This window comes from Crinia signifera, chromosome 6 (genome assembly GCF_055691185.1).
Source record: "Crinia signifera chromosome 6, ASM5569118v1, whole genome shotgun sequence".
NCBI lineage: Eukaryota > Metazoa > Chordata > Amphibia > Anura > Myobatrachidae > Crinia > Crinia signifera.
Window position 1 is genome coordinate 214477158 of NC_139222.1, and position 144179 is coordinate 214621336.

Below are 144179 nucleotides of genomic sequence, written 5' to 3' on the forward strand. Positions count from 1 at the left end.
GGCTGTGACAAACTCTTGTGCACCTTGGGGAGCGTATACAATAGCGGGACCAAGGGACAACGTGGAATTAATGCATCCGCCAGTTTTTTTATCAATAATGCCCTCCAATACAGCATAAGAAATTTTATCCTGCAACAACAATTTAAACCTGTCAGTGGGATCATGATCGAGTTTACTGTACACATTAATATCAGACAATTGACGGTAAATCTCTTCTTTATATGCAGATAGATCCTGTACAACGATAGCCCCGCCTTTGTCAGCGGGGTGTATCGTTATATCAGCGTAAGAAGCAAGAGATTTTAAAGCACTGTATTCACCAGCAGGTAAATTGCTCATGGACCGCCCCTTAGGTAACTTCGAAATCACATCATTAGTAACCTGGGTATCAAGCATGCGGGAAAAAGTTTTTATTGAAACATTATTAGAAACAGGCTCAAAGGTTGATTTACGCTGTAACTTACGTAATTGAGGCGGAATAGTTTGAGTATTCACAACAGCAGAATCGTTACTATTTTTAGCAAAGTGTTCATGCAGTCTAAGTTGGCGGTTAAGTCTATATTTCTCCACTTCCCAGTTAAAGGCATTAAACTGGCATGTTGGAACAAAAGACAAACCACGACTTAAAACGCCACTTTCATCCACATTGAGCTCGCGCATTGACAGGTTAATTATTGTTGTTTCTTGGGCACCGGGGGTTTGGAGTTTTTGCCCCGACCTCGTCCGGTGCTTTTGGCCACCACGCCTGGTGTACTTTCTCCAGGATCTAGGTGCTGCCTCCGGGTGCGCACACCTAAAGGGACCGAAGCTGTAGAGCGGTCAGAGTCGCTGGTGGAGGGCGCATCAGACCCAGGACGGTGTCGTCTGTCATTGCGATGAGTGCGGAACCGTGCGCGGCCAGCGGGAGGGGGTCTTTGGTCGCCTCGCCCTCCATGTACCCACATGTAGACCCGGTTCAATTCATAGTCCTGCAGAACTTTGGTCAGTTTTTGCTTCTTAAAAGCCAGCAGTTCCTGTTTGTAAGTGTTGATTTGAATCTGTAATTTAGCACACCAGTCTTGTGAGGTATCACTTACAAACGTGTCCTTATGCAGAGTTTCAAAGGCTGTCAGTTTCTCACGAGTTAACTTCAATTCACGACCCGCCTCCTCGATGACTAAAAGCATAAGGTCGTAACTGCATTTGTTTAACACTGATATCCAACGCTTACAGAAGCTGCTGTTAAAACGACCAATCGTAGGACAATTGTGTACTCGGAAGCCTCTAGGGATGATTTTGCGTTTATAGTAGTCGCTTAACGTCACTCCATGCAGATGGAAATCAACTTCACGCTGCTTAAGACGAACCCAATCGCAGTAACACAGTTCAAGTGATTTGGGTTCATCCTGTAATAAATCACAAAATAAGATGTTGTCCGCCTCTGATTCCGAGAATAACAGGGCACAACCTTGAGTGATCTTAGCCATATTGCCATAATCAAACATAGCATCGTCCATGACCACTGTACCTTCTGCCATGATAAAAGGAGATCCACTCCAAGCCCAGGTAAGTCTCTGGAGAAGGAAGCCAAGATGTATGGACAAAATCTGTCGGGTGCACAAGTCCTGATAGCTGCACCTGTAGTCAGCAGCGTGCAGCAACAATAGTAGACCTTGAGGACAGCACTCCGTTAAGTGCAATAAAAGGGTGCCTTCCGACCTAGAGATCCCATGAGGACATCCAGCATACAAATGTTCCACCGGCGGCACTCCCAAATAATGGACACACGATCAAAAGCATAGCTTTGCAACGTTTCGATGTCTCTTTATTCACATCGTCATCAGGCAGATACAAACAATAAGACAGCAAGGTTCACCTTATATCCCCTCCCCAAACACAATCACAGGTGAGTTGAGAGCGTAATCAAGGACCAGACGCCTAGTAACTGACGTCAGAGGCCGTGATGCGTTCCCATGGTAACATACAAACATACATAAAAAACATTACAAAAAGTTAAAATGCAAGAAGGTACAAGTCAAATATGTTAATGATACTTTTTATAACAGATCATATAAGCTCAATAATTACAAACACAATATTATAGAAAAGCATGAAGACCCAGGTACTCGTTGAGGCCGCGTGGGGCTAATGTGTTTAACCTGTGAATCCATCTGGATTCACAGCGTAATAATCTAAGTGAGCGATCACCACCGCGTATGTCATCGGGAATGTGGTCAATTAAACAGTACCTTAAAGTAGCCAGGCTATGCCCAGCTTGCAGAAAATGTCTAGAGACCGGTTGATCACTCTGCCCGGTGGTCAAAGCTGTACGGATGGAATAGCGGTGTGCTGCCATGCGCTCCCGCAACATACGGTCGGTTTTGCCGACATAGCTAAGACCACACGGACAGGTGATCATGTAGACGACATGTGTCTTCGTGCATGTCAACCGGTAGTTGATGGTATATTTTTTACCGCTGTGGGGATGTCTGAATGTGTCACCAGTGACCAGCGAGCGACAGGTTATACAGTTAAGACACCTGAAGCAACCATTTTTAGCATATAAAAACTGACCAGTTTTAACACCAGATGTTTTGGCAGAGATGTCAGTCTTCATTACCCAGTCACGCACATTTTTCCCTCTAGTGTAACTGGGCATAATGTTCTTATGGGCTAGTTTTAAATCAGGATCAGACCTTACAATGGGCCAAAGTTTTTTGCAGGTATTGCGGATCCCCCCACTAGCGACATTAAAGTGGTTGATCCAAGGAAGCTTGGTGTCACAGGATTTTTTAGGTCTACTTTTAAGCAATTCACTACGGGGGGTAGCTAAAGCCTTGGAACGAGCTGCATCCAAAACTTGCTCGCTATAACCTCTTAGGGAAAATTTTTCACTGAGTAACCCAATTTGGATGACAGCTTCCTCTCGTGTACTGCAAATCCTGCTAGCACGCAAGAATTGCGAGTATGGTAGACCCTCTTTGAGGGGCTTTGGATGGAAGCTCGCAGAATGTAAAAGGGTGTTTCGATCAGAGGGTTTTTGAAAAAGAGTAGTTTGAATTATACCATCCACCAACTGGACAGCGACATCCAAAAAATTGACCACATTGCGATCAATAGTATATGACAATTTCGAAGGGCTCTCTGAACCGTTATGCATGTTGATAAATGAGATGAACTGCTCACGTGACCCTGTCCATATAATGAACAGGTCATCTATATATCTGACAAAGAATTTAATTTTGTCAGATACTGCACGGTCAGAAAAAAAGATGGTTTGTTCAGTCTGCATCATGTATGAGTTAGCGTACGATGGGGCCACTGGGGACCCCATCGCACACCCAGACATCTGCAGAAAGAATTGCCCGTCAAAAAGAAAATAATTGCAAGTCAGGATAAGCTCCAATAACTCACAAATAAAAGAAACACTGGGGCCATTGTACAATGGGTTATCCAATAATAAATCATGGACTGCCCCTATACCAGCCCGGTTGGGGATGACAGTATAGAGGCTGCCTACATCTATACTGCACAACCAACTGTCACAAGGAATGTCATTAATGGCATTAAGTTTGTTCAAAAAGGATGTCGTGTCAATTAGGTGATGGTTATAATTCACAATGCATGGCTGTAATAAAGTATCGATATAAGTGGCACAAGGTTGAAACAGTGAACCCCGGGCGGCTATGATTGGCCGACCCGGGGGCTGTGACAAACTCTTGTGCACCTTGGGGAGCGTATACAATAGCGGGACCAAGGGACAACGTGGAATTAATGCATCCACCAGTTTTTTATCAATAATGCCCTCCAATACAGCATAAGAAATTTTGGTACTCTTTACCTAGCACGGCGCCCATGATGTCCATCGCGGTCATCGGGGGTAAAAAATCACGGGCATCGCGGCCATCGCATGCACTAAAAAACCGGGTGCGACGCGATGCCCGCGATTTCCCATAGGGATCAATGTTAAAAGTGTGATTGGACGCGATTTTACTGTTCAATGCCTCAATGCCCGCGATTTTTCCATAGGAAACAATGTTAAATGGGCCACAGAGCCCTAATAGTCCCCCTGAAGTCTGAAATGGCCCCCACAATTGTTAACGCCACCCCACGATCAACGTGAACCCGAAGCGTGGCGAGCGCAGCGAGCCCGAGAGGGGCGGCGGTACGCGTCCTCCGACCTTTTCATACCCCCACTATCCACGTCGGTGTGGAGTTGAGAATAGAATAGTGTGGCGAGCGCAGCGAGCCACCGAGCCTGAAGCGTGGCGAGCGCAGCGTGCCCCGCGAGGGGACGCGGATACCTGTGAAGCCCGCGAAGGGACGCGTTTACCTGTGAAGGTATCCGCGTCCCCTCGCCACGCTTCGGGCTTGGTGGCTCGCTGCGCTCGCCACACTATTCTATTCTCAACTCCACGCCGACGTGGATAGTGGGGGTATGAAAAGGTCGGAGGACGCGTACCGCCTAGGGTTACCACCTAGTCCCTTTAATTCCGGACACATATTAATTACACAGGTTCTGTGGCTGGCTGACTTCAAGACTCCACTTGACCTGATTTTAAACTGCCACAGAACCTGTGTAATTAACATGTGTCCGGAATTAAAGGTCCTAGGTGGTAACCCTAGTACCGCCGCCCCTCGCGGGCTCGCTGCGCTCGCCACGCTTCGGGTTCACGTTGATCGTGGGGTGGCGTTAACAATTGTGGGGGCCATTTCAGACTTCAGGGGGACTATTTAGGCTCTGTGGCACATTTAACATTGTTTCCTATGGAAAAATCGCGGGCATTGAGGCATTGAACAGTAAAATCGCGTCCAATCACACTTTTAACATTGTTCCCTATGGGAAATCGCGGGCATCGCGGCCATCGCGTCGCACCCGTTTTTTAGTGCATTTGATGGCCGCGATGCCCGCGATGGGCGCCGTGCTAGGTAAAGAGTACCGAAATTTTATCCTGCAACAACAATTTAAACCTGTCAGTGGGATCATGATCGAGTTTACTGTACACATTAATATCAGACAATTGACGGTAAATCTCTTCTTTATATGCAGATAGATCCTGTACAACGATAGCCCCGCCTTTGTCAGCGGGGCGTATCGTTATATCAGCGTAAGAAGCAAGAGATTTTAAAGCACTGTATTCACCAGCAGGTAAATTGCTCATGGACCGCCCCTTAGGTAACTTCGAAATCACATCATTAGTAACCTGGGTATCAAGCATGCGGGAAAAAGTTTTTATTGAAACATTATTAGAAACAGGCTCAAAGGTTGATTTACGCTGTAACTTACGTAATTGAGGCGGAATAGTTTGAGTATTCACAACAGCAGAATCGTTACTATTTTTAGCAAAGTGTTCATGCAGTCTAAGTTGGCGGTTAAGTCTATATTTCTCCACTTCCCAGTTAAAGGCATTAAACTGGCATGTTGGAACAAAAGACAAACCACGACTTAAACGCTACTTTCATCCACATTGAGCTCTCGCTTTGACAGGTTAATTATTGTTGTTTCTTGGGCACCGGGGGTTTGGAGTTTTTGCCCCGACCTCGTCCGGTGCTTTTGGCCACCAAGCCTGGTGTACTTTCTCCAGGATCTAGGTGCTGCCTCCGGGTGCGCACACCTAAAGGGACCGAAGCTGTAGAGCGGTCAGAGTCGCTGGTGGAGGGCGCATCAGACCCAGGACGGTGTCGTCTGTCATTGCGATGAGTGCGGAACCGTGCGCGGCCAGCGGGAGGGGGTCTTTGGTCGCCTCGCCCTCCATGTACCCACATGTAGACCCGGTTCAATTCATAGTCCTGCGGAACTTTGGTCAGTTTTTGCTTCTTAAAAGCCAGCAGTTCCTGTTTGTAAGTGTTGATTTGAATCTGTAATTTAGCACACCAGTCTTGTGAGGTATCACTTACAAACGTGTCCTTATGCAGAGTTTCAAAGGCTGTCAGTTTCTCACGAGTTAACTTCAATTCACGACCCGCCTCCTCGATGACTAAAAGCATAAGGTCGTAACTGCATTTGTTTAACACTGATATCCAACGCTTAGAGAAGCTGCTGTTAAAACGACCAATCGTAGGACAATTGTGTACTCGGAAGCCTCTAGGGATGATTTTGCATTTATAGTAGTCGCTTAACGTCACTCCATGCAGATGGAAATCAACTTCACGCTGCTTAAGACGAACCCAATCGCGGTAACACAGTTCAAGTGATTTGGGTTCATCCTGTAATAAATCACCAAATAAGATGTTGTCCGCCTCTGATTCCGAGAATGACAGGGCACAACCTTGAGTGATCTTAGCCATGTTGCCATAATCAAACATAGCATCGTCCATGACCACTGTACCTTCTGCCATGATAAAAGAAGATCCACTCCAAGCCCAGGTAAGTCTCTGGAGAAGGAAGCCAAGATGTATGGACAAAATCTGTCGGGTGCACAAGTCCTGATAGCTGCACCTGTAGTCAGCAGCGTGCAGCAACAATAGTAGACCTTGAGGACAGCACTCCGTTAAGTGCAATAAAAGGGTGCCTTCCGACCTAGAGATCCCATGAGGACATCCAGCATACAAATGTTCCACCGGCGGCACTCCCAAATAATGGACACACGATCAAAAGCATAGCTTTGCAACATTTCGATGTCTCTTTATTCACATCGTCATCAGGCAGATACAAACAATAAGACAGCAAGGTTCACCTTATATCCCCTCCCCAAACACAATCACAGGTGAGTTGAGAGCGTAATCAAGGACCAGACGCCTAGTAACTGACGTCAGAGGCCGTGATGCGTTCCCATGGTAACATACAAACATACATAAAAAACATTACAAAAAGTTAAAATGCAAGAAGGTACAAGTCAAATATGTTAATGATACTTTTTATAACAGATCATATAAGCTCAATAATTACAAACACAATATTGTAGGAAAGCATGAAGACCCAGGTACTCGTTGAGGCCGCGTGGGGCTAATGTGTTTAACCTGTGAATCCATCTGGATTCACAGCGTAATAATCTAAGTGAGTGATCACGCGTATGTCAGCGGGAATGTGGTCAATTAAACAGTACCTTAAAGTAGCCAGGCTATGCCCAGCTTGCAGAAAATGTCTAGAGACCGGTTGATCACTCTGCCCGGTGGTCAAAGCTGTACGGATGGAATAGCGGTGTGCTGCCATGCGCTCCCGCAACGTACGGTCGGTTTTGCCGACATAGCTAAGACCACACGGACAGGTGATCATGTAGACGACATGTGTCGTCGTGCATGTCAACCGGTAGTTGATGGTATATTTTTTACCGCTGTGGGGATGTCTGAATGTGTCACCAGTGACCAGCGAGCGACAGGTTATACAGTTAAGACACCTGAAGCAACCATTTTTAGCATATAAAAACTGACCAGTTTTAACACCAGATGTTTTGGCAGAGATGTCAGTCTTCATTACCCAGTCACGCACATTTTTCCCTCTAGTGTAACTGGGCATAATGTTCTTATGGGCTAGTTTTAAATCAGGATCAGACCTTACAATGGGCCAAAGTTTTTTGCAGGTATTGCGGATCCCCCCACTAGCGACATTAAAGTGGTTGATCCAGGGAAGCTTGGTGCCACAGGATTTTTTAGGTCTACTTTTAAGCAATTCACTACGGGGGGTAGCTAAAGCCTTGGAACGAGCTGCATCCAAAACTTGCTCGCTATAACCTCTTAGGGAAAATTTTTCACTGAGTAACCCAATTTGGATGACAGCTTCCTCTCGTGTACTGCAAATCCTGCTAGCACGCAGGAATTGCGAGTATGGTAGACCCTCTTTGAGGGGCTTTGGATGGAAGCTCGCAGAATGTAAAAGGGTGTTTCGATCAGAGGGTTTTTGAAAAAGAGTAGTTTGAATTATACCATCCACCAACTGGACAGCGACATCCAAAAAATTTACCACATTGCGATCAATAGTATATGACAATTTCAATGGGCTCTCTGAACCGTTATGCATGTTGATAAATGAGATGAACTGCTGTGTGTTATTGGAGCTTATCCTGACTTTCAATTATTTTCTTTTTGACGGGCAATTCTTTCTGCAGATGTCTGGGTGTGCGATGGGGTCCCCAGTGGCCCCATCGTACGCTAACTCATACATGATGCAGACTGAACAAACCATCTTTTTTTCTGACCGTGCAGTATCTGACAAAATTAAATTCTTTGTCAGATATATAGATGACCTGAACTCAGCACTTTGGAATCCTGGTATCCACATCCGGTTTAGCTCCTGCTTGCCTGATTTTCCTGTTACCCTGTTTTGTGGAAACTTGGGGTAATCAATTCCCCCTAAAACCAACTCACCTGACTTGGAATGCACTGAACAGCCAGAATTTATTGCTATACCTGATCATCAGGGGATTGCGAGTTGATTCTTCATTTGGGAAATCTGGTCCCTTAATTGCAGGAATCCTATCCACGAAATTTGCTTTCGTGTGAAATCTGTCTGTACAAATCTGCTATAATGCCCCTGAGGAAGTCAAGTTTTTTACGAAACGCGTTGGGCTACCGACATCTTGCAGAAGACACTTTTGAATAAAAGTTGTTTTTTTAAAAACATTTTATTGTAACTCATTGAAGTATTATTTGTGATTGTAATTTGAGTCGCACTCTGAACTTCCTTCTATCTCATTTCTATTACTTTGGTTCCTGTCTAACAGAGGATCCCTCAGAGTTGCTGCCACCAGCAAACGTTAGCACGGTCTGGGTATCTTTTTCTTCAATATATATATATATATATATATATATATATATATATATATATATATATATATATATAGATCAGGGCTGTAACTAGGGGGGGGGCTGGGGGGTCACGCGCGCTGGAGGGGGGGGCGAAATACTGTCACTGTGTCACAGTGTGTGTCACTGACCGCAGTGCCGGGTCACAGATTTTTTGACATCTCCGCCGGGTTCCTCCTCCTTGTGACGCCGTGCGGGTGATGTCATGACGCAGGTGACGCCCACACGTACATCATAGGAGGAGGGGAAAGAGCGAGTTGGTGCCGGAAAGTCAGCACGTGGGAAGGCATTACGCAGGACGAGGCTGGCAGCACTACACAGCCGCTGTCAGTTCGCCATCAGGCCTCCCCATCGCTGCCCCAGCCATCACCGCATTTGACTAGGACGGCGCAGAGGACTGTCCGGAGGAGCAGCAGCAGCCCCTGGCCTGTGACAGCTGGCAGGACTAGGCAGCACTACAGCCACTGCCAGTGCGCCATCAGGCCTCCCCATCACCGCCCCAGCCATCACCGCATTTGATGAGGACGGCGCAGAGGACTGTCTGGAGGAGCAGCGGCAGCCCCTGGCCTGAGCCAGCAGAGTGAGTGACAGTCAGTGGGTGCCTTTTAGTCCTCAGTGAAAGTTAACAACTGAAGTTACAGCTGCACATGTCAGTACATTATTGGGGAGAAAGTGGGGGTCCGGGTTAGCCAGCCAGCGATCGTATTTTGAAATTAAATATATATTTATCCATCAGTCACTGACTCTCTGAAGGTAAATTATTATTAACCAACTGCTGACTGAGTCACTCAGTCAGCAACTGGTTAATAATTTACCTTCAGAGAGTCAGTGACTGAGGGATAATTTATAAATATATAATTCATTTCAGAATACAGTGTATATATAATAATATATGATATACAGTATTGTCGTTTGTTGGTTTAATATCACCCTTTGCCTGCTTCTCGGGAATTAATTAATGTCTTGCCCAGGGCACCAGAAACCCTAGTTTCGGCCCTGTATATGATAACATTTTCTTTTCCTTGGGTCATGCCTAGGGTTGCCACCTCATCCCTTTAAAACTGGAGACATATTAATTACACAGGTTCTGTGGCTGGCTCACTTCAAGACTCAATTTCAACAGTTTTTTTTTTTTAAACAGCCATCAGACTTCATTCCAACTGTATTTTTTTAATCAGCCACAGAACCTGTGTAATTAATATGTCTCCAGTTTTAAACGGATGAGGTGGTAACCCTAGTCATGCCATATATGTGAATGTCACTTTGACATGTATAACCTACCTAAACAATGCTTTAGGGCTATTTCACATGCTCTGGCTCCTGCCGGGCGGCGAAACCCCGCACGGCCAAAAGCCGTGCCGCACACAGTAGTAAATGATCGACACGATTGTGTCCATTCACACGGGATGGCCACAGCCCGGCCAGATCCCACCACTGGAAGGGATGGCTGCCGGGCTGTGGCCATCCCTACCATTGTAAACTGCTGTGTGCGGCACGACTTCCTGGCCATGCAGGGTTTCGCCGCCCGGCAGGAGCCGGAGCGTGTGAAATAGCTCTTAGACCAAGTCCACCCCTTCATGGGAACAATATTCCCTGATGGCAGTGGCCTCTTTTTAGCAGGATAAAGCGACACTGCAAAAATTGTTTAGGAATGGTTTGAGAATTATGACAAAGAGTTCAAGGTGGTGGCCTCCATCAAATGTCAATCCGATTTAGCACCTGTGGTATGCGCTGGAAACCCATTTGGGCCTTGCAACTTGCAGGGCTTAAAATAAACTTCTGCTAACGGGTTGGTGACAGGTAATACAGAAAGCCTTCAGAGCTATTGTAGAGTCCATGCCTTCATGGGTCAGAGCGAGTTTGGCTTCTCTTGAGGGGGATATTAACCCTAGGACAAATACATCATTTTTGCAGGCCTTCATTTTATGTTTCTTTGAGGTATTTTATTAATGTTCTAGGGTAAAATCTGTGCAGTAAAATAAACATGTCATGGCCAGCATATACTGTATATGTGGCTGACAGAGAATCTTGCTGAGGGGCTCCCACATGACCTATGGTAATATTAGTGGTTTCAACTTTAATCCAGTCCAGTCATTATCATCATCATCCTCCTCCTGTGACGCCGTGTGGTGTGAGAGAGGAGGGGAGGAAGCATTTTGTTACGGACTGTCAGGACGGAACCTTACCTCAGTCTTAACTCCGGGGGAAGCATTTTGCGGTGACACTAATACTCCCGGACCGGCCGGGTGCAGACGTCAGAGGCCGGGAATCTGACAGAGTAGCCCGGCAACCGTGAACATGGCGGAAAGTATTGTAAGTAGTTAGAAGAACCGGTCTCCGTTACAGAGGCCAGAGCTCGGGGCACGGGTGGTCGGGGCCCCGGCAGCCCTGCAGGGCCTATGTATATGTGTGAACCCCTGTCAAGTATTTCAGTGTGTCACACAGTGCTGTGTCATGTCTGTATGTACATGTCAATGAGTCATGTATTGCTTGCTGTGTACTATATATATGTCGGTGCAGGTATTGCTGTGTCATGTATACGGTACATTTTCTGTGCCATGTATGTATTGCTGTGTCATATACATGTCTCATTCATGTATGTGTTTCCTTCATATATGTAGAACTGTCATGTGTGTCTTTGTCACTATCATGATGTATGTCACTGTGTCATGTATGGGTGTAGGTATGTGCCCTGTATTATCATACTGTAATGTTTTCATACATATGTCACTGTCCAATAGCAGAGAGCTGGAGATGCTCATAAGATATTGACAACACAACTATAAGGACCACTGGCTATTTCCATTCCTGCTACAAGTGGTTGCCAATACTGGGTGTGGATTAGTTGACAGGCAATGTATAGGTCAACATGGTAAACTTTGACACGTGAAAAGGTCAACATGAGTTTTTCACATTTTTGTATCGATGTTGACACCTTGGCTTGTGTACCCCCAGTTAGTGAACTTCGTTCCCTCTCTTGACTAGTTTAGTTTGCCAAACTTCGGGCCACTTTGCACTTCCCAACCGGAGCCAACGTAGATAGTAAAGGATGAAAAGGTTTAACATAAATGAAAAATCACCAAAAGCTCCTGTCGACGATCTTGCATGTCGGCCTTTTATCAATGTCAATCTAAACATTGTCAGCCATCTGGGTATTGCTGTTAATGTATCTCTATGTAGTAATCATAAAAATAATTATATTTATATAGTGATCTTTCTTTAACAGGACTCAAGACACCCCACAAGCATAAAAAGCACATAGTACAAATAATAATACAGTTATATAAAGGTAAAAAGAAACCTAGAAAGCACACTAAGCATAATCGGGATGATGCAGATATTTTGGGTAATAACCTCATGGGTTATATATTCCACCCAAAAATGTTACCAAGCAAGGCAGCTGTCGGGTGCACTATGCAGGATTACTCTTGGTGGAATAGGTCATGCCTAGAAGAGATGACACTAACTGGGGTGATTGCAGCTACCTAATGCTAGCAGTACGGTCCAAACATAACCATCATTTTATTTTTTATCCCATCTTCTAACCTAAGATATGTTGTGCACACTACAAAGATTACACTGTGGGAGATTAGCTATACAATGACCCAAGGCATATTTGGGAGCAACGAACACGTGTGTAGTGGAATGATATACCCTGTATTTATAGATTCCTGTGAAGCACGTCCTGCACTACATGAAGGTAAAGCATACAGTGAGGTGAAAATATATTATGAAGTCCATGAGGCAAGCAAAGGGCTTAACTGTCATCAACATACACCATGGCAGAAATGTAGATTGCTAATACAGTATAACTAGGTACTCTCCAGGCTAGGAGTGTACATATGTGTGTCATGTCTGTTTGTAGTCAGTGTCTTGTATATCCTCATGTGTTGCTGTGTGACATCTACATATGTATGAAATTGTATGGTTTCTATATAAAGTATGTATCGCTGTAGCTTAATAAGGAATGCATGCTGATGACTGGCGGTCAGGAAACCGCTGTCAGCATCCCTATTAATGGATCGCTACTGGGGTCTGGGAAGTATATTTACCTTCCCCATACCTCCTCCAACCATACGCCCTCTCCCTCCCCGCAGCCTGAACCTAACCTGCTAATTCATTATTTGACATTGTTTGATTACAGTATTTCAAATTTGTATGAGAGGTGCACTTGACTGTCAATAATTCGATAGCATGTATTTCTTTCTGCAGACTATTCGTATTCAGTCACCGGAAGGAGTAAAGCGCGTCAGTGCAAGCAAACGTGATTCGGCAGCAGCGTTTCTCAAAAAGGTTTGTCTTTTGATTAAAGTACTCCTAGTGGTGTCCATGATTCAGAACCATTAAGACTTATACATAGATCCACCAATACATATGTTTTAATTATATTTAAAACCTGCTGTATCAGTTGGAGAATTTGTAAAGTAGTAGATAAATTCACATTTAAAGAAGTGGGAGGGGACAGGTATCTCCTGACCAATATGTACAGGGCATCCAAATTACATTAATATGTACATTTAAAAACAAGTATATTTACTAGATGTTGTTGTTAAACACAGCGTGATATTAAAAAATATATAAAACATGGTAGTTTCACATCCTCTTATATCTTTGTGTATTGTATATTATAGTTTCAGGGTCTCTGGAATTATACTATATACTGTTGCTTTACAGTAACACATACTGTTATGGCCCCATCCATTGAGCTGATTTCAGCCGATTTCAACGGATTGGGCCGTGAAATCGGACCAAATCGGCTGTGTGTGACATGCCGTCGGCTCTGATGCGCAGTCCCGTGCGCATCTGACCGGGACCCTGTGGTCGCACCGGCAGGACCTCCGACATCTTACAGTAGGAACCATCAGTGGCACATGTAGTACCCGCGATGTGTCAGGTCTCATCCTAGGTGTGTGCCAGAAGTGAAGCACCAATGGCACACACCTACAGTATGTGCAGCCAGCAGTGGGGTGGGCAGCTCGTAGGGGGAAAGGGGGGCAGCTGGTAGTGGCGGGGGTGGGCAGCTCAAATTGCAAGCAGCATGACCCGTCTGAGCAGGGGCGGCTAGAAGCTTGTAGCAGCATTTTGCCTGGTGGCGGGGCAGCCGCTGAAAATTTTGTAATGACTGGTCGGACATTGATTGGCTGAAAGAATTCTCTCAGCCAATCAGTGTCCAGCCAGTCATTTCAAAATATTCAGCAGCCGCATCCTTGCCTGCCAAAATGCCACTACAAGCTAACAGCTCGGACGGACCCGCTGACCACCACTACGAGCTGCCCACCACCACCAGCTGGCCAGACCCTGATGCCTGCCTCCCCGCCACTGCAGCAGCTCCCTGGGATTACATGCAATAAATTGCATGCGATTTATTGCATGTAAAAATGGTACATCAAGTGCCATATCGCATGTGAAACTCCCGGGGAGCTGCGGGGGGGCTCTCAAGGCCAAATTGGTCCGACTTGGGGACAAATCGGCCCAGTGTATGGGGACCTTTAGATACTTTTCCCTATATTTGACTTTCTAGTGTGTGCTTTTGACACCATGGGCCAAATGTAATAGGGTGTGAAGAAGCCGCCGAGGGCAACCAAAGGCGTGGAAACGCGTTAACCATGAGAATTATTTTTGGACTGCACCATCCGGTATACCATATTTACCTCCTTGCTGTCAAAAAAGCTCCAGAAATAGCTGCACCGGATTGATACCTGCAGCTGGGAGAAGACAGGGGGCACCTAAAACAAGTGCAGGTATTTGCTACACACAAAGTCTGGCCAGACATGAACTTTATGTGAATCCCTACCCAGGAGGATGTTATTAATATTGACTGTTTGACAAACTAACATCAAGTGACAATAACAAAAAGGACTATTAATTTAGTAGATCCTAACATCACTAATCCACCTATACTAATAACAGGATCAATTTTATGTTAAATGTTGTATGTCTATGTCTAGTGCTATTTGCACCGTCTAAATTAGATTTTATAATTGTTTCATGATATCACTGGCCAGTGTATAATATTTTATAAATTAACATAATTAATGTTCATATATGTCTAGCGCAGGTTTCTTCTTTTTTCTCTAATAGGGTGTGAGAATCAGCAAGTGAGAGATTTTGAGAGGTTTTCCCTTTTTTTAAAGCCGCAATCATTTACACTGAAAAACCAGGTTGATTTTGCCATTTAAATGATTACTGCTTTAAAAAAAAAAAAAAAAGGTAGGAAAAACACTCTCAAAATCTCTCACTTTCTGATTCTCACACCCTGTTACATTTGGCCTATTCTCTTTGTTGGATGTTTTTATTTGCCTTTCAACTACTTATAAAATTGTACTTGGCTATCACCTTTAGGAAGACACATGCTACATGTCACATAATAGCCCCACTCCAGTGTAGAAATAAACAAATCCCATAGTGTGTCACCTTCTTGCAGATTAAATAGATGAGTTCCACCTTCCTAATATGGGAGTGCGCAATATTGGGAATGAACTAAAACTGTATTCACAATTTGTCATTCCATTGTGATAAATACTGCCAATATTGTTTAGGTGTGTACCTGGCATAAGACTCCTAACCAATTGGTTTACTTTAAAAACAAATTTTACCCCTGTTTTATCTGGATAGGAGATAACTATTTCATTTATTCTATTCTATAGTGTTATTTGTTTAGAAAATGTTGAAAAAGGATTTTGATTCTCAGTCAATGCTCTATATATCAGCATCCACTGTTTGATGTATTGTTTCTGCTTATTGAGGCTCAATAAAATAAATTTGAAAAAAAAAAAAAAAATCATTTTTACAACATGGCTAATTCTTCAAATTATTTTATTTCTAGGTAGCAAAAGAATTTGGTTTTAGGAATAATGGCTTCTCTGTCTACCTGAACAGAAATAGGACAGGAGAAATATCAGCTAGCCAAAACAAGTCACTCAATCTACTAAAGATCAAGTGAGTATATAGTTTTTCATTGTCATGTGATTAATGTTGTCAAAAGGACATGTATCAGTTTTCATGATATAATTAATGCATAATGTCAATGCCTTTTCATTTATCACTAAACCACAATGGCTGCTCCTTTCAAATATTGCCACCTTTTATGTATAATTAATTTAGTTCTAAGTTTAAGCTAACATTTTTTCATATATGGTTTGCTCATCTTTTACCCCTCCTATAATACACCCAAATAAATGAATATATGTTTAAAGTCCCTTTTTTATTTTATTTTATTTTTTTATTCGGAAAATTGGTATACTACTTATTGAAAAATGCTCGATCCCGGGATTGGCTTCCCTAATAATAAAAAACACCCTGGCTGCCCGCATATTTGCTTACATTTGTGGAGCCAGGTTGCTGAGCGGGCGGCCGGTAGCCTGGTCCCTGGTGCAGCCGGGAGCTGGGTTTCTGAATGGGCGGGTAGGAAGTCTCATAAGGCGGGGTGGCAGGGAGTGCTGGGTGGGAGGGCTTGGTGGCAGGGAGCGCTGGGTGGGAGGGCGTGTGGGTTTGGCCGAGAGCGCTGGGTGGGCGGGCGATTCGGTGGCCGAGGCGGATGTGCGGCTGTGCCTTGCGCAGCGTGACCTCGCATCGTGACCTCGTCACGCTGCGCACTGCGGGGTATGGGAGAAGCCGGGCAGCGTCTGAGTGCTCAGACGCTGCCCGGCATTAAGCTGCGCATGCGCATTGAAATCCCGGCGTTTTGGGGGCCAAATCCCGGGATCCTCCCGATCCCGGGGATTGATAAGAACATAGGGGGTTATTCTAGTTCACTCTTTCTGACAAAATTCTTCTTAGATGGACAAAACCATGTGCACTGCAGGGGGGCAGATGTAACATGTGCAGAGAGAATTAGATTTGGGTGGGGTTTTACTTCAAAGTGAGATCTATATTGCAGTGTAAAAATAAAGCAGCCAGTATTTACCCTGCACAGAAACAAAATAACTCACCCAAAGCTAATTCTCTTTGCACATTTTACATCTGCCCCCCTGCAGTGCACATGCTTTTGTCCATCTAAGAAGGATTTTGTCAGAAAGAGTAAACTAGAATAAGGCCCATAGAAACATTGAATTTGACGGCAGATAACAACCATTTGGCCCATCTAGTATGTCTCATTTTTAACCATATTGTTAACCTTAAACTCTATTTTATCTTTATTTATTTGTAATGATATCCTTATACCTATCCCATGCATGTTTAAATTGTTCTACTCTCTTAGCCTCTACCACCTCTGATGGATAGGCTCTTTCACTTATTACTGTAACTACCCTTTCGGTGAAGTCATTTTGTTAAAACCCTTGATATACAGATGGGTCAGGTCCCATCCTGGCTGGCGGGTCGCCAGAACGTCCGCGCTGGCGACCCGCCAGCAGCCGCGCCAGCGAATACACTGAGACGCACGTGCGTCTCAGTCTCCGTCGCCAGCGCGACGGAAACCCTGTCCGTCTCCGCCTCAGGGAGACGGACAGGGTTGGGGGGGTTAGGGGGGGATGCGGGCAGGCGGCGGGGACCCCGGATTACCGCCGGCAAGCCGGCGGGGACCCGGGGGAACGGATGGAAGCGCCGTCGGAAGGGGACGCGCGCGCCTCTCGTGCGCGCGCGTCCCCTTCTCACCATCGCCATGGCGCTGGCGGGGGATGGCGGCTGGCAACGCCAGCGCCATCCCCTGCCAAGATGGGACCTGACCCATCTGTATGTCAAAGTTTCTATCATGTCTTTCTCTCCTCTGCTCCAAACTATACATATCAAGATTTAGATACCATTTCTGGTTGTCCTTCTTTGTATGCCTCTAGTGTATTTTTATCCTTTTGAAGGTATGGCCTCCAGAACTGCTTGCCTTCCTCGTTGTTTGTTACATTGCTTACCTGCCTTTAATGCGGGGTACACACCAGGACGACCCGCTCACGATGCACATCGTGAGCGGGTCGTCAGTGTCTCGTCCGACCCGCTCACGGTGACGCGGGGGGGCACGACCCGCTCACGATGTGCACCGTGAGCGGGTCCGATCCGATGGCGACCCGCACCCGGCTGTATGGTCGTCATTGAGATCCTACCTGCAGCAGGTAGGATCTCACTAACGACCGACCGACCGACCCGCGGGACCGCGCATCGGATCGGTATCGGTCCACAGCAGGTCAGAAAAGGGCCCAATCAGCACACAATCTACATCCAATTGATCGGAATTGGATCGAGATTGTGGGGATCGGGCCCTAGTCGTCCTGGTGTGTACCCAGCATTAGTCTCCTGAAATAGTGACTCATAGGGCGGTATTCAATGTGAATACCGGCGAGGTGCAGTGAATTCTGTTTAGGATTCGCTGCACATTCGCCACGTTACGGAGCATCGCTGGCTCCGGTATTCAACGAGTCAGGGGCTCGCTGCCCCTGACCGGCGAATATGAGCTCCTGCGGCGAATGCCGCAGGGAGCCTGAGGACGGTGGCAGGCAGGGAGATGGAAGTCTCTCTGCCTGCCCCAGAGCGTATGTGGGGGGGAGGTGGGCTCCCCGGGTGCCAGGCAGCACAGGCTACCCCCCGGGGGTGCCAGCAGGGGACCGGGTATATTCACTACACCCGATCGTGCATATGTAACGATCGGGTGCAGTGAATATATGAATATCTAATGAGCGGCTCGGCTCTGGTGCCCCCTGCTGGCTGCTGTGTAAAAAAAAATATATATATCTTTCACCAAATGTAAAAAACAAAACACTTAATTTTAAAAGTTCACATTCCACTTCACCATAAAAAGATAGCGATTGCTACTCGGTGAATCATGGCGAAAAAACCTTCAAATGTATTCGCCATCTGGTCATTGAATAGGGTGATTCACCGTTTTAGTAAAAAATTCGCCAAACAGCACAAATTCGCCATAAAAACATGGCGAATTAGACTCATATAGTCCATTTCCTCCTCAATAGTTTTTTGGTATGAAACTGCTCTTGACCATTCCTCTACCCTTTGTTTACCCCTCCTGTTGTCTACCCTGTTGCATACCTTTGTGTCATCTGTAAGAAGACATAACTTCCCTTTAATACCATTAGCAATAAAGATATTAAAAAAGCACAGGTCCTAGTACATGTCCCTGGGGTACTCAACTCGTAACATTACCCTCCTCTGTATGCACTCCATTTACTATAATTCTGTTTTCTATCATGTAACCAAGATCTTATCCATTCAACCAATTTAGTATCTAATCCCATGCTCCTTAATCTATTACTATAGTCACCCAGTCAAAAAAGTTAATAAGGGTTGTTTAACATGATCTTTCCCAAGTAAATTCATGCTGTTTGGGATCATATAAATAGCTGGATGTGAGGTAATGTACAACTCTTTCTATTAAGAGTGTTTCCATCAATTTCCCTACTACTGATGTGAGGCTCACTGGGCGTCTTCCTTGTTTCCACTTTTGTGCTGTGGTACAACATTATTTGGATTTACTTCTGTAGTTAGTGACTGGTTGAATAATTCTGTTAATGGTGCTACCATTATCCCTTTAAGCTATTTGAATATCCTTGAATGTATGCTATCTGGCCCCATTTATTTATCCACTTTTAGTTTTGATATTTCTGTTAGGACCTTCTCCTCTATAAATGTGATTTCATTTTTCTGAATATCCCTGCAACATAACAATGGCCCTTTACCTCTTTTTCAGTAGTAAATTTTGAGCAAAAATAATTAAGATGGTCTTCTATTATATTGTCTCCCTGAGCAAGACTCCCAGTCTCTATGTTTAGTCTTAATATTCCAACTTTTTGTTTTTCTCCTTTCACTTATATACCGATATATACATTTTTCGCCTTTACCCCCTGACTTGTCCATTTTCTCCTCACATTGTGCCTTTGCACATCTTTTATTAGCCTTCTTGTCTCCTTCTGTCTTATTAATTACAAATATTCTGTTAGTGGCAGCTATCTTACTTGGTAAATAAGGTGCAATTGAGTTACTATTTTGGTCTCCTTGCTTCAACTCTGTGTCTGCCAAACTTTAGCTTGGGAGATGTATCCACACTTGTAGCTAGCATTTGTAATGTATATTATAAGGTAGAAGCTAATTGAATGTTATGGGAAACTTGTCCACTCTCTAGAACTAAATTTTTTTTATAGAGTATATAGTGGAACAATGTACAGAAAGTCTGTGCGTGGACTGAGCAATAGCATGGGACCGCTGATCTAATGTGTTCGCCCTTGAAGTGCTGAAAAGTGCTTAACAGTATTTAGAGAGAGAGCGCATGTATGCACAGATGTGTTCCCATTGCTCTATGGCTGTATCGCACTGAGTGAGAAGAACTGAATAAAGAGTAATTCCGATAGTGAGTTGGAGGGAACTAATGAGGAGTGGGAACCGGTGCCTGCTGTAACTATTCTGTGCTGTCTATCATAGACATTGGAATGGATAGTTTTGGTAAAATGGTTTTTGGGAGATCATGGTAACATGAGGATTAAATTTAACCTATTGGGTGTTTTGAAATTTAATTTAAGTTTTACATGGCCACATATCGTCCATGTGACATATATTAGGTACAACTTTCTAGCGTAATTTAGGACATTCAGCCTTTTCTATTTTATTGTCTACATCTGCATGACCCTTCATCAAGTCTTCATTTGTGTGCATATATTACTTTGCCATGTACTGTATACACAAATGTAGTGTTCATTCTAGCACCCGCTCTCTTTAAAAAACCCATGCAGTTCCTGTTCCCTGCCTGGGGTGTCGCTGTCTGCTGTGGTGTTTCTAGCACACGTCTGGTTTGCATATCAGTGCTGATATACAGACCACACTGTGCTAGAAGTACTACAGCAGACAGTGACACCCCAGGGAGAGAAGAGGAACTGCATGGGTTTTCAAAGATAGCAGGTGCTTTTATAACACTAAAATGTATCAATGCGATATATGTTACTGTCATCATTTGATGTGTGAATTAAAAAGACAATAGTATTAAATACACCACTCTCCTGGTTTTAGTATGCTGCTGTGGCCCCTGCAATGCAAAGCTTTGTATACAGATTCAGACTCCTGCACATAGATGTAATAGTGTGGCGCATCAAATTACTGGTCCTTGGTATTTGCTGTGCCACACACAACTGCTTGGCACGACTGCAGCGAGAGTGTATCAGGGTGCATCTGTAGATAGATCGCAACTGGGACTCACCATGATAACATTGCGGTAGGCATAGCAGATACCCGCGTTCTGATGGCCTATCTAACAGGTCATTGTACACCTCCTGGACAGTGTGACATGGGGGTATATTTACCAAAGTTCTGGTTTTCAGAGGTGGAGTTGTTGTCCATAGCATTCATCATTTTACTTATTTATCTAACACCTTACAGAAGATATGCGCCACATTGTGCTGTAAATAGTAGGTGTACCCTCCCAAGTGGGGGAGCTTGTGACACCCCCAGGGTGAGGTGACCTCCAGGAATACAATTACAGAAAATGGTATGTTTATACTTCTGTTAAATGCATTAGGGGATTCCATATTCCCATCATTTTACATTCTACTGCTTCTGTTTAAATTTAAGCAAAGTAACAAATAAAAATAAAAATTTGATGGAGATACATGTTTTCTCTATATATATTTTAATTCCCTTTATATTTATATTTCCCCCTGTCTTTCCTGTAGGATTTGGTTAGGAAAATAAGCATGTCCAGTTGGATGGGGGTTATGCAAGTGGGAGGAGTTAACATCTCCGTATATTTTAATTTTTATTATCCAGTAGGAGACTATGGGGATCTTTTTACTAATTTGGCCTACACACAGCATGTGTGTAGATGAACGTTCTGAGCTGAGCTCTACACAGATCGCTCAGCACACAGTGATGTGCCATTGCTGTGTGCTGAGCGATCTGTGCATGTCATTGTTCTCCGGTGAGAATACTGGCTCTGACCAGTTAATAAGCAGGGTGCTGGTTATTAATTGCCATGAGATAGCAACACATGGGGCTGCGCATCGCTATCGCTATGGCCCGTACACACACAGAGCGATGTAGGGGCATTCTCTGTTAAATTAAGTAACATTGTTCAGAAAATGACTGTACTGTATATCGCTCCGTGTTTAGGTCCCATAATCCTTGGAGAAAGATACAGTGGACAGAGATAGCATCAGCCATTCTGCTCCTAACTCCCATGTTACAGGCTGAAAACGACATTTAGGAGCTGATTGGCTGGTACTTTTTCTCCATCTGCTCTATCTCCACCCAAGTGTCCTCAAGGAAAATTATTAAACTTAAGGAGCAGGGTGCTTCTTCCTCTAGGTTTGTTACTACCCAGTTTGTTTTATCACGGTTCCTATTGTAAAGCGCTACAGAATTTGCTGCGCTATATAAGAAACGGTAAATAAATAATAAAATAAGTATTTAATTAGTAAAAAAGAAAACATTTTTATTGAAATAAAAACTTCTTTAAAGTGATTTCTAATGGTAAGTATCGTATTTCAATTTTCCTGACCGTTTTTTGAGCTTGGTTGGATTAAATATTCTGTTTTAATTTTGATATTACATTGAATGAGCACAACGTTGTTACTTCTGCAGGCATACTACATTGATTTTTGCTTTATTATTCAATTAGCCACAAACTGGTTGTGCATTTATCTGTCTATTAGGGTAGGCTGCAGGTAGAATCTGAATTCTGATAGGTGTCCATTCCAGTAGTGTTTGTGTATAATTGAATCTGAACATGCTGTGCGTTCTCTCTGCTTGTTTTGTAGACATGGCGATATGCTGTTTCTTTACCCATCCAGCTCTGCTGGTCCATCATCTGAGGTCATGGATATATCGGCATTGACTCAGGCTCCCAGACCGTCTAGTGCATCCCAAGTGCTGGAAGATGAAATTGACCAATATCTATACAAACAAGATGGAAAGATATACAGGAACAAAGATCCTCAGCAGTATGTTCAGAGTGATGACATGTCTTTTGGTACTTATGTATTTGCCGGGCGCCCAGTACACTCTTAGCGTACTGGGCTATTCTCCGTAGTGAAATCGCACGCCGTGCATAAAGCCGTGAGATGCGATGTCCCTTTAGTTAATATTAAGTGCTTATACAATGAAATATCGCATGAGTTCGCATCTCACGGCTCTATACACGGCGTGCGATGCAATATTTTATTGTATGGTCACCCATGTAGTTAATATTAGCTTATACAATGAAATATCGCATGGGATCGCACGGCACCATACACACCGTGCGATCCGATGCAATATTTCATTGTATGGCCACCCATTCAATGAGATATGATGGGTGCTTCATTGTGGAAGCACCCATTTATTTTTTTTGCACACCCCCCGTATCCACGCCACCCAGAAGCATGGCAAGCGGCGGCAGAATGCTTCCTTCCAACCCTATCCAAGTCGGCGTGGAGTTGATTTTATATAGTGTGGCGAGCGGACGAGGATTACTTTACATGTATTCCACGTCCCCTCACGGGGCTCGCCACACTATATAAAATCGACTCCACGCCGACGTGGATAGTGGGGGTATCAAAAGGTCGGGAGGACGCGTTCCACCACCCCTCGCTGTGCTCGCCACGCTTTGGGGTGGTGTGGATACTGGTGGTGTTTTAGGAACAGATTCTACTCTCCCTCAATGGGAGTCATGGAATCCCAAGAGGGAGAGTAGCCCCTGTAAGTTGGGATACTGGCTGTCGGGCAGTTTAACAGTCGGGATTCCGACGTCGGAGTACTGACCGTTGAAATCCCGACTGACAGCAGATCATCCAGCACCTGAGCGAAGAATTGTCAGAATTATATACATTTGAAATTACAATAACAGTCAACATCAAAATAAAAGAAACTACACATTTTTAAATTTCAAATTTTTACTTACATTTTTTTTTTTAGGTCTCTTTATCAAAATATACAAGGAGAACAACTGCCTCTGGGGAAGGGACTGCCTCTGGGGAAGGGACTATCACAACAAGTCAAATTGGAATCAGGCATACAAGAATTGATTATTACAGTAGAGCTTCGGAAACAGCGCTGCAAACTCCATGGGTTCGGAAGAAGAAGCAAAAATGTCGAACAGTGGTTTGTGAAGGAGAACAGCAAGTACGGACGTCACAACATTCAGAAGTACCGTACTGTTAGCTTTACAAACAGAAATTGTGGTAAAATGAGCAAAGAAATTTATCGTTGAACAAGCAAATCAAGGAGCAGATCAAAAGCATTTTTATAAGCAATTAAATTAAAAAAACAAATCCAAATGAAAAAATAATAAAAAAAAACATCATCCTCTGGTGTAGGGGATTGTGTACTCCGCTTTGCTGAGTACACACCACCAGACAATGTAGTGGTTTCAGTGGCAGTGGTGGATGGTATAGGGGGCCCCGGCGCATAAAAAGAATGGGGAGGCGAAGGATTACCCGGCGCAATGTGCATAGGGCAACGACATGGGTAGTTGGGCGGTGGGGGCAATGGCCTGTGGCGTATAGGACCTGGCGTTATGTCACACTCATCAGTCAAATTCTTGTCTGCTGCGGGCAACATACCGCAATGCACTAAACGCTTAAAGATGCGGAACTGTTCTGGATCCATTGCCTGCATCTCACAGGCAATGTGATTTAGCAAAATTTTTAAAAGAATGCGTGGGATTTTTTAGAGCGCCCTCCGCATGCCTACAAAAATGCTCTTGGCTGATTGGAACAGAGCTGGTCGTCTTGAAGGGTTGCTTCCGCCTTTGCTTCCTTGTTGGAGTTTGGGAAACATTCTCCTCCGGAGGTGCCTCCATCTCCGTGACAGGACCAGTCTCTGATTCCGGCTCAGGGGTAACTTCCTAGAAAAAAATAATTAATAATATTATTTTAATTTGACAGTTTCTTACATACAAAACATGTCCTACAAAACATGTCCTATCAAAAACTTACTATGTCCACACTCTCCGGATCTTCAAGTGAATCACTTTGCGGAGAGTCTTCATCCATAAAAGTAACCTCTGATCTTCTCCTTGGTGCTTGTTCAATGATAAATTTTATTCGCTTGTAGTACCACAATTTTGGCTTGTAAAGGTCATCAGTCCCGGCCCTGAACGTGGAGATTCCCGGACTTGATTGTTCTCCTTCACCACCACTGTTCGCATATTTGCAATCTTCTTCCGAACCCACTTAGAGTCTGCAGCATTGTCACAGCCTCTACTGTAATTAACCAATTTCTCGTATGCCTGATTCGTTTTGGCCTTGTTATGATAGTTCCTGTGATCGGTCCTCCAGAGGCAGTCGTTTTCCTTGTATATTTCGATAAATCGAGCCCAAAATGTGATCCTGGCATTTCTGAAAAATATAATGAAAACAAAAACATTTCTAAAAAATGGAAGGTTATACTCCATGGAAAATACGATGCACTGGAAAGGTTAATATAACGATCGATGTCCAATATAACCCCCCAAAAAATACCTTTATCAGAATGGTGTAGATTTGCAAATATAGTAAAGGGGGTGGCCCTTGCCAATTGCCTCACTGCTAAAACCGACTACAAAAGAAAGATAAAAAAGGTACTTGTTTCCTAGCACGGCGCCCATTGCATCGCATACTGTACCATAAGCCATACGATGGTATGCGATGGTAGCCGATGTTATAAAATGTTAAATCCTATACCATCGCATTGTATGCCATATACAATGGTATACGATTTAAAATTGTATAAGCACCCTAATGGGTTTTCAATGTTAAATGGGCCCCCAATAAGATTATTAATTGTATAAGCACCGTAATGGTTGCTTACAATGTTAAAAGCACCCCCACTATCAACGCCAACCCGAAGCGTGGCGAGCGGCGGCGGTACACGTCCTCCGACCTTTTCATACCCCCACCATCCACGTCGGCGTGGAGTTGATTTAAGATAGTGTGGCGAGTCACCGAGCCCGAAGCGTGGCGAGTGGACGCGGAATACATGTAAAGTAGTACGCATCCCCTCGGGCTCGGTGGCTCGCTGTGCTCCCACACTATATAAAATCAACTCCACGCCGACGTGGATAGTGGGGGTATGAAAAGGTCGGAGGACGCGTACCCCCCCCCCCGAACTGGGCAGCGTCTCTTTTATATGGGACGAGTGTGTGTAATGTAGGGTACACACCAGGACGACCACCGTCGTTCACGACCGATAGACGACCATGGAACGATTTCCCTTGGACTTCCCGGGAGCTCCCAGGCAGTCCCCAGCAAACGATTAGCAAAAATTGTGTTTTTTTGCGGAACGATCTAGATCCGATCCCGATGCGCCCGCGATGGTCGTTAAGACGGTCGGATCGCTGGTTTTTGTTTTTTTTGCAAGAACACATGCGACCGTCGTCAGATGGGCCTTTGAAATTTGAATGACGGGGCTGGACTAGCAGAGGGGGGAGGACTAGCAGAGGGGGATAGGAATAGCAGCAGCCATTTTAAACCAGTGTATTTCTGCTTTGTTACTAGTGAGGCTTGGTTTATACCTGCTGGACATAGCAATTTACACATTACTTTGTTTTGCCTGCCATTACAAAGTGTCTTTTAACCCTGCACTATGGAGAATGCAGTGATGGGTAGTCACCAGCAACAGTACCTGCTCTATTATGCAGTTTTGAAGCTCAGGCGTCAGAGAGCCCAGCGCAGGAGAGAAAGATCATGCTGGACAAAGCAGTGGCTACTTCAGCGTCAGACTCGTTCGCACATGCCACTGCTCAGGGACATCAGGGAGAATAACCCAGACGATTTTCGTAACTTCTTGAGGATGGATGATGCCACATTCCAGGAATTGCTGCGTCTGGTGACTCCCCACATCGAGAAGCAGGATACCAAGTATCGCATGGCTATCCCTGCTGAGGAACGGCTGGTGGTGACCCTGAGGTTTCTGGCGACAGGACGGTCTCTTGCTGACCTAAAGTTTGGATCCCTCATCTCCCCGCAAGCTTTGGGCCTCATCATCCCGGAGACCTGCAAAGCCATTGTGAAGGTGCTGCAGTACCAGTATTGCAAGGTAAGATGAAATATACACTGTACACTTTATTGTGCAAACAAAATATTTTTATTTATAATTTAGGCCTAGGACAGAAACAGGTTTTTTAGGCCTTTCATGGTTAAAACATGTAAAATAGTAAATAGATTGTGTCAACACAAATATATTATAATACCATATATAAAAGATATTGTACAAAAACACACACTATATATAAAGATTTAAGTATGTATGACCCAGTTTAAACTTTCCCACTAAGTACGGGCTACTGTGTGGCAGAGGATGTCTGCCGCAGATAAGTAAAGGCTGCGGCCCACATAGCGCATGGCGCAGATGCAATGGTCCCGGCCCCATTGATGTGCGCCATACGCCATGTGAGCAGTGGCCATCACATACCTGCAGCTGAGACCATGTCTGCCGCACAGTACCCCATACTATTTGCAAAGACAAAAGGGTAATAAATGGAGTTTGCTCTCCAGATTGAGGAGAATCCTGTTCTCCCTCTGGTAATGCAGGTACAGGTAGCAGCATATAAAAAGAAAAAAAAGACACTCTGGTAACTTCTGAAACAGGCCCTTACAACAGTAGGGATAAGGTACTGTGTGGCAGAGGATGTCTGCTGCAGATATGTAAAGGCTGCGGCCCACATGGCGCATGGCGCAGATGCAATGGTCCCGGCCCCATTGATGTGCGCCATACGCCATGTGAGCAGTGGCCATCACATACCTGCAGCTGAGACCATGTCTGCCGCACAGTACCCCATACTATTGGCAAAGACAAAAGGGCAATAAATGGAGTTTGCTATCCAGATTGAGGAGAATTCTGTTCTCCCTCTGGTAATGCAGGTACAGGTAGCAGCATATAAATAAACAAAAAAAACACACTCTGGTAACTTCTGGAACATGCCCTTACAACAGTAGGGATAGGTACTGTGCGGCAGAGGATGTCTGCTGCAGATATGTAAAGGCTGCGGCCCACATGGCGCATGGCGCAGATGCAATGGTCCCGGCCCCATTGATGTGCGCCATACGCCATGTGAGCAGTGGCCATCACATACCTGCAGCTGAGACCATGTCTGCCGCACAGTACCCCATACTATTGGCAAAGACAAAAGGGCAATAAATGGAGTTTGCTATCCAGATTGAGGAGAATCCTGTTCTCCCTCTGGTAATGCAGGTACAGGTAGCAGCATATAAATAAACAAAAATACACACTGTGGCCCTTGTGTGGCAGAGGATGTCTGCTGCAGATATGTAAAGGCTGCGGCCCACATGGCGCATGGCGCAGATGCAATGGTCCCGGCCCCATTGATGTGCGCCATACGCCATGTGAGCAGTGGCCATCACATACCTGCAGCTGAGACCATGTCGATGGTAAATGATAAAGTAGCCTATTTTTTAAGACAGATCCTCAAAAACAGGACACTCTGGATCTTCTATCAGTAAAGAACTGTAGAATTGACGGTACTTGGGGGGTTGAGAAGGCTGTGTAGGTGTTGACTGGGTATGTGTTGGAATTGTGCTCGACTGGCCTGCTACGGTGGCAGGCGGAGTAGGCACTGGTGATTCTAATGACAGTGGTGTGTCTGGTGCACTACCAATGCCAACTATTTTAGTGCCACTGTTGAGATACCCTAAACTGCCATTATACACCAACTCCATGCATAACTTTTCAAAAGTAAGTTGCTGGTCAGGAGCCATGTTGCGAACACACTCTGCCACATAAGTGAAGTAGTTGTCATGTTTGTCCGGGTTTCTTTGCAGGACTTGATGTGCCCGCATCATAAATTCTTCATGTGCCGCTGCTTCTCCTTTTTTTCCTTTGCCACGCATTTTTTTGGCACGGGGGAGTGGTGGAGTGGGTTCCAGGGTGGGTGGCGGAGTGCGTGCCGGAGTAGGAACTTCGTTCGATGTGCATGCATTCTCAGATAGGACAGATAGGTCTGGGGTTGCAGGTGGGTAGTCACCAAGCTGTAAAAAAATTGAACATGTTTACTAATCAATTCTATTTACTTCTAATTTCAGTTCCCTACCAGCGTGAATGAATGGAAAGTCATCGCAGAGGAGTTTGAACAGCGATGGAACTTCCCAAATTGCGGTGGAGCCATTGATGGCAAACATGTCCGCATAGCCCAGCCTATCAATAGTGGTTCCTACTATTTTAATTACAAGGGCTATTTTAGCATTGTACTAATGGCTGTTGTTAATGCGAACTATGAGTTTATCTTCCTGGATGTAGGAAGGAATGGCCGTGCATCGGATGGTGGCACTTTCAAGGACACAAAGTTCTACGAAAGGCTCATAGCGAACACCCTTCACTTGCCGTCTGTCCAGGAAACTAAACAGGGGCTTAACTTTGTTTTTGTGGCTGACGAGGCTTTTGGCCTGCACGAGCATGTCATGAAGCCATATGCGCAAAGGGGGTTGAACCATGACAAAAGGATCTTTAACTACAGGCTATCCAGGGCACGGCGTGTTGTGGAAAATGCTTTTGGCATCCTGGCAAGCCGGTTTCGCATTTTCCACACTGCCATTAACCTGAGGGTGGACAAAATTGACTGGGTTGTCACGGCGTGCTGTGTCCTGCACAATTTGCTCCGCAGAAAAGCCACACAGCAAAGGGCTACAGGCACAGCACTCCAAGAAGACCAAGAACTGCCAGAGGAGGTAGTGCAGATATCCTCCTTGCAAACCCCAACACAACGCTACACAGGGAGTGCACGAGCCAAACAGGTGAGGGAAGAGTACATGGCCTACTTTAATGGGGAGGGCGCTGTGGATTGGCAGGAGGAATCAATTAGATAGCCAAAAAAATAGACTCACCGATGCAGACTGCGAATTCTCCTCCTCCTCCTGCGCCGTGACTTCTTGGTTTTCATGTTCTACCATAAGGACTACTCCTGTCCTCATCGACTCCTGGCTGAGGGTGAATGTCAACCGGTCATAGTACCAGAGCGATGTTTGATACATCTCGTCGACTCCAGCACCAGACTTCTTTGCAGCCTCCATCTTCTTGTGTTCCTTTAAGAACACCGTGCGCATATTCTGGATGCGTTTCCTCACCCATTCAACATTGGCCTCTGGATGAAATGGAAGACTGTAGCGTGCCAACTCCTCCAAGGCTTGGTTTCTTTTCATTTTGTTTGAATACTCCTTGGATTTTGTTCTCCACAGGCATTCGTGTGTACGATATTTTTCAATAAACCCTTCCAAAAACTCTTGTTCCTTTGCGTTGGACATTGGGACTGTAAAAAGATAAAACCATTTTAGTTGTTATAGTTATACCCATGTTTTGTTTCATATTTAAATTTTTATAGTTATAGTTATACCCATGTTTTGTTTCATATTTAAATTTTTATAGTTACACCAGTTACCTAGTTCTTATGTTTTAAGTATTTAAAATGTTAATAAACTTTTATGAAAACCACTATACATTTTATTGTGCAGATTGCTATTCACACACACAGGTGAATGGGGCCTAGCAGAGAGGAGTGCATGGAATACTGCAATGGTGGACAATGGTTTATGTATATATATCTATATATACACAAACACACACACACAGGTGAATGGGGCCTAGCAGAGAGGAGTGCATGGAATACTGCAATGGTGGACAATGGTTTATGTATATATATCTATATATACACAAACACACACACACACACACACACAGGTGAATGGGGCCTAGCAGAGAGGAGTGCATGGAATACTGCAATGGTGGACAATGGTTTATGTATATATATCTATATATACACAAACACACACACACACACAGGTGAATGGGGCCTAGCAGAGAGGAGTGCTTGGATTACTGCAATGGTGGACACTGGTTATATGTATACACACACACATGGGGCCCACCCAAAAAAAACAGTGACATGGTCGGGTGCACGGTTGCCAAACCAGTGCTTTATACACACTATATACATTGGTGGCAACAGTGGGCATGCATAGAAGAGCATTGGGAGTGCAAACATACCAGGTTGTTGTTCTGGGAGATGAGACAAGAAGGAGAGTCCAACTGCTGCGCCAGCGCTGTTTGCTATGTGGAAAAACATGGCGCCGGGGGAGTGTTTAGGAAATGCCACTCAAATAGGCTGGATCAAACGACGGACGCACCGACGGACGGACGACGGAGGCGGCAAAAAACACTCACGATCTGCATACGATTGACGGTCGGTCGGCCTGGGATTGACGGATCCTACCTGCAGCACGTAGGACCAAAGATGCGACCAAACGAGCGGCGTGAACGCGCATTGGATCGGAATCGGATCAAATAAATGGCAAAAACACACGATAGTACACACAATCTGCATACAACCGGTCGGAATCGGATCTAAATTGACAGAATCGTGCCCTAGTCGTCCTGGTGTGTACCTAGCATAAAGGTGCGTACCCACGGTACGATTTATGTTCCGTAAGATATCATATACAATTCCCCAGAAAAGTCCTGGTGGTTAAAAAGCATAAGATTTGTGCTTAAAATAAGGTACGATGTGCATAAGATATAGCAAACGATCTGACATCACAGCTATACTACACTATACTATCTTATGCTTTCTAGACAGAATTGGGTTGCATGTTCACCCGATCAGCTCCCTCCCATACGACCTGCGGGAGCGCGCATCGTACGTCGGATAGTGCATACACACAGTAAGATATAGTGCACTATCTAGCATGCTATTCGAAACTGGCTAGATAGTGTGCTAGATTGTGCACTATATCTTACCGTGGGTACGCAGCTTTACACTCATTTCGTGGGCTGCACCCACTCTGGAATGCCCTCCCACACACAATAAGAATCCTCCTGTCGACAAACCTTTGTGTACTATGAATGCTCACCTTTTCAGACAGCTTATCAGATTCCACTCTTACCCACATAACATAAATATTTCCTATCCGATTACATCCCCACTCTATGGTAAACACACATACTTATTTTCTGTCTCTCTACACATGGGGAGATGTTGCTTAGCGATCTCAGCAAGTTTGCTTAGCAAACAGCGCTGCACAGCCATGGGTCAGCAATGTGTGCTGAACAATCTGTCGCAGCCCGTGTTCAAACTTTTTGGGCGCCAGCTGCCACTAGATGGCACCCAACAGAATCATTCAAGCGTTTCTTTGTTTAGGTGCGCACAGCCACGATGCTGACATTACTGTTATATTCCATCATTTTAACAGTCTGATAACAAGTGTGTAATGTAGGTATATCTATATAAGTAATAGATGCATAATAATAAATCAGTGTTAATTTATTAAATACTTGCTAACGCATATAGCTTCACTTCTCTCGAAGGTGCAATTAAAGAGGTAGTATTCCATTATCTTGCATCACTCCTCGGCTTCGGATAGTCAGAATTTGTGCATTCTCTTGCTGTCTCCTAGGTTACATAAATTCTTTGCATACTGCAGATTGGATGGGGGTATTGCTATTAATCTTGCAGTAAGCCTAACTGACATTTTATTTTGTATCAATTAAACTTATTTTAATGGTGGTTGCAGTTAGTGAAGAAGGGATTTGTATAGATCATTTTTATTCATGATTTATTAATACTGGGTCACCTTTTTATCTACCCGTATTATATTAAAATTTGTGTTCTTTTCCAATTATAGGTGTCGGCACGGTCCCCTGGGTAAATGTGTGCACTGTGTCCCATTAGAGGTAAGGACCATGAGAATGTAAGCTTTTGCTATATGTTGATATGGTGTATGCGTATCTCAGCCTCTCCTGTTATTGTATTGCAGCCTTTTGATGAGGATTATCTCAACCATCTGGAGCCCCCAGTCAAACACATGTCCTTCCATGCCTACATTCGGAAGCTGACAGGAGGTGCAGATAAGTAAGAGGCAACATTACAAGCATGTTAAAAGCTGATATTATTTTCAAATAGTTTTGCTTTATATTGCCCACTTGCTGGTTGAACACCGATCTGGTATAATGCTTGGCAGTACTTCCTCACAGTATTTGGTTTCCATTTCCATTATATTCTCCTGCACTTGTGTGGTTTTTCTTCCACAATGCAAGAATATGCAGGGTGATTTATTCTCTAAAACACTGCAGAGTTTCTATCCACTATGTGTAATTATCAATAAATAAAATTGTCCATCAATGCACATCTGCAGTCTCAACCTACCATCTTAGCAATGTTCCCAACGTTCAAATCGCACCTTGCCTCTTATAGGGCAGTATTCAATGAGAAAAGTTCTCCGTGTTTTGTGGAGAATTTGTGCTTTGTTCGCCTTGGATGGAGCATTTTGCTCTCCAAAAGCGAGCAACCCTATTCAATGTGAAATATTCTCCGTCTTTTTAAGTGATTTTCTCCGTCTCTCTCCGTGTAGCAATTCTCCATCTTTTGATGGAGAGCTGGAATGTGAACTTTTGAACGTAAAGGTTTTTTTTTTAAATTTTGGTGTAAAAAAATCAGGTTTTTTTTCCTGTGAAGGGGCATGTTATTTTTATTCATGTGCTTATAGCACATGAATATATATTTAATTTAAAAAAAAATATTTTTTTACATTTTTTTTTTTTTTTTTTTACACAGTGCAGCCAGCAGGGGGCCCGAGCGCTCGAGCCGCTCATTAGATATTCATATATTCACTGCAGCCAAACGTAAGTATGCACGAACGGTGCAGTGAATACTGGGTCCCCCGCTGGCTATAGGGGGGTGCAGCCTGGGTCCTGGAGAGCCCCCCTCCCCTCCACAGTCCTCTGGAGCAGCCAGGGAGACTTTAATCTCTCTGGCTGCTTCCGGCTCCCTGAAAGCTCCCTGCAGGGGTTAAGACTCGCCGCGAGTGGCGGCGAGTCTTAACCACATTGAATAGAGGGAGCAGGAGTGGCAGCGAGCCCTCCGGAACACGGAGAGTGCATGGAGAGCTAAATAAAACGCTCTCCATGCACGGAGAACTTTTTCATTGAATACTGCCCATAGACAGGTGAGACATGTCTGTAACTGTGCCTATCACAGTACCATACAACAAAAATAAATAAATAAATTGTCCTGGGGAGAACACTGTATTCTGACTACAACGAAATGAAGCAACTTTTTTTTGTCATATTGCTGTTCATATTCATACACTATATCCATTCAATTTCAGGGGAAAATTTGTGGCCTTGGAAAATATCAGCTGCAAGATTAAATCTGGTTGTGAGGGGCACCCACCGTGGCCAGAGGGAATCTGTACAAAATGCCAGCCTAGCGCCATCACACTTAACCGACAGGTAAAAATAGTGTTTCTTCTAGGGAATGAAGTCTGTGTAATGCTCTGTTCAGTCAAAAGCGCATAGTGCAAATTGCACCGTGCTATGCAGCACCCAATCCCAATGCACGGCATCTGAATCAAGTATAGAAATAGAATGTAAAGCACAGTCTATTTAAACTATCTTAGAACAAGGGCCATGCTGCTCAATGTAACATGGCCTGCACCGTCCCTCCCTGCCAGCGGATGCCGGCACTCTGGCAGGGGGACACAGAAAGAAATACGAAATTAATTTTTGGAGAGTTGCATAGTTATGATTTAAATGTTAAAATGCACAACTCAGCGTTTAATTTGTGTGTGTGTGTCTTACTACTGAACCCTTAAGGAAAAGTTTATCCTACTTGCCATAAGTCAGTTAGATTAGTGTTGACTTTTTTAAATGAAAACATACTAAATTACAGGGTAATTTTACTAAAGCTTCTAAAAATGAAAAGAGGTGATTTTGCCAATAGCAACCAATCATTATGTCTAATATTTCTCTATTGCATCCTAGAAAATGATAGACAGTCTTGTTGGTTGCTATTTTATTTTTAGAATCTTTAGCAAATTTACCCCTGAGTACAATGGAAAATTATATGTAGAAACATTTTCCATTGTACTTAAAAAAGTTTTCATTGTGAAAAGCTTAGTTCCCCTTTCTGTCGTGTGAGGGACACAGACTCACCTGGGAAAGAAGGGCATATTCATGGGCTTTAATGTCTGTCTTCTACTTACAATAGTGCTTCCCAATTGTAGTGTGAAGAAAAAGGGTATTTTCTTGTATGGTGCTCTCTCTGTAGAATACTCGTTCCTAATTACCCATCTAGCAGCCCCACTTAAGGGAATACAGTGATGCAGGGTATCGGCAACACCAGTGAATCCCGCACTTTTTTTTTTCCAATCCTGGATCCCTAGAGTACCAGGATACTTTCACAGCACCCATGGGTCAAAAGTTTGAGAGAAAATATTAAATTAAGTACATTGTGTTTCTATGTCATGTGGTGAGTGGCAGGATTCACTTCAGTTTGTCCACAAGTGTAATGATTTGAAGCCACAAGCACAGGTGTTTTGCCTTTTACATTGAACATAAATAGTTTGAGTTGGTCTTGGACCACCAACCCAGTGCACCCCTGCTAATGCCTCGAGGCACGCCAGGATTCCACAGCACCCAGTTTGGGCAACACTCTTACAGCTATATGATCACATTGATTATATTGTTGAAATTTTCAGTCCTCTTCATTCCCCTTTCATGCCATTAGCAATGTTTTAATACATGGGTAACATTATTTTTCAAAACTAGTTAAAAGCCTGTTAAAATGAGCGCTTCTGCTCTGAGCTGTGACAGTTTTAGCCCACAAACCCTCCAGCCACCCCACCCCCAGTCCCTATCTGCTCCTACCTCCAGTCTCTGTCTTTACAGCTCCCTCTCTCCATTTCCAGCAAATTTGAAACCGAAAAAAATATTTTTCTCTGACATGCAGCAGGGACCACTGGAATCACTTTGGGTATTAGAGCTGGGAATGCTGGGAGCTAGGCACATCTTAATATTAATTAGGGGATACTGGCTCCTCCCCTCTAAGACCCACAATCCCCCAGTGAGAAAATTGTGCCAGGGAGTTAGGTCACAGTTTTTTCTGCTCCTGCACGTTTTCTAGCTTTTTTCTATTAGAAAGGTTTTTTCTCTATTTCTGTGAATCCCTTCCCCACCTAGGAAAAGGTGTGGGTCCGGGTATTCAGCGCCCCTGGATTTCCAGGTCGTCGGTCAGGACCTCGCTAAAGGTGCCTGCCCGTACGTTTCCGTGTTCCTGCCGCCCCTCCATCAAAGGGGACGCCAGTCACGAAGTGGAGCCTCCGGTGGTGAGTACTGCGCTGAGCGCGCTTTCCACACGCCGTCCCCTGCTCTCCGTCTGTGCGCTTATCCTGCAGCGTTTGTGAGGCGCCGCCATCTTGCGGAAGGCGCCTCCTCGTGCTGCAGGTCCCGCTTGGTGAAGCTGTTTGCGGAGGCTTGCACAGAGGAGCGCTAGCAGCGGGTGGCTCCGGGCGCTGTCAGGACTGCACAGGCTGGCTAGGTATGAGGGAGAAGGGACACGCTTAAGAACGGGAGGCGGGCATGGCGCGGCCATTATACAGATACACTCTGTAAGGCTGACTCTTTCCTGTTTACAGGTGACTGCAGCTTGGGAAGCTCTGTAAAGGTTTTATGCTGACATATATGGTGTTTTGCACTGTATAGGTACTTGTGTTCACAGGGCTTATTCTCCTCCAGGTCTCACAGAACCCTGAGGTTTTTGGCTTGTGAGAGGTGTATCTGTACTTAGTGTGTGTGTGTGTGTGTGTAACTGTCTTGTATTGCACGCATTGATCGGGCCGGGCGAGCAGGTGATCATGACGGGCAGGTCCAAAGCCTCTCAGAAGGTTTTTGCCTGTACTGTTTGTACAGCAAAGTTTTCCCAGTACACAGCTGAGGGGAACGCCACTGTTTGTCAGTCATGTTCAGGTGCCGAATCTGCGTCTCTAGCAGGCGCTCAGGCTCCCCAGTGGGCCTCGACCTTGGCGGGTACTATGTCCAAGCTGACATCTGAGTTGGCGCTTGCTCGCAGAGCAGAGCCCACTTGGGCCACTGCTTTGGCAAGGTCTGTGGAGGGGTTAGCTAGCTCCATGAGCAGACCGCAGAGGCCCTCCACCTCCAGTAATAAGCGGCCTTATCAGGCTCTTATTATAGAAGATGATTTGGAGGAGGAGCATGATCCATTTCATGAAATGGAGGATGGCGAATGGGAGGAGGTTCAGGATGTCATTCCTGAGGGTGAGCCTTCTCCGTTAGGAATAGAGGCTCTTATTATGGCGGTAAAGGAGGTTCTTCGTTTACCGGAGGATCCTATGCCAGAGCCGCAGGAGTTTGATCTGTTTGGCGGGGTTCAGAAGACGTCAGTGGTCTTCCCCTGTCCAAATCAAGATCAGCTTTTGGCGGCATGGAAGAATCCGGACAAGAGGTTCCAGATTCCCAGGCGTTTTCCTTCCCTGTATCCCTTTGAGCCGGCCGCCCTAAGCAAATGGGAGACTCCGCCTCCTGTGGACACCTCAGTCTCCCGGCTGTCCAAGAAAACTACGCTGCCAGTCCCTGGGGCTTCGGCCTTAAAGGACCCTTCAGACAGGAAGATGGAGGCGACCCTCAAGGCCATTTATGTGGCAGCAGGTACTCAACTCAGACCGGCCATAGTGTCGGCCTGGGTGAATAAGGCTAACGTCAAGTGGGCAGAGTTAATCATCGAGGGCTTGGAGGCCGGCATGCCTCTTGATGAACACATTAAGGAGTCTGTTATGTTTTTAGGGGAGGCAGCAAAGGACGTGTCCTTAATCTCATCTAGAATCTCGGCAAGCGCCATTTCTGCGCGTCGAGCCCTCTGGCTACGCTCTTGGCAGGCGGACGCGGAATCTAAGAGGGCTGTGGAGGGTCTTCCCTTTTCTGGGGACATCCTCTTCGGCCCTGAATTAGACAAATGGATTTCACAGGCGACGGGAGGGAAGTCGGCCTTCCTGCCATCTGCAGCTCCTCCTCCACCTAGGCGACAGTTTGCAGGCCCGTCGTTTCAGTCCTTTCGGACTCAGCGCCCCTTTCGGGGCAGAGGAAGAGGCTTCCAGTCGTCCAGAGGTTCTCGGGCCAGAGCCGTCCTCAGGCCGCCCCAAGAGTCCAGGACCCTAAGCCCCAGCAGAAGCCGGTGGCATGACGGTTTACCAGCTTCCGTCAACAGCTTACCGGTAGGTGCCCGTCTGCTGGCCTTCAGAACCCAATGGTTCTCCCTATCGGAGGATCCGTGGGTTCGCAGGGTAATCTCAGAGGGGTACCGAATTCAGTTCGAGTCCACACCTCCGGTACGGTACTTCACAACGGCCCTACCAGCATCTCAAGAAAAGAGAGTGAGCCTGCTCGAGGCTATTCGGATCTTGTTGGAGGCTCAGGTCATCATGCCGGTTCCAGCAGCTCAGAGGAGCACGGGGTACTACTCAAGCCTCTTTGTGGTCCCCAAGCCGGATGGGTCGGTCAGGCCCATTCTCAACTTGAAACCTTTGAATCTACTAGTCTCTTATCAACCATTCAAGATGGAATCAATTCACTCAGTAATTGCTTCCTTAGAGCCAGGGGAGTACATGATATCCTTGGATATCAAGGATGCTTACCTACACATCCCGATATGGATTCCTCACCAAGCCTTTCTCCGCTTTGCCATAGGTCAGGATCATTTTCAGTTCAGGGCTCTGCCCTTCGGATTATCGTCAGCGCCCAGAGTATTTACCAAGACTCTGTCGGTGGTCATTGCGTCCCTCAGATGTCAGGGGGTGACCATAATCCCCTATTTGGACGATCTCCTAATCAAGGCGCCAACGAGGGAGTTACTAGGGAGTCATGCGAAATTGACCACCCAGACGCTCACCAGCCTGGGTTGGATAATGAATTTCAAGAAGTCCTCTCTAGTCCCATCCAGGAGGATCTTGTTCCTAGGTCTTTGGCTAGACACAGAGTCTCTGAGAATTTTCCTGCCGGAGGACAAGATCCAGGCGATCTTGCTCCTAGTTCAGAGGGTCTTACTTCCACAGAAGATCAGCCTTCACCTGTGTACACAACTATTAGGGAAGATGGTGGCAGCCTTCCCAGCTCTGACGTGGGGGCGGTTCCACTCAAGACCGTTTCAGTGGGATCTTCTCAGGAAGGGTGCAGGCTCGCATCTGAATCTTCACAGAAGGATCCGCTTGTCGGCCGAGGCGAGACACTCCTTACTGTGGTGGCGTCACAGGAAGAACTTGGTAGAGGGCCGTCGGTTTGCAGTCCAGGACTGGATTGTGTTAACGACGGACGCAAGCCTCCGCGGCTGGGGAGCCGTGGTGCTCCACCTCCGTCTCCAGGGCAGGTGGTGTCTTCACGAAAGTCACTTGTCCATCAATGTGTTGGAGATCAGGGCCATCTACAATGCCCTGCTGGAGGCTCAGGAATTCCTTCAGGGTCAACAAGTAAAGATAAGATCGGACAATGCCACGGCAGTCGCCTACGTAAACAGGCAGGGCGGCACGAGAAGCGGCATGGCCATGAAGGAAGTAAGGAAGATCCTTCAGTGGGCGGAGCGGTCAAGAGTAATTCTGCTGGCGGTATTCCTCCCAGGTCGGGAAAATCTGGAGGCCGATTTCCTCAGCAGGGAGGACCTACACCCAGGCAAATGGTCTCTCAACCCCGAGGTGTTTCGGGAGCTCACCGACAGGTGGGGAGTTCCCAAGGTGGACCTGATGGCGTCTCAAAAGAACCATCAGCTTGCAGCGTACGTGGCACGTACAAGGGACCCTCAAGCCATAGCGGTGGACGCTCTGTCAACTCCGTGGGAGTTCAGCTTCGTGTACCTGTTCCCTCCACTTCCACTTCTGGGCCAGGTGCTCAAGAGGCTCAAGAAGGAACCAGTGCAAGCTATTCTGATAGCGCCCTGGTGGCCTCGCAGAACGTGGTTTTCAGACATCCAGATGTTACTGGCAGACGAGCCAGTTCGGTTGCCCCTCAGACCGGATCTACTTCTGCAGGGTCCCTTCTTCCATCAGAATCTGCCACAGCTGCATTTGACGGCATGGCTGTTGAGACCTCGGTCCTGCGGGAGAAGGGAATTCCAAGAACAGTAATTCCGACGATGTTGAGGGCCCGGAAACCCGCCTCAGCAGCGCATTATCACAGAATATGGCGCTCGTATGCGGTCTGGTGCGAGTCAAAGGGCTGGCCATTCAGGGTCTTCAGATTGTCCCGCCTTCTGTTGTTCCTACAGAGAGGGTTGGACGGGGGTCTGAGACTGGGATCTCTTAAGGTTCAGGTCTCGGCCTTGTCCGTCCTTTTTCAGAAGAGATTGGCACTCATGCCTGAGGTGCAGACTTTCTTCCAGGGGGTTCTTCGGGTCCAGCCTCCCTTCGTACCCCCCACAGCTCCGTGGGATTTGGATTTGGTGCTGGCCTTCTTGAGGTCAGAGACCTTTGAACCATTGGACAGGGTGGAACTGAAGTTCTTGTGCTGGAAGACAGTGCTTTTGCTAGCCCTGGCTTCAGCTCGCCGTGTGTCAGAGCTTAGTGCCCTGTCCTGTAGTCCTCCGTATTTAATTTTCCATGAGGACAGAGCAGAACTGCGCACCCATTCCGGGTTTCTCCCGAAGGTGGTATCCTCATACCTCATTAACCAGCCTATCGTGGTTCCGGCGTTTCAAGGAGGTTCTCCGGAGCAGTCCTTATTGGACGTTGTCCGGGCGTTACGAATTTACGTGGATAGAACAAGGTCCATACGTAAATCAGACTCCTTATTTGTCCTCTACGATGCTTTCCGCAGGGGTTGGCCTGCGTCCAAGCAGACGATTGCACGATGGATCAAGTGGACGATCCGTAGTGCATATCTACACGCGGGACAGGTTCCTCCTGCCTCGTTGACAGCGCACTCTACCAGGTCGGTGAGTACGTCTTGGGCCGCTGAGAGAGGGGCTTCGATTTCTCAGCTTTGCAGGGCGGCCACTTGGTCGTCACGAAACACGTTTGTGAAATTTTACCAGTTTGATACTTTTGCCTCTTCGGCTTCGACCTTTGGTCGGCTGGTTTTGCAGGATCCTTAGCGTTCTCCCACCCGGGGCTTGGTCTTTGGAACCTCCCCAAAGTGATTCCAGTGGTCCCTGCTGCATGTCAGAGAAAAGAGGATTTTGGTACTTACCGGTAAATCCATTTCTCTGAGATCAGCAGGGACCACTGGACACCCGCCCGGCTGCTGGATCCTGTATGTTGTGGTTACTGTGCGGCCCGGCCCGGTGCCTGCGTGTTGTATGTATGTTAAATTTATGTTGTTTTCCTGTAACCCTTTCCTCTGGTGGGCCAATTTCCTCACTGGGGGGATTGTGGGTCTTAGAGGGGAGGAGCCAGTATCCCCTAATTAATATTAAGATGTGCCTTGCTCCCAGCATTCCCAGCTCTAATACCCAAAGTGATTCCAGTGGTCCCTGCTGATCTCAGAGAAATGGATTTACCGGTAAGTACCAAAATCCTCTTTTGAGCCTTAGGCCCCAAAAATAAAACAGGCGCCTACTTGGGTGTTGTGCCAAGCTGCTCCCATAGGGGGATATCAACTCCCCTTTAAGTATAAACACATATAAAAAAGGGTGGAGCGCTGAAAGTGTTGAGGATCAATTAGGTATTACAATAATTACAATATGTTATTGGTTTAAAACGTATGCATAAAGCAATCGAGGAAGAGTTAAAAAATGCAAATGAATAACATTTTAACAACAAGTGTACTGCGAGATTAACCCCTTCCCGACATTTGACGTACATTTACGTCATGGCCGGGATGTACTTCCCGACGCATGGCATAAATGTACGTCATGGCTTTAAACTGTCACCGCGTCTATAGACGCGGTGACAGTTTGGAGATGTCTGCTGTCCCTGACAGCAGACATGTCCCAGCATGTCCAGGGGGGGCGGCGATGCCTCCCCCCCGTCGGCGATCGCTGTGATTGGCTGTTCAAATGTGAACAGCCAATTACAGCGTTTTCTGTGTACCGGCGAATAACGTTCGCCGGTGACACAGGGATCGGTGGTGATTGGTGCTGTAAAGTACAGCACCAATCACCACGGGGTGTAAGGGTGACACTGGTGTCACCCCACCTCACCCCACCCGCCCCCAAAGGCCGTGATTGGTCCGTCGGACCGACGGACCAATCACAGCCATGGAGGGTGATTTAAACTAACGGTGACTGCACTGCAGACGCCATTCCGGTCTGGAATTGCGTGCAGTGCGGTCACCGTGCCTATCTGCCGTGATATACTGACCTGATCCTTGCAAATACTTACCTGATCACTGCTTGTAGCGTGCTGGATGCTTCCTGGATCTTGTGACTTCTTGTGACTTCCTGTGTTGTGCTGCTGCAGTGTGATAGAGTTATAGATAGAGAGATAGAGAGAGATAGAGAGAGATAGTGACAGAGAGTGCTATATTTTGTGTCTGCTGCCCCCCCCCCCCCCCTGTTGTGCTGATCAGTATATCTGTGCTGATCAGCAACTTTTTGGGGGTGCTGGTTTTTTTTTTTATATATATATACAGCTGTGCTGCGTTTGCAACTGACTGCTGCCCCCCCCTTTTGTGCTGATCAGTATAAATTAGCTGATCAGCAACTTTTTGGGGGTGCAGAGTTTTTTTTTTATATATATACCTGTCAGTGCTGCTGCTGCAGTGTCATAGAGTGATAGATAGTGAGAGATAGAGAGATAGTGACAGAGAGTGATAGAGAGTGCTATATTTTGTGTCTGCTGCCCCCCCTTTTGTGCTGATCAGTATATCTGTGCTGATCAGCAACTTTTTGGGGGTGCAGGGTTTTTTTTTTTTATATATACCTGTCAGTTGCTGCCAGTTGCACTGTCAGTTGCACCAAAGGTTGTGCACCTGCTGCCCCTCACTGGTAATCAGTGTCGCATCAGTGATCACCTTTTTTTTTTTTTTTGAGGGTGCTGTGGGGTCTTTTTTTAATTTTTTTTTTTTTTTTTTTTTTACACACACTGTGATTTTGTGGGTGTCCTGTGGCCACTGTGCGCTGATCAGTGACGTACATCACTGATCAGCTTTTTCGGCACAGGGTTGATCTATTTTTTTTTTTTTTTTTTTGATCAAATTCCTGTTGCCTTTGAGCGCTGTTCAGTGACGGACGTTACTGACCAACATCTGTGCTCAATTTTTGGCGCAGGACCTTTTTTTTTTTTTTCTGCACTACATACACACTACATACCCCCCCGGGTTGAAATAAAGTTTGTACCCCCCCTACACTATACACGTGTTGAAACATTTCACTACCAGAAACACAAAAATAAAAATGGCATCCCAAATGTCATCCCAAATGTCATCCCAGTCATCCAGAAGAATGTATTCAGCGGAGGAGGCATATGCCATGCTTGCCTCTGACTCTGACACAGCCAGTGATGCAAGCGGGGAATTTAAAGGATTCATCTTAAGCTCCTCTAGTGATGAGGGACCCCCTCAAAGACGCCCCCGTAGAGCAGCTGAGACCCCCCCCCCCCAATAATTGATCTCGTATGGACCCCACCACCAGACAATTTTGAGCCCCAGGTTCCTGAGTTTTTGGCCATCCCAGGAATCCAATTTGATTCCACAGGTCTCAGAGAAATTGACTTTTTCAAATTATTTTTCTCTGATGATTTTATAAATTTAATGGTGGACCAAACTAATTTATATGCCCAGCAGTTTATTGCTCAAAACCCCACGTCATCATTTGCTAGGTGGACCCCTGTAGATGCAGTAGAGATGATGACATTTTGGGGTCTGGTGTTTCATATGGGCATAGTAAAAAAGCCAGAAATTAGGCTATATTGGAGTACAGATGTTCTGTACAGCACCCCACTTTACCGTATGGCCATGACCCGGACTCGTTTTGAGTTAATCCTTAAATTTTTGCATTACAACGATAATGCACAGTGCCCACCCAGAGATGATCCCACCTTTGACCGGCTATTCAAAGTCAGGCCGGTCATTGATCATTTCAGTGCCAAATTTGCAGAGATGTACATCCCAGATAAATTCATTTGCATAGACGAGTCCCTTATACATTTTAAAGGAAGGGTTAAATTCCGCCAGTACCTTCCCAATAAGAGGGCAAGGTATGGCATAAAAATGTATAAGCTGTGTGAAAGCACCTCAGGGTACACCCACAGGTTTAGGGTATATGAAGGGAAGGATTCAAGAATTGAACCGCCAGAATGCCCCCCCTCCCTCGTAGGTGTTAGTGGAAAAATTGTCTGGGATTTAGTGCACCCCTTCCTGGATAAAGGTTATCACCTCTATGTGGATAACTTTTACACTAGCATCCCCCTGTTTAAGGCCCTTGGTTCAAGAGGTACAGCAGCTTGCGGTACTGTGCACAAGAACCAAAAACGCACATTGCCCAAGTAATGAGAAGGGGTGAAAGTAGGGCACAATCCACCGAAAATATGTTGTTGGTCAAATATAAGGACAAGAGGGATGTCCTTATACTGACAACAATTCACGGAGACAGTACCACCTACATCCCTGTACGAGGTACCAGTACCCACACCTCAAAACCTAATTGTATCCTGGATTACAATAAGTACATGGGCGGAGTGGATCTTTCAGATCAGGTACTGAAGCCGTACAGTGCCCTGCGGAAAACAAAAATCTGGTACAAGAAGCTGGCCGTGTATATCATCCAGATGGCACTGTATAACGCTTACGTGCTATTCCGTTCTACCAGCCAGAGGGGGACATTTATGCACTTTCAAGAGGAAGTCATAAAGGGCCTAATATTTGGGAACCAGCAGGCAGAGGGCCCCAGTACTTCTAGTACTGGCCCCCGTATTGTACCAGGGCAGCATTTTCCTGATGAAATCCCCTCCACTGGAAAAAAGGGCAGGACACAAAAAAGGTGCAAAGTTTGCTATAAAAAGGGAATAAGAAAGCAAACTATTTTCCAGTGTGACACTTGCCCCGACAAACCCGGCCTATGTATAAAGGAGTGTTTTAAAATATACCACACATCTATGGATTATTAGGTTCATCATTTCACCGTGCTTCGGGGGTCTTGCTAATGCCACATAGCACCCACCATTCATTCCACCAGAATCTGAGCCGCAAAATCCAAAAATCACTCCTTCCCTTCTGAGTCCTGCCATGCACCCAACTGGTATTTTTTGGTCAAATGTGAGGCATTGCCGTACTCGGGAGAAATTGGGGCACAGATTTTGGGGTGCTTTTTCGGTACTTATGTAATATCTGGGCTCCCGTTTTTCTTATGAGACCGCATCCCCTTGCGGGGCTCGCTGCGCTCGCCACGCTTCGGGCACGGTGGCTCGCTGCGCTCGCCACACTATATAAAATCAACTCCATGCGTAATTGGATAGTAGGGGTATGAAAAAATGGGGTGCATTTAACATGGGAGCCCAGATAATACATAAGTACCGCTTTTTCTCCTTCATACCTTATGAAAATGAAAAATTTTGAGCCAGAACTGCATTTTTGTGTAAAAAAATGTAATTTTTCATTTGCACAGCCCAGTTGTATCAAAATTGGTGAAACCCCTGGGGGTTTGAAATGTACACTATACCCCTAGATGAATTCCCTGAGGGGTGTAGTTTGCAAAATGGGGTCACTTGTGGGGGGGTTCCACTGTATTGGTGCTTTGGGGGTCTTGCTAATGCGACATAGCACCCACCAACATTCCACCAGAATCTGTGCTGCAAAATCCAAATATCACTCCTTCCCTTCTGAGTCCTGCCATTTTTGGTCACACATGAAGCATTGCCGTACTCGGGAGAAATTGGGGCACAGATTTTGGGGTGCTTTGTCTCCTTCATTCCTTGTGAAAATGAAAAATTTTGAGCCAGAACTGCATTTTTGTGTAAAAAAATGTAATTTTTCATTTGCACAGCCCAGTTGTATCAAAATTGGTGAAACCCCTGGGGGTTTGAAATGTACACTATACCCCTAGATGAATTCCCTGAGGGGTGTAGTTTGCAAAATGGGGTCACTTGTGGGGGGCTTCCACTGTATTGGTGCTTTGGGGGTCTTGCTAATGCGACATAGCACCCACCAAAATTCCACCAGAATCTGAGCTGCAAAATACAAAAATCACTCCTTCCCTTCTGAGTCCTGCCATGCACCCAAATGGTATTTTTTGGTCACATATGAGGCATTGCCGTATTCGGGAGAAATTGGGGCACAGATTTTGGGGTGCTTTGTCTCCTTCATTCCTTGTGAAAATGAAAAATTTTGAGCCAGAACTGCATTTTTGTGTAAAAAAATGTAATTTTTCATTTGCACAGCCCAGTTGTATCAAAATTGGTGAAACCCCTGGGGGTTTGAAATGTACATTATACCCCTAGATGAATTCCCTGAGGGGTGTAGTTTGCAAAATGGGGTCACTTGTGGGGGGGTTCCTAACTTTTAGCATCTTATGGTGCCTAGAAACCTACATCGTGCCTAGAAACCTACATGGTGCCTAAAAAATAATCTCATAAAAAGGAGGCTCCAAAATCAAGTAGGTGCTCCTTCTATTATGAAGCCTGTGGTTTGGTCAACGTGCACACTAGGGCCACATATAGGATATTTATGAAAACAAAAGAATTGGGGGAATCAATTTTTAGTCACATTTCTCTAGTAAAATGTACTGTGTTCCTTAGAAAAATGTATTAAAATTGAAAATCTGCAAAAAAAATGAAATTTTGAAATTTCACCTACACTTTGTTTTAATTCCTGTGAAACACCTAAAGGGTTAACAAACTTCCAAAATGCTGTTTTGAATACTGTGAGGGGTGCAGTTTTTGAAATGGCATCATTTATGGGGGTGTCTCACATACAAGTCCCTCAAAGTCACATCAGAACTGAACTGGTCCCTAAAAAAATCAGTGTTTGAAATTTTCTTGAAAATTTGAGAATTTGCTATTCATATTTTAAGCCTCCTAGTGTCCAAAAAAATTAAAAGGAGGTTGAAATAATGATGGCAACATAAAGTAGACATATGGTCTATGTTAGTTATTAACTATTTTGAGTGGTATGATTATTTGTCTCACAAGCAGAAAATTTAACATTTTGAAAATTGCTAAATTTTCCATTTTTTTACGACATTTTGGTATTTTTCACAAAAAAACACTGTATCGACGAAAATTTACCACTAACTTGAAGTACAATGTGTCACGAGAAAACAATCTCAAAATCACTGGGATAAGTAAAAGCAAAAAAAAGTTATCCCCACTTAAGTGATACATGTCAGATTTGAAAAAAAGGGCTCTGTCAGGAAGGCAAAAACAGGCTGCGTCGGGAAGGGGTTAAACTGATTGTAAATAGGACAATATAAAGGTTGTATAATTAATTGTGGTGGAGTCCCACTTCTTCTTTAATAGCTCTATGAAAACTCAAAAGCTCACTTCCCCAATGGGTATCCACTTTTAGGTGACCAATTTAGGGAGTCCATAGACCTTGCAGGATTGAAATAGCGCTAGAGGGTGAATGCAGTCCTCAATTTAGAGAGGCATCCTCACAATGTTGCAGTATTTATAATCCATAATAGGCAGGTGTTGGTGTCCCAGAGATGATAATAAAGTGCAGGTGAATTTCCGGACTAAACCCCAGGGGTGAGCACAATAGAGCTAATTGGATAGGGGGAATCCAGTAACAACTGAGAGTCCAAGAGCTTTTAAAAAGAGCAGGTGCTTCCTTTTCATCATCCAACTGACAACTTTATCAAAGGTGCTTTCAGCGCTCCACCCTTTTTTATATTAGCATCCCTGCAAAAGTTGCTTTTACTTTCTGTTATGACAAAATTTAGCACATAAGAGTCATTTGGGCCGTCAATTGGCCTCTAGTGGTCATTAGAGGTACTTCACTTCATAGTTGTGGAGAGTAGTTAACCAGTTAGTAATACCCCTTTAACACCAAAACCCATGTGCAACCCAGCATCAAATTGTTCCTTCATGACCGGCATACCGGATTGAACTGCCCTCTACCCAGGTCCTGTGCGTGTTCAACCCAGGTCAGGACCTGGGTAGAAGTCCCATGTAAAGGGACACAGGTTGACCCATATACAAAAGGGGTAATAGATATAAATTTGGTTATCTAATAGGTTTTGAGATGAAAAAGCCAGCATCATTTTGACGAGTGTGCTTGCTGAAATTTATCAGAAAACAGTTAAAAGGCAAAACCAGCCTATACATTTTTCGGCAAACTCTCTGAAATCATGCTAGTTCATTCATCTCGGAACCTATTACATAAACACCAAAGGCTCTAAAAAACATGTCAAACCTTTTTATTGTTAGTAAAGTCACTTTTTTTTTACTATAGAAATATAGACATGTAGACAACATTATGTTTGAGAATCATACAATCGCTGACCGATTCTTGGACTTCTGGCGTAAGACTGGAAACCAACGCATTGGGTACTTGTATGGCCGCTACACCGAACACAAGGATATTCCTCTGGGCATCCGGGCAGAGGTGGCTGCTATCTATGAGCCTCCACAGGTAAGAGGCACAGTGTGCTCTAAATATGTTAATGGAATATCAATGGTTACCCATCTTGGTATCTGTGTAATGTAGCTATATTTACCCCATAAACTTATTTTTCCTTGCATACTCCATGGTATACACAAAAAAGAGCGTCCTGCTATGGAAAGCCATCAACCCCCGCGAAAATCGTTTGGACGGGCAATGATCACTCATTGTGTTTGCACTGAGCGATTTTCAACCCAGCAATTTATTCAACCCACCCCCCTTCACTCGCCAGTTTCACCTCGCTGGTTCTTTCCAGCAAGTTGGAAACAGTGAGTGCGGCCATCGAAACGGCAGGACTAGCCACGAAATGGGCTTGCTGCATTTGCTCCAAACCTTGCTGTTTAAGGAAATCCTCGCCTTCCTCTGAAGGCAAGGATATTCTCGGAATATTGAATATAGCGAGCGGCTGGCGAGGGGGTTTGACGGTGAGGATGGATTGTTTTGCTGATCCTCACCGAAAATAAGCCATCCTCGCCGCACAAACCCCCTTTCCACCGGCATTGAATACCGCCCTAAGTAGAGACAGGTAAAAAATGGACACACCTGCAGGTCTCAATTTTTGCTGTGTCTTTGAGATACCTCCCAAGCTCCTTGCAAAAAAAAAAAAAGATGCAAACCTTGTAAAGAGGAGGGATAGTAGACTACTATGTAATATTCAAGAAAAAAGAAATGGTCAGGTAAATATACTGTAACTCCCATATTCCCCCTCACTCCATTTGTAGCCTCACAAAGAATGGGATATATTAGACTGACTTTAGGTCAACAGTCATTAGGTCGACCACTAATGATTGACAGTGGGTAAGTTGACACCTTTAAATGGTCGATACAAGCAAAAGGTCGACATATACATTGTCACATGGTCAACACTGAAAAGGTCGATAGGACATGTTTTTTGGTGCCTGCGTCCCCTCGCATGGCTCGCTGCACTTCCGGCACGGTGCCTCACTGCACTGGGCACACTATTTTATTTGCCCTCCTCGCCCTAGTGGATGGTAAAGAATAAAGGGCCTTATTTTGGTTCATTCTTTCTGACAAAATCCTTCTTAGATGGGCAAAACCATGTGCACTGCAGGTGGGGCAGAGGTTACTTGTGCAGAGAGAATTAGATTTGGGTGGGGTTTTACTTCAAAGTGAGATCTATATTGCAGTGTAAAATCATGCAGTCAGTATTTTCCCTGCACAGAAACAAAATTACTCACCCAAATCTAATTCTCTCTGCACATGTTACATCTGCCCCCCTGCAGTGCACATGGTTTTGTCCATCTAAGAATGATTTTGTCAGAAAGAATGAACCAAAATAAGGCCCAAAGTCGGTCTAAACCTAAAAAAAATGGTGTCACCCTTTTGCTTGTCACTGTTGACCATTTAAAGGTGGTGGATTTAAATGATACATTCAAAAAAAGGGTTAGATGATTTTTTTCAGAAAAAAGTATCCAGGGTAATAATCCTTAATTATAATCTACTATAGTGGACTCAGAAATAAATCGGACAGCCATTTTGGTTCATCAGGGATTCTGGTTTATAACAGATGGGTATCCTCAACTGGATCATTTACACCACAGGAGATCAAATATAGGCTGAACTTGATGGTGATTTTCCAAGCTCATCAACTATGGGTGGTATTCAATCCCGGGTCATGACTGTCGGGACGTCCCGACAGTCGCGACCCTGGCCCGTTCTCTGCCCGCTCGACTGATATTTTTTGAAAATATATTTTATTGAGCCTCAATCAGCCAAAACAATACATCAAGCAGTGGATGATGGTAGGCTTTCCATTCTAAGGGACCCATTTATCAAGCAATATTTGCGGCTACATCCGTTTTCGGGGGTTAACCGCAAATATTAAGTATCCCTGGAATGAATTAAAGGGGGACCGCAGCAGTAATCTGCGATCCCTGCTGCGATTCCCCCCTGCAGCGCCGCCGGCCGCATCCCCCATAGGTTTCTATGAGGGATGCGAAGCTGCCCGATGTATCAACATCGGGCAGCCCGGCATCGCACCCCTGGGCTATCGTCATTCTGATATGGCGATAGCCCATTGTAGCCTATGGCTACATATTGCACTACCCGAGCGGCAGTGCGGTCAGCGGGGTCGCGGGGGGGGGGGGCAACGCGTAACCGCGCATGCGCAGACCCCCCGGCTTCCGGCTCCAGGCATCGCAGGGACGGGCTCCTTTCGGAGCCTTGTCCCTGCGCCCTGGCAGATGATACATTAAGGTGATATGATCGCATTTTACAATGCGATCCTGGGTGGTAATATTCCGCCCAGATTGCATTGTAAATGCGATCAATGATAAATGGGGGCCAAAGGAATTACAAGTGGCGCACCCTGCATGTTTTTTTTTTTTAATAGCCTTTCATTGCAAAAATAATATATCCGATCATACCCTTATCTGTCATATGGCTGCTCAGATTTCTTGCAGATAATGTTCTAAATGGTGTGCCCCTTGAATATTCTGCTTGTGATATGGAGCAGATCATACTGCGCCATAATCTCTATAATCTAGGACCTTTAACTTTGAGCAACATCTAAATATTCTATAGGATGTACTGTTTGAGGAGAAAACAATATACCAGTTTACTCCCATTCTGCACCCCTGAATAGGCACGTTGTTATTACATACACTGTGCAGATCATGGATCAACAGACCAGGATGATTCTCTTATCAGACGGGTTCTGATTGAGCATTGGTCCTCTTGTGTAATTGTTCCTTTAAATCTAGCATGATAACGATTTATTCTTGTATGCAAAACATCAGTTTCTTTATAGAATTAATTTATTTGTGGAGTTTGCAGTGTGGCCAGCAGCCTGGATCGGTCACATTTGTCTAATAGATAATCTGAAAGGTATTTATTACAACATGCACAGCTTAGATGTCTTGCTTTTTTGGATTTCTTGACTGAACCCAGATAAATGGGAATACTCATTGTAAAACAATGCTGCAGAAGGAACAAAGACAATAACAAAATCTGAGTTTACCTGTGGCTAAAGCAGTTCATACGCTGACAGATCTGATCAGCTGCAGAACCCCTGTAATACACTCATTCTATATTTCCATTTTGTGGGTATCGTTTTCAGGGGATTTCCCACAAAATGTATATAATAAATATTCCACTATGAGGCCTAAAGTATACACATATGCTCATGTTACATTTACTTACAGTCTCGCCTGTCATTCTACTCTTAGATTGGAACACAGAACAGCCTGGAGCTGCTTGATGATCCAAAGGCAAAAGCAGTGGATGAAATTGCAGCCAAGCTTGGAATAAGAAAGGCAAGAACATAGAAAAAACACACACATTTAGTGTGTAGTGGAAAATGGAAATACTGTAACGTTCTGCTGTACAAATTATTTTGGTGGGCAAAGACTTTTATGAATCTTTGGGTGTGGTGAACACACCCATTTATTAACACAGGAGCATGATGTGTTTTGGAACCATTACATCTCCTTGTACACATTTTATTATAATTCCCTGTATCTGCTAAAAAAACAAACAAAAAAAAAGTTGGCTGACGAAATTTTAATACAAACAATTCTACATTGTATTTTCATTAACCATTTTAACTTTGCATAAAACTACATTGGTGTACTTTGTAAAGTCCAACCAAAGCAATTTAAAAAGTAGAAAAGGTCCTACTTGGATAGACATCTCTAGGATGGAACATTATTTTATCTATTTACTATATAGCATTATTACATCTTTAGTTTTAAGCTGAATTCCAAACTCCTGTTGACCTTTTGACCCTGTCAGTCTATTGACTGTTGAAATTTTGGATATTATTATGATGATGTGGGCATCCATATATGATGTTGGTCTTTTTATTGTAGCAATATGTGATTCTATAATATTCACTCAAGAAGAAAGGGGATTTGGAGGTAGTTTTCATTACAATGATAATCAAGTTTGTTTTGCTATAGATAGGTTCCCACTTATCTTTGTTGTGGTTGCGTACACACAATGCATTCTCTATTCACAGGCACACTGATTGCGAACACATTGCTGCGAATAGCTACAACAGTGGAAAATGAAGATGCTGAACACATCTGTATACATTAAAGCTATGAATGTCATGTCTTGGAAATCACAGCAGAATTTTAGTACTTGAGATCAGTTCAGTTTCTGATTTTATTTATTATTTATTGATGCAGGTTGGGTGGATATTCACAGATCTGGTTTCAGAAGATACAAGGAAAGGTACTGTCCGGTACAGTAGGAACAAAGTAAGTGTAAATGGCATGCTAGTGTCCACATATTGTATTCATGTATGTAATTATGCAATTTTTAACACATTTCTTTGTTTTTCAAGGATGCGTATTTTTTGAGTTCAGAAGAATGCATCACAGCTGGTTTCTTCCAGAACCAGAACCCGAACCAATGCCGGCTCTCTCCCGACGGAGACTTTGGTTCTAAATTTGTAACAGTGGTGGCTACAGGTAGGTGGAAATGTTTGGACTATAAATAATCCAGACTCTCTTCTTTAAAGCATTAATTAAGGTTAAAAATGAACTATATATTTTTGTAAGCAAAGCATCCATGTAAGGACAAAATAAAAAGATTAATGATTCTTACATAGCATTGGGTGAGTATGATACATGGAGAATGTTTAGCATCTACTTCAATTGGTCCAATAGTGCATCACCCGGGGCATTTCCACGTTTTTAGGTTGAGGATGCTAAGATATAATTAAATTTTGGCACTCCTAAATTGCTGAATTCTGCCCCCTCATGGGCAGTTGTACTTACCTGCTACATTACCTACCAGAAAGACACGTATATCTCTCTCTCTCTCTCTCTCTGTCGGTGGGTGGGGTTGCCATTAGGGAAAGAAAAGACTGAGTGGGGAGGTGGGAAGAACAACTGGGGGTAGAGCTTTCAGGTCTGTGGCTATAACTCTGTGGAAGTTTTTTCCCCAAACAATGCGATAGGCACCCACTCTGGGTTCCTTCAAAAATACGCTTAAGACTTTCCTATTCTCTCAAGCATTTCAATAATACCACTGTTAAGCTTGTTTTGTTTTTGTGCTGTAAAGGCAAATATAAAGCACTTCGAGACAATCTCTGAATTGACATTCTACTTGGAATCAGTGCAACAAAGTTACCCCAAAATCACTCTAATATGGTTAGCAATAAAATAAGTATTGGTCAGTGTTATTTAACTTCATAGGGGATATCTGCGGCTAATGGATTCCCAGAGGGCTCTCCATTAGGCTTGATAGCCAGTACTTATTGGGGATTATGCTTCACATGCATAATCCACGATCACCAGCCCTGAGAGCCACAATAACACCTTAATCCCATGTGTTCTCAGAAAAAAAGAGTAAATTTTCACCCAGTACAAACGGATAGCTCAATAATAACCATGATATGCAAAAAGAAAAGGGTTTGTGGAGCGCTCAAAGTAATTAGTATTAAGAATTAATTTGAAATGATCAAGTAGGTATTACATGAAAGTACAAATTCATTTGATAATTCAAAAATACTAACACTAGAGTTAATTTCATTTGACGCAAATTTAACATCTGCATGGTCTAGGCCAGGGGTGGGGAACTACTGTAGTCAAGTACAGTGGAATTCTCACAAGAGGGCGGTAGTTCTCATGAGATTCCTCTTATGGTGTGTACACACGGTAGATGTGCCTTAAGATCCTATCCACGATCCGATCAGATAGGATCGTGGATAGGATCTTAAGGCACATCCGATTTGCATCCTATCTTGACTATATAGTGCAGATCTGCACTATATAGACAAGGCAGCCAAGACTTTCTGGCTTCCGATACGTGAACGCGCATCTGGATCGGATCGGGATCGCAAGGGTTAAAACCCTTGCGATCTGCATCCGATTCCGATCTGATGCCGATCCGATGTTGACTATCGTCAACATCGGAAAGGAATTCGGACCGTGTGTACACAGCATTAATCATAAGCAGCTGGAGACTGTCAGTCCTATTCAGCGGCAGCCGCCAGAGTGTGGGGTGGCTGCAGCAGGACAATTTGTAAGAATTTTTTTTACATATGGCCCCCGAAGGATTTTTTCCCCATACAAATGGCGCTTGGCACAAAAAAGATTCCCCACCCCTGGTCTAGGCGAACACTCTCTCTTAGGGGTTTATTCTAGTTCATTCTTTTTGACAAAATACTTCTTAGATGGACAAAACCACGTGCACTGCAGGGGGGCAGATGTAACATGTGCAGATAGAATTAGATTTGGGTGAGTTATTTTGTTTCTGTGCAGGGAAAATACTGAATGCTTTATTTTACACTGCAATATAGATCTCACTTTGAAGAAAAACCCCACCCAAATCTAATTCTCTCTGCACAAGTTACATCTGCCCCACCCGCAGTGCACATGGTTTTGTCCATCTAAGAAGGATTTTGTCAGAAAGAATGAACTAGAATAACCCCCTTAATGAACCTCATAAAGCCAGAGAAGAATATTTAAATTCCACACATTTATAGGACCCTGAAATAGAACCAGTGCTGTAAGGTTTCATGCTGACCGCTTTGCTATTGTTCGTCCAATACAGTAAGATATGCTTGTTTTAGATTGCAAGAAGTATTTATCACTGAGGGACATTTCAACATTTAGGAGGTATCCAATTAACCGCAATCATTGACCGCCAGTAACTGTTTTTCTTCTGCGGTAGACGTCAGGGGCCACAGGGATAACAGTGGGTTAAGGAGTGAGGTCACGACCAATCCTGCACCAGAAAGGTTAAAAACTTCTGGCTGTGTGGAGACAGCCCCTGGCTTCTCACCTCCTATACCCCGGCTCCCAGGCTAGTTACTTCCAGTTGTTATTGTGCTGGCAGGAGCCAACACGCATTTTGAAAGGTGCTGCTTTTAGCAGCATAAACTTTGTTTTTACTTTTTTCTCTTATTTTACACTGACCCGGAGTCTTTTAGACCCCTGCACTGCGCTCCGGACCCGGCAGCCGCACACCACCCACGTGGCTCCCACTGCGGGGGTGTCGGCTGGCATCATAATGGCGGCTGAGCAGCCCGGCGAAGGGGGATCGCCGGGCTGCACTAGCAAGCGGCAGAACCGCCGCCTTTCATAGTGTTGAGCACTCTGTCCCGCTGGACCACCAGGGAGACTTTTGAGTATGGGCAGTGGCGTCGGTACGCGGGGCCGCCCGGCAAGCGCCGGATCCCCGCCATTTTACCGGCGCCACATGAGTCATATAATCCCGGCGGCCATTTGCTAGTAGGGGGAGGGAGCCTCTCCTCACACAGCCCCTCCCCCGGAGACAGGAGCTAGGATGTACCCACGTGGTTTCCAGCCCTGATCTCTTCCTGCCTGCCTGCCTGCTGCATGTGTGGGAAGGACACAGAGAGCTCTCTGCAAGTCTGGAGTTCCATCTCTTCACGGCTGGGCCATCTGGGCAAATCCACCCTGTACCTCTCCTTCAAGGACACCAGGTTACAGTAATTTATGCTCCTGCCAGCCTTTGTGCTTTGCGGAGCCCAGTGCCAGATTTTTTATTTTGCATTGTATGCTCTGTTTGTGTGCTGTGTCTCATATTGTCTTAGCACTATCACTGCCTGTCAGAAAGTATATTGTGTTAAATGTTAGTCAGCTGCCTCTTGTACAATGTCAGAGGAAAGTGGTGACGACACATGGGCCCCTGTATTGGTGTCCTGCACGCGTTGCAGAGCGGGCGTACCCCAGCTTGTAGAGGGGTTATGCTTACAATGTATAAAGACGCATGCGCAGCCCCCTGTGGCAGCTTCCTCACAGGAACCTGCTTGGGCCCAGCTTACCCAGGTCATGTCGTAGTTAATAGACAAGCTCTCTTCTGCACCATCCCTGCAGCTGGGACCATCCGTGTCTCGGCCATGTGCCCCCCCCCCGAGGAGCCTGCATGGGCGCGTGCTTTGGCAGACTCAGTTCAGGGCATCCGTGCCTCTTTAAAGGGTAAAAACCATAAGCCCCGGGGTGTGGAGATTCCTTCTACCCTCCCCCATCAGGACACTGATGCAGATGATACTGATGAGGATCAGCTGGTTGACGACAGAGTCGACGCAGATGCTGATGACACCTCTAAATGCGACATAAAAGCACGTGTCGATGTAGGGGCTCTGGTAATTGCTGTTAGAGACGTTTTAAATTTACAGGATGTTTCTGAACCCGCACAGTCTGTGGGCCCATCTTTTAAGCGTCCCAAGCAGACGCGGTCAGTGTTCCCTGAGTCTTCTGAGCTAGAGGATGTCCTTGGGGAGGCCTGGGTTTTACCAAATAGGAGGTTTCCACTCCCTAAGCGGTTTAATTCCTTGTACCCGCTCCCTCCAGAGGATAGAGTTCGCTGGGAGACTGCTCCCAAAGTGGATGCACATATCGCTAAGATTGTGCGTTCCAGTACTTTACCCATTCCAACCGCCTCTCTTAAAGATCCTGCTGACAGAAAGTTGGAGAACTTTCTTAAGCTTATTTTTACAACTGCTGGGGCGGTTGCGCGGCCTACCCTGGCATCTGCCTGGGTGGCGAAGGCCATGGTGAAATGGATTTCTCTTCTCACTAATATTATTACTGAGGGAGATAGTGTAGATGACATGTTTCCTCTCCTTGACATGCATCAGGCTGTACTATATTTGGGGGAGGCTGCATTAGATGCAGCCACTCTTACCTCAAGAGCGTTCGCCTCTGCAGTGGCGGCACGGCGATCCCTGTGGCTTCGCTCTTGGAAAGCGGATGCTGATTCCAAACAAACTCTAGAGGCATTACCCTTTGTGGGCTTCTTTATTGTTTGGATCAGAGTTGGACAAAATCGTGGCCACGGTGGCTGCCTCAAAGGCGGCTTTCCTGCCATGCACTCCGGCTCCACGTCCTCGCCCGGCGTTCACAAGCACTCAGGCCCAACCCGCAAAGCCCTCTAAGGCCAGGGGAAAACGTCCGTGGCCCACTAGACGTCCTGAACACAAACCCGAGGATAAGCCCTCGGCATGACGGTGGTCGCCTGCTTCGGTTTTCGGACATGTGGCTGGAATCCACGACAGACAGATGTAGTCTCAAAAGGCTATTCTATAACCTTTCGCCGTCGACCACCAAGCTCGTTCTTTTCAACAAGTTCTCCCAAGGACTTGGAAAAGCGCGTAGCCCTGGAACAGGCCATACAAAAACTACTGTCCGCAGGTGTCATAGCCCCCGTTCCAGTGTCGCAACAAGGCACAGGTTTCTACGCCAGTCTTTTCTTGTTGCGGAAGCCCAATGGGACCTTCCGTCCCATTTTAAATCTAAAGAGGCTTAACCAATTCCTCCGGGTCCCGAAGTTCAAGATGGAGACCTTGCGGTCCATTGTGCTGGCGTTGCAACCAGGGGACTACATGGCATCCCTCGACATACAAGATGCATATCTGCATGTACCCATCAAACAAGAACACTGGCGGTTCCTCAGGTTTGCGCTGCAGGGCCGTCATTTTCAATTTCAGGCACTACCTTTCGGCCTCGCCACAGCTCCCAGGGTGTTTACGAAGGTCATGGCAGTGATGTGCAGTGCTCTTCGCCACCAGGGTGTCCGGATTCTCCCATACCTGGACGATCTGTTGATCCTGGCACAGTCGCCTCAGGTTCTCGAGGCACACTTGACCAAAGTTGTGGCGGTCCTGGAACGCCACGGCTGGATAATCAATTGGCCAAAGTCATCCATGGTCCCTACTCAATCCATGATTCATCTAGGGGCCCTGTTGGACACAGTAAATCAGCGGATTTACTTGCCGGAGGTCCGCCGCAAGGCCCTACAGTCCCGGGTTCAACATCTTCTCTCGCTCAGATGTGTCTCAATCCATGCCTGCATGAGGGTGCTGGGCTTCATGGTCTCGACCTTCGACATGGCAGAGAACGCACAGTTCCACTCTCGCCCATTACAGTGGGAAATTCTAAGGAAATGGTCGGGGTCATACTTCAACATACGATCACACCTGATTGTCTTGTCTCCGGCAGCACAGAGCTCCCTATCATGGTGGCTTCTAGATCAGAACCTCATGGAAGGGAGGCCATTTTGGATTCACAGGTGGACTCTCCTCACCAAAGATGCCAGTCTCCGTGGTTGCGGAGCAGTCACATGTCAGAAATCTTTTCAGGGGCTTTGGGCTCCACAGGAATCCAGGCTATCCATCAACATTCTCGAACTGAGGGCAGTCTTACTAGCTCTCTGCCAGGTGGAGCCTTGGCTTCAAGGTCACCCGGTGCAGGTCCAGTCGGACAATGCGACGACGGTGGCTTATATCAACCACCAGGGTGGCACTCGGAGTCGGGCAGCTATGGCGGAGGCCTCTTGTACAAGATCCCAGCATTATCGGCAATCTTCATTCCGGGCCTCCTCAATTGGGAGGCGGACTTCTTGAGTCGTCAGACTCTGGATGCCGGCGAATGGACCCTCCATCCGAAAGCGTTCCAGATGTTGGTGGACCGGTGGGGCAGACCGGAGGTAGATCTGATGGCATCACGCCACAATCACCAGGTCACCCTGTAAGGTCTCGAGATCCGGGCGCTTGCATGGTAGACGCTTTGTCAGCCCAGTGGCCGTTCGCTCTCATGTATGCCTTTCCCCCATTTTCGCTCCTTCTCCGAGTTCTTCGCAAATTGAAGGCAGAAGGGGGCACGTTGATCTTGGTGGCCCCTCATTGGCCTCAGAGGATCTGGTTCTCAGATCTGCAGATCTGCAGGCCCTGTCAGTGGCCCCTCCAATCCGGCTACCTCTGTGGCCGGATCTGCTCTCGCAAGGGCCGTGCCTCCATCCCGATCTGCAGTGGTTGTCTTTAACTGGGTGGCTGTTGAGACCGCCTTGTTAAAAGCTAAAGGCTTTAATTCACGGGTGATTTCGACTATGCTCAGAGCTCGTAGGCCTTCTTCGGCTGGTGCTTATCTTTGCATCTGGTGGGCTTACTTTTCCTGGTGTAGCTTCCGCCAGTTTAACCCAAAAACCTATAGTTTGTCTCGAATTCTGTCCTTTCTGCAAAAAGGTTTAGAGGCTGGCCTTCGACTGTCCTCACTAAAGGTGCAGGTGTCGGCCTTGTCTATTCTATTTCGCAGGAGGCTGGCATTGTTGCAGGACGTCCGCACTTTCTTGCAGGGGGTCTTGCGAATCCAACCTCCATTTGTCCCACCGGTTGCTCCATGGGATCTTTCTCTGGTTCTTAAGGCTCTACAGGGCCCCCCTTTTGAACCATTGCGATCAGTGGATCTATCTTGGCTTACATGGAAAACGTTTTTTCTGCTGGCCATTGCTTCGGCCAGGAGGGTTTCAGACTTATCGGCTCTGTCCTGTCAGTCTCCTCTCCTGGTTTTCCACCCTGACAGGGCAGTTCTTCGAACCGTCCCTTCACACCTTCCCAAGGTGGTGTCCAAATTTCACGTTAATCAGGAGATAGTAGTCCCGGCCTTTCGTAGGCCGGATGCTTCTCCTGAACAGCGGTTCCTAGATGTAGTGCGTGCGTTACGTATCTATGTGCGCCGTACTAAAACACTTAGGAAATCTAACTCTCTCTTTGTCCTCTATGGATTTCAAAAAAGAGGTTGGCCTGCTACAAAGCAGACCATTGCCCGGTGGCTAAGGTCTGTCATCAAACAAGCTTACTTGGGTGCCGCCCTCCCGGTTCCAACGGGGGTCCGGGCTCATTTCACGAGATCTGTGGGTGCGTCTTGGACTGTTAGGGGTGGTGCGACAGCAGAGCAACTTTGCAAGGCGGCGACTTGGTCGTCTCCTCATACTTTCTTACGCTTCTATGCGTTTGATACGTTTACCTCACAAGACTCGGCATTTGGCCGGAGTGTATTGCCTGCGGCCCAGGCACGTACCCACCCATAGGTGGCTGCTTTAGGACGTCCCACTGTTATCCCTGGGGCCCCTGATGTCTACCGCAGAAGAAACCTGAGATTTATGTCTTACCTGTTAAATCTCTTTCTTCGAGGACGTCAGGGGCCACAGGGATTCCTCCCTGCCGCGCCTGCTTCATGGTATTAACATTCAGAGTTACTCCGTTGAGTGAACTTAGTTAAAAATTCCTCGGTTGAGGGTGTTTACACATGTTATGGTTTCTCTATTGAGCAACCACACACACACATATATTAGTTGAATGTGTTTCTGTATGGGTTTCTCTTCCTTCTATCTTGTCTCCTGCCTGGCTTGGGAAAAAACTGGAAGTAACTAGCCTGGGAGGCGGGGTATAGGAGGTGAGAAGCCAGGGGCTGTCTCCACACAGCCAGAAGTTTTTAACCTTTCTGGTGCTGGATTGGTCGTGACCTCACTCCTTAACTGTTATCCCTGTGGCCCCTGACTTCCTCGAAGAAAGAGATTTAACAGGTAAGACATAAATCTCTGTTTCCTGGGGCTATCCAATTAGCCAGCCAGTGCCGCGGCTTATCTGGAATTTTGTTTTACTTGTTTCAGATAGGCAAAACCAAATTCCCTGAAATCTGTACACAGGTGGGTACTGTGTGTTTTTCATGAGAGAGGTTTATTTTCCCAGGTGACCAAATAAGAGTGTTTTTTGCTATTTGGGTGTGTTTGCAGATAATTGGATACCCACTAAATACTTTCTTTGAATTGATCTGAATATGATTTTTGTTCTCCAATACATGGAGGCTAAGACATCAGCTGTATAGTCCTGTAATTCTTTTACCTGTTAGCCAATATGTCTTTTGTTTCTACTCATACCTCTGTTGTTTTTCTGCCTTAGGAGGACCTGATAACCAGGTGCACTTTGAGGGCTACCAAGTGTCAAATCAGTGTATGGCACTTGTACGAGATGAGTGCCTCTTGCCCTGTAAAGATGCTCCAGAGCTAGGCTATGCCAAAGAGTCAAGCAGTGAGCAATATGTACCTGATGTCTTTTATAAGGTCAGTCCTATGTCAGATCATATTACTAAAATGTACTACTTTGCTCTGAATTCATTGGGGATACTGGATCATGGTGAGAAGTAGAGTGTAACAGACACTGTATCTTAGGTGAATATAGAAACTCACAGCAGTTTAGCATTGGAATAAAATCACTAATGCACCGTGTTGAATGTCTTTCCCCATCGTGCAGGGAAATTATTTTCCAAACTAAGCCCCACAGGATAGAATAGGCATAAACAAGACTAACAACAGGATTTTTATCTTGCTTGTCAAATCCTTTTTTCTGAGGCCTGGTGGACACTAGGGTCATGTGTTATGGTGAGCAGGAGACTCGGGGCACCAAGAATTTAAGTTCTTTGAGTGTAGCCGAGGCTCTTCCTCCCATGTACCCTGCCTGCCCCAAACTTGTCAGTTTTAATAAACAAGCTGAAAGAAATGAAATGGAGAGGAAAGCAGCCAGAACTCACACACTGACTTTAAGGCACAAAAAAAACGGTGCCTAATACTGCCGGAATAAGAAAGAAACCAAACGGCATTAGGAAGGAACACGAGGGTGCGCACGGTGGCAGGTCCCAAAGCTGTTCCTTTTTGACGTGCAAACACTCCTGAGCTACACTGAGAACCCGACATCTAAATGCTGAAAAGGTGAAGATGTTGGATGATAGAATTTATTGAAGGTGGGCAGAAGACCAAGTAGCTCCCCTGCAAAGCTGCTCTGCAGAAGCCCCATGACAGACCACAAAAGAAGCCCCAACCAACTGCGTGGAATGGGAATGGACGGATACTGGATCTGGCTTCCCAGCCAACAGACAGGCCTGGCATCATACAGCCAACTGCCGGAGCTGCGTTTGTAGACTTCATAAACCATGAATATGGAACCAGTTTTGCGTAAAGTGAGTTGAACATAAATACACCATGACCAGACTATGTGACCGCGCAAACCCCCAAAAAATAGTGGATCCCTGGGATTTTATGCTTGTTGCCCTAGGAGGGGGCATTTTATGCTCGTTGCCCAGGCTGCTGAGCTGACACTCAGCAGAGTAGGCAGGGGGATGTGATGCAGCTGGAATAGCTGACACAGTGCTCTCCTCTTCTGCTGATAGCATATGTCAGCTGTTACAGCCACATCCAGTCCCGTCCCCGCCACTCTCAGCAGCGGACTGCACACAGCGTGGCGGGTGGCAGCAGGAGGACACATGGCTTTAGAAGTTATATTAACGGACAGGGCGCGGCAACCTGTAAAACAAGCCACTAGTGATTGGCTGCTGGGCAGCCGCTGCACAATGATTGGGTCCCGGAGGCTGCTGCAGGAATTAGCCCATGGGTGGCTCACAGCTGCAGCACAGAGCATCCTCTGGGACCCCTTCAGTTTGAGAAGCTGAGTCCCTGGTGACAGATTTAGAGTAAAATATGCGCTATAGCACGTTTTTGTGAACCCTGGGACTACATCGAGGGTGACCAGAAAGGCACCAGAGTCTGTGTAATCAGGAGAAAACAGAGGTAACCACAATTTCCTGATTAATAGGACATTTAGAGGCCAATTCACACCAGTTTGTTTGGGCCTGAATTCAAATCCGCGATGTTCTGAGTTTTCACATGCAAGCCCCTGGAAGCGAATGGCTTTGGCAAGTTTCATATTCTCTGAGCCGTTTGCTCTCTGGGAAATCCGGGTAGGGGGTGGCTGCAGGGAAACGCCCAGCGTTTTATGAGTGTCCCCATAAAAACGCTGGGCATTCCCCTGAGAATGCAGGTGTGGCAATGCCTGCACGGGGCAGGCGCTGGCATCACATGACATCAGGGCCCGCCTCGAATTCGGCTGATAGTGTCAGGAATAAAAGTCAGTCTAGACTGACTTATATTACCGAAAGGGAGAAAAATCATTTGGTCAGCGTCCATGATTTCTCACCCTTTTGTTTGGCAACATGCAAGAGGATGTGTTGGCATACATAGCCGCTTCCATGCTAGTGAGGGGATTCAGGCACCGGGGGGGGGGGGTGGTATTTGGGCGGGCAGCATTTACCTGTTTGCTATGCTTTTGATTACACGCAGCCTAACAAACCGGTCTGAACTCTTAGAGACTACCTTGGGAAGAAAGTGAAGTACAGTTTAGAGCACAGTCCTGGTGGAAAACTAAGAACTGGGGAGGATCTAAGGGGGCTAAATTTGGAGCTGCCCCCGCAAAAATGCTTAAACCACCAAATGACACTGATGGGCTGAGACTTCTGACTACAGGAAGGCCAAGAGTCTGGAGAGTTGGTATTTGAATGGATACAAACGTCTGTAAATCCTCTAGCTTTCAAGACCAACTTCTCAACAGCCATCCCATCTAAGCCACCCTCTGAAGATCTGGATGTAGACACAGGCCCCTGGTACAGTAGATCCAACCGCAGAGGAAGGTACCACAGAGACACAAGTGACAGACTTCTGAGATCCCCATGCCAAGCACAATTTAGCCAGTTTATTGTTTAGCAGAACATGTATAGTCATTTCTTGGACGACCTCCATAAAGGGAGAATAAAATAGGTGGCGAGTGCTGCAAGCCACTGTTCCCGCAGCGTGGCAAGCGCTCCCCCCGCTGTGCAGTCGGGATTCCGACATCGGGCTCATGACTGTCGGAATCCCGACTGTCGGTGTGTTATACCACATCCATGGTAAGATACTTCGGACATGAAGTGAACCACCTCTAAATAATGTGATCTTGTGATCTAATGCTTATAAGTGCCTGATATTTATAAATGTGTGTTTTTTTTATTTTATTGGGGGGTGTTTGATTCTCCATCCATCCATCCTTCCAACAGCCAGTATTCTCCACATTGTCTCTATCGCTTAAAGTCAGGATTTTTTTCTTTCTTTTTTTCACATCTGCTTCTGTTTCCTCCTCTTCCTTCTGTAGCTGATGCCAGTGCCTTCTCATCCTAAAAATAAAATAAATTCTCTGAACTTTGTCCAGGCTATTTTCTTCAAGCTGTATCCAACTGGTCATGTTCCTTGAAAACACGCTGGCTTCTACTCATACTCGAACCCATCTTGTGTAATAACCTAGCATTCATAGCTGTCACTGTCAAAGTCAGACTAATATTTTTCATTTATGCATATCTGTTTTTTCCTGATGGAAGAGGTAATACATGGCCCAGCTGCAGACCATATGTTCTCATATCTCAGATCATAGCTGCATAGTCACGTGTACCTTGTTATGGGAGGTATTCAATGTTGTCCGGATTTGTTTTGGTATACCAATATCCAGCTTTGTCTTATTTATTCTAGAAGGGCTTGTCTAGTTCCCAGTCGTCAATTTGAAAAGTTCTGGTTTTGTCTGACCGTACACAGATATTGCTATACTGATCTCTAGAATCATTTTGCACGGTATACGGTCTTTAGGTCGACACTATTAAGGTAGACATGCATTGGGTCGACCACTGAAGGTGGACAGGTTGAAAAGGTCAACAATGGAAAGGTCAGCAGACATGATTTTTTCACTTTTTTTTTTTTTATGAGCCGGCATGTGCCGATCGGCTGTATCTCATGCCCTTCCATCCACTAGGGCATGGAGGGAGAATAGAATAGTGTGCCGAGTATAGTGGGGCACCGGTGACCATGTCGACATTTGGGACAAAAAAAAAAGTCAAAACATCATGTCGGCCTAATGCTTGTGTCGACCTTTTGATCATGTTGAACCTAGTCATATTGACCTTTTTTTCTTGTGTCGACCTAAGCGCTGTGGACCTTCTGTGGTCACCAACCTCCAGCCCCCATAAGGGGACGCGCGCACGTGGTGCTTGCGCATCCTGTCCCCCCCCCCCCCCCCGCTCCCCCTGTCTAACCCTGGCCGTCTCCCGCTGCCAAGAAACTGGGACAAGCGTGCGTGTGAGATGCTCGCACGTCCCAGTCAGATGGAGCGCCTATCTGCCGGCGGTATTTAGACGATCCCCGGCGCTGAACTGTAACTATTAATTTACAAGACTGTTTAGAACCCTGTAACAACGGAGAGCCTACAGTAGCAATTTGTAACCCTTTTCCCCTGCCACTAAAACCTGGATTATTGCTGTGATAACCCAGGTTGTGCCTCTGCGGAAAATGTTCCTTTAAACAGGTGACCCATGAATCCAACCCAGACAGAAAGAGGACCCAGGACTGGAGTCTATCAAGTATAATTTGTCATAAACAAAGTTCACATTTCCCTTGAAGCAATGAGGAGGTATAGCAGTGCGTCCAGGGCTGTGGACACCAGAGGTCTCCCCAGTCAAGTCGGGGGTTCAAGAAGGGTAAAGGGGGCCCCCTACCCCACAATTTGTGATGGAAAAGGGATATTGTTACAGGTTGAGTATCCCTTATCCAAAATGCTCGGGACCAGGAGAATTTTGGATAATGGATTATTCCATATTTTGGAATATTTTTATATTTCTATGGTGTATATTGAGGTATCTTACATTTATGTTGTATACACACATCAACACATGAAATACACACAAATATATTTTATTTGTTCAAAAAACAAGTTTTCAAAAACATGAAACAAAGTTTGTGTTCTAGCTCAGGCACTGCATGTGAAGGCCAAGCAGTAATTTTTTTGCACATATTTAGGGCCAGTTACATATCATATCCTCAGTAGTGCTGTTACAAATACCCACAGTAAGTTTTTAGCAAAAAAAATTATTTTTTTCACTTTCTGGAATGTATGGTTTTCGGAATAATTCGGATAAGGGATACTCACCCTGTATTAGTTACTGCTGAATGCATAATAAACTTCACAACAGATTTAGATCATACTATAGTTTTCATTTTTCTAGGAACTTGAAAATGACAGCAAATATCTAACAGGGTTCAGGTGATTTGTTCTTATCCTATAGTAGCATAATATTGAATTAGTCTGTTAAACATGCACAAATATTTCATTCCCAGTGTTGTTGATAAGCTGTAGGGGCTCATGGTGACTTTTTTTTAATCTATTACAGGATATTGACAAATTTGGCAATGAAATTACCCAATTGGCACGACCTCTACCTGTTGAGTATTTGATCATTGATGTGAGTATTTGCTCTAGTAAGTGTAATATGTATATAATTGATGGAGGATCGCTGGTAAAGAGACTCGCCAACCAAATAATATTTTCTACAATACACGGACAAATACTACATAATATCAGCTGTATAAATGTCTCAATATATACATTGTTAAATAGCATTATTTTCTATCTCTCTATTTTAATTGGTTCTACTTTATACATCATAATTTTATATTACTCTTATTGTAGTTGAGCATCATTTAAGTCATAGTTACTATAACAATATATCGATGTAGTGTTCATTCTAGCACCCGCCATCTTTGAAAACCCATGCAGTTCCTGTTCCCTGCCTGGGGTGTCGCTGTCTGCTGTGGTGTTTCTAGCACAGGTCTGGTTTGCAGGTCAGTGCTGATATACAGACCACACTGTGCTAGAAGCACTACAGCAGACAGCAACACCCCAGGCAGGGAAGAGGAACTTCATGGATTTTCAAAGATGGCGAGTGCTAGAATGAACACTATCTATGTCTTCCACAGGAGTTAAAGCTACATTGATAACTGACTTTATTGTAGGTTAAGGCATTCACCAACTACTGTTGTCTTCTTATGAAGTACTTTAAGGTTTTAGAGAAGGTGATAGAAAAGCGCACAGGTTCCCCCTCTTAATTAGTAAACATTGCGATAACCATTGTACGTTCAGTGCATCCGGAAAGAATTCACAGCGCTTTACTTTTTCCAATTTTTTTTATGATTCAGCCTTATTCCACAATGGGATAAATTCATTTTTTTCCTACAAATTTTTTATATGCAATACCACAACATGAAAAAAATTTGGGGAGATTTTTTCAAATTTAAATTGCGTACGTAAGTATTCACAGCCTTTGCTCAATACTTTGTTAGTGTACCTTTATGAGCAAATACAGCCACAAGTCTTTTTTGTATATGATGCCACAAGCTTGGCACACCTATTTTTGGGCAGTTTTTCACCATTTCTCTTTGAAGCACCTCTCAAGCTCCATCAGGTTGGATGGGAAGCGTTGGAGCACAGCCATTTTCATATCTATCCAGAGATGTTCAATCGGATTCAAGTCTGGGCAACTCAAGGACATTCACAGAGTTTTCTTGAAGCCACTCCTGTGATAGCTTGGCTGTGTGTTTAGGGTCATTGTCCTGCTGAAAGACTAAAGCTGGCCATACAGCTACAGATCGATTGTCAGATTGGGCTAGTTGGAACAAAATCCTGGTAATGGATGAAAGCAAATGACAGTTGACCATTTGCTTTGAATTGCTGGAAAACTGCCAAAAACTGTCATTCAGATATTACCAGGATTTTGTTCCAACCAGCCCAATCTGACAATCTGTAGATGTATGGCAACCTAAACACCACCACCATTTTTCACTGTAAGGATGGTATTGTACTGGTAATGTGCAGTGCCTGGCATTCATGCCAAAGAGTTCATTCTTTGTCTCATCAGACCAGAGAATTTTGTTTCTTATGGTCTGAGAGTCCTTCAGGTGCATATTGGAAACCTGGCTGCCATGTGCCTTTTTTTGAAGACTTGGCTTCCATCTGGCCACTCTACCATACAGGCCTGATTGGTGGATTGCGACAGATATGGTTCTTCTCTCTCCACAGAGGAATCCTGTAGCTCTGACAGAGTGACCATCTGGTTCTTGGTCACCTTCCTGACTTGGACCCTTCTCTCCCTATTGCTCAGTTTAGATTGCTGGCCCGCAATAGGAAGAGTCTTGGTGATGGTTCCGGACTTCTTCCATTGGTGGTCATGGTGGTTCCGGACTTTGCTCATTGGGAGCTTCAAAGCAGCAAATATTTTTTTCTGTACCCTTACCCAGATTTGTGCCTCAAAACAATCCTGTCTCTCTGAGGTCTACAGACAATTCCTTTGACTTCATGCTTGGTTTGTGCTCTGACATGCACTGTCAAGTGTGGAACCTTATATAGACAGGTGTGTTACTTTTTCAAATCATGTCCAATTAGCTGAATTTACCACAAATAAGCTTGTAGGAACATCTCAAGGATGACCAGAGGGAACCGGATGCACCTAAGCTCAATTCTGAGCTTCATGGCAAAGGCTGTGAATACTGATGTACATGTGAATTGTTAGTTTTTTATATTTTTAATACATTTCAAAAGTCTTCCAAAAACTTTTCGCCTTGTCACTATGGGATATTATATGTAGAATTTTTAATTTATACCATTTTAGAATAAGTCTGTAACATAACAAAATGTCGAAAATGTGAAGCACTGTGAAGCTTTCCAGATGTTTTGTAGCTAAATAATGGTACTATTAGGGTGTACCCTGCACCAATCATATAAATCTAATCTCGCAACAACTATAGACATATAATGTTACATTATACCTCTAATGTAACGTCTGCCCCAAGTCAAAGAGTTTTTTTTTCCCTACCAAAGTTTGAATACTATAAGGGTAAAGGTGAATCCTTCCCAAAATAATATACTGAATGATGTCTAAAATCTTATGAGAGTTGATTGCTGATATCTGATTCTGTTATAGATCACCACCACATTCCCAAAAGATCCTGTATATACTTTCTCCACCTCCTCCAACTTATTTCCCATTGAAAACAGAGAAGCCCTGGGTGAGACTCAGGTAAGATGAAGATGTCTATTTAAAGAGTAACATTTTGTTATTTTGTAACCATTTTTATTCAATAGATGAAAAAAGTTGTTACAAAATAAACAGAGGACAAGTCAAAAATAAATTTCAGACATCAGAAAATGTATAAATGCATGTAACATTTTGTTTGTGATGGAATTCTGTATTAAAATGAAAACAAAAACATTTCTCTGCACTCCCTGGTCCTGTGGTGATGCAAAACCTGCAATGTCCTCTCTTCTGCCCGGGCTTGGGTTTTTCAATCTTCTAGCTCCGTTGTCCAGACCCCTTGGGTGAGATTTAATAGGATGAGAGATTCAGAAAGTGAGAGATTTGGGAAAAAATCTCCAGTTTTTTTAAAGCGGCAATCATTTACACTTCAAAATCAAACTGGTTTAGCAGTGTAAATGATTGCCGCTTTAAAAAAAAAAAAAACCTGGAGATTTCTTCCCAAATCTCTCACTTTCTGAATCTCTCATTCTATTAAATCTCACCCCATGTCTGTGCTCTCAAATAGTGAAGAAGCTCACAGGGGAGGAAAATTGACAATGCTGCAAAACTCTTGAAAAAGAACTCCAGTGTGTGTTTTCTTTTTTTGGGGATAGGGTTATCCTTTATTATTCTTGTGAAAGTGACCTTTTCTAAGACAAAGTAATTGGTATAGTACATTAGTACCTCTACCAGAATATTCTGTTTTAATTGTAATATATGTCTCTCTCTCTGGCACACAGGACTTCCATAGTTTGGCCACATACCTTTCCCAGAATCCATCTTCCATCTTCCTTGAGATCATCTCCGATTTTCACTTACTCCTCTTCTTAGTCACCAATGAGGTGATGCCACTACAGGTAAGCACTCATGTTCTTCAGGAACCGGAATTATTACTCATTGAGAGTATAGCAATGTGCAGGAGGAATACAGTAATGCAGAGGGATGCTATTCTGGCTTAACAGTCACAATGTACAGTACTTGCAACTTATTCCAAAATAGAGTAAATTAATTTCCACCCATCAAAGTTCTACACACAATACCCCATAATTACGTGAAAGAACTTTTGGAGAGATTTTTTTTTTTATTTATTTTAAATTTAATAAAAACAAAGAAATCGACTGAATGGATATGTAAGTTGGTTGGCTTCAACACTCCTGCATAACTGTATCCATATACCTTTGGCCAAACTATATATATATATATATATAGGCGTAGGGTCCTGCACTCACATCCAGAAGAGTTGATTAGCAGGGGTGCACCACTAAGGCAGTCCAGTTCAAACAGCCAAATACATCCAGAATGCTTAATACAAAGCAGGGGCACTCACCAATTTTTGCTTCAGTCAGCAATTTTAATGCATAAAGTCAAAAGGAAGTCGACGTTTCAACCCTCAAGGGGCCTTTGTCAAGACATACAGATTAGCCATCAGCACAGCAGGCAGAGAAGGTGTATACTGACACATGCAACTATAGCCATATTTGTACCCTTTAGATTGCCATCATTGCTCACATCTGTGAGGCTCAATCAGCCATTGGTGGTGCAGTGAAACGCACACATAATCAACCCATATATCAGTGTCTACAGCCACAAATCCGTACTGTATAGCTCAATAGGCTTAGCGTTAGTAGGGGCACAATATAACATTGAAGAGAAGCGAAAACGAGCGTGTAAAAGCCGCTAATTACCTTGATACTTGAGTGCTGCAGCAGCATACAAACCGGATGTCCGTATGGTGACACGCATTCGGCTTCCGGTTTTTGCGTTCCAGCAGCAAGTCAGCTGGGACGCAAGGAAGCCGGGGAGAGGGGCTGGGCTACAGCTGACACGTAATGTGTGCGGGTGGATCACCGCATGTTAAAGCCTATTGGTAATCGCTAGGAGATACATATACAGAGCGGTGTAGTGTGGCAGAGAAGCACTGACGAATGGCTATACTAACTATCAAAACAGAACATGATGTATGCTATTTTTAAAGCAATGTTGGTTTACACCGGGGGCATATTATGGCTATTGATTACAATAAAATACATGTACACAAAGACTAAATAAAGGAAACTTATGAAAAAACATAAAGTCTAAGGAACATAAACTTAAAATCTAAGGAAAAATATAAGGAAAAATAAAGATCAGAATATGTTTGACCAGTGGTTATTAAACTAAATGAACATCACTTTATATTCACTGCTTCATTGGAGAAATACGCTGAGGTGATTATATTCATTTAGACCCTTTGGGTCAATTGTATTTAGGCGATTGATCCACCTTGCTTCAAGTTTTTTTAGTTGGAGTTCACGGTTACCGCCCCTTGGGTTTTTCTGAACACGGTCGATGATCATACATCTTAGGCTGGACACTTGATGCCTAGCTTGCATAAAATGCCTCGCGACAGGCTTATCAGAACTACCGGCCAGGAGTGCCGCTTTGATCGAGGTTCTATGGTTAGCCATGCGTTCACGAAAACAGCGGGTGGTGAGTCCTGTATAATACAGTCCGCATGGACATATCAAAATATAGATCACGTGGTCCATAGTACAAATCAACTTCTTATTGATACGGATTTTTTGGCCACTGTGTGGGTGGGCAAATGTTGCACCGGCCATCATTGACCTGCACGTAGTGCATGTAGGGCACTTGAAGCAGCCCTTCTTTCCAGAGGTCAGCCAGGTAGGTGTCTTCAATGACGGATTCATCATTGGCCTCATCAGCATCTGTCGGATGTTGGGGCCCCGTCTATAGGCATTCATGGGTGGCACTTTCTGGTCTAATGCAAGAGCCGGATCCGATCCAACAATTGGCCACAGTTTTTTATATATCGACTGTGTGAGTCCAGACTGATGGTCGTAGGTGCTGACATGGACCATTCTTTTTACTTTGGCGGCTGGCTGTGACTGTGTTGGAGCCTCAAATTTCTTTATGGCTTTCTTGAGACAACGGTCAACACTAGTTGGTGAGTGCCCCCTCTCTAGGAATCTTAGACGCATTTCCTCCAATTGGGTAACTGCGTTGTCCTTAGAGGAATTTATCCGGAGGACTCGCAAGAATTGCGAGATTGGTAGACTCTCCTTGGTTGGCGCTGGATGTTGGCTATTGGCGTGTAAGAGAGTGTTTCGGTCAGTCTCTTTCTTGAACAATGTTGAACCGAGTTTAGACCCCTCTCTATATAGCCTTACATCTAAAAACTCGATAGAGTCACATTTGATATTGTAGGTGAATTTTACAGGCTCATTTAAGTTATTCAGGTAATCGATCATCTCAATAAATTCACATTCAGTGCCAGACCACAAGATAAATATATCGTCGATATATCGGTAAAAACGGAGTAGTTTGTGGCCAAATCTGGGATATATGTGGGTTGTTTCGAACGCCGCCATGTAAAGGTTAGCGTATGATGGCGCTATATTCGAACCCATGGCGGTCCCATTTCTCTGCTCAAAGTACTCCGCTCCATACATGAAAAAGTTTTTCGTCAAAATTAGCTGTACCAGACTAAGCAGGAATTCAACTGGTGGGTGTGTGTGTCCTGCCTGGACTAAACTGTCTCTCAGAGTGTCAATCCCCTGCTGATGTGGGATTATGGTGTATAATGATTGTACATCCATCGTGCACAACCACACATCAGCAGGTAGATTGTCGACACACAGTACCTTATCCAAAAAGTCCCCCGTGTCCTTGAGGTAGCTCGGGACCACCTTCACGAGGGGCTGGAGAAATTGGTCAACGAAGACTGCAAGCGGCTGGAGGAGTGAACCCATGGCGGAGATGATAGGTCGCCCTGGTGGGTCCTCCAGCCGCTTGTGGATCTTCGGTAGCATGTATATGATGGGACAGATGGGGTGATCGACCGACAGATAAAGCATAGTTTTTTTATCAATCCATCCCGCATTCAGTCCCATGGTCAGCAGGTCATCTACAAGAATCTTGGTAGTTCTTGTGGGATTTTGTTTAAGGTGGACATAGGTATGTATATCATCAAGTTGCCTCCGAACTTCCAAGTCATATTTGGCCCAGTCTTGAAGCACAATCGCCCCGCCTTTGTCGGCGGGGCGGATGACAATGTTGGTGTTATTTTTAAGTGACTGGAGAGCCTGCCTTTCGGTTACTGATAAATTAAAGTATTTGGGCTTAATGACACCCATCTGGCTCTTTTCACTTTGGGCCATTCTAGAAAATGTGCCTATACTGGCGTTTCTAGAAACCGGATCGTAGGTGCTGGGTCTGGTAAGTTGGTTGGTATACAACATTTCGTCATTAGAGTTATGAAATTGTTCTCTAAGACGCAGCTTACGGCAGAATTTGTAGTGATCTACCGACCACTCAAACTGGTCATGCGAGGTGGTCGGTATAAAGGAAAGGCCATATGAGAGGACCTTCCGCTCACTCTCACTGAGCATATGGGTTGACAAATTAAAGATCATGTCGGTTTCTTCTTGTCTCTTGGGTATCTTACCCTTCCACCCACCCCTCCTTTGGTGGCTCCTGCAGCGTTTCCTGGCTGGTATGGCGGGTGATTGGATTGGCCCTGACCTAAAAAAGGTTGTCGCCTTCTAGAAGAGCTATCGGATGTGTCCCCCTCAGAGGAGGTGACAGTATCAAAAAATTGTTGTTGCCTCGGACGGCGTGGCCTTGGCGGGCGACGGCCCCGATTTTCAGAGGAGTCTCCTGTAAGCCACCTGTATACCTGGTGATTTTTATAATCACTGTTGACGGTGTCAAGTTTTTTCCGTTTAAATTGTACCAGGTCCTGGTGGTAGGTGTCGACTTGATTTTTTAACTTATCCAGCCACGCCTCACTTTTATCGGCTGTTAACTTTTTCAAATGTAGCGTTTTGAAGCTCTCTAGTTCGGTTCTAACCTTTTTAAGGTCGTTGCCAACCTCTTCAATGACAAGTAATAGTAGGTCCGCGGAGCACTTGTTGAGTACTCCGCACCACCTCGAACAAAAAGCGGGATTATTACGGCCCAAGGTTGGGACGTTGTGAACCCTGAAACCTCTAGGGATCTTTTTATTGCGATGATATTCGCTAAGGAACTGCCCATGTAATAACAGGTCAGTCTCGCGTTTACGTAGGCGCAGTAATTTATGATAAAGATCGCTAGAGGTCTCAGCAGGCAGGTCATGAAATTCTATCTGCTCAAAGTAAATCTTATCTGCATCGTCATCTGTGAGTGAGATGAATGTATTCTGTGCAGATGCCAGAAGAACTTCATCAACAATATTAGCTCCAAATTGCGTCATAATCAGTCATATGTGAAAAATGTTATCCACAAACACAATTTAAAGAAAAAAAGAGGAAAAAATCTCTTAAAGAGAAAATATATAATCTATTCACATAGATGTGACCAGGCACTGAATGTGATACATATACCTATAACCACTGGTCAGATAGAAACACAACATATAAGGACATAGTAAAATATACTGAACTGTTCATTTAGTTTAATAACCACTGGTCAAACATATTCTGATCTTTATTTTTCCTTATATTTTTCCTTAGATTTTAAGTTTATGTTCCTTAGACTTTATGTTTTTTCATAAGTTTCCTTTATTTAGTCTTTGTGTACATGTATTTTATTGTAATCAATAGCCATAATATGCCCCCGGTGTAAACCAACATTGCTTTAAAAATAGCATACATCATGTTCTGTTTTGATAGTTAGTATAGCCATTCGTCAGTGCTTCTCTGCCACACTACACCGCTCTGTATATGTATCTCCTAGCGATTACCAATAGGCTTTAACATGCGGTGATCCACCCGCACACATTACGTGTCAGCTGTAGCCCAGCCCCTCTCCCCGGCTTCCTTGCGTCCCAGCTGACTTGCTGCTGGAACGCAAAAACCGGAAGCCGAATGCGTGTCACCATACGGACATCCGGTTTGTATGCTGCTGCAGCACTCAAGTATCAAGGTAATTAGCGGCTTTTACACGCTCGTTTTCGCTTCTCTTCAATGTTATATTGTGCCCCTACTAACGCTAAGCCTATTGAGCTATACAGTACGGATTTGTGGCTGTAGACACTGATATATGGGTTGATTATGTGTGCGTTTCACTGCACCACCAATGGCTGATTGAGCCTCACAGATGTGAGCAATGATGGCAATCTAAAGGGTACAAATATGGCTATAGTTGCATGTGTCAGTATACACCTTCTCTGCCTGCTGTGCTGATGGCTAATCTGTATGTCTTGACAAAGGCCCCTTGAGGGTTGAAACGTCGACTTCCTTTTGACTTTATGCATTAAAATTGCTGACTGAAGCAAAAATTGGTGAGTGCCCCTGCTTTGTATTAAGCATTCTGGATGTATTTGGCTGTTTGAACTGGACTGCCTTAGTGGTGCACCCCTGCTAATCAACTCTTCTGGATGTGAGTGCAGGACCCTACGCCTAAGTATTGTGGATCCAGCAGGATTGAATCCATCTGCCCTGCACCCATTGAATATTTGCCACTATAATCTACAAATTTAAATATTTGATTTTGGCTACATCAGGCTGACTATACTGATACATGGACCTTATTGGACAGTTCAGTATATTTTACTATGTCCTTATATGTTGTGTTTCTATCTGACCAGTGGTTATAGGTATATGTATCACATTCAGTGCCTGGTCACATCTATGTGAATAGATTATATATTTTCTCTTTAAGAGATTTTTTCCTCTTTTTTTCTTTAAATTGTGTTTGTGGATAACATTTTTCACATATGACTGATTATGACGCAATTTGGAGCTAATATTGTTGATGAAGTTCTTCTGGCATCTGCACAGAATACATTCATCTCACTCACAGATGACGATGCAGATAAGATTTACTTTGAGCAGATAGAATTTCATGACCTGCCTGCTGAGACCTCTAGCGATCTTTATCATAAATTACTGCGCCTACGTAAACGCGAGACTGACCTGTTATTACATGGGCAGTTCCTTAGCGAATATCATCGCAATAAAAAGATCCCTAGAGGTTTCAGGGTTCACAACGTCCCAACCTTGGGCCGTAATAATCCCGCTTTTTGTTCGAGGTGGTGCGGAGTACTCAACAAGTGCTCCGCGGACCTACTATTACTTGTCATTGAAGAGGTTGGCAACGACCTTAAAAAGGTTAGAACCGAACTAGAGAGCTTCAAAACGCTACATTTGAAAAAGTTAACAGCCGATAAAAGTGAGGCGTGGCTGGATAAGTTAAAAAATCAAGTCGACACCTACCACCAGGACCTGGTACAATTTAAACGGAAAAAACTTGACACCGTCAACAGTGATTATAAAAATCACCAGGTATACAGGTGGCTTACAGGAGACTCCTCTGAAAATCGGGGCCGTCGCCCGCCAAGGCCACGCCGTCCGAGGCAACAACAATTTTTTGATACTGTCACCTCCTCTGAGGGGGACACATCCGATAGCTCTTCTAGAAGGCGACAACCTTTTTTAGGTCAGGGCCAATCCAATCACCCGCCATACCAGCCAGGAAACGCTGCAGGAGCCACCAAAGGAGGGGTGGGTGGAAGGGTAAGATACCCAAGAGACAAGAAGAAACCGACATGATCTTTAATTTGTCAACCCATATGCTCAGTGAGAGTGAGCGGAAGGTCCTCTCATATGGCCTTTCCTTTATACCGACCACCTCGCATGACCAGTTTGAGTGGTCGGTAGATCACTACAAATTCTGCCGTAAGCTGCGTCTTAGAGAACAATTTCATAACTCTAATGACGAAATGTTGTATACCAACCAACTTACCAGACCCAGCACCTACGATCCGGTTTCTAGAAACGCCAGTATAGGCACATTTTCTAGAATGGCCCAAAGTGAAAAGAGCCAGATGGGTGTCATTAAGCCCAAATACTTTAATTTATCAGTAACCGAAAGGCAGGCTCTCCAGTCACTTAAAAATAACACCAACATTGTCATCCGCCCCGCCGACAAAGGCGGGGCGATTGTGCTTCAAGACTGGGCCAAATATGACTTGGAAGTTCGGAGGCAACTTGATGATATACATACCTATGTCCACCTTAAACAAAATCCCACAAGAACTACCAAGATTCTTGTAGATGACCTGCTGACCATGGGACTGAATGCGGGATGGATTGATAAAAAAACTATGCTTTATCTGTCGGTCGATCACCCCATCTGTCCCATCATATACATGCTACCGAAGATCCACAAGCGGCTGGAGGACCCACCAGGGCGACCTATCATCTCCGCCATGGGTTCACTCCTCCAGCCGCTTGCAGTCTTCGTTGACCAATTTCTCCAGCCCCTCGTGAAGGTGGTCCCGAGCTACCTCAAGGACACGGGGGACTTTTTGGATAAGGTACTGTGTGTCGACAATCTACCTGCTGATGTGTGGTTGTGCACGATGGATGTACAATCATTATACACCATAATCCCACATCAGCAGGGGATTGACACTCTGAGAGACAGTTTAGTCCAGGCAGGACACACACACCCACCAGTTGAATTCCTGCTTAGTCTGGTACAGCTAATTTTGACGAAAAACTTTTTCATGTATGGAGCGGAGTACTTTGAGCAGAGAAATGGGACCGCCATGGGTTCGAATATAGCGCCATCATACGCTAACCTTTACATGGCGGCGTTCGAAACAACCCACATATATCCCAGATTTGGCCACAAACTACTCCGTTTTTACCGATATATCGACGATATATTTATCTTGTGGTCTGGCACTGAATGTGAATTTATTGAGATGATCGATTACCTGAATAACTTAAATGAGCCTGTAAAATTCACCTACAATATCAAATGTGACTCTATCGAGTTTTTAGATGTAAGGCTATATAGAGAGGGGTCTAAACTCGGTTCAACATTGTTCAAGAAAGAGACTGACCGAAACACTCTCTTACACGCCAATAGCCAACATCCAGCGCCAACCAAGGAGAGTCTACCAATCTCGCAATTCTTGCGAGTCCTCCGGATAAATTCCTCTAAGGACAACGCAGTTACCCAATTGGAGGAAATGCGTCTAAGATTCCTAGAGAGGGGGCACTCACCAACTAGTGTTGACCGTTGTCTCAAGAAAGCCATAAAGAAATTTGAGGCTCCAACACAGTCACAGCCAGCCGCCAAAGTAAAAAGAATGGTCCATGTCAGCACCTACGACCATCAGTCTGGACTCACACAGTCGATATATAAAAAACTGTGGCCAATTGTTGGATCGGATCCGGCTCTTGCATTAGACCAGAAAGTGCCACCCATGAATGCCTATAGACGGGGCCCCAACATCCGACAGATGCTGATGAGGCCAATGATGAATCCGTCATTGAAGACACCTACCTGGCTGACCTCTGGAAAGAAGGGCTGCTTCAAGTGCCCTACATGCACTACGTGCAGGTCAATGATGGCCGGTGCAACATTTGCCCACCCACACAGTGGCCAAAAAATCCGTATCAATAAGAAGTTGATTTGTACTATGGACCACGTGATCTATATTTTGATATGTCCATGCGGACTGTATTATACAGGACTCACCACCCGCTGTTTTCGTGAACGCATGGCTAACCATAGAACCTCGATCAAAGCGGCACTCCTGGCCGGTAGTTCTGATAAGCCTGTCGCGAGGCATTTTATGCAAGCTAGGCATCAAGTGTCCAGCCTAAGATGTATGATCATCGACCGTGTTCAGAAAAACCCAAGGGGCGGTAACCGTGAACTCCAACTAAAAAAACTTGAAGCAAGGTGGATCAATCGCCTAAATACAATTGACCCAAAGGGTCTAAATGAATATAATCACCTCAGCGTATTTCTCCAATGAAGCAGTGAATATAAAGTGATGTTCATTTAGTTTAATAACCACTGGTCAAACATATTCTGATCTTTATTTTTCCTTATATTTTTCCTTAGATTTTAAGTTTATGTTCCTTAGACTTTATGTTTTTTCATAAGTTTCCTTTATTTAGTCTTTGTGTACATGTATTTTATTGTAATCAATAGCCATAATATGCCCCCGGTGTAAACCAACATTGCTTTAAAAATAGCATACATCATGTTCTGTTTTGATAGTTAGTATAGCCATTCGTCAGTGCTTCTCTGCCACACTACACCGCTCTGTATATGTATCTCCTAGCGATTACCAATAGGCTTTAACATGCGGTGATCCACCCGCACACATTACGTGTCAGCTGTAGCCCAGCCCCTCTCCCCGGCTTCCTTGCGTCCCAGCTGACTTGCTGCTGGAACGCAAAAACCGGAAGCCGAATGCGTGTCACCATACGGACATCCGGTTTGTATGCTGCTGCAGCACTCAAGTATCAAGGTAATTAGCGGCTTTTACACGCTCGTTTTCGCTTCTCTTCAATGTTATATTGTGCCCCTACTAACGCTAAGCCTATTGAGCTATACAGTACGGATTTGTGGCTGTAGACACTGATATATGGGTTGATTATGTGTGCGTTTCACTGCACCACCAATGGCTGATTGAGCCTCACAGATGTGAGCAATGATGGCAATCTAAAGGGTACAAATATGGCTATAGTTGCATGTGTCAGTATACACCTTCTCTGCCTGCTGTGCTGATGGCTAATCTGTATGTCTTGACAAAGGCCCCTTGAGGGTTGAAACGTCGACTTCCTTTTGACTTTATGCATTAAAATTGCTGACTGAAGCAAAAATTGGTGAGTGCCCCTGCTTTGTATTAAGCATTCTGGATATATATATATATATATATATATATATATATATATATATATATATATATATATATATATATATATATTTTTAAATAGTTTCGGTGCTGCAGGCTCTTTCCACTCATGATTTTCCCCACAGTAGCTGCTCCCAGCTGCTGGCGTTTCCCAATATTGCAGCCTTATCCAGAGTTTGCTTCCATGGATGAATCAAAGCCGTTCTTTTTAAAGCTATTGTGACCTGCCAATGTGTTAGGATTTCTCCTTTATACGTTTCCCCTGGCCCCTTTTTCCATAAGTATTCACAGCCTTTTCTAAATACTTTTGTTGATACACCTTTGGCAGCAATTACAGCCTCAAGTCTTTTTGAATATGTTGCCACGTACTTCCAACTCAGTATGCAGTGTCACCAGTGTATCCTCGTGCTTTTGCCCAACTGGTAATCCACTGTGAGCTACCCGCACTGCCCTCAGACATCCGGGTTCATCTTCACCACGCTGACACAGGTGGAAGAAGCAGTGGCATTATTCCTACAGGCACTAGCAGAAACCCCAGAGAAACGCATACCACTCACTTGCACTTCACTCAAAAAAAGGTTGGGAACCACTGCTGTAGATGTTATTGGACATTCTTTTTGTCATATGTTCATTTACATGAACAATATGGACATTTAGATGAGCAACTCGCTCACATCCATTTTCACACTTGAAATGTAACAGTATATTGGCTGTCCTTACCAATCATAGAACACCTACCAACTACAATGCAATTATGTATAGGGCAACTTGCTACAAATTATACGCACTGATTGGTATTTAGAACGTAATACAATGATTTTAATGCTAGAGATCATTAATACAGTGCTAATAGAGTATTATGACTACAAAGTCATTTTGTAATGTAAGATTTAAAAAAATCTGTGACTGCAAAAACAAATCGCAATCTTTTGCAGAAACTAATGTAAAGCAATACCTAGCCTTCTCACTGTACAGAATATCATTGTGTTGATCTGTGACTTACAGTATCATGTGTACCCAGCTCACATACCTTGTTTGGTCTTGCATTTAAGATGCTGCCTTAAGAGTAAAACAAATACTTTTAATTTTCATATTTAACTTTGTGTGCACCTATATGTAGCATGCAGCATTTTGTTTTGCTACATGTTATATTAATATGATAGAAATATGGATGCATCTTAAGGGGTGGATTCAATTTTTAAAGCACAATGCAGGGGTATGTGTATATTTGTCATAATGTATACCATTAATATAGCAGCAAAATCATTGATATTTTTTGCAAACATTTATGGAAGCAAATGAAAATTGATGTAGGTGCGATCTGAAATCACATTCTTCCATTTGATTTGCACCTAATTAAATCAACCACTAAAAGTATTCTTATTGCAGTAGAAAAATATTTTATTTCTTCATTACTGATGGTTAGACAACAAGAATGACCATATTTAGTCTCCTTATTATAAGTAAAGCGTAATATTCCATATAGTTTAAATGTGTAAAGAAATATGCATATTGTTGTATAAATCAAATGATTAATATAATTTATTTGACTTGCATGATAAATTGCATCTCCTTTCTGGCCGGGCTTTAATATTGCCTTCTTCCTCTAGGTAAACTAAGGAAGCAGGCAAATAGCTAAATTAAGTCATAGTTGCCCATTTGTCATCAAGCCCTTTAGTATACCTGAGGTTAGTGTTCATTCTCGCACCCGCCAACTTTTAAATCCCATGCAGTTCCTCTTCCCTGCCTGGAATGTCGCTGTCTGCTGTGGTATTTCTAGCACATGTCTGGTTTGCATATCAGTGCTGATATACAGACCACACTGTGCTAGAAGCAGTACAGCAGGCAGGGAAGAGGACCTGCTTGGGTTTTCCGAGTTGGCGGGTGCTAGAATGAACACTAGCGGTTACAAGGCAAAGTTATATCTGTAACAAGGTTTACTTTGGATACTGTAGTTGAGTTTATACACTTCTATGTTTTATATTCTTTTTAAGGGCAGGTTTTTGTGTCATACAGTGGAGAGCCCTGTAACATGTTGGCTGGCAAGCTGTAGAATGTATTACTGTGCTATTTTGGTACAGGAGGAGGAGATGAACATGTTCACAGCTGTAGAACACATGCATGACACGCTAAACAATTTTTAAAGTGCCTAGTTATAGTATATAGCTCTTGGAAACAGAGGTCCCCCAACAGGGTTACTACCTGGTAATATGACCGTTGTCACCGAGAACTGGCTGAAACAATATTGGTGGTTTCCTGGGTATGAAATGTCATTTTCCTCTGAACTGTATTTCTGATCTCGTTAAAAAAAAAAAAAAAACGCTTTCCGAATAGAAAAGTAAAAGCTTTTGCATTTATGTAGCATACAATATTATAATGATACTATCATGTCTTTCTCTTACATAACCAAGAGCAAGGGTGCATGGAAGTGTTATATACTTTTGTAGCAGTGCTTAATAACCTAATTTTGCATTCATGCTACTACTATATACTATCAGGATAACATTTGTTCAGTTCCATGTCGATGTGTTCAGCATTCCTTAGGAGCAGATATCATACACAGATGTCTATGTGGGGCCGGAGCCCCTCTTTATGTACAGTGACTAATTTGGCAGTCGATGACACTGGCAGGAAACCGGTCCCTATTTTATTGGCTGCCCATTGGCAGGAAATTCTTATGTACACATAGAGTGTGTGTAAAGCAGCTGGGATGTGCTTGTTTGCCTGGTAATCAGGACCTATAAGTCTCCTGAGCCTTGCATTCTTATGTTTTATTAAAATTATTGCAGTGTACAGAGTCATGAGTACAACGTTATTACAGGCTTAGGGTTGTATTGTTTGATATATTAAATCTACTCTGTACCGATTTAAATTACAGTTCAACATGGACAAAACTTCCATTCAATTCTTTCACTGTTGACAACCTCATCTCCTCTGTTCCCTAACTCCACTGCTGAGGTGTCACCTTTTTGACCTCTCCTTTATATCTCACATTCATTCTCTGGCGCAATCCTGCCAGTTTTAAACTACACAACATCAACAAGCAGCAGGCTGTCCCGTCCCCCCCCCCCCCCCTCCCTAAATGCTACTCAACTGATGATCAACTAACTAATCCATTATTGTCGTGACTACTGCAACCTTCTTCTTGCTGGGCTCCCACTTTCCCTTCTTGCCTCCCCTCCAATTTGTTTAAAAAAGCCACAGCAAGGCTTATCTTCCTCTCCTGCCATTACATAACCTGCACTGGCTCCCAATCCCCTACATAAACTCCTCACCGTGACATACAATGCACTTTTACTCCATTGCTCCCTAGATATCCAACCTCATCTCCTTGTAACTTAGCCTCTCTGATCAGCCAATGACTGTCAACCCCCCTCTTCCTTGGTTACCTCATCTCACACTCGAATGGAATATTCCACCCACAAGTCGAGGAAAGTGGTGGATTTTCTAGCCTATGAAACACTGAAACAAACTCCATTGCTCTCTATTTCCTCCCAAACTTGCATAGCTGCAAATGTGCACACCTGTTCATTAAACATATTTTTCCACCACACAACTTTGTCACCAGGTCCATCACCCCAGCCTACTACCCAGACCATCTCTGCCTCACTTACTTCCTGCCCTCAGGTCCCTAGCCACATGCTCACACCTTTATGTCCTCTCCCATTTCCTCGATTATAAGCTCCTACAAGCAGGATCATCCTCCCCCCGGTTCTCACAGGTCTAGCACTTCAATTATAGCCTTCACCTACTCAGTGACCATTTAGCCCGCAAATTCTAAATTTCATAGCAGTTAGTCTCATTCAGTGGCTTTACTCAGTCATGACGTTACTATTGTATTTCTTGTGAAATGTCAAGTCAGTATTTTATATAAGCATCACTAAAGTCAGTATGTTCACTGCCTGCATATACTCATTATGGAGCTCAACAGAGGCCACTGGAGACTACAGGAGTGTTTGAGCAGTTTGCAGCATTTTGGCGTGAAGATGGTGTCTGAAAAATGAATGCAAACCTGTGTCCGCTATCACCGAGGGCAAAGTTGCTACTGTGCAGAACATAGTTGAGTTAGATGCTTGAGATGGGCTTCTTCTGATAATCCAATTTATACTCCATGAAAAGCTTGGCCTCAACAAGGTTTCTGTACCCCTGGGTATCAGGTGACTGAAGAGCAGAAGGAGGCTTGTGTGACTTGCGGGCCAGGTGTGATGACGGCCGCTCAAACTCTGTCTGGGAGATCATCATGGGCGATAAATCCTGGATCTATAGTTTCGACCCCAAGACCAAACAATAGTTGGCCTAGTGGACCCAGTTGGAGGTGTACCACCATAGAAGTTTATACATGAGCGCAGCATGGCGAATTTGATGTTAATGGTTTTTGTGGCCAAGACTAGTCCTATAAATACTGCACTACTTGTGCAGTAGCATACAGTCACTGAGGACTTGTATGCCAACCATTGCCTGCCGCAAGTGCTGGAAGCCATTTCTAAGTGTCACCCAAGATCTCGTGCTCATGGTGCCCTTCTTCATAACCTCAATTTATATACCCACAAGTCCAGGAAAGTGGTGGATTTTCTAGCCTATGAATGTATCAAGAGCTTTCATCTGTACAGACAGACCTCTCATTACTTCTTCATGTTCCCACAAATGCTTAGATATAGAGGGGCTACTTGCGCACCGAGAATATGTGGTCAGACTAGCTGTGGCACCATGCGGGAGACCATTCCTGAATCATTTGGCATATAGTATGTCCTGTGACAGTTTTGTAATGCATGCAGAATATGGTCAAACCAAGTTGAAATTAAAACAATATCTTATTTTATTGTTTTCATTTCAACTTGGTTTGACCTTATTCTTCATGCATGTATCAATACTTAAATATCAGTAAAAATGTGTAACTATAACACCATTTCTCTGATTATTTACACCATCATTGGAACCATCAAATAATATATATACGTCGATTCCCAACAGTATTATATTACATATTACAAAACTGTCACAGGACAGAGCGCAGTACCATACCTTCCATACTATATGTTCCCACAAATCAATTGCAAGTGTCATGGGATTCGTTTGGAGTCCCCAGAAACTACAGTGGAGGCCTTCATCCAGCATGTAGAAGACATACCTGCTTCGGACTTGTCCAGCTTTTTCACCAAGTAGTTTCAGTGAATGTAACTTGCATAGTCTCCTCTGACAAATACTTTGAAAACAATGTAAAGTTCACTGAAAATCAAATTATTATTTTTTTGCACCCAGAAACTTATTAGATATCCCCTCATAATGTAATATTCTGTTTACCCTGCACTGTTCTACTGTTGCTGTGTGTATGGTACTGTGAACCACTTGTGGCTCCTATAATAAGTGTAATATTAATAGACGCTCCAGTGATCCTTCATAGTAATGGCTAATACCCAAGTGAATCCTCTTTTTCAGGACAGTATTAGCTTGCTGTTGGAGGCCTTGAGAACCAGGAATGAAGACCTTGCTCAAACGTGGAAGAAATCAGAGCAGTGGGCTACCATCGAACAGCTGTGTAGTGAGTGCCATTTCATCCAAATTTAGTCCACTCTGACCTGTAAACAAAGCTGGTAACCCCACCTATTTTCTGGCTAAGCCAATAAGAATGCTAACTGCTACTAGAACAAATAATTATTAGTAGCCAGGCCCCCAAAAATAAACAAAACTAAAGAAAGCTGTATCACTCCCTGTTGTCTGCATGACTTGAAACGGGAATGGGCAAACTAATTCTGGTTCCTCTCTCATTGATCGACCAGGGTTTTTTACAAAAAGCAGATATCAGGAATGCTTTGTGTTATATGTCCTTAATACATTGTCACTAGTATTATGTGACACTCTACGGAAATCTCAGAACACACCACAGAGGTTGTTTCACAGTGACATGTATTGGCAACACAAAGAGAAGTGATTAAAAACGAATGACTGCAAACATCAGTCTATAATTAGATGTTCACAGGGGTATTGAGACGGAATGGGATCATTCGTCAGACTGCATTTAGGTCTACAGTCATTAGGTCGACCCCACTAGGTCGACTGGCAGGAAGGTCGACCTGACTTAAGGTCGACATGGGCCAAGGTCGACATGACTTAAGGTCGAATTTGCATAAAGGTCGACATGAGGAAGGTCGACTGGTCATAAGGTCGACATGGGTTTTTCACTGTTTTTTGATCCGAATGTCGACATGGACACAGTTGGCAATGAGAATCGGACCCTCGCATCGCTCGCTTCGCTCGCGATGCTTCGGGCACGGTGCCTCGCTGCGCTCGGCACACTATTTTATTCTCCCACCACGCCCTAGTGGATGGTAGGGCATGAAATACCGCCTGTCGGCACATGTCGGCTCAAAAAACAGTGAAAAACCCATGTCGACCTTATGACCAGTCGACCTTCCTCATGTCGACCTTTATGCAAATTCGACCTTAAGTCATGTCGACCTTGGCCCATGTCGACCTTAAGTCAGGTCGACCTTCCTGCCAGTCGACCTAGTGGGGTCGACCTAATGACTGTAGACCTAAATGCAGTCTGATGAATGACCGCATCCCATTGAGACAGCTGAAGAAAACATTTACAGAAAGGTTTGTTTAATTATAATGAGTACATTTTGTATGTAAAGAGCAAAAAAGGCTAAAAGTAACAAACATTTTTTATTTTATTTATGCACACCACTAAATCTATCCATTGTGCTCTCTATCCAGTTCCTAAACATATGCTCCCCCTAAAAACTGGCTGTAGACCTGAGTGACAGGATTGAGGACTCCAGTAGTTCATGTTGGTGAATTCATATCGGTATAACTGGTGCTGCCTCTGTGAGTTTGATGTAGAACTGACACACACTACATGCTGCTAGCTGAGAATGTTGTTCACTAGCTTTTGCCAGGCAAATATCCACTCTTTGTATAGTCGTACTAGAATGGAAACAATAAAACCTTTTAACATGCTCCAGAACAAAAACAGAAGCAACCGTTACGAGATTGCCAGCAGAACAGACAGCAATGTATATGTGTGTGTGTGTGTGTGTGTGTATTTTACTGTATTTATACTAGGTGACTGCCAGCATTTGCCCAGTTTTTGTAGATAGAAAGTGACGAATCTCACTTTCAAAGATACCCAGTAGGCACATTTGTCCATCATATTGGGTACATACACGTACACACACATGGGACTAAGGGGTAAGGTTTTAAGATGTACTTAGTAGAAGCAACTGTGTAGAGCCCTCCTGGTCTGTAATAAGTACTAAAACTGATTTGCAGTGAGAATTTAAAATTATTTTTCCTTTTCTATGGAGATGCATCTGCCTTTATGTATTAGTCTATAGTACCGATTTAACTTTCCTTGTTTATTCTGTTATATTCACTAGGTGAGTAGTTTCAGAGTTAAATGTGGTGGTGGTGCGGCTGTTATGGTTTCCCTCTCTCTCGTTATCTATCTAATATATGATGCCATTTTGGGCAGTCTGGGGTGGGGGCTCTTGGTGTAGTGTGTGTGTGTGTGTGTGTGTGTGTGTGTGTGTGTGTGTGTGTGTGTGTGTGTGTGTGTGTGTGTGTGTGTGTGTGTGTGTGTGTGAATTACTGACTGACTTATTTGGGAGGCATCTTAATGTTTGAGCAATGCATCCATTTTTAACTATTTTCTGTGGATGCAGCTTTTACTTTAAAGAAGAACCTGCATTGGGAGAAAAGCCGTCTGAAAACAGCCGCATTGAATAAGCATGTGCGGATATTTTGGGTAGCTGTAAAATCCAGACAACATTGATTACCCCCCTAGGTTAGTTAAACAACAAAGTAAGCAACAATTTGGAAATTTGACCATTAGTTCAGTAATCTATTGATGGCCAGATAAAAGAAAAACACATTTCTTAAAACAAATAATAAATAATTTATAATAATAAAAGCATCCAAATGATCACAATAAATGATTAATATCAAGCACCTATGCCACCTCCTGAATCCTTTTATACTCTGGTCAGCTAAACCAACAGCTGCCTGACTCTCAGGAGAACAGTAATCCTGATTGGCAATCAGCCCATCTGTTGATCCCTACATTACTGCTAGGAGTAGTGATCTAAACTGTTACATGGTGTTTGAGGAAGACATTTATTGCTTTGTTGCTTTGAAAAAAAGTTTATATTTTTGGCATCAATTAACAATTATTGCCTCATTTACTAAAATATTGCTAAATGTAAGATATATAGCAGCAAATACTTTTTGGTTCTATGATAATTGACCGACACCCACTCTTTATTACTCAATGAGTGCGGTTTCTACACATTGTGTGTGTATACATATATTTACATACACACACACACACACATAAAACGATGCGAAACGGCACTCCATGTCTCGTGAAGGTGGTAGAAAATACCAGTTTTATTAACGTCAGGGATGTGTGTGCTCCCCTTCATCAGAGCACGTCCCGAAACATTAATAAAACTGGTATATACATATTTTCACAAGAGTTCACAGTATCCCAATACACGGCGAACACCCGCGAATCAAAACCGCATTGGGCATGTATCTGATGTCACCTTGTAGGCATTATTTGTTTATTTTTAGGGATAAAACATTATCCGTTTTTTAGCATACCTCCCAACTTCTTTACTTTGGGAAAAGGGACCTTTGCACATGGCTGTGCCATGTGACTGAAATAAGGGGTTTGGTCTCATGGTTGGAGGCCTGGCTTTACAGGGGATGCTACACCATCAAGTTACAGCAGGTGACCTGATTTCTGTGCAAAACACATGTATTCTAGTGCAGACAGCGGCACCCAAGGCAGGCAAGAGGAACTGCATGGGTTTTCAAAGATGGCGGATGCTAGAATGAAAGCTATATTTAATTCAATCCTAACCCTTACAGAGAAATTCAGGAGGTGCATTGAAATTAGAAAGCTGTAGTGTATTTTTCTCCTCCTCCAATACATAATTAAAATGTTTCAGTAGTTTTCAAAACTGTAGCTTGATCAATTCTGTTCTTTACTATTGCAAAATCCAGAAGGTTTGTAAACTTTTATTTTAGTAGATTTCCCCTTAGTTCTTTAGAAATCTAGACCTTGGCCTTGTCTGTTGTATTCCAGGCGAAGCTGGTGCTCTTGCTGGGAAATATTTCTCCAAGGACAACGAGAGGTTATTTTCCCTTAACTAAGCAGCTGTCAGGGTAGCGAAAAGGTCTTCCCCAATTTTTCTCAGAATCAATATTTGATTCCAGTAACTAGTTTAGATGGTGGGTTTTGTGACAGCAAGTTCATTGTATACACTCATTTAGAGGCAGCTTTGGGATGTCTGTACTTTCCCCAATGGGAATAATTTGACATTAAATCTTGTCTGAATCTGGTGAGGGAATTTGAGGTTAATCCTTATGAATTTTATGCTCTGTCCGTTTCTCGATGCTCAAAGGTCTGCCATAGACATCTATACTCCATGGTGTCCCTGAATATATTTAACCTAAATATGAGAATCAATTTTTGGGGTAGTTGCTAAAATTGGGACTTCAAGGAAGTGCACTGAGTGTTGGCACAATTTGTCCATTGTAGTGGACTATAAGATCAAATGTAATGTGACCTGGATCTAATCAAAACGTTGCGAAGGGGTTGAGAGTGACCTCTATCGGCTGCCACCTGGACCACCAAGATAGCTAAATTCTTACATCTTGTTTACATATTACCACTTTAGTAAACTGAATGCGATCTGTTTTCATTGTGTCAAAGTGAGTGTTCTAATGTGTGAACAGCAGTGTCCATAGTCCAAATATCTGCTTTATTTATAATGGCTTTTATACTCCGTTGTAACGCTTGCCCAGTTTTACCTGCCTCCACCACTCGTCCATCTGCTAGTGAACAACTGTCCAACTACACCTCATGCACAGTAGACTAAGCGCTATAGTGTAAACAAGAATTTAGCCAGTACTCCACCTCATTCTATCACTTTATTTAATGCAGTCTTCAACCTCAGTGCCCAAATATCTGTAAAACTTTTTCATAAGCAAATTTGTCATGAAAAATAAGAATTTAAACAATAAAACTTTTGATAGAAATTGGAACCAGGACCTTTTTCCATGTTTGGGTATAGGTTTATAAATGTAATAACTTTTTAGTTTATTTTTATACATGAAAAATAGTTTATTCATGATCTTATGAAAAGATACATGTTGAAAAACTCCTTGCCAGTTGCTTACAGCATTTTATCCAGTGGTGAAGGATGATTTGCTAAAAGACTTTTACTTAGTACAGCCAGTGCAACATATACTGGTATGTCATCAGTTGTGGGGCTTGTTCCAGTTACACAAACTCTACACAGATTTGTTTATGTCATGCAGGACACAAGATCGGATCTTGTTAGTGAATGCTCTGTGTGCCCTTTTTGAAGGCAAATGCCACTCAAACGTAAAACTGTTGTCCCATGGACCATATCTTTCACTGGGCCAGATTAACAGACTGCGGGCGAAATGTAATAGGGTGCGTTTTTTTTAGTCAGAAAAAAATCGCACCAAATCGCACCTTTAAAAATCGAGTTTTTGCCGCGAATTCCTATATGTAATGAGATGCAAATTAGCAGCAAAAAAGTGCGATATGGTGCGTTTTCGGGCGAATTTTAGTCATGAAAATGTGCGCATTTTCAGTCATGAAAATTGTGCGCATTTTAAAACATGCGATTTTGTGTTAAAAAAAAAAAAAGGGCGTGGGGTCCCCCCTCCTGAGCATAACCAGCCCCGGGCTGAAAGAAAAAGAGCTGGTCCTGGTTTCATAAAATCACAGAAACAAGCAAGTCGGGGTTCTGTGTATTTTATAAAACCAGCACCAGGCTCAAGGGCCGGTCCTGGTTCCCAAAATACGGGGGACAAAATGAGTAGGGGTCCCCCGTATTTCAAGAACCAGCACCGGGCTCAACCAGCCAGCAGGGTAATGCCACAGCCGGGGGGAGACTTTTTATACAAGTCCCCCCCGGCCAAAGCATTCACCCCATGACCGGTCAGCATGGGCAGGGGTCCTGGGGAAGTGGGGACCCCCCCCAAAGAAGGGGTCCCCCCCTCCAGAACTTACCTGCCCATGCTGAAGCCCGGGGCTGTCCTCGATGCCCCTAGGCGGTGGGCATCAAGCTGATACTGGTGTAAAAAAATAGATAAAAAACTATTCTCTTATACCGTGGAACTAGGAGTCCCAGCAAGCCTCCCCCGCATGCTGGGACTTGGAGAACCACAAGTCCCAGCATGCGGGGCATTAAAGGGCCCGCTGGCACTTGTAGTTCCACTTTAAAATAAATAGTTAAATAAACACACTGACACCCATTTAAAATAAAACTTTAATACATACAAAGCCCATACATACTGATACTTACCTATCTTGAGCCCGTAGGTAGGTCCCAGGGTCTTGATCCGGTGCTTTGTCCTGGTCCGCATCTATGTCCGCATTCTTCTCCATGTCGATGTCCGTATCGTCGTCCGGTCCGGGGTCCGAAGAAATCCATGGGGGACCTGTGGAAGGAAATCCTACTCACCCAGGTCGTCCATGGAAGGTCTGAAGTCTTGATCCGACGTAGTCCTGGACTTCTGTCACCTTCTGTGACACGCCGGCATCTCCATCGGCTCCCCACATCGGACTGTCAGAGGCGCAGAGATGTTTCATCTTCCGCGCCTCTGCATAGAATGATTCTATTGGCTGCTAGGTGGCCAATCAGGAGCTGAGAAAGTCAGCTGGGACCTACCTACGGGCTCAAGATAGGTAAGTATCAGTATGTATGGGCTTTGTATGTATTAAAGTTTTATTTTAAATGGGTGTCAGTGTGTTTATTTAACTATTTATTTTACTGTGGAACTACAAGTGCCAGCGGGCCCTTTAATGCCCCGCATGCTGGGTGCTGGGACTTGTGGTTCTCCAAGTCCCAGCATGCGGGAGAGGCTTGCTGGGACTCATAGTTCCACGGTATAAGATAATAGTTTTTTATCTATTTTTTTACACCAGTATCAGCTCGATGCCCACCGCCCAAGGGCATCGAGGACAGCCCCGGGCTTCAGCATGGGCAGGTAAGTTCTGGAGGGGGGGACCCCTTCTTTGGGGGGGTCCCCACTTCCCCAGGACCCCTGCCCATGCTGACCGGTCAGGGGGTGAATGCTTTGGCCGGGGGGACTTGTATAAAAAGTCTCCCCCCGGCTGTGGCATATTACCCTGCTGGCTGGTTGGGTCCGGTGCTGGTTCTTGAAATACGGGGGACACCTACTCATTTTGTCCCCAGTATTTTGGGAACCAGGACCGGCCCTTGAGCCTGGTGCTGGTTTTATAAAATACACAGAACCCTGACTTGCTTGTTTCTGTGATTTTATGAAACCAGGACCGGCTCTTTCAGCCCGGGGCTGGTTATGCTCAGGAGGGGGGACCCCACGCATTTATTTTTTCCCATTTTTTTTTATTTTAACCCTTTTTTTGGACAGAACCATGCACAGATCACAATGATCTGTGCATGGTTCTGTCAAACTCGCCAGCCAGAACCTGGTCTAATTTTTTTGCGATTTTTTTTTTTTTTTGGTAACCTTTACCAAAAATCGCACCCTATTACATGTGCGAGTTAGATGCTTTCCAATGGGAAAACATCTGGATGCGAATTGAAGTGTGACTAAAAATCACCACTTCAATATGTGCGATTTTCGCGATTTCGCCGCAAAAAGTAATTTTTTTTATCGTGAATCGCACCCTATAAAATATGCGATTTTCGGGAAATGCCCGAAAACTGCATATTTTCCGGAAAAAAAACACAAAGACAAAAAAAATCGCCTCCCATTACATTTCGCCCTGCATGTGTTTATGACCAGATGTGATCAACCTGTTTTATGCCACATCACATTGGGACTCAGTATAGATGTACAGGACAGAAAAGAGTGTCTTTTGTTGGTGCACCTTAGAAGAATTTGGACTAATAAAACATGACTTTTTTAATAAATTTTTATAAAATATTTGCAAAATAAAACCAAACAAGACAGACAAGTGACAACATTTAGTGAGTTAAAATCGTCACCTAGTGGGACCCCACTCCCTAGTATCCCTTGGTATTAAATTGGAATTATGTGGCAAAAATAATTTATCATGAGATAATAGATCAGGTTGTTAGTATGTGTGCGCTTTCACAGTAATAACGGTCCTATTGTATCAAAGTAGCAACATATCGGATACTTTCTCTACTGTGAGATAAATCCCTGGGGGTCTTATATGAAGAAGCAGCATGCGCTGCACTCGGGTGTAATTCCAGTTTTAGTGTTGCTGTAGTCTGCTGGGACCATTAGTTCGCCAGGCTGTGTGCTGTCCGTATTAGCAGCAATTGAGGTATGTCAATCAGCACTACCTCGCTTAATCGGGCTTTATGGAATGCACTTAAATATATTAAGCACAAATTATCAGAGGCATCATGTGTAGTAACAATGTGCACTGCCCTCGAGCGTACAGCCCGCTTCAATACTGCCGATATCTGCCGAGATCATACAATGGTCTCACTGTGTACTACCCGTAGTGCAGAGCCTGAGGTGTGCCGGTATGTACCACCTTGCTCAATCGGGTTAGTAGAGGCAGGGAGGATGTGGAGTCCGGCGCCAGAGACCGCGTCAGACATACCGGCACACCTCACGCTCTGCACTACGGGTAGTATGCAGTGAGACCATTGTATGATCTCGGCAGTATTGAAGCGGGCTGTACGCTCGAGGGCAGTGCACGTTGTTACTACACATGATGCCTCTGATAACTTGTGCTTAATATATTTTTAAGTGCATTCCATAAAGCCCGATTAAGCGAGGTAGTGCTGATTGACATACCTCAAGTGCTGCTAATACGGACAGCACACAGCCTGGCGAACTAGTGGTGTCCCTCCGGTTGAAGACAAGTGGGGAGCAGACCTATGGATGGTCTGGCTGGTCCTTCTCTCACCCTCCTTGCCTAGCGCCTCTCTCACTGCCGCTTGCTTGCTCTCTCATCGGAGTTCTCGAAGGCATCACTGGATGCATTCTGGCATGGTGACGTCAGGTTGGTTCAGGCTGTTCCAAACTGTGGAAGGTGTATTCACCTGATTATACCAGTGCAATGGTGGATATAGCGGGTTTCTGTACTGGTTATCCGGGGTCCTGCTCGCTGGGTGTACCTCACTAATGCATTTTGTCCTATCCAAGGGCTTTTCAAGCTTTTTCACTCTTTCAAAAAGCCCTCTGATAGGGAGAAACGAGTTATAAAGCTACCCAGCCAGCAGCACCCCGGATAACCAATACAGGAACCCACTATATCCACCATTGCACTGGTATAATCAGGTGAATACACCTTCCACAGTTTGGAACAGACTGAACCAACGTGACGTCACCGTGCCAGATTGCATACAGAGACGCCTTTGAGAACTCCGGTGAGAGAGCAAGAAAGCGGCAGCGGCAGTGAGAGTGGCGCTAGCCGCTGCAATTCAACATCGGTTTAGGCAAGGAGGGTGAGAGAAGGACCAGCCAGACCATCCATAGGTCCGCTCCCCACTTGCCTTCAACCGGAGGGACACACTAGCCCACACCAATGGCCAGGCCACTAGTGCACAGAGGAGCAGGTGAGAGAGACGCACTGACCGCGTGCTTACAAATATCACACCATTGCAAATTCTGTCAAACCAGTACAATCCCAGGTGGAGATTGCAACTTTATTCCATTGTGTTCATGACTGAGCAAATTAAACGGTCCACAATTGTGACGGCAAAACAAAATCACATTTAAAACTTGTGGTTTCTGAAAACTGGACCAGGTGCGCTTTAATTTTAAAGGGTAACAGGTAATGCTGTGTTTTATGGCTCATTTCTAATTAACTTTATATGTTTATATTGTATTGATTTATTTTATTATTGTATTGCTGTTACACATTTGTTTTTTAGGTGGCCGCCTAAAATGTTTTTAGAAGATTCTTTATATTACCTATATTATGGTATATTATTGAATATCACAAAAAATGTCTGTGTGGGTGCATTCATCTGTGGTGCCTTAATTTTTAATTAGCGCAGCAACTGAATCTCTTTTTGGTTGTGCAATTTTTTTTGTCTTTTACCTGGGCCTGTAAATTATAGGTTCAGTTGAAGGGCAGTTCTGTGTACACGCACTTGTACATATAGAGGACTGCAGCGGAGTTACATTTATTGTATATTATTTAATATTATTTATACAATTTTATATATATTTTCTAAATATCTTGTACTGTATTAGCACCCAATTTAACACTAGAATATAGTGGTCGTTATTCCTGGCTTTACTACCTACTCCATTAGTACAGGTGGAGGAAACCCCAAACCTGCAAAATTTAGGTAATACTAATGCCACCTGTAAGCTGGCCTTTATGCCAAACATCAGAGCCCATTTTCACAATGCCCTTATGGGTTGTGTGACTGAGAATCCTAGATGGCTGTGTAACTGAGGGGTAGATTTATTAAGCTCGGTGAAGTGGAAACGGGCTAGATTATTTAAGCTTCAAAAGTGATAAAATGGAGTGATAAACATCCAGCCAATCAGCTCCTACCTGCCATGTCACAGACTGTGTTTGAAAAGTGTCAGACAGGAGATGATTGGCTGGCTGTTTATCACTCTCCATTTTATCACTTTTGAAGCTTAGAGAATCTGGCCCAAAGTGTCTGGTTTTTATCACTTGCCAATCAGCTCCTTACAGTGAAGTTACAGCCTTGGTTTGTAAAATGACAGGTAGGAGCTGATTGGCCAGTGATGAAAACCAATCAGCTCCTACCGGTCATTTTACAAACCAAGCCTGTAACTTCACAGTAAGGTGCTGATTGGCAAATGATAAAAACCAGACACTTTATCACTTCACAGAGTTTAATAAATGTGCCCCTGAGAATCCTAGCAGTCATGTTCCAAAACCTGAAGAATGGAAGGTTGTTCTAGCATGAAAGGTGGGGTAGAGGGTCAACTGCATGTAAATGCCCATGATTTTGGAAAAAAAAAATGTTCAACTAGAACATGTGGATGTGACATTGTGGTGTCCTCATACTTTTGCCCAAGTAGTGTAGGTGGCAGATCCGTTGGTTCTGCTAATGTGGGCAACTTAATTGTTGTTTTTACTACTTGCTAAAAAATGATCGACTACTTTTTGGGAATTGTTTCATATGTCCTGTTGGATTGATTATTTCACTAATCTATTTCTTCTCCTTCCTCAGCGACGGTTGGAGTACAGCCATCAGAGCTTCAGGAATATGGGGCTATAGGGGGATCCACACATGCCTCCTCATCATCCTCCATGTGGTCCTGTCTGCACTGCACCTTCATGAATCAAGCTGGCACAGACCAGTGTGAGATGTGTCGACTGCCCCGGACCTAACATCATATCACTGACCATGGGGCTGGCGATAGGAGTCTCCTAAAAGGGAGATGTCCTTTGCAAGCAATCTTCCAGCAAGCCCCACTCAATCATGTTGCTTGAAGGGAGAGAAGTCTTGGGTGTGTGCACTCTCTCTCTGGAAGCCAATGGTAGTATGTAGGGAACCAAAGCTTACTTACAGTATCCACCAGGAATGACACCCTGAGACAAGCCCATTCTGGGTGGGAGGGGGTTGATAACGTCATCTTTTAACATTGTTGTATTGCCTACAAGTCACTTATGAGTGGAGCTAGTACCCTGAACTTTATTATCTTTTTACCCTTGAAAAATTGAAACTTCCTAAATTTGAAATAGAGTCTGATAAGTCCATAATTTCTTAAAAAATATCGTCATAATTAAGCACTAAAGAGCAGCTATTGTGCCAGTCCCTTTGTATCTTTTGGCGATATTGCACCATGTCATGTCATTTGTCACTACTGGTACTGAGGATAGTGCCATGGCCAAAACTTGTTTGGGAGATGAGCTCAGTTTTAGCTACCATTAACATGTTTTCCAAGTATTATTTTCAGTTAGGAATTTCACAATGAAAAATATTAGATTGAAAATAAACACAACACTTTCTGGGTGAAATGAATGTTTATTTGCGCATTCCAGTAATACTGCATGTTGTTTTATACATTTCAGGAGATGGGACGGATATAAAGCATCCAAGGCTCTCAGGGGTAATCCAAATGTGCAGTACATTCAGATAAAGTATTAAGGATTATTACATCACATTATAAAATCTCCATACATCTGATAGACAGAGGTGACATCACTTTTCAGAGTGCCTTATTAATGCTGCCCTAGAGATTTAACGATTCCTGTTTGTTTTGCCAGCAGCTGTAAATTTAATGGGGTGGGTGGGGGCTTTGATTTTGCTTAAGCACTGTTATGTGAGAGGTGAATTTTTTACTTTTAAATGTGAGTTATTATGGAAAAGGAGGTTTGGATAGATTTCTAGTTGAATCCGTATGATGATGCCCCTGTCTTATTGTATTCTCTGAACGTGCATATGGTACTACAGTGCAGAAATGTGTGGCAGGAAAACATCTCGCAGGTCAGCAGCATTGTCGGCCTAGTGCAGTAGGTAAGCATTTGGTTAAGTAGTTCAGTCTTGTGTGGCACGGCAAGCAAGCATCGCTGACTAGTTATTTGTCCTAAAAGCTGATGAACCTGCTTACTCGCTGTACCCAAACCTCTAATCCCAGCCCTACCAGAGCCCTTTCATATTTAAAATTGGCCAAGTGCTGTTTGTGGAAACTATTACTCACATTTCTTGCTTCCACTAGTAATTGGAGAGCAGCATTCTCATGTAATCATTTTTAATGTTTTTGCGGAGGTTGCAGGCAGGGCAGTACTTCCCTATATTTTACTGATCTAGTAGTAGGACAGTAAGCATCTTGGATGCAATCATTAACCAAAGTGGATGGTGCCTTATCGTCGTACAACCAATGCCAGATGTCTCCCAAGATTTTTATAATGTTTCAGCTGCCCAGTTTTCTTTTTTATCCCCTCACTTCCAGGAAGCCAGAGGCCAACGATATACAGTATTCTCACGGACCATGTTGCAAAAAAATAAAAAAAAATACCTTTCCTTGGTTTTTAAAAACACAAAAAAACATTGTTACTATTTGCTCTAACAGGACTCCTTTTAATGTCCAAATTGACCCTCATATTGGCTAAGCTATTGGCCAAGACAAGAGTCTATGGCAATACGGTACCTTACATCCTCAGAAGCAAAATAACAAGGTGAGATTAACCTTCCTCCTTCAGTGTCCTGTTGAAGTTGGTTGTAGTGACAGGGTTAATTTATTCATCCAGCAAGATTTTGGGGAGTAGCCCTGCTTTAACTCATCCTCCCCCTCCATGGTGTTTTCTCTCGCTGGGGCTTACAGGAGTGTGTGACTTGAGCCGTTGGAAGGAGCTGCGTGTATTCTAGCTCTGTTGGATCCAATAAAAATGCTTGAGAAATAGATGGAATTCTTCTCATTTTATTTCAGATCTCAACAAGAAGACTTTGCCAAGTCAAAAAGAGCAGGGGTCAGCTTATGCAGATTTTATATAGACTGAAGTGCAGTGTGGATTTTAGTGAAAATGAGTCATACATGTGCACACATTATACACTTTCATATAGTTACATAGGAGAGTGGATTTATATTACAATATGCCAGCTACTGTATTTCACTGCAAAACTACTTTACCTATAGCATGATAGCTTAGGATGCAAGTTACATAAACCAAATTTCAAGTTGCGTTATATTAACACACTATAGTTATGTTAAATAATGTCTTTCTATAGGCTTACAGAAGACATTTCAGATCTCATACTGGGGCAGATGTATTAAGCCTTAACAAGAGATAAATGCAAGGGTGATAAGGAGAGATAAACGCCCAGCCAATCACCTGCTAACTTACTTTTTTCAAACACACCCTGTAACATGACAGTTAGCAGGTGATTGGCTGGACGTTTATCTCTCCTTATCACCCTTGGATTTATCTCTTGTTAAAGCTTACTACATCTGCCCCTAATCCATCAACAATTTAATGTTAGTAAACTGCTCAAAAAGTGCAACTTTCTGCCTTAACTTGGGTAGACTCCCAAACAATCACTGCCCATGTTGTTGAATTGCATATCAGTTCTAGGTGGTGAAACTCTAAGGCAGTGGTGGCCAACCTGTGGCTCTTGAGCCTCATGCGGCTCTTCCCCTTGTAAAGTGCGGCTCCTGCTCCCACTGCTGCCTGCCGCCCACCGTCTGTCCCAGTCCCCCCTGCTACCGGTTCCCTGAAACCATTCTCCTTCTGAGGGGAGGAGAGCGCGCATCGCGCATCTCTCCTACCCCTTACTGTGCATCCTTGTGACTAGGCTGTCCGCCAATCAGAGCTCGTGGGCCAGCAGCCAATCAGGAGCCGGCCAGTGAGCTTTGATTGGTGGGCGGCCCAGTCACAGGGAAGTGAGGGGGAAGGAGACGCGCGGTGTGCTGTGCTCTCCTCCCATCGGTGACATGACAGGAGGACTGCAGGGGGACACCAGACTGTCCTCTCCCCGCCTGGCAGCAGCAGCAACAACGGTGAGTGCTGCTGCTGGGAAATTTGCACTGTGGGGGCATAGCAGTTTGTGGCACTGTGGGGGCATAGCAGTTTGTGGCACTGTGGGGGCATAGCAGTTTGTGGCACTGTGGGGGCATACCAGCTTTTTGGCACTGTGGGGGCATACCAGCTTTTTGGCACTGTGGGGGCATACCCGACACGTGTGGTGCATACCTGGCACCGTTGGGGGCATATGTGTATCTGGCACTATTGGGGGCATATGTATATATGCCACTGCACTATTGGAGGCATATTTGTATCACACCCACCCAAGGGGTCAAAATAGGCTACGCCCCTTTTTTGGCACATGCGCCTTCGGCGCGCGCATGATGTCGGCTCTTTAGCTTGACTACCGATATTTTCGGCTCTTTACCTCTGACCGGTTGGCCACCCCTGCTCTAAGGGGAACATTTACTAAGATGGGAGTTCTATTTCACATTCGATGTAACTATGGGCAACCAATCAGAAACTATTTCTTATTTATTTAGCACCTTCTAGAGGATAATAAATAGTATCTGATTGGCTGCCTGTAGCAACATCCCATGTGAAATAAAACTCCCATCTTCGTAACTTCCCCCTAAGTGTGCAGACAGAATAAATATGTTCTCTTTTACATGTTCTGCAGTGTATTATAAATAAATATATATATATATATATATATATATATATATATATATATATATATATATATATGTCTATAAAATCAGGTTTATTTTTCTTGTAGACCTGGGTTACAACCTATCAACTCTATGGATACAGTTGTATCAAGTACCCGAGGCCAAAACAGTCTTTTGAGAACTTTGGGGTCAATTCAATATCTTTTCACATAACGTCACACACATCTTTTGTACCAGGGGTGGGGAAACCTTAGGCCCTCCAGCTGTTGTCAAACTAGACATCCCAGCATGCCCTGCTACAGTTTTGCTATTTGGCCATGCTAAATCTGTTGCAGGGCATGCTGGGATGTGCAGTTCAACAACAGCTAGAGGGCCAAAGGTTCCCCATCACGGTTTGATACCCTGGTCAATATGACATCGGAAGACCAGTGATACATCACAATTCACTCCAGACTGTTTGGACTAAAACCTGTTTGAAAGTGCTAGTGTGGGCACAGGACTGTGGCACTGATCCTAGAGTAGTAAACAACAATATTAGCAAATTGCCACAGTCAACCCACACGTTTTCCTCAGGTACAGTGCTGAGTATATTAATATGGCAGCTATCTTTTAAAGGGTTATGGTACAAATGGTAGACAATGTCTAGGTCAAATTGCTTAGCATAGATTGACTGTGCAGGCAAGGCAATTTTGACTAGATCCTAGACTGTCATTGCTTAGACAAATTCGCTTAGTCAAAATCTCCAGTGCATCTAGCCAAAATCTCTCCCAAAATTGCTTAGTCAAAGATGTCCATTAGTCAAAATCTCCACTTGTGTACACCCATTTAGGTAGTATTGTATAGAGAAAGTAGAAATGTTAAGTCAGCAGGCTGTTTACTATAAATATTACTGATTCAGAGATGGAAAAAACTCTGTAAAACCTAGTTGCACTGCAGGTGGGGTAGATGTTACAAGCAGAGAGATTTGGATTTGGGTGGGATGTGTTCAAACTAAAATCTTAATTGCAGTGTAAAAATAAAGCTGTCTTAACATTCAGAGGCCACATGCAAAAGCAGTCAGTATTTAACCTGCACAGCAGACCTATCGCACCATGTATAAATCTCTCTGGACATTATGCGGTACATTTACTAAGATGGGGGTTGTATTTCACATGAGCTGTTGCTATGACCAAATCAGACACTATCTACCGTCTTCTAGAAGGTGCTAAATAAATAAGTAGATTCTGATTAGTTGCCCATAACATCCCATGTGAAATAGAACTTCCATCTTAGTAAATTTCCCCCCATATCAGCCCCACCTGCTGTACGATTGTTTTGTCTAGTTGTGTGCATTTTTTGCCTTTGATGATAACTGACACATGCTCTATGTTCAGTAAATAAAGAAAAACTATCTAAAAGTTTTAGACGAGAAGTGTTGAAAGTTTAATTTTATTAATTGACAATAATGCAAAGTAATTGAACAGAAGTGAATGAACAAAATCTAAATAAGGTGATTATGATCATCACTTCCATATCTAGGTTGAAAAAGTCATTAACTGAAACAAATAGCTGTGTAGAGGGATTAAATGGGGGGGATAGCGTTTTATGTCACATACCATGTCATGATTTAGCACAGCAACAAGACACAAGGGGTGAAATGTAATAGGATGAGAGATTCAGAAAGTGAGAGATTTGGTAAGAAATCTCCAGTTTTTTTAAAGCGGCAATCATTTACACTGCAAAACCAGTTTGATTTTGCAGTGTAAATGATTGCCGCTTTAAAAAAACATGGAGATTTCTTACCAAATCTCTCACTTTCTGAATCTCTCATCCTATTACATTTCACCCCAGGTATTTATACTGCACCAGACATAGATATTGTAGTACAAGGCTGGGCAATTGCGGCCCTCCAGATGTTGAGGAACTACACATACCAGGATGCTTTGCATTAGTTTTGCTATGTGGCCATGCTGAAACTGATGCAAGGCATGCTGGGATGTGTAGTTCCTCAACATCTGGAGGGCCGCAATTGCCCAGCCCTGCTGTAGTAGCAAGTGCTGAGTTATGTTTATTAATACCATTCAGGTGCATAAAAGGTGAGGGGAAATACTGAGTAAGTAAGAAATACATGGTTTCCGTCAGTTCATTGAATGGCATTAGTAACCAGTCTAGAACACTACATGATTCAGAGATATTTGTTACATATATTTGCGCAAATTTATGTGTAAGCCCCCACTCTGCCGTCAAGGCTTTTCTATATATTGGGCGTCCCTAGCACTATATTTATACTGAACCAGCAAGGTCTCTCCCAGGCAAATGTTTTAACGCAGACTGGAGTTTCAAGATGTGCTGCTCAAGCTCTTTTGAAGAAGCACAGAGAAACTGGCTATGTTGAGGATAATAAACAGAGTGGTTGACCAAGGGTAAGACACGTTATGCTTGCTTCCCTTCGAAATCCAAAGATGTCCAGCAGTGCAATCTGCTCAGAAATGGTGAAACTAGTGGAACCCAGGTACACCCATTAACTGTTTGGAAAAGTCTTGACAGAAGGTCTTCATGGAAGAAATGCAGCTGAAAAAGCTATACATTTGATGTGGAAACAAGGCCAAGTGACTCACCTTTGCAGGAACTGAGGTGTAGAAAAAAAATGAAAGCAGGTATGCAGCACTGATGATTAAACATTTGAAATATTTAGGTTGTAACAGAAGGCAGTTTGTTCACCGAAGGGCTGTTGTTTGGTACAATAATAGTGGCTGCAGGTGGAGGAACCAGGTGCAGGCTCCTTGTAAGTTTGGGGCTGCAATTTAGCAAAAGGATTTGGGGGCTTTGATCAATGGTGTCCTCAATGATGAGAAATATGGGCAGGAAACATCCATCATGCTATACCACCAGGGAGGCATCTGATAGGCTCAAAATTTATTCTGCAACAACCCCAAACATACAGCTATTTTTATTAAGAACTGTATTCAGCATAAAAAGAAAAAAGTGATGATATGGCTCACACAGAGCCCTGATCTCAGCATCACAGTCGGTTTTGAAATAAACAGAAGTATTTGAAAGCACTCTCGCAACCAGCCCTGTACTGGTTGCAGGAGCATGATTTTTTTTATTTTCAGTGTTGTCAGGTGAAATTCACGGGTTGTTGCTGCTGCTGCTGCTGCAAAAAAAAAAGCGGTACACTGTGTGATATGGTCACTGAGCAATAATAAGCCAAAAATGCTCAGCAACCAAAATGCACCATGTGTACACCCCTTTAGAGAGATAGGGAGGAGGGGAGACTAGGAGCAATACTTCCTGATTACAGCACATGCCTGGGAGGGGGGTAGATGCATGGGCTGTGGCATTGCTGACACAATGAAGGAAGCCAAACCTATTGGAGGACCAGATAAAACTAACAAAGCATATTGAGGAATAACTATAGACAATATTCCGTAAGAAGTCAAAGTTCCTGTCAACTGAGATCATAGCAAATAATAGGCCTCCTCAACTTTTCCGCACTGTGGAAATGCTTTGCAAGCCAACATTCCTGCAGCCTAATGAAACACTCCCCCAGGCAAGATGTAATGAGTTTGCAGAATTCTTTTCAGATAAAATATCTGCCACCTCCACAGTGCCAAACTACAGTATCAAGCCTGACAATTTAAGCCACCTATCCTCATGGACCAGCTTTGATCCACTGGGCAGTATTCAATGTGAATACTGGCGACGTGCAGCGAATCCTGTTTAGGATTCGCTGCACATTCGCCACTGCTCGCTGCGTTCCGGAGCCTCGCCAGCTCCGGTATTCAACGAGTCAGGGGCTTGCTGCCCCTGACCGGCGAATTTGAGCTTCTGCGGCAGACGCCGCAGGGAGCCTGAGGACGGTGGCAGGCAGGGAGATGGAAGTCTCCCTGCCTGCCCCAGAACGTTTGTGGGGGGGAGGTGGGCTCCCCGGGTGCCAGGCAGCACAGGCTGCCCCCCGGGGGTGCCAGCAGGAGACCGGGTATGTTCACTACACCCGATCATGCATATGTAATGATCGGGTGAAGTGAATATATGAATATGTAATGAGCGGCTCGGCTCCGGCCCCCTGCTGGCTGGTCTGTGTAAAAAAAATATATATATATTTTTTTTTAATTAAATATATATTCATGTGCTTACAGCACATGAATAAAAATAGCATGCCCCTCCTCAGAATAAAATTCCAGATTTTTTTACACCAATTGTAAAAAACAAAACACTTTATTTTAAAAGTTCACCTTCCACTTCACCATAAAAAGATAGCGATTGCTACTCAGTGAATCATGGCGAAAAAAAAACCTTGAAGTGTATTCACCATCTGGTCATTGAATAGGGTGATTCACCATTTTAGTCAGAAATTCGCCTTACAGCACAAAATCGCCATAAAAACCTGGCGAATCAGCTTCATTGAATACCGCCCAATGGATTTAAAGGACATTGCTGAAATTGTTCAGATTTTGTGTCCCACTTCCTGTGATCTGGACCCTGCCCCAACCAAGCTCCTAATAGGGTGTATGGATATAATTGGCCCCATCTTTGCAAAAAATTGTTCAAGGTCCTTTGCAGACAGGAATTTTTCCTCAACCCCTAAAGGAAGCAATTGTTAGACCTCTTCTTAAAAAAATCTTATTTAGGTCCAGACTACATGACCAACTACCGATCGATATCAAACCAACAGGAAACCCGCCTGATAACTCATGATATGTATGATTCACTCCAATCAGGATTTAGGAGAAGACCTAGCACTGAAACAGCCCTGGTATATGTGCTAAACGATCTTCCGATGGCAAGAGACAGAGGTGACTGTTCAATCTTAATCCTGGATTTCTCTGCAGCATTTGATACTGCGGACCATGGGCTTCTGATTGAGCGCCTGAAAAATTTCTGTGGACTGAAATGCACAGTACTATGCTGATTCAAATCATTTCTTGCTGGCAGGTCACAGAGTGTGTCATCTGGAGTATACTCATCATCTGTGCCAGTGCCATGTGGTGTCCCACAAGGTTCTATTTTATTCCCCATGCTTTTTGCAGTGTACATGCTGCCACTGGGTGAAATAATTAGGCTCCATGGCCTTGTCTACCACTGCTATGCAGATCATACACATCTGTACTTGTCCTTTACTCCAGGCACTGAAAACCCAATAAAAACCCTAAATTGCTGTCTAGTTGTGCTCCAGTTATAGATGAGTGCCAGTTTGGCTGAGACTGAATCTTGATAAAACAGAGGTCCTTATGATGGGACCTCTACATCAAATGACAAGACCGCAGCATAGCCACTAAATATCATAATATAACATATTTTTTTAGATATATAATACTCAGACAAGAATTGACCATGCAAAACAAGGTCTGTCGAGCGTCTTTTCAGGCTCAATAGTTTGTGAAATAAATCAAATGGTTGTTCAACAGGTAAGGCATTGAACTCACACCAGTGGCGGAAGTCTGGGAGGCAATGGAGTCATTTGCCGCCGGGCGCCACCTTTGAAGGGGACACCCGGCCTGACATCCATTGCCTCTGAACTCCAGCCCCTGCGCACCAGTCAGAATATTGTATGAGAGCAGCGCTGCAGTGATTAGCAGCGCTGCTCCAGGATCTCAGTGAGAGGAGGAGGAGATGGGACTTCCTGTCACACAGCCCATGTCTCCTGACAGCCCTGCAGCCCGTCCAGCTCTTCACCCCCCATGATCTGGCTCATGCTATGGAAGGGATGCCTCTTTTATAGGTGAGAGGTTGCAGTTGTAGTGTTTGTTAAACTATTTATGTGTATTGTGTGTGTGTGTGTATGTGTATTTATATAGGGCTATCTTTATGTGCATTTGTTGCTATGTGTGCATATATCGCTGTGTGTTTACAGAGGTGTGTGTGTGTGTGTGTGTGTGTATATATATATATATCACACACATATACATGTGGGTGTATGTGCATGCGTGGCTGTGTATATACGTGTGTGCGGTTGTGTGTATACTGTGTGTATGTTGCTTGATCTTGTAATATACCTTATCTCTTGTCCCTATGGACTTATGTATACGTCGGACTTACTACATGCAAGTTTGGAGAACATATGGCAAATCACGGAACTAGATTTGGGAACATCTGACAAGCCAGTCGCTCTCCATTGGATGGAAATGGGACATCAGGGGCGAAATGTAATAGGGTGTGATTTTTGGACATGTGCGATTTTTGGTCAAAAACGGCCGAAATCGCACATTTTCCGAAAATCGCACATTTAATAGGTTAAAAATCGCGGTAAAAAGCACTTTTTACCGCGAAATCGCACATTTTAAAGATGCGATTTTCAGTCACACTGAAAATCGCATCCAGATGTTTTCCCATTGTAAACTATAGAACTCGCATATGTAATAGGATGCGAGTTCTAAAGTCGCATATGGGACCTTACCAAAAAACGCAAAAAAAAATAGACCAGCTTCTTGCTGGCGATTTTTACAGAACCATGCACAAATCTGTGTGATCTGTGCATGGTTCTGTCCAAAAAAAGGCTAAAAGTTAAAGTAAAAAAATAAAACGGCGTGGGGTCCCCCCTCCAGAGCATAACCAGCCCCGGGCTGAAAGAGCCGGTCCTGGTTTCATAAAATCACAGGAACAAACAAGTTGGGGTTCCGTGCATTTTATAAAACCAGCACCAGGCTCAAGGGCCGGTCCTGGTTCCCAAAATACGGGGGACAAAATGACTAGGGGTCCCCCGTATTTCAAGAACCAGCACCGGGCCCAACCAGCCAGCAGGGTAATGCCACAGCCGGGGGGAGACTTTTTATACAAGTCCCCCCGGCCAAAGCATTCAGCCCTCTGACCAGTCAGCATGGGCAGGGGTCCTGGGGGAGTGGGGACCCCCCCAAAGAAGGGGTCCCCCCCCTCCAGAACTTACCAGCCCATGCTGAAGCCCGGGGCTGTCCTCGATGCCCCTGGGCTGTGGGCATCGAGCTGATTAATTGTGTAAAAAAATAGAGAAAATCCTATTGTGTATTGCTGTGGAACTATGAGTCCCAGCAAGCCTGCACCACATGCAGGGACTTGGAGAACCACAAGTCCCAGCATGTGGGGCAATAAAGGGCCCGCTGGGACTAGTAGTCCCACAGTACTACAAATAGTTAAAAAAGTACACAAACACACTGACAGTACAAGTTTAATACACACCAAGCCCATTCATCCATACTCACCTATGTTGACACGAAGCTTCGGTCCCCTTGTCCAGTAGAATCCAGAGGGGAGGCTGTGGAGAGAAATCATACTCACCACAGACGTCTTCAGCGCTTCCCCGGGTGCCCAGCAGCATTCTTCCAGGACCATGATTGGCTGATGGGCGGGCCTAAGTCCCGGTCGGGGGGCGGAGCCCCAGATGTCAACAGAACACCGGAGGACGGTGATCGTGGGAAGAATGCTGCTGGGCACCCGGGGAAGCGCTGAAGACGTCTGTGGTGAGTATGATTTCTCTCCACAGCCTCCCCTCTGGATTCTACTGGACAAGGGGACCGAAGCTTCGTGTCAACATAGGTGAGTATGGATGAATGGGCTTGGTGTGTATTAAACTTGTACTGTCAGTGTGTTTGTGTACTTTTTTAACTATTTGTAGTACTGTGGGACTACTAGTCCCAGCGGGCCCTTTATTGCCCCACATGCTGGGACTTGTGGTTCTCCAAGTCCCTGCATGTGGTGCAGGCTTGCTGGGACTCATAGTTCCACAGCAATACACAATAGGATTTTCTCTATTTTTTTACACAATTAATCAGCTCGATGCCCACAGCCCAGGGGCATCGAGGACAGCCCCGGGCTTCAGCATGGGCTGGTAAGTTCTGGAGGGGGGGGACCCCTTCTTTGGGGGGGTCCCCACTCCCCCAGGACCCCTGCCCATGCTGACCGGTCAGAGGGCTGAATGCTTTGGCCGGGGGGACTTGTATAAAAAGTCTCCCCCCCGGCTGTGGCATTACCCTGCTGGCTGGTTGGGCCCGGTGCTGGTTCTTGAAATACGGGGGACCCCTAGTCATTTTGTCCCCCGTATTTTGGGAACCAGGACCGACCCTTGAGCCTGGTGCTGGTTTTATAAAATGCACGGAACCCCAACTTGTTTGTTCCTGTGATTTTATGAAACCAGGACCGGCTCTTTCAGCCCGGGGCTGGTTATGCTCTGGAGGGGGGACCCCACGCCGTTTTTTTATTTTATTTTATTTTTTTACCCAAAATCGCATATATGAAAATGCGCACATTTTCATGACTGAAAATGCGCACATTTTCATGACTGAAAATCGCCCAAAATCGCGGCAAATCGCATTTTTTGCCGCTAATTCGCATCTCATTACATATGCGAATTCGCGGCAAAAAACGCGATTTTTAAAGGTGCGATTTCTGGCGAGTTTGGAACTCGTCCAAAAATCGCAACCTATTACATTTCGCCCCAGATGTCTGCTTTACGATGTAGAATCATTGATTGTATACCACCCAATATTTGTGGTGGCAATAGTCAATTACAATTACATAACAATGTGAGTCTGAGTGGATTTATAAACTGGATACGGTTTCACCACATGGATTAAATGAGCACAATACTCTCAAACATCTTTTAAATCTATATGTAGTACACACCACGAATATAGTTTTGTTTGATTAATTTATTTTTATTATTTTTCCATTTCTATTCTAAAAAAACGCTTTTTCTCTTGCACGCTTACTAAGTTATTTAAAATAATTAAGAAACTGCTTGCCATGATTTAAGACCAGCTTTGTGTGCCAAGCCTGTCTTGCAAGCTCCTGACTTTAACAAATAATTTGTGGGGATCCCTGTCCCAGGGACATCATGGGTTCTTAGGGGACCAGTAGACCATTACCCATACGGTAATTATTCATACCCAAATCCTTTTTTTAATAATCTTGAATGGCTAGAATTAATGCCACCATAAATGGTTCGCCGGCTCTGGATTCCTTTACCATATTGTCATGGATTGTGGGAGGATTAAACACTCCCATTAAAAGAAAAACAATTATCATGCATCTTTGCAAAAAACATCCGACAATAACCTTTTTACAAGAAACCCACTGGAAAAATGGAGATGGCTCCACTTTAAAAGCCCCATGGATTGCAGTATGCATCCAAGCCTCCCATACATCGAAAGCCAGTGGCGTAGCCATCCTATTTCATGCCAACTTGCTTTATTAAATCTTGACTCTACCCAGGAGGTAGATATTTAATTGTGGATGTTAATCTTAATGGATCTAAATAAACCCTAGTTAACCACCAAATACATCAGCAGGACCATTTTTCGTGCACTTATGTCAAACTTTAGCCAGTCACACTAATTATCCTCTGATTATAGACTTTAACACTGTGGACCATCCTGTTGTGGACAAGTCCTGTAGGGTTTCACACCCGTCCTCCCCATGCTGGAAATATAGTCAAACACTTAAAGATCTATTACAATTAAGTGATCCTTGGTGGCTACTGAACCCTTCGGATAGGTCTTAACCACACCTGTCTAGGATGCATAGATCCAAGTCTAGGATCGACTATATTCTCCTCTCACACTCGCTGCTTGATACCCTTAAACAAATTAACATAGGGGACATTATCATATCTGACCCTTCCCTGGTGTGGGTTAAACTCCACAGAGATACTGGCAGAACACATGAATGATTCTTGCACTTCCCAGATTACTTATCACCCTCAGAGGACTTCAAAAAATTCCTAACTCATTTGTGGATGAACAATGTTGATGATAACACGGAACACTGGGAAGCCAAGTGTTTTTCTGCGAGACTTCTAAGGGGGTCATGAGAGGTCACAGGATAAGTTACACATCACGCCTGCGTAGAGCCACCACAGCTAAATACAACACTCTTAGATATGCGATGGCACGTAGGTGGACACTTTTTCCACACCATCGGAGGAAATTTTAAACATTTATCTGCAAGATAAAAACACTACTAGACACTTTTTTAATGGCCCGAGCTAAAAAAAATTTGGATTATACCAAACAAATTTTTTATCGCTGGGAAAATTGTTATTGACCATGTCCAAACCTTGGAAACGTCGATCTTTCATAAAAGCAACATGGAATGACCCCTACCTCCAAAGCATTGACTTCCACGACTGATATATTACATACTTTTCATGATTACTTTTCCGACCTCTATAGCCCCCCCCCCCCCGCAAGACTCTCTCCATCGAGAGATCTTATCCAAAATTGCCCTTCTGAAATTAACACAAGCTCAAAAGGATATTTTAGATAAAGACATCACAGATGAGGAGATAAAAGAAGTAATTTCGGGATTATTTAAATAAGGCCCCAGGACGAGATGGATTTACCTAGTCCTGTTATAAAATGAGACGGAATTAATCCCAACCCTGTTTGAATTATTTAATTCACTTTACAAAGAGACTCCTGAATTCCCAAAATTTACTCAGGCATACACAATCTTAATCCCCAAGACAGATAAAGATCCGCTGTTAGTAGGATCCCATAGACCAGGGGTTTCTCAAACTCTGTCCTCAGGACCCCACAGAGTTCACGTTTTCCAATTTTGAGAACCTGTGTTATAGACCAATTACCCTCTTGAACTCCGATTTAAGATATTTGCCAAAACCATGGCCAATAGACTGTGATTTTTCCTTCCAGGTATATTAACACAAAAGTTAGGCTTTGTCAACATGCTTCTAAATCTAGATACTCATAAGGCATTCAATACGGTTAGCTGGCATAATTTATTTCAGATACTCGAAACAAGGGATTTTAATAATAAGTTTGTATGCATGTCCCATGACAATCTTGTTGCTAAATGGCAAAAAGGGGGCACCCACATTGATTCAAAGAGGTACGCGAAAGGGATGCCCTCTATCCCCACTCTTCAATCTTTCCATAGATCCGCTATTTTGACTTCTGCAAACCACCCAAGTCTTTAAAGGAATAACTATAGGTAAGGAAGAAACATTTGCAGATGATGTTCTGTTATATATAAATAATCCCAAAGATCCTTGGAGGGAATCCTCGAACTGCTAAAAAAACTTTGGAAACATCTCTTGTTAGACAGAAGGAGACTAAGAAGCTAATCCTATATGCAAAAGCAGAGGCTGAGGAGGAAATGGTCCAGTCAGTGGTAAAGGGGGGAAAACGTGTTTTAGGTATATAAGTGAAAGGTGAAAAACAAAAAGTGGAGTAATAAGACTATAGACAGAGAGTAGAAGTATTCTTGACAGATAATGTAATAGCAGATCATATTAACAAATATTTCTGCTCAGTATTCACTGCTGGAAGAGAGGAAAAGGGGCCACAGTTAAGTTGCAAGTATAGTCGGAAAAATAAGGGAGAAACAAGTACATTTACAGAGGAGAAAGTCATAACAGAACTCTCAAAACTGAAAGTAAAACCATTAACAGAATTATTGAACCTGTCACTAGCTGCTGAAATAATCCCAGAGGACTGGATAATAGTGAATGTAGTCCCACTGCACAAAAGTGGAAGCAAGTAAGAGGTAAGCAACTACCGACCAGTGAACCTTACATCAGTAGTAGGGAAATTGATGGAAACACTCTTAAAACAAATAGTTGTAGAATATCTCAAAACCAGCAATTTACAGGATCCTAAACAGCATGGGTTTACTGGCGGAAGATCATGTCAAACAAAACTTATTGACTTTTTTTTATTTTTACTGGGTGACTAAAGTAATAGATCAAGGTGGGGCTGTAGATGTAGCTTATCTAGACTTTATTAAGGCTTTTGACACTGTCCTACATTGCAGACTGTTAAATAAACTTGAAATCTTAGGATTGGATTCTAATATGGTTGAATGGATAAAATCTTGGTTGCAGCTCAGAAAACAGAGAGTTATAGTAAATGAAGTGCAGTCACAGGAGGGAAAGGTTACAAGTGGAGTACCCCAGGGATCTGTACTTGGACCAGTGAACTTAAATCTCTTTATTGGTGATATTGCAAATAGAATTGAGGGTAAAATGTGCATTTTTTGCAGATGACACAAAGGTATGCAACAGGGTAGACACACCAGGAGGGGTAAAACAAATGATTGATGATCTAGGTAGATTAGAGGAATGGTCAAGAGAATGGCAACTACAGTTTAATGGCAAAAAATGCTAAATCATGCACTTGGGTCTCAAAAATCCAATGACTAAGTACAGTATATATAATGTAAATCACTGAGAAGTCACTATTTCAGGTGACTTAAGGCAGGTAGGCAATGTAACAAAGCAAAAAAATAAGCTAAGTCAGATGCTTGGTTGCATATGGAGAGCAATCAGCAGTAGAAAGAAATAATAATGCCACTGTATAGGTCATTGGTACAACCTCATTAGATATAAATACATTAGTACAAAGAAGGGCAACTAAAATGGTGCATGGCCTACATCATAAAACTCTACAGAAAATACTAAAATATCTTAATATATATAGTTTAGAGCAAAGAAGGGAAAGGGGTGACATGGTAGAAACTTTCAAATATATCAAGGGTTTTCACAAGGTACAGGTGGGAGGCATTCTTCACAGAAGAGGAGCAACAGAACATGCACTGAAACTAGAGGGAGGAAGATTGAGGGGAAATTTGAGTAAAATTTACTTCACAGAAAGAGAGGTAGATAAGTGGAATAGCCTACCATCAGAGTTTGTAGAGTCAAATACAGTTAACCAATTTAAACATGCTTGGGATGATAGGCATATTAATATCCTTACAAAGAAATAAGGATCAAATATGGTTTAAAGAAAACATGTTTAACAAAGGGGCAGATTAGATGGGTTCTTATCTGCAGTCAAATTATATGTTTGTATCTCAGGCTTTCAGGTGAACTTTGGCAAATCTAGAGGGCTATACCTCAAATCTGGAATAACTACCACAATGGGCAGGACAGTTACCATTAACTTGGGCTAAGTCTTCTATAACTTATTTAGGGATCAAACTAATCAAATACCCAACTGAGTTATGCAAAACAAATATCCAATATATGATTTGTTCCATGACAAATGACAATATTGGAAACACCTGACTATCATATCTAGGAAGAGTCAATTTAATAAAAATGTCCTCCTTCCTGAAATTATTATATATTTTACTATACTTACCCATTCTGCTTAGCAACTCAAATATAAATTGCATAAATAATCTTTTTAGGAACTTTATATGGAAGGGAAAAAGATCAAGAATAGCGCTAAGATAGCTACAACAAGCAAAATTCAATGGTGGTATTGACTGCCCTGATGTACGAGCTTACAATCACACCAGCTTGTTTAGATTTCTTAGGGATTGGTTAAAGAACACTGAATATATATATATATATATATATATATATACACAAATACTCCTCTGGAAACGGGTTTTCTTGGCAAAGGAAACTTGATCTAATTTCTTTACGAGTTAGAAGCAGAAACCGATATAAAACATAAAGAGAACCCTTTATAATCGTTGTTATATTGTTTGTGGCACATTCTCTATAAAACTTATGGGTTACACTCCCATTAAAGCTTAATTCTGACTTTTTTTGAACCACAAAAAATGTCCAGCATGGGGAGGTGGATTTTCCTTTCACATTATTTGACAGAGAGGGCATAAAGGATGTAGACGACAAACCAATGACATTTAGCGTGTCAGACTTTTCAAGAATTTTCCTTTAGCATTCCTTCAAATGCAGCACTATGTGAGTGAGATAATGAGAAATCTTTTCACTCCAGCCACTTAAAAAAGCTATCTCTATCCACTATAAAATGTTTAACTCCCCAATTAACCACTCGACTATAAAAACTTGTACGACACAATATTCAATGTTGGGAAACTAGATAACTTGTTATTGTTAATATCTTTGGTTACATCTTGCAAATACTTACCGGCAGCTCAGTATCAAGAGATGTTCTTTAGCATCGTCCATCGAGCAGACAACTTGCCCAAATTACAGTTTTTGGCAGATATGACCGATATCAGCGAATGCCTCAAATGCCGCACCTCCCAGGCAGACCTAATTCATTGCTTTTGGGCTTGTCCTATGCTCTGTGGATTTTGGCAACAAGTCAGAACATTTACAATTACACATCTAATAAATTACTTACCTTTTAATATGGAGTGGGCAATTTGGGGAATTCTTCCTGAATCCCAGAGGATAACTAAAGGATGCAAAAAATTGGTCACGGCAATAAATGCAGCAGCACGTAAAGCTATTTTACAGTCATGGATGGCTCCAAACCCACCCACTCTAGAATTGTTTAAAATTAAGCTACAACATATATTCTTTATGGATTGGTTGGAAACAACATTACATAAAACTTACCTAGTGACTGGCTTCTTTGCAACTTGGGAGACCTAAATCGGTACCCTTCCTGGTGATTTCCAGGGCAGAATCAAAAATTATCTTCAAAATACAGAATACTATGAGACAAGAGTGCTCAAGGGGGTTCCCCCAATTACATAATTTATTATCACTTGGTGTTTATGTGAAGTGGTTCATGCTGGGTCAGGGTCCTCCCATGTCTCCATGCCATTATATGTCAACTGGATGTCATCACAAGGCTCTCTATATAAAGGTACAACATTAACAGAATCCAACATACTGTTGCTTATGTACCTTTGTTTGCATCTCCATGTAATCTTAATGTTACTTGTGTCATAGTCATGACTATTATGCATACCATATCTGATGATACTGTACAAGAACCACCAAAACCCAACTTATTGCATATACTATTTTCTATGTAATTTTGGTCATTACTAACTGTGTTTCCTTTTATATGTCACAGTTACTAAATGTTTACTGTATTTATTTGCTGTGAAGTGATGCTTCAACAATAAACATTAATTAGAAAAAAATATATATAATTTTTGTTACAAACGGATGCCTATGGGACAGAATTAGGAGCAGTCCTTTCCCAAGAGGTACAGTAGATGGAGAGTAGAAGCCCATCCTCTAGCTTAGCCATAAATTATTGCCCATAGAGCTTAAGTACTCAACTGTAGAGCTTAGTCCTTGAGTAGGCAGTTGAGTCCTTGAGATATTATTTATTGGGACAAGAGTTTTTGTTGGTCAAAGACCATCCACCCTTACAATGGATGCAAACAAACAAACAAGGAGGAGAATGCTTGTGTAACCCATTGGTTTTTGGCATTACAGCTGTTTAAGTTTGAGGTGCAGCATCATCCAGGGAAGCAGCACCTCAATGCCGATGCCCTTTTCAGGAGATTTGTAGGTCCTGATCTTCCGCACAGTAATTCCTTCAAAGGAAGGAAGGTGAGGTGGGCTACCTCTGGAAAGTGGTGGAGGTCTGTGTACCCAGGCAGATGACACAAGTAGAGGTGGCAGAGAGCTTGACTGAAAATTGTGTAGCTTCACCAGGGTGGTTACACCTAAGGGGGGAGGAGTGGGGTAGATACAGCATCTCTCCACATGAGAGTAATGTGGAAGATCTAGACCAAGTTTTGGAGCAGTAGCAAAAGCCAGGTGTGTAATTAGCAGCACCTGTGATTTCATGATATAAGTGTTTCCAGGGCAGAGTGCTCTTTCTCTTGATTTTGGATTAGCTACTCAAGCAATAGGCTGGGGTGTGGCCTATGGTAGGGACCATTGGAGCATTTGGAGTCTGTTCATGCTGTGTTTACCTGTATGTTGCTGCCTGTAACTACGCTTCTATATGGAATGAATCTGGTATGCTGTGACTTGCTGTTCAAAATAAACAACACAGTCTTCATCTAAGTCCCTGCTTATGTTATCCTTGATATATATCACGGGTTTCTGAAATGCTTAACAACAAGTGTATTGTTCAGAAAAAGTACAGGTTGAACAGAAATAGAGTATTACAGCCTGGTTTTCTTTCAGCCAGAATAATGTAAGAGCGATATTTATGTACAAACCACAGAACAGCAACAGAAGACGCAAAGCAAACTCGAGTTCCGATACTAGCCAATAACTGGGTGTAGTTGTAAAAAAAATATAAAAGCATGTGAGCGGCAAACTAAACTGTTTAATAAGGGTGTTGCAAGAGTGGGGGTTTAAGAGGTTGTTTGTGTCACAAGAGTCTGGTGATAAAAACACATTTTTACGAATACATAAAATTTCATTGCCAGGCACGTTACCTCTGCTTCCTGGCAACTATCTAGTTAATTAACGTTGTTCAATTGTTTTTTTTTTATTTTTTTTCCATCATAAAGGAATGGTTTCCAGACCACTAAGAGCACAGTCCCTGCGGATTTCTTGAAATCCCTTTGTACCCGTTGCGGTTGCTTTAATTCCTGCTCTCATCTTGAATAAATTACCTGTGAGTGATTTAGAGCATTGGATTTCAGGAGCTGTGCTGTGATCTGATGATAAACACCTTTCTAAGCATCCACTCAGGCCCTGGCTGTCTGTTCTCGTTATTCATGCCATATGTAACACTGGCTCATTAGTGTAGAAATATCTAACAGGTTATCATTTCTACGTGTCATTAGCTGCAGGATCTTAATTACACCACTTGTCTTACATGACATACTGTAATAATACAAGCATTTATATTTAAGGTTTAAAGAGAAATCACACTAAAGACAATTTCTGTTTTACATGGGTCAGTACAAGCAAGAGTATATTAAACAGCTGTTATTATTTTCATTGAGGCCACTTCTGGCTAGTTCTTCCTGTTCTTTATATATTTGGAAGTGGGATGTATTGGCAACTGCAGAATGTTATGATGTTAGCAGGGTCAGTGTGTTACATGAGTATTCGGACCACTGCAGCGATGATGTCATTATTCTCTAACAATATAAATAAAATGTGTTCAAAGTGTCTAGGTGCGTTTACAATAGAGGTTAAAAGGTGCCAATATGCATGCTAAAAATATTGATAACGATATAATTGTGCATGCGGACGCATGTAGGAAAAATCATTCAATGGTCGCTGAGCATGGAACTGCCGCCATTTACATGGGTTCACCCACTGGTCTGAATCACCTCCTGTGTCAGGAACTGTGGACGATGGCCATACCAGGAGGGCAAGGCATATGTTGCTGCGAGCCAATGCTGCAGAATAACTTTTGAGCATGGATCTGTTATGTTTTCTGTATGTACCTGTGTGACCAGTATGTGTGTGTGTGTGTGTATGTATATATATATATATATATATATATATATATATATATATATGTGTGTGTGTGTGTGTGTTCTAGGTGACCAGTATATGATGCTGGTCCCGGGATGTGTGCGATTGGCTGGGGAGATGGGAAGCGTTTACATTATAGTGACAGGTAAGAACAATAAATCATCTTTCGTCATCAACGTGTAGTGACAATATTGATAAAAACAAAGCCCTAACCAGGGCCGAAACTAAGTGTTTCGGCGCCCGGGTCGGCAGTCACTTGGTCCCCCCCCCACTGCACTGTTCACCTTGACAAAGGGGTACCTTATGCCCCGAAACGTTGGTATGCTATTTTTGCACTAATATACGTTTTTGAAAATTCACAGAGTGCCGCTGTCTGCTTCTTTGCCTACTCCTGCACAACTGTTCCGGAAGGCACCTGGGTCCCTGACCAGCTGGGGGGGTGGCCAGGTCAACACACACCTTGCTATATATATATATATATATATATATATATATATATATATATATATATATATATATATATATATATAATAAAACCGCTACCATAAAGTGAGTAGCTGTCTTGTGAACAAGTGAATATTAAGAGTATCCAGGTGCCGGTGTGTGGATAACATTATATGGTGGGAGTCGCGTGAATATAAAGTGACCGTGAAAGGAAAGAGGGGCAGGGGGGCATCTGGACCAGCCTTAGAGTATCGATGCCACAGATGATTGGTTTAACTGAATGCTGCCATAAGGCTCAGGTTAAACTAGTGCACCCGAGTATGGCCCTGTTGTCAAGATTGAGACGGGGACATGGACTAGCATGAGGCAATCAGAAGGAGTTCATTGATCCACTGGCTATAAAAATACAGCATAGGATAGCCGATCATTTAGTCCATTGGGTTTTCTGGATTGTAATCTCTGGATCCATCTGGCCTCCAGCCTCAGCAGCTTGCCGTCTCGGTCTCCTCTTCTTAAAGATGGAGGAATGTGATTGATCACCATGTGACGTAGATCGGCTAGCCTATGTCCTTCTTGGAGGAAGTGTTTCGCCACCGGTTGGTCCTGGCTGTTGTTTTTCTTCTTGCCGGAAAGTACCTGGTTAACAGCAAACCGATGGAGGGCCATTCTTTCCCTCATGGTCCTTATGGTTTTGCCTACATATATTAAGTTGCAGGAGCAACTGATGACGTAAACTATGTAGGTAGACAGGCAATTGAGGACATGCTTTATGGGAAACTTTTTGCCATCCTAGGCACCCCAAGTGCGCCTCCAAAGGTCAATTACATAAATTGAAACGTTGTTATTATCACTTGGCGACTTTCTTGTCTCATTGAACTTTGGCTAAGAGTGCCACACCACCGTATTTATTTATTTATTTATATATATATATATATATATATATATATATATATATATATATATAGGTAATGGATGGAAGGCGGCGTCACTCCAAAAGGATTTGATCAAAGATATTTATTTGGGCACCCGGAGGCATCTTACCTACCATAAGGATTGAGTGCCGGCTCGCACCCCCAGTATATATATATATATATATATATAGACAGGAGATAGCGGCACTCGCTCGGATTTCACAAATAAATTCACAACCAGTCTGGTCAAAGTGTAAGATAACGTTTCGGAGTATCAGTCCTTTATCAAATCAGAAGCAACATAAAGTGAAGGAGAGGTAAGCTTACCTAAATAGAAGAATCAGCACCGGATCCGCCTGCGTGTTCAGCTGGGCGGGCGTCCACTGAGCCTCAACGTGCTTCCGGGTGTCGTGACGTTCAAAGGGAACGTCCTCAGCGTGAAAGCTTCGTTGGTTGCCTGGCAACCCCCGCTCTGTCACGCCGCCGGCTGATCCTGTGTGTACAAAACAGACAGTGTCAAAGCATATTACATCACACGTGAAAGCGGACATTTCAATGTACCTGGACCGGCTGAGTCCAATCACCATAATTCTCAGCAGTAAACATATCGCATGGTACATGTTGTTAGAGCATCCTGAACCATGAAAGTATATATAATAATGCAAAGTACAATAAACATAAAGTTACAAAAAACGGTTCAAAGAAACATGTTTAGGGACCACTGTTCATTGAGACAAACCTCAAACAGCTCAATAAATATGACGACGTCATGATCCTCCCCGCCGACAAGGGTGGGGGGATAGTTGTCTGGGACATAGACATGTACAAGGCAGAAATATATTCACAACTTGCCAACCACCTTGTGTATGAAACCCTCCTTGGTGACCCCACGATCCTGTATAAAAAAGAATTGGATCTCTTGCTCCAACAGGCAGCGACTGCAGGCTGGATTAAGGAGACCACCAGAGATTTTCTGACGACAGAATACCCGAAAGTACCCCTGATGTATTGTCTTCCAAAAATACATAAGAACCTCCTCAAGCCCCCGGGAAGACCCATAATTTCGGCGAGAGACTCATTGTTTAGCCCTATATCCACTTTCTTAGACCATCTGCTGCAACCATGCATCCAGCGGTTACCAACGTATCTACAAGATACCACCTCTTTGCTTATCAAACTAAGAAAATTTGGCCCTACGATTCCAAATATGTGGCTGTGCTCTCTTGATATTACAAGTCTCTATACCAGCATCCCCCACGATGTTTAGGGACCACTGTTCATTGAGACCTCTTGGCCACATTGTATCTAAGTTATAGATCCAGCGGCTCTCTAATTGAAGAAGTCTCTTCGCCCGATCACCTCCTCTCAGACTGTATGGTACCTGATCGATAATAATATATATCTAAAACTCGCAAGAGGATGTTTGGCCAACATAAAGTGGCGAGCCACCGGTTGATCATGTTCTTGTTTATTGATGGCCGCTCTAATTGCTGTCCTGTGATTAGCGATCCTTTCCCGTAGTGTCCTTACGGTTTTACCCACATAACATTTGCCACATGGGCATTTAATAAGGTAGACAATGAAAGTGCTAGTGCATGTCAAGGGGTATTTGATGGAGAATTTGGTCCCTAGAAAGGGGTGGTAAAAAACCTTGGTATTGGAAAGTCCACTGCAAGTAATGCATCCTGTGCATCTGTAGCACCCACCCACCCTGCTTTTGGTATTAGGGGGGTTTCGAGTCGAGAGATCTGTGCGTACCACCCATTCGCGGATATTGCGCCCTCTTTTGTAACACGGCATGAGGTTTTTGTTCTTCAAGGACGTCAGATTTTTGTCCTGTTGTACCACTGGCCACAGGGAACGGGATTCTGTCAAGACAATTTGGTCGGCATCGGTGAAATCTCTAACCCAACCTATTCTGTTGTCTTTAGAGGGGTCTTTTTTAACCCTGCGAGAGAGAAGGTCTTCTCTAGCCATGGATTCTACTTTAGATCTGGCAAACTCCAAGATTTTTGGGGAGTAGTTTCTTTTCATGAATTTATCAGTCATGTTATCCATGTGGGTAGCCAATTGATCAGAATCGCTGGTAATTCGCTTTACCCTAATATATTGGGATAAAGGCAAGCCTCTCTTCAAGGCAGGTGGGTGGTGGCTACGTGCATCGAGCAGGGTATTCCGATCGGTGGGTTTGGAGTAGATAGAGCTCACCAAGGAGTCGCCAGAAATTTCAATTAGTACATCAAGGTATTGAATCATCGATTGGCTCATGTTGTAAGTGAATTTTATCGGATGATCAAGGGCGTTGATTTTTTGCATCATACTTTCAAAATCTTCTTTAGAGCCTGTCCAAAACAGCAGAATATCATCGATATACCTTGTGTACAGAGCGATGTTGTCCATTGATGGGGTCTCTAGGAACAACTTTTTTTCTGTCTCATACATGTAGGCGTTTGCGAAGGACGGTGCGACCGGGGAACCCATCGCACACCCGGTTTTCTGTAACACAAATCTTTTTTCAAAGATGAAGAAATTGCGTGTTAATGTTAATCGGAGCAGTTGGGCAAAGAATTCGATGGGTGGTCCAGTATATAAGGTATCATGGGTCAGAATGGCTTTGGTGGCAGCAATCCCCTCTTCGTGGGGGATGCTGGTATAGAGACTTGTAATATCAAGAGAGCACAGCCACATATTTGGAATCGTAGGGCCAAATTTTCTTAGTTTGATAAGCAAAGAGGTGGTATCTTGTAGATACGTTGGTAACCGCTGGATGCATGGTTGCAGCAGATGGTCTAAGAAAGTGGATATAGGGCTAAACAATGAGTCTCTCGCCGAAATTATGGGTCTTCCCGGGGGCTTGAGGAGGTTCTTATGTATTTTTGGAAGACAATACATCAGGGGTACTTTCGGGTATTCTGTCGTCAGAAAATCTCTGGTGGTCTCCTTAATCCAGCCTGCAGTCGCTGCCTGTTGGAGCAAGAGATCCAATTCTTTTTTATACAGGATCGTGGGGTCACCAAGGAGGGTTTCATACACAAGGTGGTTGGCAAGTTGTGAATATATTTCTGCCTTGTACATGTCTATGTCCCAGACAACTATCCCCCCACCCTTGTCGGCGGGGAGGATCATGACGTCGTCATATTTATTGAGCTGTTTGAGGTTTGTCTCAATGAACAGTGGTCCCTAAACATGTTTCTTTGAACCGTTTTTTGTAACTTTATGTTTATTGTACTTTGCATTATTATATATACTTTCATGGTTCAGGATGCTCTAACAACATGTACCATGCGATATGTTTACTGCTGAGAATTATGGTGATTGGACTCAGCCGGTCCAGGTACATTGAAATGTCCGCTTTCACGTGTGATGTAATATGCTTTGACACTGTCTGTTTTGTACACACAGGATCAGCCGGCGGCGTGACAGAGCGGGGGTTGCCAGGCAACCAACGAAGCTTTCACGCTGAGGACGTTCCCTTTGAACGTCACGACACCCGGAAGCACGTTGAGGCTCAGTGGACGCCCGCCCAGCTGAACACGCAGGCGGATCCGGTGCTGATTCTTCTATTTAGGTAAGCTTACCTCTCCTTCACTTTATGTTGCTTCTGATTTGATAAAGGACTGATACTCCGAAACGTTATCTTACACTTTGACCAGACTGGTTGTGAATTTATTTGTGAAATCCGAGCGAGTGCCGCTATCTCCTGTCTACCTATCTCTCTCCTGGCGGGTGCACCCCGGTAACTATCTATTTGGAAACGGTGTGCCGGTCCTGTGCACAGATATTTACAGACCTCCCTGCTTCAGCGAGTTCTTTGGACCTGGCTACCCGTCGCCTATGTTGACTATCTAATAGTCAGGATCAGACCTAACATAAACAAGACTGGTGCCGCCGCTGTTTAACCCATTCCAGGGTGCAAGTGCTACAGCGGCTGATTTTACCCCACTTGGGTGATTCATTTCTTGTCTGGACTTGATCTTTAGCTGCACTATATCATGGCTTCAGGCAGTGATGGATTCAACCCCACGGTGTATCCATTGGGGGAACGTTTTTTTTTTTTTTTGAAAAACATTTTTCTTTTATTTTTGCAAAAGAACAAAAATACAGTAATTCGCAGGATACATTTGTACAGAGAATTGATTTGTGTACATCTCACAGTACATCATATTTACAATAATAAAGGCTCTGTATATTCAATTACAACTTTGTGCTCAATTTTGTGTTTCCTGAATTTACTTTGCACAATTCAAATATAACACACCCCAACTCTAATCAAAACTATCCTCCCTCCCCCCCTCCCCGTCCCCACCCCCCTCAGGTCTCGGTTGCCAGCTATGAAGTACTGAGTGATCTGATTAGGTACCATGTGGTCCCTTCATATAGCGAATAAATTTGTTGTTTCGTGTCTATGTCCAGTGAGTCTATATATACCCCCCATTTATGCATGAATTTTTTCACTCCTTGTTCAACATGCGGGACTGTGGAGCGTCTATCGAGATGGAGCAGGTTTAACAAAGTTATTCGGACTTGGTGTAGGAATGGAGGGGATGACACCGTCCAATTTCTCAGTATTATTTTCTTTGCCACTGTTACTACGATGGTGAGAAAAGGAGTCAGTGCTGTTTTTCGGCCCTGGAGGTTCCAGTTAACAAAGTTAGCACACAACATAGCAAGAGGATCTTTAGATAGTTTTAGTTGACATACAGTATTTATGAACCCCATGACCTTGTCCCAAAATTTCCTTATGCGTCCACAGTCCCACATGCTATGAAAGAAGTCGGCCCTTAGGCCTTTACACTTTAAGCACCTTCCCGACTCCCCCGGCACAAAGTATTTCCGTTGTGCTTGAGATATATATGCCCTATGCAGGGTTTTTATATGGACCTCTTGCATCTGGGCTGAGCGAAGTATTTTCAGTGTTTTCTCCATAGGTTTAAGAAAGGTTTTAACCTCTATTGTGTCAGATATGTCTTTGCTCCATTGTGTTATAGCCTCCGTCCAGATTTTTTCTGGTTGGGATGGTAGGAGGTCCGTATAAATATATCTTAGTCTAAAAGGGCCTGTGGTGCTAAGTATGAATATCGGTTTTAATATGTCTGATGTTTCTGAGTCTTTCATAGGGGCTGGTAGTGATTGTACATAATGCCTCACTTGGAAGTACATAAACATGTCGCTATTGGGTATCTCATATTTGTCCTTAATAGCTTGGAATGTCAACAAGTTCCCCCCTGGGTCAAACACATCTTTTATTGACAAAATGCCCCTGTCTCTCCATCTTTGATATCCTGATGAAGCCAGACCCGCTGGGAAAGCCGGGTTGCCTATCAAAGGTATAAATCTGGTGACCGTGTGGTGTCTACCTAATTTCTTATTCACCTGTACCCATGCCCAAAATGTGTCTGCAAATATTATATTTTTGAGGATTCCTGTTGGGATTTCTTTTCTCTGTAAGTGTAACAGTGCGGCTAATGAGTAAGGGGCTACCAATTCTCTTTCTAGTGCGTTATGTGTGTAGGAATGTCCATTATGCAGCCAATCCAAGATATACCTAAAAAACACCGCCTGAGAATATGCCATAATATTTGGGATCCCCAACCCTCCCTCTGCCTTTTTTATGTAAGTTTTGTGACGAGCTATACGTGGTTTCTTCCCTTGCCATAGAAATTTAAAGAAGCTAGCATTAATTTTGGCTATATCTTTCTTTGTTATTCTGATGGGTAGCATTTGTATATAATATGATAATTTGGGAAATATTATTGATTGTAGAGCTGCTGCTCTGCCCATTAGGGATAGAGGAAGATTTTTCCAGTTTTCTAGTATGTTAATTACTTTATTAATTATTGGGGTATAGTTCTCACGGTATAAATTAGCCAGGTCTCCTGTTACATTAATTCCCAAGTATTTGATATAGTCTCTAGTGGATTTAAAACTATCAATCACAGGAGATCTCCCCTGGGGTGTCTCCTGGCCGCTTAACCTAAGGATCTCGGACTTACTCACGTTAACCCTATATCCCGCGAATGACCCGAATGATGTAATTATGTCTAGTATAGCTGGCATGGAGGTCTCTAGGTCTGAAACAAATAAAAGCATATCATCAGCAAAAAGACATATTTTCATTGTTATGTCTCCTATTTTAATCCCTTTGTAGGCCTGACTGGCCCGTAGTGCCACCGCCAGCGGTTCCAATGCCAGTGCAAATAACAAGGGAGACAGGGGGCACCCCTGCCTAGTTCCCCTCTGTATCTCAAATGGGTTGGAGATGTAACCATTACAGGCTACCTGGGTCCGCGGGTGCCAATATAAATTTTTAAGCATATCTATAAATAGAGGGGGAAATCCGTATCTGGACAAACACTCAAATAAGTGATCCCAGGTGACCAGGTCAAATGCCTTCTCTGCATCTAATGATAAGATTGCCTGGTCCCCTGGGTCACTCTTGTTCCTCGCACTCTGGATCACCGCCAGGACTTTGCGGACGTTTACTACTGAGTGCCTGCCCCAGATAAATCCCGTCTGGTCTGGATCAATTACTTTTGGCAATATATATTTCATCCTTTCTGCTATGATCTTGGTTAGCAACTTATAATCTACGTTAAGTAGTGAGATTGGTCTATAAGCTCCTGGATCTTCCTTGTCTTTTCCTGGTTTAGGCAGTACCTTCACCACTGCTGAGTTAAAATACAATGGCACCCGTGAACCCGTCATAATAGCATTAAATAAATTTTTCAGTGTTTCTCCTAGTTTGGGGCCTAAGATTTTATAGAACTCCCCTGAAAAGCCGTCTGGCCCTGGGGCCTTAAGGGGTTTTAGCATCCCTATGGCCTGTGTGATTTCCTCATCTGTAATTGGGGATATTATTCTTTCTTTTTGTAAATCCGAGATCCCCGGCAGCTCAATTTTATCCCAAAAGTCTTTTTTATTTGTTTGGTTAATTTCCTCTTGGCTATATAATTGTGTATAAAACTTATTAAATATTTCCAATATCTCCGCCCCTTTATGCTTCCTTTCCCCTGTATGGGACTTGATTGTTGTGATTACTGCTGAGGTTCTTGATCCTCTAAGTAAGTTAGATAAGTAGCGACCTGTTTTATTGCCGTGTGTATAAAATTGAAAATTAGAATTTGACATGCCCCTCGCAGCCTCCACCGCCAATATGGAATCAAAGTGTGTCTTGGCTTGGACATATTGTTGTTTGGAGCTCTCCGTGTTATCTAGCTTGTATTTAGCAAAAGTTGTGGTAAGTTCTTCCTGTGCTTTAATTATAAGTGCTGCTCTCTCTTTACGGTGCTTGCCAACATATGACATTATCTCACCCCTTAAAACTGCTTTAGCTGTCTGCCATAGGTTCAGGGGATCTATACCCTGGTCCTTATTGTTATGTATAAAATCTCCCCACTTAGCCTCTAGCATATTGCGGAACTTAATGGATGTGGAAAGGTATGCTGGGAATCGCCATTGACGATGGGACCCAGTATCCACCGAGGTGGCTAGGTCACACCAAACCAGAGCATGGTCTGAAATGCACACTGGTTCCATACCAGCATCCAGTACGTCTGACAACATGGAGGAGGAAGTCAATAGGTAGTCAATACGTGACATTGTGCCGTGTGCGGCCGAGAGGCACGTATAACCCTTTTCCGTAGGGTACAGTAATCTCCAATTATCTATCAAGTGCAATTGTTCAGTGATAAATTTAATGCTCATTGTTGGTGTCGAGGGGGATCTCCTTGGACACGAAGACCTGTCTATCATGGGGTTAGCCACCATATTGAAATCCCCTCCTAGTATTAAACGGGTGTCTGAATGTGTATATAATTTAGATAATAACTTTCGAAAAAAAATTTTAGAGGAGGTGTTGGGGGCATAAATGTTACATATAACGTAGTGTTCTTTATGGACCTGAAGTTTGAGAATGATTACCCTGCCTTCAGGATCTATGTAAATGGGAGATATTTGAGCATGTAAGGATGATTTTACTAAGATGGCCACTCCTCTGGCCTTAGAGCTATACGAGGCCGAGGCGGCCACTATATATCCCATGGAGCCCAGTTTCGCATGTTCTATGTCTGTGAGGTGAGTCTCCTGCAGCAGAGCAATGTCTGCTTTCTGTTTCTTAAGGTAGAGTAATATCTTCTTACGCTTTATAGGAGAGTTCACCCCACCTACATTCCATGAACAGACCCTCAGCACTGTCATTTAACCTACTTCAAATACAATTTGTTGCATTGCCCCCAGACCTGTTCCCCCCCTCCCTCTCCCTCCCCCCCTCCAAACTTCCCCTCCCCATAAGAAAAACAAAAAAAGGAAAATAAAATACAAACTATAAACCATAACAATAACAGGAGTCAGGAGCTTGCCTGTCTCCTCGGCAGTGTTCTGCCTTTCTTCTGACTTCCGGGAACAATAGCCCTTGCTAGGGCGCATCCAGTCCTCTGTAATTGTCCCGGACTGGCGACAAGGGTCGGCACCCCATAACATAGTCTAATATAAATCAGCTTTGTCTTAAGTCTCTGCTTTAGAGAACCCAGTTTTGAGAGACATAACTCGTGTTGATTATTAACTCTCTGTCCTTCCCTGCGGGTTTCTGTACATCTGTGGTTCCTGTAACTGTCCTGATAAACCCCAGAGTCAGGCATTTACCCCTGCTTTTCCTCCGTAAAACATAGTCAATATCTCCGGGTATCATATCTCTTTCACTGTACCACTGTTTCTTGGGAAAGGACTAAATATCGTCTCTCAGCTGAGGGTCTCTTCTAACTAGCATATAACAATAACAATCCAAAGCTGCACATTCTGTATCCCCCTTGGGGTTCCCCTTCAACTATTCCTTTTCAGGGCGATGGCCCTCTCCTTCTTCCAGATATGCCAGTGCATCTCCTGGGGTGGAAAATTCTTTAGGGCCTCCTTCCTCAAATAAGCGCAATCTGGCTGGGTATATGAGAGCGAATTTCCTATTCTCTTTTATTAGCTTTGAGCACACCACCGAAAACTCCCTTCTAGCTCGGGTTACTTCTGCCGAGTAATCTTGAAACAGGTGCAGTTTATTTGTTTCCCACATTAAGCCTTTTGTTTTGCGGGAGGCTGTCCATAGCAGCTCCTTGTGGAGATAATTCAATGTCCTGAATATAACCACTCGGGGTCTGTTTCCGGCCCCCTCCTTCTCTGGGCCTATGCGGTGGGCTCTCTCCACTACCATATCGGCACAGTCTGTGGCTACTTCCAGTAAATCAGGCAGGGTATTTCTTATGAAGTGCTGCAATGCTTGTCCCCTCACCGTCTCTGGCAACCCCACCAGCCTCAAATTGTTCCTTCTTGACCTATTTTCTATGTCGTCTAGTTTGTTAGACATCATGTGGCAGGTCTTTTGTAGTGCTGCATTATGTGTCTTTAACTCCTGCACCTCGTGAAATATAGCTCCTATTTCAGATTCATTATGTGTGACACGCTGAGTAAGCTGTGAGAGGTGTCCTTTAAGATCATCTATGGAGACTTTAAATGTGGCAGCTTGCTCCTTGAACATAGGAGTTATGGTGTCTTTAATCGCCCTCACCATTTCCTGGTATGAGTCTGGCGTCATGTGCTGGGTCCCCGCTTCATCCCTGTTCCTTAGTGGTGTCCCAGGGGCAGTGGGGGATGCTGAGTGTGGGGTGGGGGTCTGGGAGTGAGCGGTGGGTGTCTGCAGGCTTACTGTCTCAGCGCGTCCAGTCTTGTGGGCTTTTGTGCTTGCGGCCGCCATCTTGGCTTTTTGCTGCGTCGTGCCCCGGGTCTGCTGGCGTCCTGGCATGGGCGACAAGAACCTCTCCATGCAGCGGGGTGTGTTCCAGGGATCGTGGGGTAGTCACCCCGCGTGGTGGACCGCTCAGCGGTGATCCTGGGGTGCCGTCCCGATCACCGTCCACGGAGCTGCTTCACCTCGCGGCTGCTCACATGCCCGCCGGAACCGGAAGTCCCCATTGGGGGAACGTTTACAATTTTCAGAGGATGAATCCACTGCCGTCCTCTTTAAAGAGCGGTTAGCTGAAGCAGCAGAAGCCCTCACCACAGAGGACATTTACAATAATTTATTTAAACTCAAAAAACGTGAAACGGAGTTTCTACTTCATGGAATCACACTCTCGGAATACTACCGAGAAAAGAAAATTCCGAGAGGTTTTAGAATAAAAAATGTGCCAACAATCGGGCGCTATAACAATGAATTCTGTCGTAGATGGGTGGCGGTATTAAATACCTGCTCATTCGACCTGATCACTCTGGTGATCGAAGAATCCGCCCGGGAAATGGAGGAAGCCAGGAAGAAAATTGAGGAATACGAGACATTACATAAAGATCAACTCAATGCCGACACAACCACCAACTGGTTCCAAAAACTTGCAACTGATATTGCAGTTTTTAAAAAAGAACTTGTGGCCTTTAAAAGGAACAAATTTGACCGAGTGAACCGTGATTACACTGAACATGCGGTATACCAGTGGACTTCGGGCTCTACCAGAGCTTTCAGGAGAAACACCAGATCAAGGAGAAGGTACAACAAGGGTGGCCAGGACACTGAGTCAAGCAACGACTCTGCCTCCTCGACTACTGACAATCGCAACAAACGTCAGAACCAAAAAAACGGGCAACGCCCCCCTTCTGGAGTTCGGACCAGAGCGGGGCGAGAAAGAGATTCCGACCCTCTCGTAGAGGAGGAAAAGGACGGAGGTGCCAAGTCAAAGAATCGCCAGAAGAAACCCTAATCAACATATCACATCGCACCTTGACAGCAGCAGAGAGTAAGGTTTTAAACCGGGGGTTGTCGTATGTGCCGACACACAAGTTTGACGACTTCCAATGGAAGGTGGATCTGAACAGACTTAACAGAAACTTGAAACTAAAAGATTTTTTCAAGAATGAAAACACAAACCAATTGTCTACCCACACCCCTGATCCATTTAAACGCAAATCTAAATGGGACCCACCATCGTCCAATCTCTCCATTCAAAGTTTCATCAAAGTCCTTGATGTCAATGTGAACATGGCGAACAAAAATAGAATTGCTAATAAGAACACCACCGTCCAATCCAATCTTCCGAAAGATGAGTGGCTTGCCCTCAAACAGCTCAATAAATATGACGACGTCATGATCCTCCCCGCCGACAAGGGTGGGGGGATAGTTGTCTGGGACATAGACATGTACAAGGCAGAAATATATTCACAACTTGCCAACCACCTTGTGTATGAAACCCTCCTTGGTGACCCCACGATCCTGTATAAAAAAGAATTGGATCTCTTGCTCCAACAGGCAGCGACTGCAGGCTGGATTAAGGAGACCACCAGAGATTTTCTGACGACAGAATACCCGAAAGTACCCCTGATGTATTGTCTTCCAAAAATACATAAGAACCTCCTCAAGCCCCCGGGAAGACCCATAATTTCGGCGAGAGACTCATTGTTTAGCCCTATATCCACTTTCTTAGACCATCTGCTGCAACCATGCATCCAGCGGTTACCAACGTATCTACAAGATACCACCTCTTTGCTTATCAAACTAAGAGAATTTGGCCCTACGATTCCAAATATGTGGCTGTGCTCTCTTGATATTACAAGTCTCTATACCAGCATCCCCCACGAAGAGGGGATTGCTGCCACCAAAGCCATTCTGACCCATGATACCTTATATACTGGACCACCCATCGAATTCTTTGCCCAACTGCTCCGATTAACATTAACACGCAATTTCTTCATCTTTGAAAAAAGATTTGTGTTACAGAAAACCGGGTGTGCGATGGGTTCCCCGGTCGCACCGTCCTTCGCAAACGCCTACATGTACGAGACAGAAAAAAAGTTGTTCCTAGAGACCCCATCAATGGACAACATCGCTCTGTACACAAGGTATATCGATGATATTCTGCTGTTTTGGACAGGCTCTAAAGAAGATTTTGAAAGTATGATGCAAAAAATCAACGCCCTTGATCATCCGATAAAATTCACTTACAACATGAGCCAATCGATGATTCAATACCTTGATGTACTAATTGAAATTTCTGGCGACTCCTTGGTGAGCTCTATCTACTCCAAACCCACCGATCGGAATACCCTGCTCGATGCACGTAGCCACCACCCACCTGCCTTGAAGAGAGGCTTGCCTTTATCCCAATATATTAGGGTAAAGCGAATTACCAGCGATTCTGATCAATTGGCTACCCACATGGATAACATGACTGATAAATTCATGAAAAGAAACTACTCCCCAAAAATCTTGGAGTTTGCCAGATCTAAAGTAGAATCCATGGCTAGAGAAGACCTTCTCTCTCGCAGGGTTAAAAAAGACCCCTCTAAAGACAACAGAATAGGTTGGGTTAGAGATTTCACCGATGCCGACCAAATTGTCTTGACAGAATCCCGTTCCCTGTGGCCAGTGGTACAACAGGACAAAAATCTGACGTCCTTGAAGAACAAAAACCTCATGCCGTGTTACAAAAGAGGGCGCAATATCCGCGAATGGGTGGTACGCACAGATCTCTCGACTCGAAACCCCCCTAATACCAAAAGCAGGGTGGGTGGGTGCTACAGATGCACAGGATGCATTACTTGCAGTGGACTTTCCAATACCAAGGTTTTTTACCACCCCTTTCTAGGGACCAAATTCTCCATCAAATACCCCTTGACATGCACTAGCACTTTCATTGTCTACCTTATTAAATGCCCATGTGGCAAATGTTATGTGGGTAAAACCGTAAGGACACTACGGGAAAGGATCGCTAATCACAGGACAGCAATTAGAGCGGCCATCAATAAACAAGAACATGATCAACCGGTGGCTCGCCACTTTATGTTGGCCAAACATCCTCTTGCGAGTTTGAGATATATTATTATCGATCAGGTACCATACAGTCTGAGAGGAGGTGATCGGGCGAAGAGACTTCTTCAATTAGAGAGCCGCTGGATCTATAACTTAGATACAATGTGGCCAAGAGGTCTCAATGAACAGTGGTCCCTAAACATGTTTCTTTGAACCGTTTTTTGTAACTTTATGTTTATTGTACTTTGCATTATTATATATACTTTCATGGTTCAGGATGCTCTAACAACATGTACCATGCGATATGTTTACTGCTGAGAATTATGGTGATTGGACTCAGCCGGTCCAGGTACATTGAAATGTCCGCTTTCACGTGTGATGTAATATGCTTTGACACTGTCTGTTTTGTACACACAGGATCAGCCGGCGGCGTGACAGAGCGGGGGTTGCCAGGCAACCAACGAAGCTTTCACGCTGAGGACGTTCCCTTTGAACGTCACGACACCCGGAAGCACGTTGAGGCTCAGTGGACGCCCGCCCAGCTGAACACGCAGGCGGATCCGGTGCTGATTCTTCTATTTAGGTAAGCTTACCTCTCCTTCACTTTATGTTGCTTCTGATTTGATAAAGGACTGATACTCCGAAACGTTATCTTACACTTTGACCAGACTGGTTGTGAATTTATTTGTGAAATCCGAGCGAGTGCCGCTATCTCCTGTCTACCTATCTCTCTCCTGGCGGGTGCACCCCGGTAACTATCTATTTGGAAACGGTGTGCCGGTCCTGTGCACAGATATATATATATATATATATATATATATATATATATATATATATATATATATATATATATATATATATAGCTAGTGCGCATATCATGAGGTACCAGATTAATAACAGCAATGCTCTGTAGAAGATACACCATAGTCCTGTGCAGTATACTATAACATAAATTTAATGTAAAACTCAAGTGCACACTGTAAAACCTGATCCTTACAGTTTCCCCTGTACTCCTTTGGGCCTGTCCAACCTTGTATGTAGCCGCCATCCTGGCCACAGAAATCTCGGGGCCTGGTACACATACTTACCTACTTTCTGGCTGACCTTTCCGGACGGTGGACGGGTCATTTGCGGGTGCCGGGGGGGGGGGGGGGGTCGCGGGTGCTGGGCGGCTTTGCAGGAGGGTTGCCCTTCTTTCCCAGGGGGCCGGGAGGGGGACCCAATTTCCGGGACCCTCCCGGCCATTCCGGGAGGGTAGGCAACCTTGCCGGTACAGTGACATTTTCTGGCGGGGCCACCTTGGTAATCTCCATGCACTGTAAACCCATGGCTAGCTAATACCTAGGTCAAGTGCATGGCACTAGCCAATATGGATTTATTGTTCAGGTGTACACAAAGAAACAAAGTATGTAATGGCAGGTATGAACCACTTGGCTCATATAGTCTGCCCTACACCCATATATGTACACACTTGCATAGTATATATATATTTTTTAATATTACATTTTTATTGAATTTACAAGTTCAAATAAGGAGTACAAACCAAGCATCAAAAACAAAGGGAAAAGAAAAGAAATAATTGCATACAAAAAAAAAATATATATATATATACAGATGGAGCAGGGCTTATTATTGCTGGCGGAGCGCCAGGACCGTGTCCCTGGCGATCCGCCAGCAATCTGGCGCTCTGGCTGAATGAGACGCTCGTGCGTCTCCCACGCACGAGCGTCTCAATAGCCGGGCGGCGAGGCGGCGCGGCGGGTGCAGTCCTGCCCGTCTCCAGCTTCAGGGAGACGGGCAGGGCTGCGGGGGGCTGCGGGGGGGCGGTGTGGACCGGCGGGGACCCGGGGAAGCCGGCGGGGACCCGGGCAAAAGCTCCGTCGGAACGGGACGCGCGTGCACCTCGTGCACGCGCGTCCCCTTCCGACATACAGATGGCGCGGGGCGGGGGATGGCGGGTGGCGAGTCCTCCGCCATCCCCAGCAAAGACAAGCCCTGCGCTATCTGTATATATATATATATATATATATATATATATATATATATACATAAGTGTTACATCATTACAGGTATCAACTGTAGTCTAGTACATGTCAGGTTGACTAGAGTATACTGAATGAAGGAGAAAAATAAATATAGGGACTCAGGTTATGCAGAAAATAGGGAAAGGAACGATTCGGGTTGCTCACAGCAATTAGGCCCTTATTCAGATCTGTGCGGCCGGAGCCGCATACGGTGCTCCGGCCGCACAAACCAATCCCCGCCCACAATACGGATCGCCACGGCCGTCCGTACACGGACGGCTGGCGATCCGCATGAAAATGGTGGGGCGTACGCCTCCACCATGGTGGGAGCTGCCCCCTGCATTCGATGGTCTGCGACCATCGAAGGCAGGGCCGCACGCCCCACCAGCTCCCGCAAGCTGAGACCACACGGACAATCGTCCGTGTGAAAGCTTGTATGGGGGCGGAGAACTGACATCCGGCGATGTCAGCTTTCCGCCCCCATCACTGGCGTCATAGCCTCATTACCATGCATACGCCCCGCGTTTGCATGGGAACGCCCATGAAACGCGGGGCGTATGCATAGGGAAATGAGGGTATGAAGCCCCTCACGCCCCTATACGCCCCCTTTGCGGCGTAGAAACTTTATGTGCGGCGATTTCGCCTGCACATGCGCAGATTGACCTCTGCGCATGTGCAGAGTGAAAACATCGGCGGTACGGCCGCACGCGGGCCGTACCGCTCAGTTCAGAATAAGGGCCACAATGATCAGAACTGGGATTTTGCCCAGGCGAATCAAGTCTAGATAGGTCTATTACGGGAACATGGCTGGCCTGTTCTTTCCCTGCATTCCCTCCAACTGTTCCATTTAAAGTGGATGGAAGATGCCTTGGAGGAATATACCACATCTGGTGTCTCAAAAAGGAAGTGTTTATGGATCTTGTTTTCGATCATATGGATGTTTGGTATGTCAGGTGATTTCCAGAACTGGGCGATAGAGGCTTTAGCCGCGATCAAGATATGACCAAGGAGATAGTTATCGCTGCTAGAAAGCACACCTGGGCAGTAGTGGAAGAGAGCAATAAGAGGGTCCATATGTACGGAGTGTTGTAATACATTGGAGATAAGGAGAAAGATTTCCTTCCATAAGGAAGGAAAACTGGGCAAGACCAAAAAATATGCAGAATGTCTCCAACTGAGCCACATCCTCTCCAACACCGGGTGGAGACGGAAGGCCAAAACTGATGCAGTCGGTCTGGGGTAAGATAGGCCCTATGGACCAATTTATAGAACATCTCTACGTGGCATTTAGAAATCTTGAAGCATGAGTGGAAAACAAATTTCCACACCTCATCTGAAAAGACATTTGGCAAATCCTTCTCCCATCGGTGTTGTGAAGGGAACTTACTTTTCAAACAACTGGAAATCAGATATTTATACCAGCGAGTGATACCACCTTTTGTGGCTGGAGTTTCAATGAGAGCTAGTAGTAGTTTAGGTACCGAAAGCTGGGCGGGGGGTTTGGGAAGGAAGCTACTAAGCCAATGCCTAATCTGTATATACTTATAGAAGTCCTGTTTCGGGACTTGGTATTGTGATTGTAGATGGGAAAAGGGAACTACTGTTCCATCGGCAAGAATGTCATTCAGAGATAATAATCCTAGGGCCACCCAAGAGTCTACATTGAGGTCTGGGATTAGATTTGCGATGGTTTTCAATGCTAACTGAGGGGATGGCAATGAGATGTTGGTACTAGAGGCAACCAACCTATGCCATATGAGAAGTGTAGTATGAACAGCTTTACATGTACTGCTTTTAGATGAGGCAGTCTAAACAATTCAGGGAGGTCAAGAGGATACACAGCGGCTCTTTCAACTGCCACCCAGGGTTTGACGCAATTCCTCATGTGCCAATCCCTCGCTTGATTCAATATACACGCAGATTGATATTTTTCTAAGTTCGGGTATGCAAGGTCACCGTCTATTTTAGAAAAGGATAGGGTGGTTTTCGCTATTTTGGGTTTAGCGCCTCTCCAAATATAAGAGGACAGCAATTTATTGAATTTGTTACATATCGCAGATGGAAAGGGTCGAGGAATGGTCCGAAACAAATACATTAATTTGGGTAGGAGTACCATTTTTGCTGCAGCTATTCGACCAACCCAAGACACCTCCTGCAACAACCATTCTTTACTAAGGGTGTTAAAAGTGCGTAACAGAGGGTCGTAATTTAGGTTCATAATGTCACAGTCCCTAGCTAAATTAATCCCAAGGTATTTAATCGATTTATCTTTCTTGCATAGTATATTTTTGTAGTGTGGAAGGAGACTGGAGTACCTGGAAGAATCACACACAAGCATGGGGAGACTATACATACTCCACACAATTAGGAGTTTTGCCTTCCCCCTCAGACACATTTCTTATTTATTTTTCAGCAGCGCCCCTCTATCTGATGGCCCAGATCTGATGCTGCTCCTGCTTCACAGAGCTGACGGTCTGTGGGTATAGCATGAGGCTGGAGGAGTGGGGAATATGCCTGTCCAGCCTTATGCCATCCTGCAATACACAAACCCCCTCCCACTTTTACTCCCATACTCAAACTACCCATTTAAAGCCCCTCTAGTGCACAGTGGCCTTTATTCAGATCTGATCGCAGTACAAATTTGTTTGGCAAATGGGAAAAACCATGTGCACTGCAGGTGGGGCAGATGTAACATGTGCAGAGAGAGTTAAATTTGTGTGAGCTATTTTGTTTCTGTGCAGGGTAAATACTGGCTGCATTATTTTACACTGCAATTTAGATTTCAGTTTCAACACATCCCACCCAAATTTAACTCTCTCTACACATGTTACATCTGCCTCACCTGCAGTGCACATGGTTTTGCCCATTTTCCAAACAAATTTGTACTGCGATCAGATCTGAATAAAGGCCTGTGTCCCTTCAACAGATATCCCCACCATGGACTTGCACTTACACATGCCAATCAGAATCTATTTCTTATTTATTTAGCACCTCCTAGAAGATAATAGATAGTATCTGATTGGTTGCCCATAGCAACATCGGATATGATATAGAACTCCCATTTTAGTAAATTTCCCCTAATGTGAGCGAGGCTCCAACTTCCCTGCACGCCGTAGATACAGCCACAAAATGCTGCCACTTAAATAATAATAATAATAATAATTGCGCTTAGGTTCTAGTTGTTCCCATTTATTACATAGGTCATTTATACAGCATGAATAACTACATGAATGAATGTTCTGCTAGTAATCAGTAGCCCACTCAGTGACACCAAAGGGCTGGATTTCAACCAAGAAAGGGTGGAGAAATAAAGAAAAAGAAAGTAGGCGAGGAATAGAACTGTCTTAGCTGGAGAAAGCCTGAAGGGACAACAGCAAAAACACAGAAGGTGTAAGAACAAGCTGCGGTCACAAAGGTGCCAACAGGTATTACCTTAACAAGATAGATTTCTGCTCCAGTGAATATAACCTTTTCCATACTGTTAGCTTTATTCTGTGGCTCTTCTGTACACGAGTTACAGTAAGCAGTTATTACCACGCCAGAAAACAAAATCTGTTACATACATTCTTTCCATTAGAAGTCATGTTCTACGAACAGCTCATCTTTAGTTTTAAATATGACTTTTGGGGAGAAGTATTAGAGATGATTTTAGATTAAGATGAAATGTAGATTTTACTTTGTTCTTGAAATGGTGTGAACAGGAACATACAGGTTGAAGTCTTGAAGAACTCTTTGTTGAGATCTGAATTTTACAACACTTCAGTTCACTAGCAGAAAGTAAAAGCTGTTTGTGTCTGACAATCTGTCACATTAGTGGGGGTACCAGGGGCAAGTCCAGGATTTCACAAGGGGCTTCCAATATGCACAGATGCTTCGAGATCCATGGATATCATAGCGCACACTATTCAGTTACATCTTTATGAGTCTGCGCCGATATTCGTAATGAGATTTGTCTTATGCAAATTATAAAACATACAAGGTTTATTCATTTAAAAAAAGCATTGTTGTTTTACATTTTGGGGGAAGAGGCAGCTTAGTAAATAATCAGGGTCTGATGAAAGGTTTCAGGTGCACTAGGTTAATACACATGTACAGTAGCTCCCCTTGTAATGCTGCTAAACACACGTCTATGGGCCCTACGGGACTCGCCATTCATACTGCCCATGTGTATGTTACCAAGTTTTATACCAGGGTTGCCAACCTGACCTCTACTTCAGGCAGAAAATGCTCTGTTCCTGGACTCCCCTGGTAATGTATGATTGCCAGCACCTGTGGGGAGCTAGGTAATTGATAAGAAAGGTGTGTCACCTCAGGTGATGGCAATCATACATTACCGGGGAAGTCCAGGAACAGAGCATTTTCGGTACTTGTGTAGTTTCATGGCGCCGTGCTACTTCCGGGTTGTACGCTCGCCACAACTATCTAAAATAAACTAACTTAACTCCATGCCAACATGGATAGTTCATAGCCCCACTATCCATGTTGGCATGGAGATGATTTTAGATAGCGTGGTGAGCGTAGCGAGCCACCGAGCCTGCAGCGTGGGCGAGCGAAGCGAGCCCCACAAGGGGACTCAGACGCACGGCGCCATGAAACTACACAAGTACCGCATTTTCTCCCTCTAATGCTTGTTGCGTGTGAAGGAGGATTTGGCTAGGCTGCCCAGCTGGCTCTGAAGCACAATGTACATAAAGTAATCATTCTATCAGAAAGTAACCTTGGCAAAGACATCTGGCAGTCACCTTAAGACAGTACATCAGGACAGGTGATCGCTAACAAGCATGGAATAAATTAGGGCTTCATTTTATTACTCGGCTGTCACCTACAAGGTGCTCCCTGCAGTCCTGGCGCCCTAGGCTGCAGCCAAATCAGCCTATTATAATATAAGGCACTGTAAATAAACCTCTGCTACCTCTCACATAACTGCTAATCACACATGAAAGGGATTGTGTTTTGATCTCTATTATGGGCTGAGCATAATGTTAGTGCGCTCCAGTGTGTTTAAGCATGAAGTTCTAAAGGGAACTTAAACAATTTGTCAGTTACAGTGAATCTGTCACCAGCTTGTTGGATTTCATGTTATGGGTTTATTACAAACTGCTCTGTGCAAAAAGTAGGGAGTGGTGCAAATACATTTTTCTAATGTGCATGCAGGATAAATATTGGCTGTTTTTGCATGTTTCCCACAAATACTTCATAGCTTTATGTTATGTATGGGCAGGGCCGGCGCCACCACTAGGCAGTGTTAGGCATTTGCCTAGGGCGCCGGCCACTGGGGGGGCGGTGGTTGGGAGCAGGGCAGGAGGGAGAGCTGGAGGTTTGGCTTAGCGGGCAGGAGGGATGGCTCGCTGCGCTGTGTGCAGTTCAGTCCCGGTGCATGTTAACTGACATCTTCCTCCACCCGCACCGCGTACAGCCGCTCAGCCGGGCAGCGTCTGAGGGTGAGCCAAGTGCTCAGCGCTGCCCGGCTGAGCGGCTGTACACGGTGCGGGTGGAGGAAAATGTCAGTCACACTGTGCCGGGACTGAACTGTGAGGCCTCCCTCCTGTCTGCTAAGCCAGACCTCCAGCTCTCCCTCCCGCCCGCTGAGCTAGACCGGGCGCCAAAGGGTGAGTAACATACACTGGAACAGCACGGCGGCCGTATCCCTCTCCCCCCCCCCCCCCCAGATCAGCGCATCACAGCCGAATCACGCATCACCCCCCTCCCCCCCCAGGAGCAGCACGGCGGCCGTATTCCTCCCCACCCGTGGAGCGGGTGAGCGCCGGGGCGCCCCCCCCCCCCCCCCGCCTGGGGCGCTCTGGCGCCTCGCACCGACACTGTGTATGGGACACAAATCCGCCCAATCTAATAGGGGGTATACACAGTTTGCATACACTTTTCTATTAGACGCCGATTCGATCGCGATACTTACCGTTGCGGCATCAAAATCGAATAGAAAAATAGACTGTGCAGGCAAGACTACATAGTACAGATCTGTACTATATAGTCTAAATCAAAATGTGTACACAGTGCTATGTGTGTCGATCTCAATTCAGAATTAAGTCGCACCGTGTGTACACCCCTTTATACTCACCGCACCTGTCCCACCTGGACTGCAGCATGTTTTTATTTTGCCACATATGGGGTGTACTCAGTGGGGCAGATGAGGGTTTTTTTATGGCGAGGATGACTTGTTTTCGGTGAGAATCGCCAAAAACAAGCCATCCTCATCGTTTAACCCCCTCGCCGGTCGCTTGCCCTATTCTATGTTCCGGGACAATCCTCATTATCAGAGCACAGCGAGGATTCCCCCAAATGGCGAGGTTCGCCGCTAATGTAGTGCGCCTGCTGTATCTAGCCGCGAGCCTCCCGTTTTGACAGCTGCACTCGCCGCCGGGGGTCAGTTGAATACTGAGGGCGGGCTAAGACGGTGAGCAATAGGCACTGCTCGCCATCATAGCTCACCTAATCGGCATTGAATATACCCCATTGCGTTTCATAAGGCATTTAGGTCTTACCTCACCTCTTGTGGGCATTCTTATACCCCTATCACATTGCAAAAATAACCCAGGTCGGTCCCAGGTCAGTTTGGGTCTCTGTGTGATGAGAAAGGGCCTTTTTGAATTTCCCAGGTCCAGAAACCTGGCTTTCTTACCCGGGTTAACAGAAGGGTTCATCCCTGGTCAGACCTGTGGTTCTATACAGTGTGAATGGGTAACCATTGTCCATTACCCAGGTCCCATTCATTTTTTGGAGGAGGCAGTACTTGTAGACAGTGTCAGCTCCAAGCGCTGCCTTCTCCCCCTTCTCTGATGATGATCTGCCCCGCCTCCATCTGACGTCAATGACCCGGCTTATTGCTGGGTCACTGTGGGGTGCTACTCCTGGAACTTTCACTAAGGTGAAACTATTTCAGGATCCCTCATTTCCAATACAGGTGAACACAGAGCTGCCTCCCAACATCCCCTATTTATTCATGCAAATAGCACTGTTGATCTGAATGTTGAGCCAGAATTATTAGCTCACCCTGGGCCTGATTCAGAATGGGGCAAATTGTCAAATATGCACTGTGCATGCATCCCGATGCTTACCGCTGGTGGATGCAAACCGTAGATCCATGCAATTCTGACAGGCATTCCTGAGTGGTGACTGGGCGGTGGCTTTTGTCAGCAGGGGGAGGAGGGTCAGGCATGGCCGGCTCTACCATTAGGCAGCTTTAGGCAGCTGCCTAGGGCGCCAGGATCTGGGAGGGGCGCCACCAAGTCTGACTATCAAAAAAATCAAGGATGTCTATGAGGATCTTTGTTGTCCTTAATGCAGTATCTGCTGTGGAACTTCCAAGAATTCACCTCCACAAAGGGTGGCCTACAGGGGACTGGCCCACTTGTTGCTGGGTGGATCACCCTTTTTTTGGGTGCCTCCCTGTCATTCTGGAATGTTAGGCAAGTATGCCTTAATGGGTTGGAATTGGTGGCAGTATTGGGGGGGGGGGGGCGCGAAGTAGGCTGAATTTTTGCCTGGGGTGCTGAGAAGCCTTACACCGGCCCTGGGGTCAGGAGCTTGCTGGTAGCAGGGACGGTGTCAGTTCCACTGGTAGCCATATGCCATCTGACATTCTAAGCAACTATAGGGTTGCTCTAATGTTTCAAGTGGATGGAAATCGGAGTTCAATTTAATTTTTACATGCTGATGTAGGGATACTGTAGCTGCTTTTTCTCTAAGGCTTTTTCATAAGTGGATTTTACCCATTCAGTCTGCCTGGCATTTCTTTTATATTTTAAACCCAACATTGTAGTTAGGGCACAGACATCATCAATGGCACATAAAATTGCACATATGAGGTCTCTGCTTGTCCTGGGGTAATAAACACACTGGGCAGTATTCAATGCTCTGGATTTACCTTTTTTTTTTTTTACAAATTGGGCTGTTTTCATGGTCTGCGACCATGAATGCCAGCCAGTTCTCTGTTTCATGCTCACTGCAATTCGCTGGTGTATTTCAATGGGGTTTTCACTGTGATTCGCCGAGAGTGTATTCAATGCTAGGATGAGAACTGCTTTCACTATGATATTCGCCATGATTCACCGTTTTGCATTCGACATCTTTTTAAGGTGAACTGGAAAGTGTTTTTTTTTTGGGGTGTCAAAAAATCAGTAATTTTATTATGTGAAGGGGCATGCTATTTGGAATATATATTTAATAAAAAAAAAAATTTCACATGACGTCAACAGGGGGGCGGGGAGCCGCTCATTTGATATTCTCTGCACTGGGTCCCGCTCATTACATATGCACGAGCTGGACCAGCGCAGCGCTACCTCCACCTCCTAGTCTGCCCTGTCTCCCAGGGTGGCAGCTTTTGCTGCCTGTGTCCCTGGCAGCCCTCCTTCTCCCCCACACAGCGTCCAGCGCAGGCAGGGAGGCTTCCATCTCCCTGCCTTCCGCCGTCCCCCCGGCTCACTGCGACATTCACTGGGGGGGGGGGGTAAAATTTACTGACCCCCTGACGCGTTGAATAGGGGAAGAGGAAGGGCTGGCTGCGAATCCTCCAGCCCCCTGGAAACCGGTGAATGTGCAGCAAATCAGGATTCGGTGCACATAGTGAATAAAAACATTGAATACTGGCCACTGTCTGAGCATAGCACTCCATGCACTGGGAGAAAAGGGGGTAACATCATTGGTTCCCAAACTCGTGCATACTAACTTAACAACATACTATGTGTTAGTAAGGAGAATGTCCAGTAGATGTTATTTACTTAGGTATTATTGGGTGGTAATCATCGATGGTTAATGGATGATGTAGAATAGTTTTGCCACCAATGGGGGAGGACCATCGATGGCACATGAATATGTTTTTTATTTTATAAACACTGTAAAGCCCCGCCCCCAGGTTCTGTCAGTCAAAGAAAGTTGATGACCATCAATAGGTAAAACCATCGATGGTCATCCATTACATAGTATGCTACCATTGATTACTGTTTGTGATATTGCCATCAATGGTGATCAGAACGATGGCCATCCCTAATTAAAGAAGCTGTTGAAATCCCTCCCAACTGTCCGACTGTGGGTGGGTGAGACCCATTTTCCTGGGACTGTCCTGCTGTACCACCTGTAGTCCTCATTGTCCCAAGTTGGGTGGGGGCAGTTTGGGTGATCACATAGGTGTTCATTGGGCAAGTAGCAGATAGATGCCATGCACATACATCTACATAATGCAGGTACCATCTCTGGGGGCAGAAGTACTGGAGATTGAAAAAAAAAGGGCCTGGGATTGGCTTCCCTAATTGCCACAGGCCTCCCTGTTTGTGCATTATTTCTAAATCTGCACATATTTCATCTTCCCCAATTGCTGTGCAACTTAGTTTTGCCAAGGTGCTTCTTTTATTTTTATTTTTTTTACTTTGGCTCCTCACTCTGTATTAGGCTCACAATTCCTACTACGGTCCATTCCTATAAAACCTCTAACATATCTTCTCCTTATGTTCCTTACAGGGGACTTTATTGGAAAGTTTGAGTTGCAGTTGTATGCATTGCGTGACTAGAGGCATAACAGATAATCTTGTAGAATGTACTGCATGCTTTGAGTGATGCAAGAACACAGATGTCTCTGTTTAAAGAGCTTTCTGTTCCTGTTCTGCGCTGACTTCATCAACTGCTTGTTGTCTCTGAAATGTACTCCACCAAGGTTAAGAGGAGGTGAATTAGTATGTTTGTTAGAGTCATAGTTGCTAGGTTGGCACAGTGTGGCATAGGAGGGCAGTGTTGGGACATGAGAGTGCAGCTGTCTCATTGGGGCCAAGACCGTACTATAAAATATTGAGATGACCCTCTTTGTAAAGCAGCGGTAGGCTGTGAGGTTGCCATGCAGCCTTATCAGTGACCCAGTCATATTCAGAGGTGGGAGCTGGGCACTGGCAACTGCTACTGCAAAATTATGCTGATTCTACAGACAATCGGCTGTCTGTTGAGATGCCTAGCGGCTACAGTTCTAATCTGCACAAAGGTGCACCATCAAGATGACATTGGCTGCACCATCAAATTTATGAGCAACTCTATGGTTGCTCAGATTGTCCGACGGTGTTTGGCGTGCTAGTGTCAGTGGAATTGCAGACACTCAATATGCTCATAGACTTCAGTTGTCACCACTAAGGAATGCCTCTTGGAATTGCATGTATTTTCATGCAGTTCCGATCTGCGTCTAATGGCATTAACCATTAGGACACAATCTGGAAGCAGATGCCGCAGAAGAACATGTGGGTCCCAAGACTTTTGTGCATCCATTTCTGAATCAGGCCCTACAGTATGTTCTTTACCAGGAAAAAGACTGTCCTGGTACCAGCAGTTCCAACAGATTCTGGTCTTCAAAAACAAATGCTTGGACTTATTTCAACCAGACCTTTCTAGAACAGAAAACTGCTACACATAAGGCCACGCCCCAAACGCTTCTCCAGTCTGTCCATGCCACTTCCTAGTCGTTATATTATAGTTAATATAGAGTTACACTATGCCCCTGTGTTTTACAATTGAGGTTATTAAAGTCCTGACTGTCCCATAATGTTGATAGTTTATGGTCTGATCTCCCTTTCCTAAAATATATAATCTAGATAAACTGGAGTTGTAAAAATGAACAAGCATTTTGGGGCTGATTCAGTCTTGTTCGTTCAGGTCCAAATTCATCCACTTTCCTGATGTTCAGGGCCTACACATGTGCGAGCCCCAGAAGCAAACGGCTCCAGCGAGTTTCACACTTGCCGAGCCGTTCATTTGAGGAAGGGAGGGAAGGGGGCAGGCGGAGCGGTAGGAGGGGCGTCCCCATAGAAATGCTGGACATTTTCCTACACATGCAGTCGTGGTGATGCCTGCTTGGGCATGCTGCTGACATCATATGGTGTCAGCGCCCGCCTCCTATTCGGCAATCTGTGGTTGGAATAAAAGTCAGTTTAGAGAATGATTTCTCTCCCGTCCGGCTACATGCGAGGGGATGTTTTAGGGAACACATCTCCTTGCATGTTAGAGTGAATTTGCGCATTGATGGGGAAGGGGGGGGGGGGGTGTAAGGCCGCAGGTGGGGCCTACCTGTTTGAACATATGCAGCCTAGTGAACAGGTCTGAACTACTCCCCGCTGTGCCCAAAAATCTCATCACAAAGCAGTATCACTCAGACTGTAGACTAGTAGCCCAGCAGTTTTTATAAAGTCTAAACTTCTCTCAACAGCCTCCTGGAAGCCGACATGGAGAGGCCTCTTCTTTGTCTGTTGCTGATTTTCTCATTGGGCTTTGCCGTGAAGCAGAAACAGAAACGTGAGCCAGAGGAATGGGATTACCGGACAGAAGGTACGATTCACATTGATATTAGCTATAACCGTTTTGGAAATGATTGCAGGGAAACACTGACATGTCTATGGAGATGCAAAATGTGAACTATGCGGCCATGCTACTAGAGGTGGGAATCCGGTCAGCATACCAGCATTCGGGATGCCGGCAGTTGGAATACTGTTGCCTGATTCTGGTGAAAAGACTGGCAACAGAACTCCGGTTATGGTATCAGAGCCAGAATCCCAACTATCAGCATCTCAAGCTTAAGTATGCCAAGCAAGACCAGATTATCAATGGGACAGATGTAGCTGCAGCTCCATGTCCCCCATTGAAAATAGGCCCAAGGGATCACCTGTAGGTCAGCCAAGTTTCTGTCACCAACATATTGTAAGTCACTTGCCTCCTGAAGTAGCTTGTTCATACATCCCCACTCCGAACTGACTGGCTGAAATCCCAACCACCCAAGGGAACACCTCCCAATGGGACTGCCTTGAAGTCACTGCCAGTCACATTGAAGCCAGAGCAGTCTCACAGACAGCATCTGGCTTCACTTAGGCAGAGATAGT

At 44.3% G+C, this 144179-nt stretch overlaps 2 protein-coding genes across 3 annotated transcripts in view; both read left to right on the forward strand.

The window, feature by feature from the left end:
- Positions 1-10872: 10872 nt before the first annotated feature.
- NPLOC4 (NPL4 homolog, ubiquitin recognition factor) lies at positions 10873-97389 on the forward strand. Its single transcript, XM_083148781.1, has 17 exons — positions 10873-11034; positions 12934-13014; positions 15548-15660; positions 22404-22586; positions 32232-32280; positions 32364-32458; positions 33714-33837; positions 47713-47892; positions 51111-51197; positions 52074-52145; positions 52232-52358; positions 60599-60759; positions 65712-65783; positions 68298-68393; positions 69131-69247; positions 84475-84577; positions 95214-97389. The coding sequence occupies exons 1-17, from the start codon at positions 11020-11022 to the stop codon at positions 95372-95374; spliced, it is 1836 nt and encodes a 611-aa protein (XP_083004907.1). The 5' UTR covers positions 10873-11019; the 3' UTR covers positions 95375-97389.
- Positions 97390-135597: 38208 nt separating this feature from the next.
- Positions 135598-144179, forward strand: part of LOC146008943 (uncharacterized) — a 12723-nt gene continuing 4141 nt past the window's right edge. The window contains exons 1-2 of one of the 2 annotated variants that reach the window (XM_083148782.1): positions 135598-135743; positions 143513-143631. In XM_083148782.1, the coding sequence (XP_083004908.1) occupies positions 143529-143631 (103 nt within the window). In that variant the 5' untranslated portion in view covers positions 135598-135743; positions 143513-143528. The remainder of the gene's footprint in view (positions 135744-143512; positions 143632-144179) is intronic. The other variant, XM_083148783.1, reaches the window with a different exon arrangement.

Excerpts from the sequence above, each read along its gene's own strand:
- NPLOC4 (XM_083148781.1), top strand. Across the intron at positions 52,146-52,231 it reads TCCGGTACAGTAGGAACAAA|GATGCGTATTTTTTGAGTTC; the intron begins GTAAGTGTAAAT and ends TTGTTTTTCAAG. Across the intron at positions 68,394-69,130 it reads AAGCCCTGGGTGAGACTCAG|GACTTCCATAGTTTGGCCAC; the intron begins GTAAGATGAAGA and ends TCTGGCACACAG.